The sequence below is a fragment of the Rhineura floridana genome, chromosome 2 (genome assembly GCF_030035675.1).
Source record: "Rhineura floridana isolate rRhiFlo1 chromosome 2, rRhiFlo1.hap2, whole genome shotgun sequence".
Lineage (NCBI taxonomy): Eukaryota > Metazoa > Chordata > Lepidosauria > Squamata > Rhineuridae > Rhineura > Rhineura floridana.
The window spans coordinates 82,253,108-82,397,286 of NC_084481.1; the positions used below are offsets into that span (position 1 = coordinate 82,253,108).

Genomic DNA, 144,179 nt, shown 5'->3' on the forward strand with positions numbered 1-144,179 from the left:
TCTTCTGTTTCTTTAAAAGTTGTGCAGAGGGAAAGGAGAATTCCCACTTGTGGTTTTTCCCATTACACTGTTGCAAGAACACCTGCACTTGGCTGACTTTCTCTTCTCCTATATGTACAGGATCAGTCTCAGGCCTTGAACCTGGCAACCCTAAGTTAGTACCTACTCTGTGAATCTACACACCATTTTGGAGGAGCACAAATGAACCTTATTGTTTATCAATAAACATAGTTCCTGTTTCCTCATCTCGCCCTTTGATTGTGCAACACCTTGGCTCTTTTCAGGTATTCACTGCACAGGTGGAGAAGACTTGGGCCGATCTGCACCCCCCAATGTACATGATTTGATTACTGCCCACTTGATGAGTGGCAGCTGAGTGTATGTGAACGTATTAACCTAAACATCGTGATAAGAGCTTTCTATTTGTGAAGTTATATATCTGTGGTGGTCCATTCCCATATGCATATTCATTCGGAATTAAACATGCCAAGGATCGGGGCTGTCATTCCGGGCACTCTCTAATCTCAATCTTGGGAATGGGAAAGTATACACAACAATTCTGCTCCCTCACGTTGAATGCACCTTCGGTCTTTTCATTCGGTAAAACTGAATATTGGTGAACACTCGTACATTGTGCCCAAACTGAATTCTGATACGGATTACTTTGAAAACCGACTCCTCACGTCTCCCCAGAATAACGCAAGACGAGCTACTATTCCTTGCCTGGCAAGGACACTCTCACGCACAAACAAAGCCACGTGAAACAAAGCCACGTGATGCTGTTCAATGATGCTGTCTCACATGATCTCGGTTACGAGAAGGATTAGTTGTGATGACGCAAAACGTCATGCCGCTGAGCGAAATAGGAAGGACTGAGAGAAAAATGATGGCAACAAGAGCAGCTGCTCAGATTCCTTCACTGCCTGGTAAGTGTACCTTTCTGTGCCAGAACGTTTTATCTGCCCCGGTACCCCACTCATATTGTCCGATCCCTGCACAGGAACGCATGTCTTAGTTTCTAAATATGCATGGATAGGTTTAAAACTGATGAATTAGATTACATCCGTTTTGTTGAATCAGCTGCCACTTTGTGAAATACCTTTTAGTAGACTGTAGGCCAGGGCTAAACATCTTTATCTTAGGAAATGCCAAGTTGAAGTCGGTGTCCAATCCTATATATGTTTACTTATTGACTAAAGTGGCCCCTAGGGCTGTAATCTTATTTTTCCAAGTAAATATATGTAGAGATGTGCCATTAGCCTAAAAGGCGGATTGAAACAGAAAATAAGAAGGCACATGCAGTAAGTAAATTAATGGAGACCTGCAGAAATGTGCTTATGTTTTCTCTCATCCACTGGGTAGTTACATAAGTGTCTCATTGGGTGAAAGGCAGGTGCTCTCAGGAGGTACTCTTCTGCGAGCATTGCTACTTCTGCCACTTTTCTCAGACTCACAGCAGGGGTAGCCAATGTGATGCCCTCCAACTGTTGTTGGGCTGTAGTTTCCATAATTTCCAGTCACTGGCCATGCTGCCTGGGGCTCATGGGAACTGGAGCCCCAACAACATCTGGAGAGCACCGTAGCATAGAGTATACATGCTGTGAATGATTGGAGTTGAATGGAGAATGTGCATGAAAATGAACAGCCTTGCACATTCTCCAGAGATAATGGAGAATGTGCCCCGTTAGGAGATGAAGAGGGAATTGTGTAAATTTCTGGTCAATAGCCTAATGTCCACGTAATGTTGGACAATGCAGATATTGGACACGTTGGCCAGTGAATGTGCACCATCTCCATGTTGACCAAGCAATATATGAAATACCCTATGTTCCCCAAAATCATTTGGAAACTATAAATAATGACTGGGCAATATGCACAATTGTCTACTGAACTGTCCATTTGGACACATTTTCCATGTAGTGTAGTTAATGTACACAATGGCTGATTTTATGCACTTTCTGGATTTAACTTGTGTTCGCCACAGCAAAACATACACAAAACAAATTAACCCATAGTTCTCACCACAAGCAGCTTGCTGGTCATTTAAAAGTAAAGCAGTGTTTTGAGGGGCTTTGCTTCAGATAGCCCTTTTAGGTTTGCATATTTCCTTCTCTTCCTTTGAAAACAGGTGCAACTGTCAAGCTGATATTCACATTTGAAAAGCAGAATGTAGCACTGAGCATGCACATCCACTTTCATTTCAGTGTCTCAGTTTTCCAGGAAATACATTGTTATATTTTACATCTTTCCTCTTCCCCCTTGAAAAGAGGCATGGGGGTTGAGCAGAAATTCATATTTAAGAATAGAGTGTTGTCCTAAGTATACACACCATTTCATTCTGATAACTTCGTGTTCAGCTGAGCTATTGTATTGCGTTAATTTTGTATTTTGCTTCCTACTTTGAATGTAGGTATCTCATCCCCAATTCTCACCTTCCGTTATTTTCCCTGCCCATGTTTGCTTTGGAGAACAACTCATTGCTTTCAAAGGGTCTGCTAGTGTATGTGTATATAGGAGTTTTGTGCTCAGAGGAAACCTTCAGTGAGACCAATCCATGCCCCAGTGTATATTTGTTGCAAGGGAAAGGATGGCCGGCAAATTAATTCATTATGACATCTATTAGCAAGGGCAGAAGAGAAAGCACCAAGCCCTGCAGCAGTTAGGTACATGCCAATTATGGGTTTGATCATGCAGATGGAGGTGAAAATAGTGCATGCTGATGATGCTTGAAGAATTGGCCTGCTGCCTATGTAGCTCAACTGCCTTTAAAACTGACTTTTTTCGTTTCTTTTTTTTAAATGCTGTTTTAGTTCTTCCTTCATCCTGCACACATGCATGTTGATGTGGAAGTAAGTCCCCCTGAGATCAGTTAAACCAAACAAGATCAAACCAGAGATGGATTCCTTTATGATTCCATAAAACAAGCCACAGACCTGAACTTACAAGATGTGAACACAGTGGTTTATAACAAATGCTATTGGAGGTCGCTGATTCATAGGATTGCCATAAGTCATAATCAACTTGAAGGCACATAACACACACGTACAATAGTTGCTGTTACTTCTCTTTATTTCGGTTTTAGTTCTTCCTCCCTCCTGCACACACACATGTTGATACAGAAGCAATTCCCATGAGGTCATTAAAACATACTCATTTTTTAAACTTTATTATGTTTATATCCTGTCTTTCTTCCATGGAGATCAAGGCAGTGTGCATAGGGTTCCCAGGTTGTCTCTCATCCAGACCCAATCTAACTTAGCTTCAGCAAGGTAGCTTCATCATCTCCCTTCAGAAAATAGCAACAGCCGGAACCTCTGCTGAGGTTGGTATGCTTAAGTCCCTTAAATCCATCTCTGCATAAGGACGGACTGAAAGTATGTTTAGAATTAAAGCACTAGATGCAGACTTCACTAAATATTTCTACCTTTTTTTTAAGTAGCATTGGCAATTGTGATCCAGTTTTATCCATTCAGATCCCAGAGTGGTTTTATGAGAAGTAAAATCCTCTTGTTATTTTCTTGCGCTTCTAAATTTTATTTTCTTCTTGTTGTTATGTGCCTTCAAATCGATTACAACTTATGGCGACCCTACGAATCAGCAACGTCCAATAGCATCTGTCATGAACCACCCAGTTCAGATCTTGTAAGTTCAGGCCTGTGGCTTCCTTTATGGAATCAATCCATCTCTTGCTTAGTCTTCCTCTTTTTCTACTCCCTTCTGTTTTCCAGAGCATTATTATCTTTTTTAGTGAATCGTGTCTTCTCATTATTTCTCCAAGGTATGATAACTTCAGTTTCATAATCATTTTAGTTTCTAGTGATGATGGATAGAAATGGCCTTCAAGTCGATTCCGACTTATGGCGACCCTCTGAATAGGGTTTTCATGGCAAGTGATATTCAGAGGTGGTTTACCATTGCCTTCCTCTGAGGCTGAGAGGCAGTGACTGGCCCAAGGTCACCCAGTGAGCTTCATGGCTGTGTGGGGATTTGAACTCTGGTCTCCCAGGTCCTAGTCCAACACCTTCACCACTACACCGTTCCAGTTTAATTTGTTCTAACACCCAATTATTTGTCTTTTTCACAGTCTATGGTATGCACAAAGCTCTCCTCCAACAACACAATTTGATTGAGTTGATTTTTCTCGTATCTGCTTTTCTCACTGTCCAACTTTCATTACCATACATGTACAAGTACAATATTTATTTACAGTCATAGACCCATATTAAAAAGTACATACAATAATAACATGAACAAAGATTAAGTACATGAAAGAGAAATGCGTATCTGTTGAGCCTCATAAACAAACTTGGCAACTTGGAAAGTGATTTCTTTAACAGAGCCGGAAAGCAAATAGACAATAGTGGCTTCAGGTGATTTATGTGCGACTTTTAACAGTATATCATTAAGATACTTAAAATGAATCTGAGAATACAAGGGGCATGAGAAAAAGCTGTGATAAAGAGTTTCAATATCAGCACTGCATGGACAGACACGTTGCTCATAGGGGACCCCCCTTAACCCCCCTTCCAAGACCGCAGAATATAAAGAATTAAACCTGGCTTTAAAAAATGCTAAACGGAATTTGGGAATTGTAAGGAAATCTAAATAGGAACTAAACTTTCCAGGGAGGCAGTTTAATTTCAAATACAATGGGGAGCATGTTTTAGAAGCCAGGGAAATTGTATTCTGATAATCGATATCTTTAATTCTCGAGTGGATTATGGCTAAGGCATCGCTTGGAGCTTGAGATAGTAAATATTCCTTAGAGAGACCCATTTTCATTAATTTCATTTCCAATTTATGGTTCCAATTAGAAGGCCAATTATCATTCCAAAGTAAAGATAGAAAACCAAACGTAGCATTGGTTGATATTTTGACCCAATAATTTACAGTCAACAGCCAGGTCTGGCATTCCATTGAGATAAACCCACATTCTAGTCTAAGCGCCGCCGAGGGGGCACATCTGGGGACGCCTACCAAGCGTCGTAAGAAAGAGGAGAGAACTGCTTCAACTGTAGAGATTAGGAATACCATGGTATCAATAATCCTGACTTTAGTGTTCAATGATACATCTTTGCATTTGAGGACCTTTTCTAGTTCTCTCATAGCTACCCTCCCCAGTCCTAGCCTTCTTCTGATTTCTTGACTACAGGAATACCCCGCTGTACAGACCTTCATTTTAAGGACACTTGCGAGTATGGACATACTTACAGTAGCACCATTCCCCTGTTTACGTATGCTCGCTTCGCAAGAATGGACACAACCTTTGGTTGTGGTCTGTTCTTTTGGTGTGTGGGGGGTGGAAAGAGATGCGATTGCGCAACCGCAAATCAGCTGGGAGGCGCGACCGCAAATCAGCTGGGAGGCTCGGAGGCGCAGCAGCAGAGGCTTTAACGCGGGGCTTTGAGGCTCTGCGTGAAGGAGAGGTGGCACAGTGGCGGCGCAAGTGAAAAAAGGTAGTGCTTCACTTTAAATACATTTTTGGTTTACGTACTCGCTCTGGACCCATTGCGTACGTTAATGCAGGGTATTCCTGTATTGTCTCCAATTTGGTTAAATTTTGGAGGAGACTCGGGGTGCAATCATGCCAACATTAATCTGTCATATTCTGAAAAACGTAGCGCTCAATCCCAAGTAATTCTTACTTCAGAAGTACATCCAACTGAGTTTGGTGGGGCTTATTCTCAGGTTAATTGGTACAGGATTGTATCCTTAGATTTGTAATTCATAGTTCCTACTGTTCATCTGAAGCAGCCTTTAAGACAGCCATTTACCCTAGAGCAGCCTCTCCCAACCAGTGTGCCTCCAGATGTTGTTGGACCACAACTCCCATCAGCCTCAGCAAGCATTGCCAATGGTCAGGAAAGATGGGAATTGTGGTCCAACAACATTTGGAGGCACACTGGTTGGGAAAGGCTGCCCTAGAGTGTGTAACAATTCCTTCCAGATGAGTAACTTACTAGATCCATCATTCAAGCTGTTTGATGTGGAGGATCAGGTGGGAAAGTAAAATAATTTTTTAGCACTGGTAAGAGGTGTGTTTTTCATTTGTTTTGAAGGTTAGTCTAAGTATATTTTCCTTCAAACTCTGCAAAAGGAGTAACCGTGGAGTGATGTAAAAACTAGGTGATAAGCCAGTCATCAAAATAACTTTGGAAGAGGTTACAAGTCAACACTGCCAACCCACCGCAAACATGTCCTCTTCAGTTCCCAACCTTTACTGCCTTTATGAATTCCAAATACCAAAACCAGAAGTTCCAGGTGTTTGGACAGATACTTTGAAAATACTGCCTTGTTGAAACCTCTCTATCATGGGTTTATATTAATCCACTGATTCATGAACTCTGAATTAAGCCACTTTTTCATTAAGGCCTTTATAGTGTATCTCTATATTACCAGTTCATGATCTGTACTGAAGCCTGCTCCTTGTATTTGGCAAAATAATGGAGCTTCTCCATCTTCTGCTACCAATTATATATTCAATTTGATTCCTATATTGACCATTGGTGATGTCCAAGTGTACAGTTGTCTTTTTGGTTGCTCAAAAAATGTGTTTGCAAGAAAGAAGTTATTGACTTCACAGAATTCAATGTTTTTCTCTTGCTTCACTTCTATCTCCTAAGCCCCATTTTCCCACAATACCTAGTTCTTCTCTGTTCCCCACTTTTGCTTTCTAGTAATTTAATTTCAAATATTTTAAGTAAATGGGAAAATCTGTTCATCTCATTATGTTGTACCTCTAATAGCCTACTGTTTTATGAGCAGTCTTCATCGTAGATAAATATCTTGTACTTTCCAAGCGGTATATTCATCTGTCTGAGGTTACAATACTGGAGACTTTCTAGGGAAAAGGCCTCACTGAATACAGTAAGTCTGACCTCTGAGAAATTGTGCATTCAGTTGAGCTGTCAAATTAATTTTTTTTAATTTTAGGTTTGCTAGTTTAATTTGAGGATGGCTATAGATGGACCCAACTCTTGTTAATTGGCAGTGTAATGTATACATTGACGTAAGGTTCATTCAAGGGTTTGGAAGAAGCTTGTTCATAATGCTTACATGGTGCACTGCATAGTTTAAGTCTCATTAACTGGGTGATATTGAAGTAATTTTTTGTTTGCATCAATAAATATCTGAAGCTGGATGTTCGCACACCTAATGTCTTTCAGTCTATAGTAATAAAAATACAAACTGGTAAATTTGCTGTGCCTCTCTCTTGTCTAGTAAATAAGAAAGTATGAAAGTGAAAAATGGAAGTATAAGCATGAATCACACATTGTCATTTAAACTAAGCCATCTTATTTTCAATATAATCAGCTTTAAATCTGTTCAGATAGAATTAATATTTTAGGCTAGAAGAAACATTATTCATAGGTACTTACCATTAATTAAACTGCAGTTGAAATAACCAATTGCAATTACAATATTTTAAATTACTTTGTTTTGTGGCACTATGGCCTGCATACAGATGTGTCTGTAGCGATGTGACCTTTCCTCCCTGGTTGATTTAGCATAGTGTAGCATTCCTTGTGAATTTGCAAGCTATAGAGCCATCTAAATTAGTTAATGTAGAGAAATAGTGCATTGTTGATTAACTGTTGGAAGCCAAATTAGCTTTATCTTGCAGCTAGCTGATAGCATTATTTCAGTCATGGGACTAATATATCTCTAAATATGCTAATTGCACTCTAACGTGGTTTGTTGGGTGGCATTTTTAGCATTCTTATCTTTGGCATTATAATATTAATGGAAAGAGATATCTGCATGTGTAAGCCTGCTTTGCAATGTAGCTGCAGAGATACACACACACACGCACGCATAAATACATACATACACAGAGAGAGAGAATGAGAGAGAGAGAATGAATGATTTGTCACCTGCAAGTCTTGCAGATACTCTAAAAGGCTTCACTCCGACAAACCCCATTATGAACAATTATGGTAAAAATGTAGGTCCACTGTGATTTATTTATTTATTTATTTATTAGATTTATATACCACCCCATAGCCGAAGCTCTCTGGGCGGTTCACAACATAAACATCCAATATGCAATTAAAATATATATTAAACAACTTAAAAATAAAGTAATTATACCAGAAACCTAAACATAATTAAACACATAAGCAGCTACAAAACTCAACACTAAAATATTAAATATTTAAAAAGTATTAAATTGGTTAAATATTAGGATGTTAAGATGGACATTAGAAGCACAATAATACCAGTGGGAGAGCATTATATAATTTTGGAGTGCTATAGCATCAATATCACTGTCAACTGATCTTCTTTTTTAATGTAGATTTTTTAAATTTATTTATTATTTGATTTATATCCCGCCCTTCTTCCCAGCAGGAGCCCAAGTTCAGTGGGATGTACTGCCAGGTAAATATGCTATGGATTGTACGCTTAGATGATTGCCTCCTGAGTCCTTGGCCTCCAGTCCAGCCTTAATGGTTATAGGTATACCTAAGTAGTCACAGAGTTTTTTGGGAGCATCAACATTAACAGAGAATGGGGGATGTCCATTTTCATTATATGTAGAGGTGTAAATTACTGTATTTATGTTTAGCTTTGAAGTAGGCTTCATGTACATCAAGGGATAGGGAACCTATGGTCCTCTAGATGTTGCTGGATTATAACTTCTGTCATCCCTGACCATGTTGGCTGTGATCGATGAGAGCTGGAGTCCAATAACATCTGAAGTTCCCCATCCCTGATGTACATAGAAAAATAAAATATAAAAACCTACAATCCTAGGGAGAGTGAGCACATCCAACTAATTAGCCCACCTAACTCTGTAATATTAAGCAGTGCAAGTGTCTCCTGTATAAATAGTCACTTGTATTAATTTAAAATATTGCCTTTTCACATTGATTCAACTGCAGTGTGGCCAGGTTAGCATGTTATACTAAACCATAGTTCAGTACGACTTAAACAAATGCATGAACTATATGGAGCATTGAATGACCCCCTCCCCCCTCCCTTCTCATACAGCTAGAAGGATGAATTTGGAAGTTTTCATTTTGGTTTTTGATTAACTACAGCTTGCTGTGTCATCCACACCTGGAACTATAGTCAGTCTTAACTATGGTTAGTTCAAGCAAGGCAGCTTCAGTAACAATAGTTTGAAGCTGACTTGTTTGAAATGTTGTTAACGTTAATCATAGTTTGTCAGTATGGACAAACCACAGTTAAGCAAAAGCTTCTATTTTTTTTCTTGCTGACTGTATGCGGTGAGAAGGGAGGTTTGCTGTGGCTCATTTCTGCTCGTTCAGATTGCACTAAGCTGTGGCTTAGCTCTCACATGACATCTGAATGCTGCTAGTGACTTCTTGCTCACATCATTCCTATTAGAATGCCATCTGACAATTTTCATATGTAGAGCTCTGTGGAGACATGTTTTAATAAAATCTAATCTGATTTGCCATAAGCAACATTTTCTTTTTAAAAAAATAATTAAGAAGACTGCTGATCACACAGAATTGATTGAAGGAACTAGAACCTCTAAATATTTATACTTGTATCTCTTTGAATTGATGAAAACATGGTCTTGCATCCTTGCAACATTTCCAATGTATATAGTTTCCACTTCCCCCCTGACACTCTGTGCTTTTATATAGCATTTATAGCCCTATGTAAATAACTGTTTGTTTATTTAAAACAATTTGCTTTGTTTATCAGCTGAAAAAGCTCCCAGAGTGTCCAACAAAGATTACAAATAAGACAGTCCCTGTACTCAGCTTACAATCTTTAAAAAGCACACAAAAGGAAAAGGGATTGCAGGGGGAAGAGGAAAAAACAAACCCAGACGCTAATTCTTTACAAAGTTCAGCAGGTCATGGAACTGCAGCTAAGTACAATAGAAAGGGGTTGTTTCCTTACCTTCTGATGGCCTCAGTGATTAGAGTTGGGAGCTGGAGGGGCTGCTGAGTCAAGCTGTCCTGCCCAAAGTTGAGGAACTGAACAGTCTCCACGGGGCGGTCTCCAACAGTTCTTGTTGCACTTCAGCGGGGGGGGGGCAGAAGCGGGGGGAGTTGAAGTATCAGTGACTGGGATATGTGCACTCTGGAGACTTTCCCTGCTGCTTGCCCCCTCCCCTAGCTCATCCTCCCAGTCCTCAATGTCAGAGCCTGGTGCCTCAAAGCCTCCCCTACCCACCTGGATCACCACAGTTCCCCATTCTAGAGATATCCTGGAGCTTCCTAACCATCTTCCTGAAACACTGAGATTTTTTCAAATCTTGGTTGGCTTTAGATGGCATGCAAATTATGTTAATTCTATGCAGCCAAAATATGAAAATTAGCTATGATCCTCAGACTCATTATATATTAAACATACATAAAGTATGGCTTCACTGGTAATAAATAAATACTCAGTTGAATAGAATTTGCAGAAATGAGACCTTGCTAGAGCCACTGATGTTCTTCCATCACTACTAGAAGTACCCTGCCTATAAATTGGAGACTTGTTCCCTGTACATTCACCCATGCCTCATAATCCTGTTAGTGGCTTTGTCTTCTTTTTGCTATTTACACGAAGCAGGAGTTCATTTTTTAACTCAGGTTTGTTTCCCCCCACCATCCCAAGATGTTTGGTTGATAAATTATGATGTGCTTGTTAGAATAACAGCTGGATATGGTTTACTCTAAAAATAGAGTGTTATTTTAGTAAGACTGGTTCTTCCTTTGGAAAATAATTCTAAAACCTCTCAATTAAACCCCATATTTAATCAGCAGGGTATGTTGGCAGAAGACAACTGCTGACATCTAATGAATTCTTCTAATTTGCTAAATTATTCTACATAATTGACAGTACATTTAACTTCTTAATAACTTGGAGTTCGCTTTTCTACAGAAACCCTGGAGTGCTAAATTCTTTATTTTCCCTGGTTCTGCACGGTTCTCTGCATTTAACTGAAAAGTTTGAATAGTTCTTTGCTTTACAATCAGGGTATTGTTTTTTCCCTGTTCTCATAACATGATATAGATTTTCTGGAGAAAGTGTAGGACATGGAGGAGGGTGGGATGTTGCATTCAAAAATTTGCAGATCAAAAGGGTTGTCTTTGCTGAGCCAACATTTTTCTAAGATAGATGTGGTGGAGGGAGGCTTGCATTTGCATTGTTGAAACTGGTCACACTATGTTGGAAGCCACTTTACTTACACAGCTTCCCGTGTAGTGCAGTACCTTACAGTTGTGCTACAACTGACCATGCATGTGTAATGCTGCATATATGATTTGGACCTTTGTTTCTTTGGGGCAGTTGTGACATTTTTTCAGTGAAACAAATTACCTGGAAACCATGTGGATTTGTACATGGTATAGAAATCCGAATATAACTTCAGCTATCATGTCCTCTTACAGATAGAAATGTTTCAGTTAGCAGTTGGCTATCTAAAACTAGGGAATGGTTAGCTCCAGACTTGCCCAGATACAAATGGAAGGGCTCCTTCCATTTGTGGGAGGAACTGAAATCCAGCAGAGGGAAGATGATTTTCATCAATTAACCTTTGAACTCCACAAAGGCACCTCCCATAGTAAGGGTCCCCCAGTCCAGCTTTTCAGGGGGTGCGGGGAGCTAGAGGGAAGGAAGTCTTGGCAAGGATAGCGTCCCCATCAGCTGCCTCCAGTACAGCTGGACTCAACTGACCACAAGTCTGAATCATAATCCAGCCCAATTACTCAGAACAGTATGAAAACATCTTTACCAAATATTTTCATTTTTTTGGAATAATAAAGCTTGAGTCATTCCAGTTGCCCCCCAGCTGGTAGTTGCGGACAAGGAAGGGGCTGGCTTGTGCAACTGTGGCAAGCTGAGCAGGCCCTAGCCAGCTGGGGAGGACTAGCCTCAGAGGGAGGCAATGGTAAACCCCCTCTGAATACCGCTTACCATAAAAACCCTATTCATAGGGTAGCCATAAGTCGGGATCGACTTGAAGGCAGTCCATTTCCATTCCATTCTGGAGAACTTCTATAAGTACTTCAGGCAAAATGAAAATGAGACTGCATCATTTGATGCTTTCCAAAAGGAAATGCGTATTCACTCCCTAATTTCTGGTAAGGTGTAACGGACAATATACACAGTGTTGTCAGTTGAATAAAAGTTTATTCTGCCTATTAACTGATTAAAATAAATGCAGTGTTTTAGGACTTCCACATAAATGTAACTATAACCATCCAAAGGGACTGGGGAGTTTGACACGGACAAAAAATAACAATTTGTTATTTATTTATTCATTCATCCTGCCCTTCATCCCAAAAGGAGTCCAGAGTGGCAAACAAAACACTAAAAACACTCCAAAACATCTTAAAAACAGACTATGATATATATTAAAACAAAACATATTTAAAAACATATTTTTTAAAAAAGCTTTTAAAACATCTTAAAAAGCAATTCCAGCACAGACGCAGACTGAGATAAGATCTCCACTTGTTGAAAGAGGAAGGTCTTCAGTAGGTGCCGAAAAGATAACACTGATTGTGTCTGTCTAATCTTTAAGCCCCTACAAGGTCTGCTTCCTATGTTGCACGGAATGGATCTCCTGATAAGATGGTATCTGCAGGAGGCCCTCACCTGCAGAGCATAGTGATGGATTGGGTATATAAGGGGTAAGACAATCTTTCAAGTATCCTGGTCCCAAACTGTATTGGGCTTTGTACACCAAAACCAGAATCTTATATATAATAGTAGTTTATTCGGTCAATGACCAGCATCAAAAACCAAAATCTTGAAATTAGCTAATGGGCAGCCAGTACAATTGTTTCAGCAGCTGGATGACATGTTGGTGATATCCTGTCCCAATGAGCAGTCGTGCCACCACATTTTGTACCAAATGCAGCTTGCGGACCACAGAGCACATTACAGTAATCCAACCTGGAGGTTACCAGTGAGTGGACAACAGTGGTTAGGCTATCTTGGTCAAGAAACTGCTGCAGCTGTCTTACCAGCTGAAGCTGGTAAAAGGCACTCCTAGCCACTGAGGTCACCTGGGCCTCTAGCGACAAGGATGGATCCGGGAGCACCCCCAGACTATGAACCTGCTCTTTCAGAGGGAATGCAACCCCATCCAAAGCAAGCAACTGACCAATTATCCAAACATAGGAACCACCAACCCACACCACCTCTGTCTAGCTAGGATTCAGACTCAGTTTACAGGCCCTCATCCAGCCCACCACCAAGTCCAGACACTGGTCCAGGGCTTGCACAGCCTCTCCCGATTCAGATGTTGCAGAGAAATAGAACTGGATATCATCAACATACTGCTGATACCTCGCCCCAAATCTCCTGATGACCACTCCCAAGGGCTTCATATAGATGTTAAACAGCATGGGGGACAAGATGGTACCTTGCAGCACCCCCCGCAGTTGTGCCAGGGGGTCAAAAAACAGTCACCCAATGCTATTCTCTGAAAACGACCCTGGAGATAGAATCAGAACCACTGTAAAACAGTGTTCCTGATGCCCATCTCACTAAGTCAGCTCAGAAGGATACCATGATCAATAGTATCAGAAGCCACTGAGAGATCAAGAATAACAGGGTCACACTCTCCCTGTCCTTCTCCTGATAAAGGTCATGCATCCGGGTGACCAAGGCCAATTAAGTCCCATAACCAGGCCTGAACCCAGACTGGAATGGGTCAAGATAATCTGTTTCATCCAAGAATACTTGCAATTGCTGCGCCACAACCCTCCAATCACCTTCCTAGAAAAGGGGGTATTTCTGACCAGACTGTAGTTGTTACAAACCATTGGGTCCAGGAGTGGTCAGATCACTGCCTCTTTCAGAGCAACTGGGACCACCCCCTCCCACAAAGATATGTTGACCACACCCTGCATCCACTCAGTCATACCCCCTCAACAAGCTTTAATAAGCCAAGAAGGACAAGGGTTGAGGGGGCACGTTGCTGGCCACATTGTCACAAGCACCTTGTCCGCATCATCAGGCCACATCCACTGAAACTGATCCCAAGAAGTTGCAGGAGACGTTGGACTGGACACCTCACTGGGGATTACAGTAGATGTGGATGAGGCATCAAGATTGCTACAGAGGTGATTAATAATAATAATACTCCTACTCTATCAAAGGCTTGGCAGATGAGGTGAGGATTATATCCTACTTAGAGTAGACCCACTGAAATAATTAATTTAAGCCCCTTTACTGTAATGGATCTATTCTAGGTATGCCCATTCAAATTTAGCTGATGACAACCCTGAATTTTTAGTTTGCCCCAAAAGATAGCCAGCGATAGTGTTGCATCCCAAGATAGGGCATTCCATAACCAGGATGCCACCACCAAAAAGCCCCTCTTGTGTACCGTTGAGCTATGTGCATCATGAGATGGTGGAATATTAAGAAAGAGCTCCCTAGCAGATTTCAATTGCTTTGGCAGGACAGCACAGAGAGAGATGTTCCTTCAGATAACAAGATCCCAAGTTGTTCAGGGCTTTATATGTTTATATAGACACTTAAATTTCCTTCTCGACAGATACTGTGGTAAGAGACAATAGATGTGAGACAGCTCACAGAAGGTAACTCATTAGTCCACTCATGGAAATCTCACGGCCATTTTTTAAAAAATTATCGCTAGCTAGGGTCTCAAAAGATTAAAAAAAAATCCAATACAAAGGGATCCCTGCCATGCAAGGCTGGTCATAGCAGTGCTGTGGAGATGGGGGGAGGGGCTCTGTGCAAACCCCACACCTGAGTGTTCAAGCCTGTCTGAACGTGGCTCCCAGTATGTATAAATAAGCATGTGCGAGCTTCCATGTCTTCTCTTTCCATATGCAATCAGGGGCAAGGTTGTATCGTATGTGTAAGAAGTCTCTTTTAAAACATCCTGGTATTTTGTATTGTATTTTTATTTTAAAAATCACAAGGTTACATATATAGTTTTTATTTATTTATACGTATATTTGCTGTTTAAAAAATTATTAAACTTTGCAAACTGACTTACTTCTGTTTTTTAAAAAATGGGCCAAAGGACAACTGTGTAACAAATGTAGCTTAACTAGGAATAATTCTGTTTTACTGAATGTTTGAAAATCTGCAAGATGAATAAGGCCAGCACAGCTGCCAAGTCATGGAAGGCTAACTCTGTGTTTTATTACACTGAAATAAATGTGTGCATGTTTGAAATGTAATAAATATAATGGTACTAGGATCGAATGTATCAGGATGGTGATGCAGGACTTTGTAAAAACGTTAAAAGTCCTCACAACTTGTTGTCTAGCACGGCCATCTAACATTTAAGAATAAACAAACCATTGCCCTTAATCTCTACCTTAGGGTCATAACAAAGATATGCTCAATAGGAACCAGTTAATCAATCCTGAAAGTCAGCTTGCCTGCACTTGCAGCTGTGTCTACAATTGTTGCTCACAGCCAGACATACTTCTCCATCTGATATATTTTTCTGTGAATTTGGCCTATTGCTTGATAACCCATAGATTTCCCTTTGCTAGGATAAGAAACGGCATATAGCAAGGAATACAGTTCCTGTGAGATCCCCATATGCGTTGGAGATGTAACATAGCAGAGAGTGAGGCCAAGGGCTAAGTCTCATACGTGCCTCCTCAGTTTTAGAAATGCCACACTGTCAAGTGGTCTGTTGGTCATGAAAGAAGGTTATAAAAATAAAAGCTAGCCCATAGAACAAGCAAGTAAAAAGCACCCACTAAAAAAAAACACAGTTGTAGGTTATATTCATTTAAGAGTGTGCAGATATTCAGTGAAAGTTTTAGAATCTAGTCATTTGAGGGCCAAACTGCATGTGATGTTAATGTGATATGCCCTCCTTAGATCCAAGAATTGGATCCATAGCTGTATGGGGACTTGATCTAGATTAGGACCCTAGGATGAGAATAGGGTGGCTTTAATCCTTCTCCCCCATCTTCCTGATGCAGTTCTGGTATGGCCTATTGCACTTGCAATTTGCAGGAGGCGGGGCTTCCATTTGGAGTGAATGGGAGCTTTTCCCCTTTGCAAATTGCAGGCATGGGTAACCCCAGAGCAGTTTGGGACTGCATGGGGTGGGGGCAGCAAAAGGCTAAGGCCTTCCTACATCCCATTTCAAGGCCTCCCATGCTGGCTGTTGCCAAAAGAAAATATGTGGACTCAAGAGCAAACCATGTGATTAATGTCATGTGGAGTTTGTCCCAAATAATGCCAATCCCTGTCTCTGGTGATGATTCTCACCTTGCTCTGCTCAAGTAGATAATTTTGTATAATAAAAAACACTAGGGTGGTATTCAGACCTAGTCCTAGTTAGAGTAGACCCATTGAAGTTAATAGATATTACTAACTTAGGTTCATTAATTTCAATCTGTCTGCTCTGAGTAGGACTTAATGGAATACAACCCTTAGTGTTTTACTAACTTGTTCATCTGAAATGTTCCAAGTCTAACTCCTATGATTGTCTATGATAGTCTCCTTAGTGATTTCTTTGATGCTTTAATGGATTTGTCCAATAACTTTTATGCACTTCCAAACTTAATAAGATTCCAATATATTCAACAACAGATGTATCAGGTGCTGATTTTTATAATTATAGTGGTCTTTCCACAATCCCAGCATGCCCATACTAGCTTTGAGGGGATTTCTTTGCTGTTTTGTTTGCATTGGAACTTATTGGACTGGGGGGCATGGGCAGGCAATGAATCTAAATAATTCGTGCAGCTGGGGACTACAGCTGGAATTGTAGCTTTATCATTATTATTTGTATCCAGAATAGAACATCAGTACTTAAATGCCTTGATTACCTACCAGTTTGCTTCTGAGCACATTCAGAGTGCTGGTTTTAAACTTTCAAAGACGTAAATGGTGGAACCAGGGTACCAGAAGTTCTGCCTACTAAAAAATAAACCACTCTGCTTGTTGAGATCATCTATATGGAGACTTGACTCTGTGTGCCCCCACCTTCTGAAGTATGACTGATGGTTATTGGACAGCGGACTGCTCAGCAATGGAAATACAGTCCACTTTATGTTCACCTGGCACCACTAAATTTGATAACTTTTGTGTGCCAGATGAAAAGTAATATCTTGCCTGCCTGGGTGTATGATGATTTTTAAGTGGCTTTAGTGCTCTGGTTCTTTTCAATTGATTTTTATATTAATTGCTTTTTATCTACTGTTGGCTGAAATTTTGCAGCCTGTATTGTTACTTTGTTTCTGTAAATTCATGATGATTATTGTTACTAATTTTAAAAAAGTTTGTGAGCCACCTTGAAAAAACATTTAAAATGAAAGGCAGGATAGAAACATTTGTAATTATTTTTATTTTAAAAAATGCTTCCTATAGGCCTGCATGAGGAGGAAAGGAGAGATTACTCTACAGTTTCTTTGTTCCTTGGTCCAACATTCAGAAGAGTCTGTGACTGAAATAAATATTTTTTAATGTAACAGTGAACAACAAAAACTAAAAAAAATACATACTTAAAAATTATTTTTATTAAATTCTTGTTGGGACAATAAATTAATGTACAGTATTGAGGTTTTTATGATACCTAGGTACAGTCTGCTATTTTATTCTGTTGTATTGTTACATTTAAAAAAAAGCATTTCCTTCCTCTTAAGATATCCCTTTAGGGAAGTTGTTATAAACCTGCCAAGTTTATCCAAGGCTGCCAACATTTCAGGTTGACAGTTTCAGTGGGGCATATAAATTTCAGGGCTAAATTGAAATCCAGGATTAGCATAGGCCTTGGGCTGGCACACTTCTTACTTTTTTTAATTTTAGAAAAGCGGGGGGACTAGGGTTTTTTTAAGCTGTCTGCTGTCTTGTATTACAAATAATACATATTAATTAGCTAAAACTGGCTGTATCAGCACATTCTGCCATCACCTGACAACACCCTATATTACTTTTTTCATTTTTGAAAGAAATTTTTGTCTGCATTGGGAAGGGGTGTTCGCCCTCTGCAACACAACAGAATTTGTGTTCATCACAAAACATGTCCTGTGAACATTCCTCAATTAGGAAACTTATGATTAATATCAGACTGATTCTAAATTGCTACGGCTATGCTGCATATTATGAAATCATAAATATTTACCAAAATATTTGTATTCTGGATGTTAATGTGCTGCTTCAAAATCTTATTTAGCATAAAAAATTATGCTATCAGGACTGCAACAAAAATTTGATGAAACAATGTTTGAAGTGTGGGGGGGGCAGGAAGCCAAGCTTAATCAAGAGTGTGTAATAATTTATGGGTTCGGGGCTATAAGATACAATAGATAACTGTTGTCATATGATCAATCTTCTATAAAAATCTGTTTATTTTGTATTGTAGGTGATGATGTCAAACCTTTTACACCAGAACAAGTGAAAGAAATTTTGATGTCTCTTCAGAAACCTGCAGTCTTCTGCAACATGGCATTTGACTGGCCAGCACTTCATTGGAACGTTACATGTCTTGCTAAGCTACTCTCTGGAAAGAGAATACTTTTTAGGATAGGAAGGAAGGACATAGACACAGGTAAGTGCAATGCACAATCTTCTTCCACACTTTTTCTTAAATTTATATTTTTGTTGTATTTTTAAATATTTGCCCCACCTGTCAGTCTAGAACAAGATGGCTCACAATCGTAATAAATATCCTAAAACTGAAAAACAAAAAATTCTCTTAAAATAACCAATAAAACATCATTGAACAAACATAAAATCAGCAGAACATGTAGAAATCATCTCCTAAAGGTTTCCAAACCTAAGAGGATTAAAAAAAAAGACTCTTAAGCACTCATATCTCCCCTGCCCCCAAGTGGTTCTGGAATAAAAATGCCATAATTGTCCTGAAAGGATAAAAAAAAGTAGAGTCCCACAGAATGAATGCCATTATAGAGAAAGCCTTGCTGCTTGAACCTCCAAATCTTACTTCAGATGGTAGAGGCATTTGGGGATCTTATGTCATGACTTAAGCGTAAATGACAGTTCTTTCAGGAGAAGACATTTACAGGAGCAGGGGTGGAAACTTGTGGCCCTCCAGAAGTCACTTAAGTCCAGCTCCTCTCAGCCCCAGCCAACACAGCCAATGGTCAGGGATGGTGGGGGTTGTAGTCCAGCAACATCTGGTTCTTTTCCCATGCTCTACTCTAAAGAACCCTGCATGTGGGCAAGTTAGAGTTAAAACCAATATTTTCTGGGCACAAATCAAAGTAACTGTAAACGAGTAGGGTTTTGTTTTCAACTCAGCTGTGATGCGTTCCCTTAAATCAGAACCACTTACCAGTTGGGCTGGTAGATTCTGGGTCAGTTTATCATCTGACGACATTGAATATTTATGTATGGTAGATTTACATGCACAGGGCATCTTCATTTGTAGTCAATGTTCCATAAAACATACTGTAATATAGTTATGAATATAAATATACTATACATAAAGGTGGGATGCCTTTTCCTTTTGGAAACTCCTGTGTCAGGATCACTATCTTTTGGGGAGGTTTCTCCATAATATTATTATTATTAGGAAGTGATTCTGTTGCCATTGAGTTGAGGTAACAATGCTCTCCCCTTTGCCGGCATTGGCTGTTCAGCCAAAACAGGCTGCAAGGTGCTTAAACATCTCAGGACACAGGCCCATGACACAAATTTCTATGTGCTAATTTAGGCTGCATCTGCACCATACCTTTACTGCACTGTTATACCACTTTAAAAAGTCATGGTTTCCCCCAAATAATCCTGGGAACTGTAGTTTGTTAAGGATGGTAAGAGTTGTTAGGTGACCCCCCCCATTCCACTAACAGAGATGCAATTCCCAGAGTTCTCTGGGAAGAGGGAGTAATTGTTAAATCACTCTGGTAACTACAGCTCTGTGATGGGAATAGGAGTTTCCTGACAACTCTCTGCACTCTTACTTCGGGGGAAACCATGACTGTTTAAAGTGGTATAACAGTGCTTTAAATATATGGTGCAGATGTGGTCTTATACATATAGGTTCCTCTGGGCAAAGTGAAGTGGTGGGTGGGAGCTCACCATCAGCCCTGTACTTTGCAGCATGCCCAGCCACCCTGTAAGCAAAGTTTTTAAAAAGGGAGGAAAGGGGCGGCAGATCCACAGCTCAGGCCCCTGGGCCACCCCCTAACAATGCCCCTGAATTGAACTTGGACAAACACGAGGTACCTGGTCAGAGCAACTGCAACCGTTCCCACATAGGAACTTGGTCACCACAGTCTCTTAACCAAGATATGTTGCAACTTAAGAATATAGGAACAGACCGCTGGATCAGGCCAATCAGGGCTGGCCCCAGGCATGCCGGGGCCCTTGGGCACCAGCCTGCCCTGAGCCCTGGCACCCACACACATTTACGCCCCACCTACCTACCTATGTACCAGGCGGATGGAGGAGTGGGAGGTTGGGTGAGCGAGCTAGTGGGCGGGGGTGGGATGGCAGGCGAGCGAGCAGTGGGGGGGCAGGATGGAAGGATGGTGAGTGAGCAGGGGGGGCAGGATGATGGGACGGTGAGCGGGGATGGGTGGGAGAGCAGGCAGAGGGAGGGCAAGCAGGCAGGGGAGGGGGAGTGAGGGAGCCAGCGGGTGTGGAGGGCGAGCAAGGGAGCGAGCAAGGGAGCGAGCAAGCGAGGAGGCATGGGCGGGCTGGCGAGTGGATGGGCAGCTCCCTCCCTGCGATCCGCAGCAGGCAGCCTGCCGCAGAATGGGAGCACTACTCCCCCACCATAACGAGGGGCCCTTGTGGGAAGCAGGGCCCTCGGCCAGGGCCCTACCTGGCCACCCTTTGGAGCCAGCCTTGAGGCCAATGCCCCATCTAGCCTAGCATCCTGTTATCACAGTGGCCAGCCAGGTGCCTATGGGAAGCCCAAAAGCAGGATCTGAGTGCAATAGCCCTCTCCCCCATCTTGTGATTCCCAGCAGCTGGTATTAGGGGCATACTGCCTCTCGCAGTGGAGGTAGAACTCCTATTATTAGTCACAGTATTATTGCCAGTTTGGCAACTGAGCCAGGCACTCTCTGAATCCCAGATATTCCTGAGGTTTGCTTGCTGAGGCTGAGTAGCCAAGAGAGCTTAAGCATGCTGCAGCCCAGTTATAAGTAGAGACGAGAAGTTATTGACTAGCTAACAACTGTTATCTTCCAAATAAAACACTTCTTACCAGTATAATAAACATTTTATGTGGCTTTATTTATGCAAAATCCTTTGAAATTCTTTGATGAAAGATGTTCTGCAAATCCTTTTTTTTAAAATGCTTATAGTAATATAAAAATCATCATTTGTCCTCTTTTCGCTCTGGAATATCAGAACTCTGATAATGGAGTACATGTTAATTTCTCTCCTAAATATTGCAGTAAATGTACCATCCGCTCAACCTTGCAGCTGCCTGTATGCTGGTGTTGCTGGCATTTCGTGAAAATGTTTTATGCCAACAGGTCTGTGCAGCTGTTTAACATTTTTTGTGTAACCAGTCATTTTAATGATTGTTCTGTATTGCTTTTAAATGATTTTTTTATGTTGCTGTACACCTCCCTGATGATTTGTAGCTTTGCACAGACCATGGACCGCAAGAAAGACAAATAATTGGGTGTTAGAACAAATTAAACCAGAACTATTGTTAGAAGCTAAAATGATGAAACTGAAGTTATAATGCTTTGGATGCATCATGAGAAGACATGATTCACTAGAAAAGACAATAATGCTGGGAAAAACAGAAGGGAGTAGAAAAAGAAGAAGACCAAACAAGAGATGGATTGATTCCATAAAGGAAGCCACAGACCTGAACTTACAGGATCTGAACGGGGTGGTTTATAACAGGTGCTATTGGAGGTTGCTGATTCATAGGATTGCCATAAGTTGTAGTCGACCTGAAGGCACATAACAGCAGCAACAACAACAGTATACAAATACTTGTAAATGAAATAATAAATAAAACTAAATGAATGAAAAGGTATTAGAGCAGAATATCACATTTCCAAAATATAGGCACTTTCTGTTTAAAGAAGGGCATAATGGTTCTGATACAAACCCCAGTAGAGAGTTTGGATTGTGAGTCAGGCTCTCAGGTTACCTTACATCTCCTCACATATTTGAAGATATACAAATTGAAGGCAGAATTGTGTCTGCCTTCATGCATACTTCTGGGTGACTCTCCAGTGCTTTTGAGGTGTGAATGAGGGTGGGGGGGGGAAGAATGCTGCAAATCCTCATTCCTAAGATCCTGCAGTCCTCTTTCTTAAGAACTGCAAATAGGATTTGAGATGAATAACAAGGAGACCACCAGTGTCATTCAATGGATTTGATAATAACCACCTGATAACAACAGCCTTCAGTCCACAAGGATGGACTCTACTCAGAAGGAGGTTTCTATCTCCAGGTCAAAGTCTTTCTGTGCCTTGCCATCCCAGATTTGCAAAGGCCAGTCTAAGTGGCTTTTCTTTTCTTTTTTGAGGCACAAAAACAGGTCAGAGATTGGGGTGGGGGGCTCATGGTTATAAAGTAAAAAGATGTGTCTTTTTGTGGCCAAGAAAAAGTAATCCTAGAAAAACACATGACAGGCGCAGTATTTATATCAGTTCTTGTGAATGACATGGCTGCCTTCTTGATTCCTGTCATTCTGATTTTTGTTGTTGTTAACAAGCTGATGTTTCCAAAACAGCTGCTTTTTTCTTAGTTATTCCATTATGACCAGCTGGCTGTGCTGGAGATAGCTTTTAATTATTCACTAAGTCCCTAATGAATAATTTTCTATTTCTTGCTGAATTAAAGATAAATTAAATCAAAGTCTCTGGACAGAGGATCAGTGAACCAGCTATGTAGCCTTTTGCCATTGCCATTAATAGACAGGGTTTTGCAAATAAAATATCCAAAACTTTGCCCTGCTTATTCCAGAAACAAGGAGTGTTATGAGCATATTGTTCTTCTCAAAGTAATTCAGAGAGTTGAACTTCCTTCAATAGCTGTTAATATCTTTTGATGTAATATTCCCTTCCATCAGCTCATATTTTTGCAAAGTGATGTGTCTTGCATTCATGGTTATTAAGAGCCAGCACTGAATTGCAGTAGGTGGCAGAAAATGGATGCAACAATTTAAAGTCTGGTATCATACATTGCCCTGATACATAACTCATAAATTTGGTGCAGCGCAGGAGTGAGTCCCAAGCCCTGATTGTCAGAGCTGAGTTTTAGGCTTTCAGCATCTTTTCCCCTCTGCAGAGGTGGGGGACCTATTAGGATGGTTTGTCCATGGATACTGATGGATCCAGTTGATTTCCAGATGGCTCTGGGGGATTTTCTTGCTGATATGACTGGCAATCCTGTTGAAGCCCTGGCTGATCTGTGGAATATGCAGATAGCCTAGGCTGTTGTTGAAATGATTGCTCCTGAGTGCCCTCTCCCGTTCTCTAGAGCCCGTTCTGCTCCTTGGTATACATCAGAGCTTAGGGCAATTAACAAGTTTGGAGACAGCTTCAACGCAAGTGGAGAAAAACTCCAGACAAATACAACCGAACACTGGTGAGTGTTCATTATTGAGCCTATTCAATAGCAGCGAAGGCAGTAAAGATGGGATGCTTTGCTGCCTCCTTTACATCCTCATTATGCCATCCAGCAGAGCTGTCCCAGGTTGTATGAGGTGTTTTACACTCTAGCCCACAGGATGTGGTGGAAGCAACAGTGGCTTGCTGTGACTTGTTTGCAAAGCATTCTGAGGATAAACTCACATCAGCTAGGACTTTGACTCACAGTTGTAGAGGTGTCCAGAACACTTGTCTTGCACTGTTGCGTTGGATGAGTTTTAATTAGTAAGGCTCGAGGACATGGACAAGGTGCTTGGTTCAGTCCGAGCAACCACCTGTACTCTTCTCTGTTGACCTTCGTGGCTGATAAAAATTAGCAGAGAGGGGATAGCTATCTGGACCAGGGAGATAATTAATGTCTCCCTGCCTGTTTAAAGGAGGCAGTGGTTAGACTGCAACCTTAAGGTATTTATTTATTTATTTATTTATTTATTTTAAAAGTTTATATCCTCCTTCAGTTCCAAGGAATTCTAAGCGGCAAACAATAGCATAATAAAACAACATAGTACAGTATAACATACCAAACAAGTTATAAAACATTATAAGAAATATACAGTATATCACACATTACAATTCAAAAGCTAACCGAAATAAAAAGGTCTTAACTTGGCGACGGAAACTAAACAGAGAAGGGGAAGAACGAATTTCCTGGGGAAGAGCATTCCAAAGAGTTGGTGTCCCCACTGAGAACAGTTTATTCCTAATGCCCGTCTGGTGAATTTGGGAAAAGGAGGGAATATTAAGACCAGGGTCTAAAGAAGATCTTAAAGGACGTGCCGGTTCATAAAATGACAAACGATTTGATAGATAACTAGGACCTGAGCCCGATAAAGCTTTAAACGTTAAAACCAGGATTTTAAACTGAACTCGATAGGAGATTGGAAGCCAGTGTAGTTGTTTTAAAAGCGGAGTAGTGTGAGCTCGGACGTCCGCCCCAGTTAGCATCCTAACAGCTGCTCTCTGAACCAATTTCAATTGGCGGAGTATTCTAAGGGGAAGACCTAAATAAAGTGAGTTACAATAATCTAGTTTTGACGTGACCAAGGCATGGGTAACCATGGTCAAGTCAGAAAGCTCCAAAAAAGGACGCAATTGGCGAACTAGCTTCAGGCGGGCGAAAGCGCTTCTAGAGATTGCAAGAACATGAGCCTCTAGAGTCAAGGCCGAGTCTAGGAAAACACCGAGACTACGGACTTGAGTCTTTAAAGAGAGTACAACTCCGTCTAATATCGGAACATTCCCTGTTTCCAACTTAGTTCGATGTCCAACCACCAGCACCTCTGTTTTATCTGGGTTTAGTTTAAGTTTATTCTGCGTCATCCAGGTCTTTACTGCTGTTAGACAATTGTTTAATGGGAGGATGGCATCTTTCGTATCCGGAGGAAAGGAAAAATAAAGCTGGGTATCATCAGCATATTGGTGAAATCGAATTCCAAACCTCCGGATGATCTCTCCTAGCGGTTTCATGTAGATGTTGAATAGCATCGGTGAAAACACCGAGCCTTGTGGAACTCCACATGATAACGGCCAGGGATCAGAACTAAAATTCCCAAGCAATACTCTCTGTGATCTGCCCTCCAAGAACGAGCGGAGCCACTGAAAAACAGTGCCTCGCAAGCCCATCTCGAAGAGGCGGTCTAGGAGGATTTTATGGTTGATCGTGTCGAACGCTGCAGAAAGATCGAGGAGAACTAGTAAGGACACATTCCCCTTGTCTAACTCTCTCCGAAGATCGTCTACTAAGGCCACCAATACAGTCTCAGTTCCATGACCTGGCCTAAAACCAGATTGAGATGAGTCAAAGTAATCCGTCAGCTCCAGAAAACTCTGGAGTTGCACGGCTACAACTCTCTCAATGATTTTACTTAAAAAAGGTAAGTTAGAAACAGGACGAAAACTGTCTAAACAGGAAGGGTTCAAGGAAGGCTTTTTTAATAATGGAATAACAATTGTTTCTTTTAAGCTTCCTGGAAGGTGACCTTGCTGGAGGGAGGCATTAATCAACTCACTGATCCAAATTGCGAGTCCCTTTCTGGACTGTTTTATAATCCAGGAAGGGCAAGGGTCAAGTAGACAAGTGGTAGGTCTCATCCCTTCCAAAAGGTTATTTATATCTGCTGGATGTACGATCTGAAAAGAGTCTAAGGTGGCAACGCAGACATGAGTGGCAGGGAGGGGGTTGGAAATTATAATATTCTTAGTGTCAAGGTCGAAACGGATCTGAGCAATTTTAGTACTAAAGTACGTGGCTAGTTCTTGGCAACGAGAAGCAGAATTATCAGGATTCGGCTTATGCTGGTCTTGGTTAAGTAAATTCTTAACCACCCGGAAGAGTTCTTTTGGTCGGCCATCAGCAGATGCAATGGTGGCCGAGAAAAAGGTTCTTTGAGCCGTAATTCTAGATGGGTAGATGGGTAGATGGGTAGGATACTCTCCCTGACACAGAATTTTTTTTCAAAATAGGCCCCTTCTGGCAAGAAGGGCGGGATATAAATTTAATAAATAAATATTGGCCAGTAACCAGTCTCCTCTTTTGGGGCAAAGTTCTTGAGTGCAGATCCAAGTTCTCTTGGATGAAACTGATTTTCTGGATCCATTTCAATCATGGTTTAGGCCTGGTTTTGGCACAGAAACTGTCTTGGTCACCCTGTATGATGACCTATATCAGGAAAGGGGGGAGCGTTCCCTGTTATTTTTCCTTGATCTCTCAGTGGCTTTCAATACCATTGACCATGGTATTCTTCTGGAGCGGCATCCAAGTTGGAGGTAGGTGGCACTGCTTTGCAGTGGTTCCAGTCCTACTTGCATGGTTGTTCTCAGAGGGTGGTGCTTGGGGAATGCTGTTCAGTCCAGTAGAACCTTCAGTGTGTAGTTCCGGAGATGTTTAATATCTACATGAAACTGCTGAGTAGGGTCATCTGGCGTTTGTTGTCAGCAATATGCTGATGACATACAGCTCTGCTTCTCCTTTACATCTGCAAGCATGGCAGTCGATGTGCTAAATTGGTGTCTTGCTTCAATAGTGGACTGGATGAAAGCCAATAAACTGAAACTTAATCCAGACAAGACTGAGGCATTGTTAGTGGGTGGCTCTCTAGACTGGATGGATGAGTTGTAGAGCACTCTGGGTGGGGTTAACTCACCTTGAAGGAGCAGATATGTAGCTTGGGGTACTCCTGGATCCATTATTGTCACTTGAGGCTCAACTAGTGGCTCAGCTGGACAGGGACAACCTAATCTCTGTTGTCTATGCTCCGGTAACCTCTAGGTTAGACTACTGCAATGCGTTATATATACGTGGGGCTGCCTCTGAAGTCATTTTGGAAACTCCAGCTAGTGTAGTATTCAGCAGCCAGATTGTTGACCGGGGTAAGTCAGTCTGCACATATTACACCAATTCTGGCACAACTGCACTGGCTACCAGTTAGTTTTCGTGCTCAATTTAAAGTACTGGTTTTGACCTATAAAGCCTTATGCGGTGCAGGACCTCAATATCTTAAGCACTGCCTCTTTCTTTATGAACTGACCTAGTCCCTGCATTTGTCATCAGAAGCCCCTCTTCATGTGCTCCCTCCATGGGAGGCTCAGAGGTTGGCAACACGAGAATGGGCCTTTTTAATGGTAGCCCCCCAGCTGTGGAATGCTCTCCTCAGGGAGGCATGCCTAGCACCTTCTTTATCCATCTTTAGGTACCGCGTAGACCTTCCTTTTCACTCGGATTTTGGCCCTTGATGTGTGCTGTCTTAGTTTAGGATTTTTGGGGGGAGGGGATTAAGTTTTTACATTGTATGTGTGAAGAAAGCCTGAGCTGGCATGTTAAGATGGCTTTGCCCTAAAGGATTCAGGGAATCCATCTTGTGTTAGTCTGATGAGTAAATTCTGAGATGCAGCCAGCCTCCTGAGAAAAGCCGTTTGTACCATCTTCTGTAGTTAATTGACAAAGTGAGCTCATTGCTTGCACCTGTGTTATCATTAATAACCAGGCTTCTTTGAGGCTGTACCTGTCCCGTTAATTAGTTTCACATGCCTATGCTATGACCGTTCTCTCATAGACCCAGACTTGAAGCTTCTATTCAGGCCAACTTTCTGTTTGGTTATGGCCATCCGAGGCCCTCAAACCTTCCATCAGTTGTATCCCTTGATTGGTCATATTCCCTCAGGACCAGAATGTTCTGTCCAATTGTTAATTTTGATTGGCTTTGGGATCTGCTCCTTGTTGCTAGGCTGATCCCATAAAAGTACTTTGAACTCTTTTGTTCATTGCTCCCTGCCTTCTGTTCCTGTCCTGATTCACATACTGTCCCGTCCAGAGCCGGAACTACAAGGTGTAGACGCAGGGGCAATTAAATCTCATTTTATTAAAGTAATGGATACATCAAAGGCATTGCGCTTCATAGATTCAAGTAGGGATGGTGGCTGTGTCAAACTGTCCCGTCCAGAGCCAGAACTACGAGGCGGAGACACGGGTGCAATTAAATCTCGTTTTATTAAAGTAATGGATACATCAAAGGCATTGCGCTTCATAGAAAAATCTGCACTAACTCACTAAAGTCTCTAACTACACTCTAGACATGCTCTGTGGCGTATGAAGGAAGTTGACACAGCAGCTCCCCACTGTAAGCGGCAAGCTTAAGTAGGGAACGTTTTCGATCGTAATCTCTGACTCCTTCGCAAGTCCTGTCTCTGCCCTGTCCGTTTCTCGCAGCGGCGGGAGCAAGGTGACGGGGGGCATGTCTCTAACAGCTCATCGGAAGACACCTGCTCCTGAGTCACGGATTTGAGGTCAGGGGGCTGCGTCACATGGTGGCATCCTGGGAACTGCTTGGTAAGGGAGGAGTTGGCACTTTTGCTGGAGCTTCCCCCAACAGGTCCTCAGCAGCAACTGGGGGTGGCGCGCTCTCCTCCTTGGAGATCACGCCATCCGTGGGAACTGGCTGGAATTCAGGCTCGCTTCCCCCCCAAGGTCTCACTCAGACTCAACAACTCCCAAGTCTTCTATGTCTCCTGGCAGCGGAGGCGCCTGAAACTCATGCCTCCCCCCTTCCTGTCCCTTCTGGGACAGCTGAGACTCAACATCATCCCCCCTCCATGCATTAACCCTTCCCACCCCGAGGTCTGGGTTTTGCAGGGTAAGCCTCATGGAATTCTCTCACCAAAGTCGGGGCGTGCACGTCCTCCCGTTTCCCACGAACGTTCTGATGGATCGTAACCCTTCCAATGAATCAAGTACTGAAGGCGCCCGCCGCGTTTTCTCGAATCCAATATCTGTTCCACGTCATACTCCTCCTCCCCATCTACCAACAGTGGCGGAGCGGGCTAGACCCGCGGGCGGTGAGGGTTGGGAGGGGCATCCTTTTTCAGTAACGCCCGGTGAAAGACTGGGTGCATCTTGAAAGTGGAAGGCAATTTTAGTCTGTGAGCCACGGGGTTAATCTGCGCCTCCACCTCGAAAGGCCCTGCACACCGATCCTGCAACTTACGACACTGCCCAGGCATAGGTAAATAACGTGTAGACACCCACACCTTGTCTCCCGCTTGAATGAGGGCTCCCTCTTGCCGATGCTGGTCAGCTGCGCGTTTGTAATCCGCCTTGGCTCATTCCAGTTGTTCCTGGAGTAGCTGTTGCATAGCATGAAGTTCTTGCAGGAAATGCTCAGCGGCTGGGACGGAGAGGTTATCCTTTGGGGCAGGGAACGCTTGAGGGTGGTAGCCAAAGTTGGCGAAGAAAGGAGTCTGTTGCGTGTGCGAATGCACAGCATTATTATAGGCAAATTCTGCTAAAGGCAGGTAGGACATCCAATTGTCCTGCTGGTAACCTGCGTAACAACGTAAATATTGTTCCAAAATTGCGTTCACCCTCTCGGTCTGCCCATCCGTTTGAGGATGATGAGTGGACGACAGTCTTAATTCACTTTGCAGTAATTTCCACAATGCTTACCAAAACGCGCGGTAAATTGTGTTCCCCGGTTGGAAACCAAGCTGTCTGGCAGTCCGTGCAGCTGGTACACATTTTGAACGTACAACTTGGCGGTGTCTTGAGTGTTTGGGAGCCGTGCGCATGGAATGAAGTGAGCCATTTTCAAGAAGGCATCAACTACCACCAAAACTGTGGTTTTCCCCTGAGAAGGGGGAAGATCTGTAATAAAATCCATAGTAATCATCCGCCAGGGTCCTGGTGGGGTAGGAAGGGGTTCCAACAGCCCCAACGGCTTCCCAGTGGCATGTTTGGCCCTCATGCAAGTGGGACAGGAGCAGACGTAATGCTCTATGTCCTTCTTCACCTTGGACCTCCAGAACTCCCGGGTGACAGATTGAATAGTCTTAAAGACCCCGAAGTGGCCTGCCGTGGGGGAGTCATGACACTGACATAGCACTCTGGCTCTCAGTTCACCTGGGGGCACACAAATAGCTTCTTGATGGTGCAGTATGTCATCCTTCCATGTTAAGTCCTTCTGATCTCTTTTGAGCTGCGCGCCCACTCCGACCCACTGCCCCTGTGCGAAAGGGTCCTGTTTTTGCACCTCACGCACTTCAGCCTCCCAGGAGTCTTGGCAGGCCCCAACCACTCCCCTCTCGGGGGGAATAATGTACTGTAACGGTCTTGGGGTGGGATCCCCCAGATACTCCGGTTTCCGGGACAAGGCGTCAGCCCCCTTATTCTGTACTTGGGATATATAATGGATTTTGAAATGGAACCGTGCAAAGAACTGAGCCCAGCGCACTTGCCATTGATTGAGTTTGCGGGCGGTGTGTAGACTGTTTAGATTATGATGGTCTTTGTGCACCTCAATTTCATGCTGCGCCCCTTCCAGATGGTGTCTCAAGGCTTCAAAGGCATCTCTAATGGCCAACAGCTCCTTTTCCCACACGGTGTAGTTTTGTTCAGAGTCGGTTAACTTTCTGGAAAAGTAGGCACAAGGTTTCAGGCCCCCCCCTTTCTGGGCAGGTTGCAAAAGGATGCCACCGATTGCTACGTCTGATGCATCTGTCTCTACCACAAAAGGGAGTGCCAGATCTGCATGTTGTAGAATGGGTTTGGTAGCAAACCTTCTCTTCAGGCTCTCGAAGGCCTCCTGGGCAGCTTCTGTCCAGCGGAAAGATCTTGAGCCCTTCAGGCAATCCGTGAGCGGCGCAGTCTGTTTGGAGTAATTGACTATGAACCGATGGTAATAATTGGCAAACCCCAAGAAGCGCTGCAAATCCTTCTTGGTCTTGGGGGGCTGCCACGTGAGAACGCAACGGACCTCTGGGTTCATTTCTACTCCTGCCGGAGAGACCCCAATACCCCAGAAAGTCCAAAGTGGTCAGGTCAAACCCACATTTTTCCAGCTTCACGTAAAGGTGGTGTTCCCGTAACTTCTGCAACACTGCATGCACATGTGCATCGTGTTCTTCTGGGGTATCTGAGTAAATCAAGATATCATCCAGGTACATGATCATAAAGTGGTCCACAAAGTCCCTGAAGATGTCATTCATGAAATTCTGGAAGACTCCAGCGGCCCCCGACAATCCGAATGGCATGACTAGGTACTCATACTGACCATAACTGGTCTTGAATGCAGTCTTCCACTCATCACCCTCCTTGATCTGCACCAAGTTATAAGCTCCTCTGAAGTCCAGTTTTGTGTAAATTTTGGCAGAACGCAGCCACTCTAGCATTTCCCTGATGAGCGGCAACAGGTAACTGTTGGGGATAGTGATCTGGTTGAGAGCTGTATAATCATTGCATGGACGGAGCTCCCCCCCTTTTCTTAACAAACAGCAGGGGTGCGCCAGCTGGGGACTGCGAAGGACGAATGAAGCCTTTCTTCAAGTTGGTGTCCAGAAACTCCCTTAGCGCTGCCAACTCTGGTTCGGATAGAGAGTAGATCCGCCTGGCGGGGATGCATGCCCCAGGCATCAAATCAATGGCACAATCATAGGGCCAGTGAGGAGGGAGTTGTTCCTCTTCCTTTTTGTCGAATACGTCCCGAAAGCCCCCATACTTGGCGGGCAAAGTTATCTCCCTTGGGGAAGGCACCCCTGCCAACACCTCCAGCTTCTCCTCAGGCTGGCAGTGTTGATGGCAGTACTTGGAGGTAAAAACCACCACAGCTTCATCTCAAAAGATTGTGGGGTTGTGCCGGACCAACCAAGGCATGCCCAGCACCACCGGAAAGTGAGGCAAGGACGTCACATAGAACGACAGGTCTTCCCGATGTCCAGGGACCATCACTTCTAAAGCCTCAGTCACTCGGGTTACTCCCCCGGACTTCAGAGGCCAGCCATCTATAGTTTCCACTGCCAACGGCTAACTCAGTTCTCGTGTGGGGATAGCGTGGTATCGTGCCAATTCTCGGTCCATGAAACAAGAAGATGCTCTGCTGTCAATCATAGCCTTGGCTGAGAAATTCTCGCCCGAGGGTAGGGTGATGCAAATGGGTAACAGGAGGGCACCTTGGGACAGAAGGGGTCGTGGCAGAGGCTCAGTGTCTGTGGCACCCCCCAACTCTCTAGCCTCTATGAGAGCTGGGATGTGAAGTTTTCCGGCGGCTGGGGTCTCCTGGTCTTGGCTGCACAGTTTCAAGCGAGGTGTCCCGGCTTCCCACAGTATAAGCACAAGCCTTCCCTCCGGTGCCTCTCCCTCTCCTCCTCCATCAACCGCGGTCTACCCCCCCAATCTGCATGGACTTCTCTCCCAAAAGAATAGGGACGCCCGGGTTGGGTACAGGACGCGCATGGGGCAGCAGAGCAGCAACCTAGGTCCAAGAGTGTTCCATCCGCCGTTCCAACTTCCTCCCTTCCAGACGGCTGTCTATCTGCAGGCTCAGTTGAATCAAACCCCTCAGGGTGTCGGTGTGTGTAGAACACGCCAGTTTGTCCAAAACTTCTGAACTCAGTCCATTTCTATAAAAGTACATCAAAGAGGGGTCGTTGTACTCTGTTTCTTGCGACAAGACGCGAAAAGCATTGGTGTACGCTCCCACGGACCCCTTTCCCTGTCTCAGGGTTCCTAGCTGGCAGGCTACTGTCTCCTTCCTCTGGGGGTCTCGGAACATCTCCCCCATCGCATTCTTACAGGCATCAAACTGTCGCAGTATCTGGTCGTTGCGAATCAGATACGGGGTGGCCCATTTGGCCGCTTCACCTTCCAGTAAACTGATGATGAACGCCACCTTCGCATCATCGGTCAGGAACTCAGCTCTGCGCACCTGAATGTACAACTCACATTGGGCTAGAAATGTCGCAAACTGTTCACTCTGGCCCCTGTATTGAAAGGGGAATCCCACCAGAGATGTGACAAGGGCTGCCGCCACCCCTGGCAGCACAGCCTGAACTTGGGCAATCAAGGCTCGGAGATTCTGGTTATCCGCTTGCAAGGCTTGCGTCGTGGTTCTGAGGTTCTGGTTCTTGGTTTGCAGGGGTTGCGTAGTTGCTCGGAGGTTCTGGATCTCGGTATACAAGGTTTCCATGGTTATGGGTATTCCCCCATTTGTTCCGTCTAGGTCCATGTCATCCATCATGGGAACAGATTCGAGTAGGGATGGTGGCTGTGTCAAACTGTCCCGTCCAGAGCCGGAACTACGAGGCGGAGACGCGGGTGCAATTAAATCTTGTTTTATTAAAGTAATGGATACATCAAAGGCATTGCGCTTCATAGAAAAATCTGCACTAACTCACTAAAATCTCTAACTACACTCTAGACATGCTCTGCGGCGTATGATGGAAGTTGACACAGCAGCTCCCCACTGTAAGCGGCAAGCTTAAGTAGGGAACGTTTTCAATCGTAATCTCTGACTCCTTTGCAAGTCCTGTCTCTGCCCTGTTCGTTTCTCGCAGCGGCGGGAGCAAGGTGACGGGGGGCATGTCTCTAACAGCTCATCGGAAGACACCTGCTCCTGAGTAACAGATTCGAGGTCAGGGGGCTGCCTCACACTGGTGGCATCCTGGGAACTGCTTGGTAAGGGAGGAGTTGGCACTTTTGCTGGAGCTTCCCCCAACAGGTCCTCAGCAGCAACTGGGGGCAGCGCGCTTTTCTCCTTGGAGATCGCGCCATCCGTGGGACCTGGCTGGAATTCAGGCTTGCTTCCCTTCCCCCCCAAGGTCTCACTCAGACTCAACAACTCCCAAGTCTTCTATGTCTCCTGGCAGCGGAGGCGCCTGAAACTCATGCCTCCCCCCTTCCTGTCCCTTCTGTGAGGGCTGAGGCTCAAGACATGCATACTGAGGGGTGAGCTGAGAAGGAATCTATGCTATCCAAAAACACTGTCGCTTTGTATAGAGAGGTATAGCTAGAGTATATTTCAACCTATGGTTATTTCTCAACTGTCTTTGCAACTGAAGTTTTGTGTCTAAATATTTTGGGTGAACTGGCTTAAAGGATTTTTATGCTGCTCTTTTTATCTATTTGTACCTTTTGATGCACTGTTATACTTTTTATTTGCACTTTTAAAATTATGGGCAGAGACAATATTTGAAGCATAGTCTTTCTGACTTACATTTCAGTATTTTTTAAAGTGTTTTAAATTGTTTTTAAAAGATGTGTTTTAAACTTGTATATTTATTTTTAATGTTTTTAGTTACTGTAAACTGCCCATAGCTTCGGCTATGGGGCGGTATACAAATACAATAAATAAATAAATAAATAAGCGATCTCTATTTACAACCCATGTGTGTTGTTGCAGTGAAACTCAGCTTTAAAATGAGTTCCTAGAATGCCTGTGGTTACAGAGCTACTGGTTAAGCTTTTTGGGCTTGAGGCTCCAAGGAAAGAGAGCAGAGCCTTAGCTTTTGCTCCTTTGGAATCCTAAGCAAGTCTTCTAAGGAGGCTTCCCTGATAGCCCTTTTTTCCTGGTAAAGGGTGATGGCAGCCTATCTGAGAGGGCTGGTCTGTGGCTTTTTGACTAGTTCTGGTCAGTTGGCACCTGCGGGTGCATAATCACAATCATAATGACAGTATGTTTTAAATTTGTTTTATATTGCATGTTTTTAATCTGTTTTATCTTGTATGTTTTTTAATCTGTTGTATGTTGCCTAGAGACCATTGGGTATGAGGTGACTAACAAACGAAATAAGTATTCATTTGGCACTTTCACATTTTTTTTTAGCAGGTGGATCACATGAGTCAGCCCTTCTCTCAGGCCATTTTTTCACATTAAATGTTGTATGTGTGGTTGGTTCCACTCTGCTGCCCCGTCATATGAACAGCCTATGCACCTGGGGCATATCGGAATCAGCCCAAAATGTAGTGTAATGATGGGGAACCTGTGGTCCTCCAGGTGATGTTGGACTACAGCTTCCATCATCCCTGACTATTAGCCATACTTGCTGGGGCTGAAGGGAGTTGGAGTCCAACATCACCTGGAAGGTCACCAGTTCCCTTTCCCTGCTTTATGGGAATTGGTGTGTGCATTAATTTATCATTTCTGACGGGGCTGTGGTCTCTGAAGAAGATCTTAATACAGCACCAAGCTAAATGCTGTATTGCTGATTACCAGGTTTGTCTCGCATTCTTAGCCAATAAACCCTATACTGTAGTGAATTGAATGGAAAAATCTGATATCCGAGCTGGCAAACAGAAAATGACAATGATAAGGTTTGTCTTTTGCCTGAAGGAAATTAGAACAAATGTATGAGATTGTGATGGCAGCAGTTCCAGTGCAGTCAGAGCAATGAGGAATGAATGCCCTCACAGCACTGACTCGCTTGTAAGAATGAAAGACATCCATATTTAAGCAGCTGTAGAACAGTAGTAGAATGAAGGCTAAATGATTGTTCTGTCATTGCCATTCTTGTGGTCCTTTGCAATTTGCTTTCCCCGATAATAATGGTTTTGGTCCAGTATATAATTCCACATATTATGTTTTTGGTGCAAGGACGAGTTCTGATGAGAAATGAAGGTATCTGATCAGCCACAGGAAATATGTGACACAATGCAAGATAGAACACTGTAATCTTTTTTTCCCATGTGGTATGATGGAAAAATTGAAACTGAATCTGCCAGAAACAAGAGGTAGAAATTGAATTTATACCAATGTAAGCTTGTTAATCTGCTGTCTAACTACCCCCTTCCCTATTCCCCATGTATTTAATATAATGCAGATCTGCATAGCTGGGGTGGGGAACCTGTGATCTTCCTGATGTTGGATTGCAACTCCCATCATAACTGGTCAGTGGCCATACTGGCTGGCACTGATGGTAGTTAGTCTAACAGCATCTGGTGGGCTGCAGGTTCCCCATCCCTTCTGTATAGGACTATAGTGCTGAGCCTGAAACCAACACAAATAATCAATTCATTCAATTTCTTGAGGATCCTCCACATACAGCATAGTTATGTAGTCTTATCTCTGAACTGAATGCATTTAGATTTGTACCCTGCTTTTGAACAGGAACCCTCAAAGCAGCTCAAAATATTCATTAGTATACAATTCCATTATTAAACTTTAAAAGTAAAAAAGATATAAAATAATTTCATGAGGAGAAATGAGGGAAAGGTAGTTGGGAGAATAGAAGAACAGGTTAAAAAAATAATTTTAGCAACATACAACAAAGCATGGATAACGGCAGCAAACATGTAATGGTGTCTAAGACTGCCTCTCCCTCCTTTCTTGGCAGTTGGCCTTATGTGAAAGTAAAGAATATATGCTGCTATCACCAAGCCTTCATTTTGATGTTTGTGGTCTTTTTGCACACACACGTGCACACACTGATATTTCATATTACCTTGGGCCCTCACTGACAGTCCGCAGTGATTATTGCCCTATCTTCTTTCCTGTCTGAACAGTTCCTTTATCTCTCCAATAAAAGATATCTGCTTTCTGAATATACTTTTAGAAGAACTACCTTGAAAGAATTATTTTGCCACTCCATTGAAACAGTCCTTGTCACTAATATTATTTTGAAAGGAAAGCCCATTCTTGTTTTTGTTCTGTTAACTGCCCTTAGATGCTCACAAGTAAGGAATAACCTTTAGGAGAAAAGACAAAACCAGTAAATTCAGAGTGGCTGTAAGAAAAATTATAAAATAGCATGCCAGTTGTAAGGCTCACCAATGTATTATGCAGAAGTTTTTTTAAAAATCTGACTAGCTTCTAAAATATGGTTTGCCTTTTGAACCTCAACGAGAATAGAAAAAGTAAAATAAAATTATTAGGGTAATATCTTTATTAGGCCAACCAAAATATCACAAAATAGTGTGCAAGCTAAACAGACGAAGGCAGGGAAGGAAACAAGTTGGCTGAGGTAAAGCCATGAAGCGGCATCTGGTCCAGTAGTGTAATGGCAAATTGAGAAGCGCAGGGTCCCTTTGGGAGTCATGCCACACCTCCCACTGCCATACCCCCTTCTAAGATTATAACACTAACACTCATGGGGGCCTGCATAACTGACTTGGAAAACTACAGCAATAAAGAAAAAAAACTATGATATTATATGGAAGGTTCACCCTCTCATCTCAGTCCTCATGGACGGATCCCTTCCTATTTGATTAATCAGCGCACATAATCAACCCCCTTACACATTCCCTTAGCCCCAGAATTACCCATCGGCCTTCCATAAGGTCATCATCTCTTCCCCCCCCCCCGAAACAACACTCACCAGCCAAGTACTGTGGCCTGCAAGTACTTCATAACCTGCATTTTTGTAATGTATTGTCTACACTGACTGGCAGCAGCAATCCAGGGTTTCAGGTAGGAGTCTCTACCAACCCTACCTGGAGATGCCAGGAATTCAACCTGGGATCTTCTGCATGGAAAGATGCTCTGCCACTGAGCTACGGCCCTTCCCCATTGAAAGCCTATTTTCCTCAAGGAATTTTTTAAAAAGCATATTGTGGTTTTAGAAGTTCATTTATTTGAAAGATCCTTCCATGCCTTCTCCACCCTAAGGTTATGTACCTAGAATAATAAAATGATCTCAGCTCACATGAATAATGTAACTATAATTCTTTAACTATCACTCTTCTTATCTCTAATCTTGTCATACAATCCAGTCAAAGAAATTAACAACCTATTTTGTCAAGATAAATCTGCTATAGTGTCGTGTAACCCAACCATTTGCATATTTATTATTTGATTTATATCCCACCCTTCCTCCCAGCAGGAGCCCAGGGCGGCAAACAAAAGCACTAAAAACTTTAAAACATCATAAAAACAAACTTTAAAACACATTAAAACAAAGCATCTTTAAAAATGTTTCTTAAAAAAAGCTTTCAAAACATCTTTACTCATAAGCAATCCCCACTGCGATCAATGAAGCTTATTCCCAAGTACACCAAGTTAGCTTTAACATGTTGATGTTGCTGCCTTCCTAGTTGAGAAAATTGTTTTCTCCTTCGCTCCTCCTGCAGCAGCAGCATCCATTTCCCACAGGGAGCAGGTGAAGGCTGCAATGCAATACATGTCTACTCAGAAGTAAACTTCATTGTGTTTAGCCAAAGTTCATTAATGAGAGAGAGAGACGGGCCATTTTTTTCTGGGCAGAGTTTGACAGAGAAGGGAATATGTTGCTTTGAATAATCTGTCGCTCATAACAAACAGAGGCAAGAAGCACCCATTTTCCTTCTGCGTTTGCAAATTATAATGCTTTGCATCAGGAATACTTTCAGATGCATGGGGGGGAGGGAATCGGAGGGGGAAGAAGGTGGGAAGATCTCACTAACTTCTAAAGACTCTTTTTTTAAAGAGAGAGAAAGAGCACAATTCTTCATTCCTTTAGAATGCTTTGCAACTAATGTGCCCCTCCTCCTCTTCTGAAACCTGAACTGATCCATCACCTCTGGGAGGGGGTAAAAAACCCAAGAAGCAAGCACAACATCCAATTCCCTCCTCGGCTGGCTGATTTGAAGTCAAAATAGCCATTCTTGGGGCTGCAACTGCCTTCCACCCTCCCCCTATGTAAACTCCTTCTCTCGCCCTCTGTCATGCTCACCACTGACCTCCCCGTGTAAACTCCTCTCAAGTGCAGGATCCCTTCATGCCACCTCTCTCTCTCTCTCTCTCTCTCTCTCTCTCTCTCTCTCTCTCTCTCTCTCTCTCTCTCTCTCACACACACACACACACACACACACACACACACACACACACACACACACACACACACACACACACACACACACACACACACAGAGCGCCACTGCAGATCCACCACCCCCACTACCATGGAGAAGGAGGAGCCAGGAGCCCCCCCCCCGCACATCCAGGAGCCCCTCCCCAGAGGCCACAGGAGTGCCAGCCCACGGAGGAGGAAGAGGAAGAGCCACACTCAGGGCAAGAGACAGACTGTAGGCTGGGGTGGGTGAATATCTGCTTAATTCCAACCCCCCCCAATTAAGCAGATCTTTTGCCATCTCTTGTGCCACAATGTTGCACCTCCTTTTCCTCCTCCACCTGCTCAGAGAAGCTTTGCAGAAGCCTGTGCTGTATAGTATGGCTGGGGAGCCCCCTCCTGCCTCCTCCTTCACCCTGATGTGTGTGTGTGTGTGGCTGATTGGAGGGGGCTGGCAGGAGGCCGGCTGCGGAAAAAGTAGTGGGGTGAAGTCCCAACATGTCCCTCCTGCAAAACACACCTGTTTTGGTCACAAGATAGGAAGTGGGAGGAGGTAACAGACATTCAAATGAATGTTATGTAGACTTCATGTCCCATCTAGGGCTGATGGAAAGAAGGAACATACAATGGCTGATGCCTCAGATGGGAAAATATAAAATTCATTTGATACCCACGCCTGTTTCCATCCTTAGGCAAAACACACAAGTTTGTCGGTAGGCAGAAAACAGAAATAAAGAAAATCTAAGCAGTTTTATATGAACAAACTGGAAATTAATTTTTGATGGGAATCCATTAAGGTGAACTAAGATGATAAGAATTCCAGTCAACATGCAATTCTCAGGTCTTGGATGCAGATCATGCTTCACATCTATACTTACTTTTTGACGTCTATGCAGTATTTCTGCAATTCTCAGGTCTTGGATGCAGATCATGCTTCACATCTATACTTACTTTTTGACGTCTATGCAGTATTTACAGCAGGGATTTAAACATGATGCCTTTGGGCACAATGCACCCTTCAGGTCTTCCCCTGGCAATTACAAAGCATTTGAGCACACTACCACTTCCCCTCTTGGTCATGAGGTGGTATGGGTGATCACCTTTTTCTCCCTTGAAAAGTACATAGAGCTGAAGGAGGAAGTTGAAAGTGTGATGCTCTATGTTTCAGCTCTATGTGCTTTTCAAGGTGCAATTAATTTAACTGGGTCTGGTTTTTACCCAGATTTCTTGGAAAAGCAAAGTATGTGTTCATGCACTTTCTTTCTTCTGTCTCTCCAGGGGGGATGATCAGAGGCAGATGAGTGACCAGAAAGGGTGGTGCAAAAGATTGTTGACCTCTGGTTAACAGCATGGATCTGTATGATGAAACTACATGTCTTAAAACAGAAGTTCTTAACAGCTGTGCCTCCCACAGAATTAAACATTCAGCATCTTTTGATGGAAGTTTTGGTCAGTTTTTTTTTCTGAATTCAGCTTTGAGAGTAAACTGTTTTCCCAGATGGACAGTTAAATTTCTCTTTATGGTGTAAAATGACACAAATATTTTATAACGGTGCTTATTATACACTTTTATGGGAAATAATTGCTTGCTCCAGTTGTGGCAATAGGCAACTGAATTTTCATATGACTGGCAGGGGACACTTTAAGATGTTTATCTGGAGGGAATGAACAACATGGGCTACTTTCAACATGAGTTACATTTCAGATATACCAGAATATATATATCTTCAACATTTTCATCTTTTGTAATACATCAGCTCTAGGCAAAAAGTCAAAGACTGTCTGTCTGTCTATGTGCTGCATGTATTGAAATCCCCAAATGCTAACATTTTGACATGATTGACTGTATACAAGCCTAGTAGTGTTCAAATCCTGACATCTTAAACAGCTCCATTTGCAAGCCTAGCAATATGTTGCTGATTACTACAGTAGGGAAAAAGAGAGATATTTCTCAGAAAGTTGAGCTTGCCACTACTAGTCATAACTGAGTCCCAGATCGCATGTTTAAAAATCCACCACACAAAATAGACCCATAGTCACATCCAAGTGGGAGAAGTAATGTATGAACTGGGGCTTCTCCGCTGACACCAGAAGCCCCTTTCAACTTGGTTCCTCTCAAAAAGGTAACTACCTGCCACTTTGTGTGGCTTAAGAACCAGACAGGACTATTTGGCTGGGAAGGAGAAGTTTCAGGAATCTAACAGTGGTCCTCATTTAAAGCACCATGAAAGTAGGGGACTTAACCATGTGTTTCAAACTGCAGCTCTAATCACATGGCAAGCCTATTTTGAAATTGAGGAGAATTTCAGAGCAATTTGTGACAATGCAAAGGAAGAAGAAAGTTCAAAGGAAGGAGACCAGGCATCTGTGGGTGCGTACAAGCACTTTGGATTCCAGGAGCTCTTTGGGACAGGAACCAAGTTCAGAGAATCATATTTTGGTTTAATAAGGGCATGCAGCCTCGCTGCTCCTGCCTTTGCCATGAGAGCAAACAAGCCACAATGTCTTCAATTAACCATAGTTTTCCAGTTCTCTTGAAATAGGAAATTATATTTAGAGTCTTCCTGATTAAACACTTCAAGGATAAAGTCACTTGGCACTGCAGTACGTTTGATGCTGCTATTGTGGAAGTTCCAGCTGAGATGTCCAATGCAATATTGAACCAAGTGTTGTAGGATCAATTCCAGTTAATGTGGTCTGATGATGTGAACAGATGCTTGCAGTGATGCAGCCAGCCACCTGCTCATTAGATTCTTGTCCAGTCTAGCTTATTAAACCTAGCTGGAGTGGGGTGACAGAGTGGATTACAACTTTGCCCTACTGCCCTTAAAGAGGCAGGGGTGCACCCACTTCTTTAAAAGTCTACTGTGGCCCCAGTGGAGTGTAACAACTATAGACCAGACACCAGTGCTTGGCAAAGGTGGTCAAGAAGGTGGTTGTAGAGCAACTGCAGGTGTTCCTGGATGAGTCTGATTATCCATATCCATTACAATCTGGTCTGAAACCTGACCTGGTTTTTAACAGGACCAGCCTTGGTCACCCTGAAGGATGGCCTTCATTGTGAGAGAGACAGGGGGAGTGCAACTCTATTACTTCTCCTCTCTATCTCAGTGGCCTTTGATACCACTGACCATTCTCCTGGACTGATTCAGCCGGATGGGTATCAGTGGCACCATATTACATTAGTTTCACTCTTACCTTCAGGGACATGTCCAAAGAGTAACACTGGGTGAGTGTTCCTCAGCCCACTGGCACTTGTTCTCTGGGGTTCTGCAGGGTACTATTCTCTTCCCAGTGTTATTTGGCATCTATATGAAGCCTTTGGGAGTGGTCATTAGAAGTTTTGAAGCAGTGTGCTGATGACACGCAGCTCAATTTCTCCATAGCATCTGAATCAGGAGAGGTTGTGTCTTGTGTCTGAATGCTGTAGTGGACTGGATGAGGGGCAATAAACTGCTTGAATCCTGGGAAGACGGAGGCTCTTTGGGTAGGTGGTTCCCATGTCTGAAAGACAGTTAAGTTATCTGTCCTGTATGGGGTTGTGCTCCCTATGGAAGAACAGGTCCATAGCCTTGGGATACTAGATTCATCTTTGTCTCCAGAGGCTCAAGTATCCTCTGTGTCTAAGCTAAGCCTTTTACCAGCTTTGTCTGGTTTGACAGCTACAACCGTTCCCGGACAGAGGTAGCCTTACCACTATAGTCCATGCATTGCTAACCTTGAGGCTACATTACTGCAATGCACTTTATGTGGAGCTGCCCTTGTGCCTGGTTTGGAAGTTCCAGCTGGTGCAAACACAGCAGCCAGATTTCTCATGGGTGTACATGGCTGACAACATGTGACACTACTGTTAAAATATCTGCACTGCTGTCCATCTACTACTGAGCCAGATTCAAGGTACTTGTATGAATTAATTATCTAAACAACTTAGGTCCAGGGTATCTTAGAGACCACCTGAATCCTTATATCCCAGCTTGATCCCTGCGATCTTCTGCAAGAGAGGCTTTGGTCATCCCCCAAGTTGGCAAGGCTCATTTAACATCAACACAAAATCGAGCCTTCAGTGTTATCGGCTCAGTTCTCTGGAACTCTCTGCCAACAGAGATTCAGCAGGCACCTTCTGTTGTAACTTTCATATGGCTGCTGAAAACTTTTCTGTTTCATCAGGCTTATGAAGACAGTTAAGAAGATTCCTCTTTGCAATAGTTGGCCTTGTTTTTACTGTATTTTTAATGGTTTTTATTATATCATTTTTATTTGTTGTAAACGTTTATGTTTTTTGAAATAAAAGTGCAGTGTATAAATATGTTTATACATAAATAAAGAATTGCTGCTCATGCAAAGGAGAACCAAAGGTGCTGGATGGGCAGGGGAACGGTTTATTCCTTTCTCTGCTTATTAAGCCAAAAATTGATCATCCAAACTCTCCCATGAACTGAGATATTTTAAGACTAGGAGCAGCAGGCCTTAGCATGGATTAGGACCACCATCACTAGAAGTAGTTGAGTGTTTCCATGTTTTGAGACATTTTTGTCCTGCGACATTACAGTACTTTTTTCAGAAGGGGATCCCTAAGCAGCTAAGGCATACTTTCTCTGCATATCATGCACAAACCCTCCTTGGTGTACAAACTTAGATAAAAAACAGACTGGCAATCAATCCTAAGGAATTTGTCCAAAGTCTTGTCAGTGCTGCATTGCATCTGAGACATCCAAGTGGCTATAATTTCATTTGTGGGTTTATACTGCATTTAACCAGCAGTCTGAGCTGAGACACAAAAGTATTGCTTTATCTGCTAAACTGCCTCACTCCATATCTATTCTTTATTATTGGTGTTGTGTTCAGTGTTCATGTAATGTTGTCTCTTCTTATATTGCTTTAGCTCCTTTGTTTGAAACGGAGTGCAGTTATGCAGAAGCTACACTTGAAGAGTTTCTGGCCTGGAGTGGAGGACAGCCATCGTGCTCTTGTGGACCATTCATTGCTTACGATTTGTGTAAATACTGGACTTACGCTGACTACAAGTATATTGCTATGCTATTTGAAGACAAGCCAGAAAATTTCCAGGTACATTGTTAAATTTTTCTTGTCCTCTTGTCAAAACTGGATGGAGACATTCAGAGAATCTTCTACTTCCAATATAGCAAGTCTCTTGGGTAGTGAAAACAGATATAGTATAATTGTTCTATCCTACTTTTCCTTCAAGGAGTTGAAGACAGTGTACATAGTTGTTACTGCCATGCCACCATACCTCCATTTCATCTTTGTGGTCACTCTGTAAATTGGGTTTTATAGAACGATCGTGGCTTTGAACCTGGGTCTTTCCAGTCTGACACTCTAACCACTATGCCACACTGGCTGTGAGCTGTGAAGTCTATGTTTCAAGTCTCACAACCATGAACTCAGTAGATGGCCTCCAAGCTGCTATTTCTCTCATGCTTAGGCTTCCCCAACTGCAATATACGGATAATAACGCTGACCTTCCTTACAGGTTTGGTGTAAAGATTTATGTGTAAATATTTGAATGCTGAAAAACACTACATAAATGCTAAGAACCATTATAGCTTATGGAGAGATGAGATATAAACATTTTTTAAAAATACATTTACAGATTTGCCTGCCCATTGTGCTGTATGGGTTATATCCAATTTTGCTCAAGCTGAGTTCCACTTGCACAACTTCCCTTTCCTATCACTATTTACATAATTGTGTATTGTCAGCCTTCATTATACTCTGTGAATAAGTAAGAGGGAAGTTTGATGCTGAGAATATACACAAATATGCATGTAGGTGGCATAGGTGATGCACTTAGGGTTGCATCCAACACTGCCATTCTGCTTGTGCCATGAAACTCCCTCCCGTCTCCCCTGCAGTCCCCTCATACTCTCCAACTCTGCTCCAGAGGGTTGGGGAAAGTGCAGGGAGAGAAGAGGAAAGGGAAGTCGTGCAGTACAAGTGGAACTCAGCTTGCGCAGCTTTGGATACAACTCTTACAGCACAATCCAAACCCACTACAAGTACCTCAGCCAGGGCTCAGCTGGCAGAATTTAAGCTGGCATCACTTATGCTGACATAAGTGCCCAAAAGGGGCAGGGCAGGACAAAGAGAGACTTACACCTATTCTTAACACTGTTCAGCTCGGTCATGTGATCTAGGACCCAGTTCTCAAAACCTGAGCCCATACTCACATGTCAGCTCAGCCGACAGTAGCCCCTCCCAAAGGCTTCTGAACAGAGTTTGGAATAGTGGTAATTAACACTGGCCTAAGCTATGCTGGTTTCCTACAGTTAGGATTGCTCTGTTAGTCTTCTAATGATGTTCAGTCACTCAGCCGAATAGGCCTGGCCATAGCTAATACCTGAATGGGAGTAAGGGATATTCCATTCGGTTTACGTTTATAAGCAAACCTACCAAATTCACACTTTGAAACAATATGTTAATTGAGACATGGCCATCCATCAAAATTCACACTGGCTTGAATTTTGCAGTGCAGTTCTCCAGCCATGTTATGTGAACAAAAATGCATATATTATAGTAAATAGTACATAAAAATGCAATTAGTGAAAAGTATTATATAAGGGAAAATATGCGTTGCAAAAGTACAAGTATTAGGCAAAATTGCATTAAAAGATGTGTATATTATTTATTTATTTATTGTTTTATTTTATTTATATCCTGCCCTTCTTCCCAGCAGGAGCCCATTAGGAAAAACTCCCACTAAAATGCTGCTGAATATTCATGAGGACTTTTAAATAAATAAATAAATTCCATATTGATGTGAAAAAGTGAAGAACTGAAGTTAAGAGTGAAAAAATGAGAAACTGGGAGAAACCAAAATTGACAAAATTACCTCTCCTTAGGGATAGGCCGTTGGGAAAAGGGCAGGCTACAGATGTAGCAAACAAAAATCAATGTTGCATATAACATCAAGAGCATGTCGGAAATGCTTCTGGATACAGATATCAAGTGCTATCACAGAATTATTTCTGCTGTCTTAAGCAAAGCAGTTAGTCATACCACTACTTTAGGCTTAAGATGGCACCAGCACAACATTATTGTTGTTTCGCTCCCACTGTGTACACTGCAAATGTCCTTCACAATATCTATCTCTTGGTCCAGCAACCTCTTATTCTAAAGAATAAATGCAGGAGGGAACGGCCGCCTTGAAAGAGGCGGTGATCCAACCGCTCCTGAAAAAGCCCACCCTAGATCCACTGGTCCACTGTGACAATTACCAACAGGTCACAAACAACCCCTTCTTAGGGAAAGTGATTGAGAGGGTTGTGGTGCAGCAATTGCAAGTACTCTTGGATGAAACAGATTATCTTGACCCATTCCAATCTGGGTTCAGGCCTGGTTATGGGACTGAATCAGCCTTGGTCGTCCTGATGGATGACCTTTATCAGGAGAAGGACAGGGGAAGTGTGGCCCTGGTATTCTTGCTTGATCTCTCAGTGGCTTTTGATACTATTGACCATGGTATCCTTCTAAGCTGACTTAGTGAGATGGGCATCAGGAACACTGTTTTACAGTGGTTCTGATTCTATGTCCAGGGTCGTTTTCAGAGAATAGCATTGGGTGATTGTTTTTTGACCCCCTGGCACAACTGCAGGGGGTGCTGCAAGGTACCATCTTGTCCCCCATGCTGTTTAACATCTATATGAAGCCCTTGGGAGTGGTCATCAGGAGATTTGGGGCAATGTATGCTGATGTATTTTTCTGTAACATCTGAATTGGGAGAGGCCATGCAAGCCCTGGACCTGGACTCGGTGGTGGGCTGGACGAGGGCCAATGAACTGACTCTGAATCCTAGCAAGACGGAGGCACTATGAGTTGGTGGTTCCCGAGTTCAGATAATTGGTCAGGTGCCTGCTTTAGATGGGGTTGTACTCCCTCTTAAAGAGTAGATCTGTAGTCTGGGGATGCTCCTGGATCCATCTTTGTCACTAGAGGCCCAGGTGACCTCTGTGGCTAGGAGTGCTTTTACCAGCTTCGGCTGGTAAGATAGCTGTGACCATTTCTGGACTGGGATGGCCTGACCACTGATGTTCATGCACTGGTAACCTCCAGGCTGGATTACTATAACGTGCTGTATGATGGGCTGCCCTTGAGGTTGATCCAGAAGCTGCAGCTGGTGCAAAATGTGGCTGCCAGACTGCTCACTTGGGCAGGGTATTGCCAACATGTCACCCTGCTGCTGAAAAAATTGCACTGGCTGCCCATTTGCTACCGGGCCAAGTTCAAGGTTCTAGTTTTGGTGTACAAAGCCCTATACAGCTTGCGACCAGAATACCTGAATTTATCCCTTATATACCCAGTCGATCACAGCACTCTGCAGGTAAGGGCCTCCTGCAGATACCACCTTATGAGGAGGTCCATTCTGCACAACATAGGAAACGGACCTTTAGTGTGATGGCACATACCCTGTGGAATTCCCTGCCCTTAAATATTAGACAGGCGCCATCTCTGTTATCTTTTCTGCTCCTATTGAAGACCTTCCTCTTTCAACAAGCCGTTAAGTTGAGACCTTATCCCAGTCTGCGTCTGTGTTGGAATTGCTTTTTAATATGTTTTAAACCTTTTTAAAAAAAAAAATAGATGTTTTAATATATTTTAAAGTCTGTTTTTATGATGTTTTAAAGTGTTTTTAGTGCTTTTGTTTGCCACCCTGGGCTCCTGCCAGGAGGAAGGGTGGGATATAATAATAATAATAATAATAATAATATGTTACTGGCAGAATGTGCAAGTAGGCAGCCATGCTTCAGAAGTCTAGTCCTTTTAAAACAAAAAGCATTCTTAGTGGCAAAGGAGCACCCTGATATTACCACTGATTATAAAGGTTGCCAGAACTACTGCCACTGGACCACTTCACTCTTCTTGGGTATTCAAAAGCACCCAGGAGGGCTTAAACTGGTGAGCTGGTGCCCATGCACCCACTCAATCCCTGATCATTCCACATTGAGCAGGCATGTCTGAAAGAACTTGTAAGCACACTCACCCTTACAAGCTTTCTCATGATCAGGACCCTGCCTTTTGAAGTTTCCTGGTTGTGAGGAGGCTTGAAAGTGCATATCAGAACTTCCAGGAAAGTCAGTGGTCTGGGGACTTTGCAATTGGATCCATCTTATGAGTGCCCATTCCCTCTCTCCATTTTAAGCCCTTATGCATTCTTTTGCATACTTGAATAGGGCTATTGAAAGACTGAAAGTTGCTCAGTCGTAGCAAGGAGTGGCATTTAAACATCAAGATACTGAGGAAGACTTCTCAGTGTTGCTTTATCAGCCAAGAGGCTTACATCTATTGATAAGTTTTCTTTTCTGATAACTTCCCATCCTTATCTGCTGTCTATTTTAGATTTTATTTAGATATTTTTCTAAGGTGACTTGAAGGGTACAAAAAGGCCAGCTACCCATTTTTTCATTTATAGTGATTAATAGGGCCATTTAGAAGTTGTTTGAAATTTAGATTGTACTGTTTATCATTTACAGTTGTGTGGCTTAAGGTAATGATTCCATTATTTTAATGTATGAGCAGTATCTCACGTCTTACAGGATTTTTTTGTTCACTTGATATTACATTACAGAATTTTGAGACATAAATCAGAGGGAAGATATATGCTTGAAGTTTAAATAGAAATAAGACCTCTTAAAGTGACATATGGGTATATTAGCTCCATTGTAAGCAGCAAGCAAAATAAATGTAATTCAAAAGTAATGCACCATCTGTTATGGTTGGGATACTTACAAAATGCATTTCTTTTAGCTGTGGATCTTTTTTATTGTAAAAAAACCCACAGCCCATTGCGGCAGGATTTCAGTACTTACAAATTCTTTTTCTGTTCATTGGGTAAAAACTATTTTTCCTATAATCATGTCAGGTATTTACCGAGGCTGCAGCATATAAAAAACAACAACCCAACAACCCTCTTTTTAAATCTAATATTGATTATGTTCGCTCTCTTCTAAAGTTGCAACAGAATTCAGAAAGTACTTAGGTGTGAGATTAAAGTGTAGGAACGGTTATTACCCTTAACTTTATAACTGAAATATATTGGATTTTAAATTTCATGGCTGTGGAAAGTTTGGAGAACAACTTTTTCCTTTGTAGCTTCTTGAAGTTTCTGTCAAATGTTTGGATTAGGCTTTTGTATTTCTTTTTGTAAATCAAGTAATCTCCTACAATTTCCTCATTCTCTTGGAATCTTATAATTCGCATTGATGATTCCCCATGATTGAGTCTCAGAAAAAATGTGCTATCTTATAAGATGTTAGGATACACTGAATGTTTTCTAATATGCAAATATTCAGCCCTGAAGCTGGCCTATTATTCGTAGAATCATAGAACAGTAGAGTTGGAAGGGGCCGATAAGACCATCGAGTCCAGCCCTCTGCTCAGTTCAGGAATCCATCTTATAGCATGTTACACATCAGGTGAGCAAGTGAGCATGGCTTGGGGAAAACTGCCTGGCAGGCCAAATTAGAATCCCTTCCAGGCCTAATTAGGCCTATGGGTTGGAGGTTCCCTGCTGCTTATCTAAAATATTAAAAGTAAGAGAGCAATACAAAAAATTTAATGAGACATCCATTAAATCAAACTTATAAAACAGTTTAGCGAAAACAGTAATAGCAATTTAAAGTAATGTACCCTTTTTTTTTTCAATTAATTTTTATTCTAATTTTCAAAACCAAAATAATACAAAAAGAAAACAACACAAATCAATAACTAATACAATACAAAAAAAATACATATATATATATAAATATTGACTTCCGATTTGTCATAGTTCAGCTATAAATCTATAATATATAACAAACCTATCTCTTAATAGATTATAAAATCACCTTCCTCCAGCGGTTATCTTAGTTGGTTTCAAATCTCATTAACATCATATCATTTTAATATTCCACAAAAAGTCAAAGAGAAGTTTCCAATCCTTGAGATATATATCAATCAATTTTTTTCTAAATAAACATGCCAATTAATCCAGCTCATCAAATCTACTAAATCCAGTAATTTCAAAACACTATAATTCAACTATAAATCTATAATATATAACAGACCTATCTCTTAATAGATTATAAAATCACCTTCCTCCAGCAGTTATCTTAGTTGGTTTCAAATCTCATTAACATCATATCATTTTAATCTTCCACAAAAAGTCAAAGAGAAGTTTCCAATCCTTGAGATATATGTCAATCAATTTTTTTTTCTAAATAAACATGTCAATTAATCCAACTCATCAAATCTACTGAGTCCAGTAGTTTCAAATCGCTCTTCTGTCATTATCCATATTGGGTCCATCTTTACGCACCCAAAAATCTTGCTGTCATAGTCATATAATAAAAGTCTGATAGGAATTTCCTCCATCACAGTTATTTTTTTACCATCAAATCCAAACGTAACACTGAAGTATTGTTTCAAAGCCGCATCTCTGCTCCTCTTTTCCTCATGATACACTAGTACATTTCTTGAAGGTTTTTCCATTGACACAAAACAGGGATTAATTCTATTAACTTTCTCCATTTCAAGTTCCATCAAATCCTTCCAGTCCAGGAATTTTTTTGAACCGATAATATCTTTATCTCCAATCTCTTCAATTCCTTCAGAGACAGCGCTGTATTCCAAACTGTAATATTTATCTCCAGGATCCGTCACAACCAGGAAATCCAAATCTTTTTTCATGTCCATATTTAAGCCAATCTCCATAGATTTAACCTTGCCTTTAATTTCTCTTTCATCCTTTTTTTGTTTTCCAGATCTATCTTTATTCTCCTTTCTCATAGAATCCTGAGTTTCTTTCAGCTCCTGTCTCATTTCATGAAATTCAGTTCTCCACGCTTGTCTATTATTTCTCAGTTCTTGTTTTATTGAGTTAATCCCATCCATTATTTTCTGAAGCATGTCTAGAAATAAAGTCCCTTCTTGTACATCCATGATCTTCTTAATTGCCATTCTTAAAACCAAAAGAACAAAACTCCTTCAATTTTCAATGTCCCAAGCAAAGAGCAGTTTATTTCTTTATCCAGTTACAAAGGAGTTAATCTTTCCAACCAACTAACGTCACACGCTAGACAGTCCTTATCTCTTAAATGTCCAGAAGTGCAAAAACAGCTTTTAGTTCACAGCGTTCAAATAACTAGTAGCAGAGAGAATGAGCAGATTCGTCAACAACAACAAAAAAGTAGATCAGAAAAAATAGTCCCTTATATATATTACACAAAAGTCTTGTAAATCAAAAAGATTTCTTATCTCTCCCAATCAGAAAGCTCTCATCCGTTGTAATCTTTAAAACGCAATTTTCCATGTCAGCTTTTTGCAATAATAAAAAAAAAAGATAAGCTATTTATATTTTCTTCCCCCTTAGTTCCGTAAATAAAGAAGGAAAGTCTTACCTCATCTAGGTTATCTTAATTGCTGTTACTTTGACAAATCTCTTTAGCTATATAGATAAGAAAATGATAAATGTAGACAGGAGGTTTGCCTGCTAGTCCGTTAAAAAAAAACGGGTCACTTATCCAGCTAAGCTAGCATAAAATCCTCGCTCTGTCTGAACTGCTGGAAGACAGACAATTCTGACGAATTCCTGGCTCCAACAATCAAAACAAAACTATGTGGCAGATCTCACGCTTCTTCCTTATCCGGAAGACATCATCCCCAGTCAGAAAAAACCCTTCTGACTGAATTTAAAACTGGATAAGTTTCATCCAAGACGGGAGCCCGTCTCAGAGGCAGCACAGGCGGAGGGATCCTCCTGGGAAGTTCCAGTAATGTACCCTTTTTAACTTAAGGTTGGTTGGATTTTTTTTAAGTCTCTTTAGGCCCACCTAGAAGAAAATAGGGAGAGAGCCAAATCTCTTTCTCTCGCAGGGAAGGGAGTTCCACAAATATGAGGGCACCAATGAAAAGGCCCTGTCTTTGTGCCCACGAATCTAACGAATCATGGTGAGGTTCTATGTAGCCAATCTTAGTTTATATTGCTGTAGGTGGGCCATCATGTAATCTGTTACCAAACCATTTAGGACTAAGGAAGTTAGGGAAATCTATTCTGCAGAGCAGGGGTGGGCAGCATTGGTGTTTCTCCAATGGTCTAGAGGCTAAAAATGACTACTGTTGCACAACCTCACCTTTTCATAAGGGGTCAGAGCCGTAATAAAGTTGGTGCCATCTATCAGTAATGTTTCCCAGTTATGAAGCACTTTCATTCAACCATAGTATACACACATATTGCATACAAAGATACAATGATATCAAACATATCATGGCTGAATTTCCATGTCATGGTAAGCTATTTGTCTTACAGTGAATGAGCAGCATGCTAGTGCATGTTGCCATATCATTCCTGTTCACTTCTCTAGCAAGAGCAGGAGCAACAAAACATCATCTTAGGCTTAGCATGGCATCCAAATCAGGACCATGGTTTGTTAGGGAGAAGCAAACCATGATCCTAAGTTCAGACCCAAGCTAAGCCAAGGGTCATGATTTGTTGCTTGTGGTCAAGGAGGAGCTAATCAGGGGCAATCTGGTAGTGTTTTAGGTGATTGGGCATTGATTTACTCACAGTAGGGATGGGATCCATTGACTGGTGATGCTGCAAAAGTATTCAGTTGACCTAACAGGCAGTATTGATTGAAGTTTGATTTTTGTCCGCTATCTGCTCCTTTTACCGGTCTGATTTTTTCCTTTTGAAAGGAAATATCGATAATTTGAAAGAAAATATTGATAAAGGAAAGGAAAGTGGCTCTGCTGCCGCCTCTTCCTCCACTGTGACTGGGCAGTTTTCACATTAGCAGAAAAGGGCTGGTTTTTTTTGGGAAAGGAAAAGAAAAGGAAAGGAAAAAAGCAGTTGTCAGTGCCCCTACACTCCACCTCCTTAACATGGGTGAGACTTGGTTTGCTTCCTTCTGCTTGAAGCTTGGATTATTCAAATGAATGGGGGGGGGAGAGAGAGATCTGTGTTGTGGGTAAAATCAATAAAAGAACAATATAATCAAAGGAATATTTGAGGGGGGAAATCCGCTGAAGTTTGGAGCAAACAAGATTACTCCGCAAAGATGGAGAATATGCAGACCACTGAAAAACCCGGTGCTAAATCCAAATTCAGCTGAATTCTCACCCATCCCTAATTCACATTAAGCCATAGTTTATGGCTTACCATGATGTGTGAACACATCCCAGGTATGGAATATATCTTTTTCTTGTAATTTCAACACATTTTCTTTTCTTTTATAAGTGAAATTGTGGGCAGATCAAACTGCTCCAGTAACTCAGTAAAGTGCAGAATATATATTGATGGTACTGTGGTATCATTATTACTACTATTGGTATATGTGCTAAGATCTTCCCCTATAATATATAGGGATTTCTAAAATGTAGAAGTCTTGAGGGACATTCATGTGGTATGTAGAGACAAGGAAGGTGATAGCATCCTTTCTCAGACTGTTCTCCTATGGTGGGAACTGTATGCACACTCCTTTCTCCATAGATGATGCATGTATTCTGGCTCATTAGATAAATATACACCACTGGCCACTACTTGAAGGAGAGTCCATAGCTCAGCATGCAGGAGGATCCAGGTTCCATCACTCGCATCCCCAGTTAAGAGATCTCAGATTAACAAGATAGGGGAGAACTCTGCCTGAGACGCTGGAGCTGAAGTAAACAGCACCAGAATAGATGGACCTCTGGTCTGACTTGGCATAAGGCAGTTTCATATGTATGTACATATTTGGGGGGGGAGGGGATTTATCTTTTTTATTACATTCTTAAACTGTATAGCACTGGCCTAACTATCCTGTTAAACAAATTGGTAATTGATCAGCTGTCTTTTTGGACAAATTGCAGCCATTGTTTTAGGTGATTTGGCATTGAACCAACTGTCCATTAGATTAATTGTATCAGCCAGGGTAGCACAGAGAGAAGCAAAAAGTGTCCAGGTATGCAAAACTGAATAAATATTTAAAGCAGGCACAGAAACACTCTTAATAAATCTGGAGTGCAGCAACAGCTGACACTTGTAGCAGTTCCCTTTCAAACGGGCACTGGGGTGGTTTGGATATCTTAGAATTATTGTTTCCTCCAAAGAAGTTTTACAAAGTAAATATTATGCATTATAAAATTCGAAAGGATCTGAGCAGATCGATTTCTACCTTTCAAGGGAAATTCATATTCACCCTTCTTTCCGGTTAGTTTACCAAATGTAAATATTCCCCATTGAGTAAAGTGAATGGCTCCTTAAATAATTAAATGAACCCCTTTTCCCTATATCAACAAACCAAGAATCCATGAATTGTCTTAAATCAGCTTGCCCTGAAGTTGTGTTTTTTTTAAGTAGCCCAAATTCTGGATATGTTGTGCCTTTTTGGACCTGCTAGCTTGAGAACTGGGTAACTAAAAACTGGATAACTAAATGAAAGCCTTCTACAACATTAATCTGTCCAAACATTTTACATTCATCATTTGAGGTTCTTCTCTGGGCCTCCCCACCATCTGCAGTTAGGTGGATGGTGACCAGAAAGTGGGGCTATTCCAACTTTCACCAACCTGGTGCTCTCCATTAGCTCTAGCCACCATCATCAATATCGGGGATAATGGGAATTTTAATCCAAAACATCTGGAGGTCACCAGATTGGGGAAGTCTGGTCTGTTCGGTCACAGCATGCCATTTAAGGAATATCCTATTTGTGGTAGCTTACCTGGTCCTAGCAGTGTTGTTTGTCTGGTGTCAGGCAAATATGTTTTTATTTGCTCAGGCCTTCCAGGATTAAATATGAGCTGGCTGATTAAGTTTTGTCCTCTCTGCTGAATATTTGTTATGTTGTTGTTCTGCTCTGTGCTATGATTTTATATTATTATTTTACTTGTATGCCACTTTGATCATTTGCAGAGGGGTAGCCTAAAATTATTTTTAAGTAGATAAAATATCAAGCCAGCCATTGACAACAATTAGCAATGAATGCTAAATTAACAAATTTATCATATACCTCTAGAATTCAGTACCAAACCATGTAGTCTATTAATGAAAAAGAGTCTGTTTATAAGGAGAACAATTAAAATTAAATTGTGAACTACCGTGGTAAATAGACGGTCATGTGTGGCTTCTGCCTCTGTGTTGAGTAGGATTTTACCCTGCCTCACCTTTTTGGATTTCTGATTAAAAGTAAGGACATGGGGAAAATTATCCTCGCTACCTCACCATAAGATACAATACAACAGCTTCCTGCTTTGAATAAGACAAGGTTAGGAAACCAACAGACCACAGGAGGCCCTTGACCTAATTTCAGGGGGAAGGAATCCCAGAGGAAGTGGACAGCAGGGAAGGAATGAGAGGAGAAGCAAAGCAGCTAGGGCAATGGAAGAAGGGGGGGAACCCCCTGTAAATGATCAGTCAGGCCTCTGGCAGGAGCAATCTATCTCTTTCCTGGCAGTCTGCTGGGCAGTAAGGACTTGGTGGGGGCAGACAGGGAGAAACAGAGAAAGGGTGGTCCTGCCCATTTTTTGCTTTAGCCGCACCCCCCTGTTGGCATGCGACCCCCAAGGAAATGAGAACCTTGACAGAAAAAATGGTTTCCCATCTCTGGGAAAAGAGGACAGGGCTTTTTTGTGGTTGGGTAACTAATTAATAAAATAGAAGGCAAATGATAGGATATAAATGGATAATTTTCACAACGGGGGACAGTAAACAGGTGGTGTTCCTCAGGACTGCGAAAAGTGTGTGTAATCTTATATGATCTAGAGACATCTTGATTTTACTCAGGATGAAAAAATATCAGACAGACTGTAAAAGAGGTGCAAAAGGATCATGTTAAGGTGGGTATCTCAGCAAAAGATTGGCATGTGAAATTTAATATAATTAAGTGCAACGTGATGTACATTGGGTCAAATAATCCTCCTATCACATATCTGTTGATGGAGTCTGAATTGGCAGTAAATGGCCGAGAGAGATTTTGAGGTCATAGTAGAATGCTCAATGTCAGCACAGTATGCTATAATAGAGCGGAGGAGGGGAGGCAAGTTCAGTGTTAGAAATTATTGGGAAAGGTATTCAGCAACAACTGGTATCATAATATTATTACATAAATTTGTATTGTATCCATAGCTAGACAGTTGTGTATTGTTCTGATTGTTCTTCCTGTTGGAATATCTTCTATACGAAGAAAGGCTTTAAAAATTAAGTTTTATCTTAGCAAAAATATGGGTAATGTTAAAAGGTGTTGGTCACATTATATGTTATGATAAATATTCATTTTGAGCATGAATTTGAGGCCTCTCATTTTTTAAAATCTTTTTTAAATCTTTCTTCTGCTATTCTCTGATCTAGGCATTAATTTGACATTAATTTTGTAAGGTATTTCATGATTGATAAAAAGACATATTTCTAATGTTCTTGGAAAAAATACATACTTGCACAGGAGACTTTAGGTAACTACCCAATGCCAATGTAATTGTTTTATGAATACGTTTGAGATTGTTTTAATAGTTGATCTTTTCTGTATTTTCTGTCAGTACAAGTAAATCACATTTTTAAGGAAATCAATGACAAGGTGATGAAGGTGGTACTGATTTCCCTAAAAATACCACAAAATAAAACAAAAACATACTAGTTTCATTAAAAGGATCTTGCCTTTGAAAATAATTATTGGAGGTCTTTATCCTAAGTAAAATTGGTTCCAGTCAAGTGACTGCCTGTCCTATTGTACTTTGAATGCAAATGCATTGATCATTTATTTTATGATACTGCAGTTTATTTAACTGTATCTGTGGAGTCATGCACTAAACTGATTGCTTTATGTTTAATTTTGTGAGATTTGTTTTCACTGTTATTTGCTATGTATTCTACATCAGTTTAAGTAATCAAATTTTTAAAGGAAATCAATGACAAAAATTATGAAGGTGGTGTTGATTTTCCTAAAAATAGCACAAATAAAATTAAACCAGCCTGCCAACCAACCAAGAATGAATAGAATTAACAACTGAACAGAAGAAATTAGAGTTGACAAGATTCATCAGATTGGGATGACATTTTGATTATTAATTTCCTTCCCCACCCCCAAAGGTTAGTTTCAAGACACTGTGGACATATGCAATGATATGTTTACTCAGACAATGAGTATTCCAGAAATTGCAGGATGAAGCTTTATGCTGCTTAGACTGACCTTACATTGTGCAGTGGTAGTGGCTGGAGTCAGGCAACCATTTTACCACACATCTACCCCTGATTTGTGGTAAAAATTATCCCTACCATATGGCAGGATGTTAGAGAGGGTCCATGCACGTGATCAACTATCTGGGATGAATCATAGAATCATAGAATAGTAGAGTTGGAAGGGGCCTACAAGATCATCGAGTCCAACCCTCTGCTCAATGCAGGAATCCAAATAAAAGCATTCCCAACAGATGGCTGTCCAGCTGCCTCTTGAATGCCTCCAGTGTCGGAGACCCCACTAAGTAATTGGTTCCATTGTCATATGGCTCTAACAGTTAGGAGGTTTTTCCTGATGTCCAGTTGAAATCTGGCTTCCTGCAACTTGAGCCCATTATTCCGTGTCCTGCACTCTGCGACGATCGAGAAGAGATCCCGACCCTCCTCTATGTGACAACTTTTCATGTACTTGAAGAGTGCTATCATATCTCCCCTCAGTCTTCTCTTCTCCAGGCTAAACATGTCCAGTTCTTTCAATCTTTCCTCATAGGGCTTGGTTTCCAGTCCTTCCACCCAGTTTGAGAAGGAACCATTGATAAGCACTCTTTGAGTACAATTCTGGAGCCAACTGTGGATCCATCTGATAGTTGTTCCATCCAGCCCACATTTAGCTAGTTTGCTAATCAGAATATCATGGGGCACTTTGTCAAAAGCTTCGCTGAAGTCGAGATATATTATGTCCACAGAATTCCCTCAGTGTACGAGGGAGGTTACCTGATCAAAAAATGAGATGAGATTAGTTTGGCAGGATTTGTTCTTCATAAATCCGTGTTGGCTCCTAGTAATCACTGCATTGCTTTCAAGGTGCTTACAGATTGACTGCTTTTTAATCTGCTCCAGAATTTTTCCAAGGATGGATTAGGCTGACTGGTCTGTAGTTCCCTGGTTCCTCCTCCTTGCCCTTTTTGAAGATAGGGACAACATTAGCTCTCCTCCAGTCATCCGGCACTTCAGCAGTCCTCCATGATTTCGCAAAGATAATAGAGAGCGGCTCTGAGAGTTCTTCAGCCAGTTTCTTCAATACTTTAGGATGCAGTTTATCGGGCCCTGCAGATTTGAACTCGTTCAAAGTGATTAGGTATTCCTTGACCATTTGTCTATCAATCTCAAGCTCCAATCCTGCCCCTTCTACTTCATGTTTCCTGGGAGGGTCATAGACCCTTTTTTGGGAGAAGACTGAGCCAAAGTAGGAATTGAGCACTTCTGCCTTTTCTTTGTCATCTGTTATCATTTCGCCATCCTCATTGAGTAGCTATGCCATCATTTCTTTTCTTTGTCTTTTACTATGGACATACCTGAAGAAAGCTTTTTTTGTTGCTTTTAGCATCCCTCACTAGCCTCAGCTCATTCTCAGCTTTAGCCTTCCTGACGCCATCCCTGCAATTCCATGATACCTGCCTGTACTGTTCCTTTGTGGCCTGGCCTTCTTTCCACTTCCTGTATGTGTCCTTTTTTGTTTTCATGTCATCTCTAAGCTTTTTGTGAAGCCATATTGGCTTCTTCTGCTGTTTCCCCCTTTTTTTCCTTGTTGGAATTGCTTGCCATTGCACTTTTAGAATTTCCTTTTTTAGAAACTCCCACCCATCTTGGACTCCTTTTCTGATTAGGGTGGCTTGCCATGGAACAGTACTTACAATTGTTCTGAGTTTATTAAAATCAGCTTTCCTGAAGTCCAGGGTGCGCGTATGGCTACTCTCAGCTTTTGCTTCTGTTAAAATCAAGAATTCAAGTATGGTGTGGTCACTTTCCCCCAGAGTTCCTGTAACTGCCACTTCATCCACCAAATCATCTCTATTGGTTAGAATCAAGTCCAGGATAGCTGATCCTCTGGTTGCTCCTCCACTTTCTGTAGGAGGAAGTTATCTCCAACACAAGTCAGAAATTTCTTGGAGGGGCCGTGTTTGGCAGTATTTGTCTCCCAACAGATATCGGGATAATTGAAATTCCCCATTACTACTACATCATGCCTCCTTGAGACATTGGCAATTTGCTTTTCAAAAGTTACATTCTCATCTTATCCTTGATTGGGTGGTCGGTAGTAGACTCCAAGCACCACATTCCTTTGATTACTTGCCCCATTAATTTTAATCCAGATACTCTCGGTGGAGCTACCAAGCTCATCTTCCTGAATTTCTATGCAGGAATATATATTTTTAACATATAGAGCAACTCCACCTCCCTTTTTATTCCTTCTGTTGTTCTTGAACAAGTTCTATCCTTCAATTGCTGTATTCCAGTCATGGGAATCATCTCACCAAGTTTCAGTTATGCATATCAAGTCGTAATTGTCCTCCTGTATTAAGAGTTCAAGTTCATCCTGCTTGTTTCCCATGCTCTGCGCATTAGCATACAGACATCGAAGACCATGTGATTTATGGCTTGGCTTCCTTACTACATTTTTCTGTTACTGGGTCCTATTAGAGGCAATCTCTCTGGTCCCGCTACTGTGCATAAGCCTTCATCAGTCGTTATCACCAAGTTTATGTCTCCCTCCGCTTTAGGATTCAGTTTAAAGTCTTCCTGATGAACTTCTCCATGCTGTGGCCAAACACATTCTTCCCAATCCTTGTGAGATGCAACCCATCACTTGCTAGCAGTCCATCTTCCAGGGAACCATAGCCCATGGTCCCAGAATCCAAATCTCTCACGTCTGCACCACCTTCGTAGCCATTCATTCACACGGAGTATTTTTCTTTCCCTTTCTACTCCTCTTCTAAGTACTGAAAGGATGGATGAAAAAGCTATCTGGGCCCCAAAGTCCTTGAGTTTCCTTCCCAGAGCTTCAAAGTCTGATGTGATTTCTTCATAGCTCCATTTGGCATTATCATTTGTTCCCACATGGATGAGGAGAAAGGGATACCTGTTGGTGGTCTTGATGAGTGATGTCAACCTTTCCGTCACATCTCTAATCCGTCCTCCTGGTAGACAGCATACCTGGCGAGTCCACGGATCTTCTCGACATACTTGGATTTCGATCCCACGCAGTAGGGAGTCTCCCACTACTAGTACTCTTCTCTTCTTGTTGTGGGGTGTGGTTTCATTGTCCCTGCTTGATTGAGCTTCAGCCTCTTGCTTGTTGTCGCATGGGGTCTCCTGTAATTCTTCCTCCACAGGCTGTCCTCCAGTCTCCTCCTCGAGTGGTTGAAAGTGGTTCCAGAGCTCCACTGGTGAAGGGTGTCTTCTAGCTCTTCTGCTCCTGTCACCCTTTCCCACAGAGTTTCCTCCACTTCGTTATTCCTCTCCAAAGCAGTCTCCTCTTCTGCTACCACATGCTGTTGCTCCTCCACCTCCACCTCTCTTTGCTGTTGTTGTTCCAGTGTTCTGTCTAAGAACTCTTCATCTTCTCTTATAGTCCTCAGTGTGGCCACCTGCCATTCCAGGCCTCTCACCTTTTCTTCCAGCAGTGCCACAAGCTTGCACTTGTTGCGGGTGTACGCCATGTTGTTCTCAGGCAAGAAAACAAACATGGCACACATCTTGCAGGTCACAACCACTGGAGAATCCTTCCCATTCATACTCTTTTCTGCCTTTGGTTTCTTTCTAACTACTTGTTTTGGAGTAGCCTGTGCTTTGTCCTGTCCTACTTCAGGGTAAACTTGAGAGTCCAACTGGTATGCAGTGTGCTGCACAAGGAGAATTAGTAATTTGTTGTTGTTTTTAGGGACCTCCCCTGTGGAACTCCTTTGTCAAACTCCTGTTTGCTCTGCCTGTTCGCTCACTCTGTTTGCTCCCTCGCTGAAAGCTGGCTTGCTTATATGTCCTCACCTGTAGATCAACTGAGACAGCTCCCTCTGCTCTGCTCTGCTCTGCTCTGCTCTGTTAGAAGTTCTCTTATTCTGGGATAGCGAGGATCTGTATTGTCCTGCCAAGTACTTATGAGAATTTTACAACATATCAGGTGGTGAAATGGTTGCCTGTGATTCCCTAGGCAATATGTACATTGGCAAGTTTCTTCAATGGAAATGGCTGGCTGAACCTATCTTGTGATGGGCCATAAATCATTGTTTGACTAATTGATGGATGACATAAAGTTTAAATATCAAGATTTAAAAGCTATGGCCCTTAAAAGGACTGGGTAATTACCCTGATTAACTCTATCGAACTTAATTTTGAAGTTTTCATTTATTTCAGTGGATCTGTCTAGTGGCACATATACCCCAGGAAAATCTAAAGAGGAAAAGAGTAGATCAAACTTTCTGAAGTTGCTACACCCAGAAAGAATGAGAAAAATCAAAGAGGTGGAGGGTGGCTAGGTAACAGGATAGTTACTCAAAACATGATTGTTTTACTGAAGTCTGTCTTTGCAACAGGACATGAGATGGTCTGATTTTGGATTTCCTGAAAGAAATGGAAGAGAAAGTACTCTGTGGATTGGCTCAGCAGGAGCTAACACTCCTTGTCATTTGGACTCCTATGGCTGCAACTTAGTACTACAAGTTCAAGGAAGGTAACAATAAATAAATTGCTATCTCTGCAACCAAACTTGACTGATTCCTGATTATGATTTCTTCTTTCTTACCTGTTCAGTTAATACTTTAATTTTCTTAGGCTTTTTCATGATTCCAAGAGTCCAGGCTCATTTAAAAAAATAGAAATGTTCTCAAATGAGAAAATCAGTATCTATTTCTCTGGTTATTATTTATGTAATATCTTGTTAATCTTAGGCTAAGCAGTTATACTAAGTGTGCATACATTCCCTGTTGTCATACCAATACCAAAGTGCTGCTTTTTACAGAGCAGATTGTGCTTTAGGTCCATATGTGACTCATCGGATTATGCCAGTACATTTTAAAGTTCTTCCCTAATAGGTGAGTCACACATAGTGGTGCAGTTAAGCAGTTTTAGACTTTGAAATGAATGGTCTTATGATGGGAGGAGGGTTGTTTGGATGGTAATTTGTATTATGTCACTTAGTGACATAATAGTGACTTAAGTGACATACTGTAGTGGCAAACAAAACACTCAAACATCTTAAAAACAGACTTTAAAATATATAAAAAAACATATTTTAAAAAAACAAATAAAGGTTTAAAAACATCTTAAACAGCAATTCCAGGACACACACAGACTAGGATAAGGTCTCTACTTTAAAGGCTTGTTGGAAGAGGAAGGTCTTCAGTAGGTGCCGAAAAGATAACACAGATTGTGCCTGTCTAATATTAAAGGGGAGGGAATTCCAAAGGGGAGGTGCCACTACACTAAAGGTCCACTTTCTATTTTGTGCAGAACGGATCTCCTGATAAGATGGTATCTGCAGGAGGCCCTCACCTGCAGAGCATAGTGATTGACTGGGAAGATAAGGGGTGATGATCTTTCAGTTATCCTGGTCCCAAACTGTATAGGGCTTTGCACACCAAAATCAGAACCTTGAACTTGACCCAGTAGTAAATGGGCAGCCAGTGCAATTCTTTCAACAGTGGGGTGACGTGTTGGTGATACTGGGAGGAAGGGCGGGATATAAATCAAATAATAAATAAATAAAATAAAATACCCTGCCCCAGTGAGCAGATGTGCTGCCGCATTTTGCATTAGCTGCAACTTCCGGACCAACCTCAAGGGCAGCCCCACATAGAGTGCATTACAGCAATCCAGCCTAGAGGATACCAGTACATGGACAACAGTGGTCAGGCTATCCTGGCCCAGAAACGGCCGCAGCTGTCTCACCAGCCGAAGCTGGTAAAAGGCACTCCTAGCCACTGAGGTCACATGGGCCTCTAGTGACAAGGATGGATCCAGGAGCACCCCCAAACTACAAATCTGTTTTTTCAGAGGGAGTGCAACCTCATCCAAAGCGGGCAATTGACCAATTGTCCAAACTCAGGAACCACTAACCCACAGCGCCTCCGCCTTGCTAGGATTCAGACTCAGTTTATTGGTTCTCATTCAGCCCACCATCAAGTCCAGGCACAGGTCCAGGGCTTGCACGGCCTCTCCTCATTCAGTTGTTACAGAGAAATAGAGCTGGATGTCATCAGCATACTGCTTACACCTCACCCCAGATCTCCTGATGACCACTCCCAAGGGCTTCATACAGATGTTAAACAGCATCGGGGACAAGATGTTACCCTGCAGCACCCCACAGCAGAGATAAAAACCAACTCTTCAGATTAAAGCATTATCTGGTCATCAAGATAAAACTCTGCTAGAATAAGGAAGTATTTACCAGCAGGCAAAAGAGAGCAAGAGAGGGAGCCATCTGGGTTTCATGGGGCAAACTGTTGCATAATTTGGGTGCAGCCATGAAGAAGGCCCCATCTCTTGTCACTGCCAACTTTGCTTCCATCATAGGCAGGATACAGAGAAGGGCTTCTCTACCAGATCTTAGGCAGGGGTAAGTTTACTATGGGAGGAGGCAGTCTGTTAGGTAACCTGATAAGACAGAGAGAGAGAGAGAGAGAGAGAGAGAGACTACACTCTCACCAGTAGTCGCAGCATATATGACTGATTCACACCAGATGGCCTCCACATAATCAGAAGGTGTATGGAAGCCCCAAACACTTTAGCATTTTCCTTATAAGGAAGGTGTTCCAAATCCTTGTTGATTATGGTTGCCCATTTCCTGCACATTTTCAATAATACCATTTTATGAGCTAGCGCAACTGTAAGTGCACATAGTATTTCACATGTAGCTGCAATGTGAATGTATATATAACTCTTATGCATATTGTATCTCATTTGATGCCCATTCATGCTGTTGGGTGAAATCCCTCCGGAGCTCTTCACAGCCTGCTTTGCTTTTTACCATCCTCTGCAGTCCTTTGCAGATTTGACCACCTTGTGAATAAGATGTCTACTTCACCTCTTCTCTTGTTCCTTCCTCCTCCTTACAACATCTTTCCTGGGAGAGAGCAAGTCCAAAAGCTACATCTTAGACACAAAATAACAAAAATAATTGCTAGAGAAGAAAATGATGCAGAAGCTGGGGAGTATGAAAATAAAATGATGGCTATTGCAGGGAGGAAGGGAAAGGAAACAGTTTGAATGTGGAAGCCAGGCAGCACAAATTGCTTTCATCTTGCTTCACAAGGTTGCTTTTTTCCTTTTCCTGTCTATGGTGTCAGTAAACATGTTTGAACATCCTTTCTTTGTTGATTATGTGGCTCTTTTTAAATTCCATAAATGTGCTGCATGGGCTATTACTTTAATTACTTTTGCTTTTACTATTTCCATCACTTAGACTTTTCTCCTTATAAAACTTTTTATGTGCTCAATGGCTGTGCCTTGTCAATTGACAATTCAGCATTATGGACACACACACACACACACACACACACTCACAGTCACTCTCACAGTCACTCTCACAGTCACTCTCACAGTCACTCTCACACAGTCACTCTCACACAGTCACTCTCACACAGTCACTCTCACAGTCACTCACACTCACTCTCTCTCACACTCACTCTCTCTCTCTCTCTCTCTCTCTCTCTTAAAAACCTTCATCATGGGATTGCAGCCCAGTATGCCAAGATCTCAGAAGTCAGCTAGGAGGTTGCACTAATGCTACAATCCTATACATACTTGCTTGGGCTCAAGCCTAGTTGAATACCAAGAATCTTGTTGTTATATGCCTTCAAGTTGATCACGACTTATGGCGACCCTATGAATCAGTGACCTCCAATAGTATTTGTTATAAACCACCCTGTTCAGATCTTATAAGTTCGGGTCTGTGGCTTCCTTTATGGGATCAGTTCATCTCTTATTTGATCTTCCTCTTTTTCTACTCTGTTCTGTTTTTCATAGCATTATTGTCTTTTCTAGTGAATCATGTCTTCTCATTATGTGCCCAAAGTATGATAACCTCAGTTTCATCATTTTAGCTTCTAGTGATAGTTCTGGTTTAATTTGTTCTTGACAATTATTTGTCTTTTTCATGGTCCATGGTATGCACAAAGTTATTAAACATGCATAGGAACATAGGAAGCTACCTTATACTCTTTGTCCATCTAGTCCAGTACCTTTCTAGGGTCTCAGGCAGAGAGGTCTTTCACAACACTTGCTGTCTGAAGCTTTTGACTGGAAATGCTATGCTGGGACCTTCTACATGCAAGGCATGTGCTGTACCAGTGAATGATGACTACTCCCTAATCTCTAGGACTGGGGTAAACATAGAAACAAATTAGACAGCAGGCTCTTTGCAGAAAAATCTCCCTTTGTGTTGTTAAATTCTTCACAGAGAGAAGAAGCATACACTTGCCAATCAAAGCTGAAGCTAGGATTTTCATATTGCGCTAAACTCCCAAGTCCCCAAAGATAGAGGTGGAAAGTTCCAGAGATGGGCTGTGACAACTACTCTGGTCTGAAGTCACACACAAAAAGAGAAAGAGGAATAATCGAAATGCGGGCAATGAAATAAGTACTGGATATGCTGTATGTGTTAACTACATCAATATATAGCACCCAAATGACTGCAGATATGTAATTGTCCACTGGAAATCTCCTAAAATGGGCCTGTCCCTAAGTTTGTTTGAAAAATTGTAACCATAAGTAAAGTCAAAGCAAACTCCAATATGAAGTTCAATTCATTTTCTCAGAAATAAAGGCAGGAGTGAGTCATTGAAGTTTGCTGTACGTGTTGTCTCCTGTCACAGCTGTATCCAGGCACATCTAGTCCTGACTCATAAATATTTTGTTCTTGTTGTTTTACTGAAGTTTTTTTCTCTAAAATGGTGCTTAATCATTTAGTGATTTATGCTATTAAGTTCCTATTTTCTAGCTCCTCACAAGTCTTAAATAGGAAGCTGGTTTTCTATATTGATAGCCTTGTTTGTTTGCAGTTGCTCAACATAAATGTGAAGATGCGAGTTTCCATAATCTCTGCTTCCAGGAAAAGGTGGCATCTGTACCCACCTGAAGACTCCAGTTTCCTTTATCCTACCAGAATTCCCTATGAAGAATCCAGTGTCTTCAGCAGGGTTAATGTGATCAATCCTGATCTGAAAAGCTGCCCACAGTTTACTAAAGCAAAGGCCCATGTGGTTACACTTGAACCTGGCCAGGTAATTCCTGAAGTAATACTTTACTCTAGTTTGGGGCTAATGTTAAACATGAAATGGGAAGGGGAGGAGTAACAAAGAGGTAAACAAAGTGGGAGGGGCCACAAGGTCTGTTTTGGCTTCTTTCAGTCTTGCTAAGACATTTTGAATTGGATCCAGAGTCTGCTCTGAGCAGACTTCCACTGAGGATGCTGCTGCAGGTGGAAAGTGAGGTGAGGCAATTTTCACCATTTTTTTCTTCCCTCTGCAGCCCTCAGTGGCACCTCCCATGTTGTTCCAGAGGGTTCTTCAACCCAGAGCAGATTTTAAGAGCCCATAGGAGGCTACAGGGAGAATGAGAAATCAGTAAAAATGTGCTTTTTTCTTGTTCCACCAATGGAATTCCTCAGCTGGATCAGAAGTCTTCAGTGAATTGAAAGAGCCCTTTCATTCATGGGAGGCAAAGTATGGATCTGGACCTTTTTTTGTTTAATGCAGGTTTCTAGCTAGTAAAACCTTCCTGGCTTATGTTGTTTCACTTGCCTTTCAACTAAGAACTGGGCCATCTAGAAAAAACTGCCACTCTTCATGACATTAGCATCTTTGAATCCTGTACTTTACAGGCTTCTAGGGCTGCAGTGTAGTCTATCTCTGTTTCGAAACCAATGAGTTTTACAATGTGTTCCTAATGAATAAGTGTGCAGAGCCAGCAAAGAGCTCTTACTTACACTTTCATGGTGATGGATAACTTCCATAATGGAAACACATGCCCAGCCAGCTACATCACTTGTATTTACAATATGCATTAGTATTTCAACAGAGGATCTCAAAGTACTCTTAACAAGGTCATCTGAAAGTTGATTAATCATATTTACTGGAGGAAGGAGACTACAGTATCTGAATAGCCGCCTTGCAAAGGATCTCTCAACTTGTCAGCCCATTAGTACTCAAGGATCACTGGCATGCTCTCTTCCAAATGAATTTTATCTATAGTAGAAGTGCTCTAAATATAACTCACCTTACAAAATGGGCTGGTCTTCTCAGGCTCCTGTGCCTACTTACTGGATATCAGCACCACTGAACTCAATGGGATTTTTATTTAATTAATTTATATTCCACAGTTCAAAATATACTATCTTCCCATGGTGGCTTAAAAGAAATAAAACCAATTTAAAACCATATAATATATCAGCAATATGCTAATAGTAATTATAGCAGCAATAAAACATTCCACTTCTTCTAAACTACTTCCATCAGCTGGCCATCCCGATAAAAACAGACCCCCCCCCCACACACACCTTTCTTACACACTCTTACTAAAAACAGTAATGATTAAAAATATTTTCAGTGCCAGCCTGAATATCTAAACTTCTGAACAGATATATATAGTATTGTGCTGTTAAGGCACTTTCAAAGCTGTTTCCAGTGGGTTCCATCATATAGTGTATTAATATTCTATACTGCATAGTAAATGTATTCCCAGTGCCAAAACTTAATGAATTGACTTCACCGTTTTTCTCTGCTCTAGAAGAGTGATCTTTACTCACCATTTTGTTGCTGTTTTTAAATGGAGGGTTTTTTGTTTTCTTCAGGTTTTTTTTAAACAGTGGAGCACAGCCATATTCAGATTAGGAATTCAATGTAGCCATTCTGTTTCAGTGATTAGGAATGGTAATGAAACAGTATGTCACTGTTTTTAATTAAGTTTCAACTAATTAGAAGTCAAATCTTATTAAGAATAGAAGATTTTAGGCCAGCTGTTTGTAGCAGTGCTCTGAAGTGCTACTGTACAACAGAGATTCTGTTAGAGATTTTTTTCTATCCCTTGACACCCACTGAGTAGATAGAGACTTGAAGCCAAGCTGCATGATCAGAAGAATTGCATGGTAAAGCCTGCAGAGTGCAGGTGGAGAAAGTGCATAGAATCAGAGAGTTGGAAGGTATCTGAAAGGTCATCTAGTCCAACCTCTTGCTGACGCAGGAAACCTACTACTACAGCATACCTGATCCATCCTCTGCTTAAAAACCTCTACCACAGGGGAGTCCACCTTCTAAGCAAGTCTGTTCCATTGTTAGAAAAGTTAGTAGCATCAGGAAGTTCTTCCTAAGGTTTTGCTTCAGTACTTTTTTCTTGTAATTTGAACTCATTGATTTGGATTCTACCTGGAGCAGTAAAAAGTAGCTTTGGTCCATCTATATGACAGCCCTTCAGATATTTGAAGATGACTATCTTATTGCCTCTTAAATGCACCCAGCTCCTTCTCCAAGCTAGGCATACCCAACTCCTTCAACCTTTCCTCATAGGCCTTGGTCTCCAGGCCCCTCACAATCTCTGTTGCCCTCCCCTGGACACATTTCAGAGGATAATTTAATATAGTGAATTATTCCATGTGAATAATTCCCCTCTTATGGGAAGATAGCAAGTCTGAGAGAAGGACTCTAGCCTAGCCTGCTCCCTGCCGTATTAAATTTTTTGTGTACAGGGACTTTTTTAATGTGATGGAGCATTCAGTCATGTGACCACCACTTTTTCCTTGCCCTCTGGTGTGTTACAGTCCCAGGAGGGCTGTACTAAGTTATCCTTCTGAATGAGGAAAGCCAAGGAATTGTCTGCAATGAATGAATGCCAAACGCCTTTAAGGCAGACCTGTCTCCCACAAGAATAATGCCTGCTGGCTCTACTCAGACCGGTCTAGTATTGGAAGGGATGCCGTGAAGCAATTTGATGAGAATTCCTTAGATAGCAAAATAATTGTTATAACAGAATACAAAGACTGAGGATGTATTACAAACACAATTACTTGAGGATTTGCAGTCAGCTTCTTTGTGGTAATTTACAGTAATCTCTGTTTTTTGCTTGGCCAGGAACCACATGCCTTGGATTAAGATGTTGTAACAATGCCGAATTGAAAAATAAAATAAAGATAAAGGTGTGCTTTGGTATTCAGGACAGCAGCTGTATGCTAGCTGGATACTGGCTTTGAATATTAAAAGAAATTTAATGTGCCTAATGCCATCTTCTGGCCAATGTGTCGCATTCCACCACTTTTTTGTTAAACTAAAGACATTTGGGATCTCTGTTTCAATATATATTCTAATTACTTTTTAATGATGCTTTGGTCTTTAACTCTTAAGTGTGGATGAATAGAAATAGATGAGCTACATTCAATACAGTTTCATTCGTTTTAAAAGATTTGCCTATTCCGTTTGTTGGCTAATTTTTTTTAGAAGCCTGAATATGGCCTTAAACATGTTGTATCCTCAATTAAAATGCTTCAAATGTCATGTTATCCTTAAAACATCTGTGTGATTATTACTGATGGCCAAGTTACTGGAGAATTAATTCTGTCTCGCACCTGCAAATGATAATTTGAGCATGTGGGTTTGCAAGTATAATTGCGTGTTCAAAATGACAGGAGCAAATTGAGAGGTGCATTTATGAGTGTCTGAAGTTTGTTTGTTTGTTTGTTCTAATAGCACATTGGCCTCAGCTACCTACCTGACTGATTTAAAAAGAATACTCTGAAAAAGAAACAAAAAAAAGAGATGTTAGTAGCTGCCAGCAGATTTCTGATAGATAAAAAACTCATTTTCACACATTCATAACTCTTCTTCTGTTTTATGGAGCACAACTCATACAAAGTGTGACCCCCCCCCAAAAAAAGAGAATTTATTTCATCATTTTGTCATCATATATGGAAAACAGTTTTGAAAGGACATTAAAATAGATTTTAATCTTCTTCTGACTCCCACTGAAGATTTAACTTCATATCTCTTAAAATTACTTTTGCACATCAGAAAAATCAGCTGTGCTCGCTGAATAAACATGGTCTTAGGAGTACTTATTTCATTTGATGTGAATGCAGTTGTTCTGCAACAAGCATGCAGGACTGATGGCTTGTCCCTGTGAAATCAAACTCTAGTTTTCCAGGTGATTGGTAACGCATTCACACAGCTACTCCATAGTAGTGATGGGTTTGCTAATTTTGGACTTATTTATTTATTTATTGGACGTGCAAAAGTATGTTGTGAAATTGATGTTTCATACAATTATTTTTATTCACCTTTTGGTAAGACGGTGTCTGTGCCTCCCACTATCACAGCTTTAGGCACAACAGTAAGGAGATATATCATGAACTATGAAGGGACCCTCCGTAATGTATGTGACATTTTTTTAAAGGCCTTTAAAAAAGAACCTCCTCTCATGTAGCCCTATTAAATAGTATAACTGTGGTGAATTAAGCTGTGTAGGAGGGGAAGGAGGAACCCACATGCATTCAGATGAATCCCTGCAGCATGCCTTTCTATAGCTTTCTTTGCCTGATGGGGAAACTGTGGAAAGCACAGTCCCCACCATGCATTATACATATGAAGGGGTTGCATGTATTCAGAATGTTAATGGGGCCCCAACTCTCCCTCTGATATTCACACCTTAGGCATGGACATCTGAGGTAACTGGGTCCCTGATAGTGCAGGTAAACTTCCATGAGAGCTGGTACCCCGGCACAGAGTTCTAAACATGTAGACATCCCCAGCTCAGATATCCACGTCTAAAGTGCAGATGCTGGGGGTAGAGTAGGAAGCTGCACAACATTGAGGGTGAGCCCTGAAGTGTAGCCCCATTGCTCCTTTCAATACATGGAGGTTGTTCGCGTATAACATGTGAAGGGAGTTCAGGGATTTTTTTATGAAGGATGAGCGTTACGTGCATAGGTGACTTAAAGGCACATGTTTGAAGAAAACATTTGAAGTGCAAAACTCCAAACATGCTTTGCCATCAGTTTTGTATTCCCTTTCCCAATGTAATCCTTTTTACCTTTGATAACTTTACCTTCCTTGCTACTTTAATAAATTCTGTTCTTAACAACATTATGCTGGTATGCACAGGTGTTCTCTTGGCTACTTATTTATTATGCTTGGCTTCCAGTCAGAATCTGTAGCCGCACAGTAGTAAATTGTGTAAGGACTGGTTGTGTAGGCCTGTGCTAAATCAAGAAATATGTCCATTGTTATCATTGTTGTCTTTACCCTTGCACGCTCCATGATCATGCTTACTCAGGCTTCCTGCTAGCTTGCTTGCACACTACATGGGGAGTATATCCCCCATGTTGTCATTACCAGAAGTGTTGTGCAGAAACAAGAGTTTGTTTTGAGAGACTGTACTCTTTCTTGACTGCTGTGTTATGACTTCACATCTCCTGTCCCCCATGGTCACTTTTTCTTCTAGATCCTATCTTCATTAGTTTTCCCATACTGTTAAGGGATGCCTTTCATAAGAGTAGCATCTGGGTCTAAATAGCTATGATAACATTATTACGACAAGCCAGCAGAGTGGTGAAGGTGGTCTAATGTGTATAAGGAGTTCCCTACCTTGCCCTCAATGATTTCCATTTAGTTCAGGGGTGGAAGCATCTCCATCCATCCACATGAAAGGATGCATACCTGCAGCTGCCACCTTGATTAAACTGAAAAAGGAAGAGAAAGATGGCATGAGCAGAATGTAAATGCACAGGAATTCTAGATTGTGGAAGTGCTCATACTATGTAATACACGCATTTCTCATGGAGAGAAAACATTTGAATCACAAAGCTCCAAATGCTTCTGGTCTCCCCCCCCCCTCCGGACAGCCTTGAGTATTATTGTTCCAATTTTATTTTATGTGCTCCTTTGCCATGGGTATAGCATGATTCTTCTAAATGTAATGGACCCTTCCAAATGTAACATAATTAGACAAGGAGTCTGCTAAAACATGGAATAATCTTACTGAAAGTAACTATGGATGGATGTTGGCAGTGAACACCTGAGGCACATCTTTTAGAAAATGTACTGGCATAGGCAATCCAAACATAGATTATCTGAAAATCTGGTGCACAATATAGTCAATGTTGAACACTTAGAGTTGCAATTCTATACACGCTTACGAGGAAATAGTCCCCATTGAACAGAGTGGGACTTACTTCTGAGTGAACATGCATAGGATTGCACTGTAAGCCCCACTGGTTAAGCATATGTTTAGTTCAGTTCCACAGCAATCCATGGGTCTTGAAAGAGTTTAACCTTTTGAATTATGCCCTTGGATATCTTTAAATTGGAGAATTCTTATACATGTATGTATTTCAAGAAACTAATCGGCTATAATATGATTTCCACACAATAGTTCCTTTCCTATACTTTGACAGATATCTTCATACTGTCAGTCACTGTGACTTATTTTTGACCACTTAGTTCCTTAAGATAAATAGCTTTCCATATGATAAAAATATTTATCCAAAATGCCCAAAATATTCAGATAAATGGGCCTGTGGTTCACATATGCTCATCTTCCTGTGCGGGTTACATGCGGTGGGATGAAAGAGGGCTTTTGTTTTTAAATAATCAAGGGCTTAAAATAAATGTAATTTGAATAAGGAGCTGGAAAGCAGTGCATCAAAATACTATTAATATATGCACAATTTAAAATATTGAATTGAAAGTATAGACTGTTAATCATCTGCTAGAACAGCCTTCCTTGGTGCCCTTCAGAAATTGTTGGACTACTAACTCCCATCACCGCTAGCCAGCATGGCCTCTGGCCAAGAATGATGAGAACAGGTAGCCCAGAATCTCTGGAAGATACCAGGTTGGCAAAGATTTTGCTAGAATGTGAATACAAACTTTGGGCATGATCCAGTCAAAGTTTAAGCACTGTTTAATCCTGTTGATTTCATTGGGACCAAGAGTGTTCAGGCTGCAATCCTCTATACCAGCCTTTCCCAACCAGTGTGCCTCCAGATGTTGTTGGACCACAACTCCCATCAGCCTCAGCCAGCATGGCTGAGGCTGATGGGAGTTGTGTTCCAACAAACATCTGGAGGCACACTGGTTGGGAAAGGCTGCTCTATACCCTTACCTGGCAATAAGCCCCATTGAACTCAGTGGAGCTTAATTCTAAGTATACATGTATAGGATTGGACTGCTAAGCAAGTGCACAATTAAAACAGCAGGACTCCATTCATCCCTTACTGAACTCACTCAGACTTAGAAGTGCTTAACTTGAGATAAATTATGTCATTTATGCATTGTTCCCCTTCAATGAATTTGGATTTATAGCTATGGAGGAAAATAGTACATCAGAATTTTATTTTTGAAAGTGGATTTTTCAATGAAATTATGTTCACTGTATCCTAGTGTATTGCTCATGGATATTTCCTAGAAAATCCCTGTGGATTTTCAGGACTGCTATAACGTCTTCCATGTGTCTTCCTCCAAAGGAATGATTCCATAATTTTTTTTACAGATGAAAATGTTGTTTTGGAATTGGCTCTTTCTTTGCAGATAGGAAATGACTCCTGCATTGGAACAGCTACTGAAACCATTTACTGAACATCACAGACTAGGATCTTTCGGGGTTGTTTTCCTAAACAGTTTCTCTGCCTTTCTGTATCAGGTGGATTTTTTTCCTAACCCTTGCTTATGTGTGCAATAGTTCAGGGCCAGTAACCCTGATTCAGATAAGAGGATTTGGAATGAGAGGTTATCAATGGCTGTTCACTCTCTGTAGTAAATATTGGTAGAACAAGACTGTGGATGATTTTTTAGGCTTGAGATAATTCTGCTTAGAAAAATCAACAGGAAGCCACGCATCCTGAATACTATTCTTAACTAACTTTGTATACGACCTTGGGAAAATTTATTGTAAAAGTGGATTTTTCAAAGGCCCAATTAATGTCTAGGGGCCCATGTCCCATTGACCATTCTTCCTTTAGCCCTTAATCTCTTAATGCTGCGTTGAGTACTCTGTTTAAAGCAGCCTATAAACTGATCAATCAGATCAAATCAAATCATGCCTTAATTTTGCTGCTGTGCATTAGTGCTGACATTGCTGTGTGCTTAATGAAGAATCTGCAGCTGTCTGAACACTTAAAAACACTTAATATTCCTTGGATGTACATAATGCTGCTATAATGTTTTCATTTTTGTGAAATGATACCAAGATTATTATACCAGAAGGGGCTAGTCTCATGCTTGGAGGTGGGATGGAAGATTATGAATTATTATTATTATTATTATTATTTCAATTTATATACCGCCCTTAGCGAAATAGCTCTCAGGGCGGTGAACAAACAAAATAAAATACAATATATGCGCTGCCCATAACACTGCAAACCTAGCTTTGTCATAAAGTAAGTTTTGAGCCAGTGTTTCCTTTCAGGATAAGAGTCTTGGGAGAAGTGGGTTCAGTGATGAATGGAGTACAAGAACTGAATATTGTGAGAGCTGAGGGACCAGAGCTCAGTGGTAGAGCACATGCATTGTATGCAGAATAGCACAGGTTATAATGCCAGGCTATGGTCTGAAGACACATGAGGCCAGCACCCTGCTGAAGCTAAGCAGGGTCAGGTCTGGTCAGTGCCTGGATGGGAGACCACCTGGGAACCATATGTAAGCCGCCTTGGGTTTCTACCATGAACAGTAAGGTGGGGTAGAAATGTAATAATTAAATAAATAAATCATAATCCGTGACATCTCAGGCTAAAAGAGCCGGTAGCAGGTAATGGTGAAACAACTCTGAAGCCCTGGGGAACCACTGCCAACTCCCTAAGGTCCTATGAGAATCCATGATGAGTGGAGAGTTCTAAAAATATTAAACAAGTAGAGGAAATTAATGAGTAAGAGCAAATAATCTCTTGGTCCAAGCGGAAGGCAAAGGTTCAGATGCAGTCACTGGTCTGAAAGAGCAACATTAGGGCAGGCACAGGAATGAGAGAGGCAAGGAAACCAAAGGGAATTGGGGCTCAAAAAAAGTAGAAAGGTATGCAGAGACCATAAGATTCATCTTGCATCTGTATTTGAACTGTTTGGAAGCTGTTTCAGATCTGCTCTTTGTCATTCCAGTTTGAGGTCCAAATTCAGGTCCCAATCTGATCACCCAAATCCAAAACTCCAGAATTGGCCTCTAATGCAAAGGAACATAAGGAAAGCTCTTGTGGCTCAGACCAGGGGACCGTCCAGTCCAGCACGTTTTTGCTAACAGAGCCAGCTGCTTCTGAGTAGCCCAAAAGGATAGCCCTCTATCAGAGCTTGGAAAAGTTACTTTTTTGAACTACAACTCCCACCAGCCCAATCCAGTGGCCATGCTGGCTGGGGCTGATGGGAGTTGTAGTTTAAAAAAGTAACTTTTCCAAGCTCTGTCCTCTATCCCCTCCCCCGAACTATGCAACTTTTGAATATGAAGGTTCCATTTAGTTATCATGGCTTGTGTGAATTTATCTAAACCCCTTTTGCATAAATCCCCTTTTCAGTGATGAACCTGAGATCTTTTGCTATGCAAAAGAGATAAAAAATGTATTTCTGTACACTTTCACTACACCATACATATCTATCATGTCTCCCTTTCTAAACACAGAAGATGCTTCTTGCTTTTTAACATTTGTATTGTTTCCCATAATGAAATACACATTACGCAAACACGTGCACAAAGTACATTTTTGTGGTTATTATCTATTTTGTTCCATAACCGTGGAATGATTAATAGACGAATCTCCAGTCTAATTGGATGGCTCTTTATAGTCCAATGGAACATTGTCTCTTCTCATCAGTTACACTTTCAATGTGGAACTTAACCAAATAGGTCAATCCATAAAGAGGCCTGAGTTCTTGGCAGTGTGATTCTTCCTGTGTGCTTATTAACACGTGTAATGAATCCAAAACCACTGTGCTGTGAAGATACCTTCATAATTATTGTTTCTGTGTGCTCTTAATTGTTTAGTATGTCTTTCTGCCAGTGCCATGGTCATCCGGCGATCAGTTTCATTGCCCTTTTCTGTATGTTTTCCAAATCTGCAAGCAATATGCTTTTTGAGATGGATTGATGAGATGTACGCGATGTTCTGAGAGTGGCCACACTATTTATTTGTATAAAAGCATTATGATGCTAGCTATATTTTCAGTCCCTTTTCGAATCATCCCTAGCATGATATTTGTGTTTTTTTGCCACTGCTGATGCTAAGTTGGCATTTTCAACCATGATCCCCAAAAGTGACACCAATGTGTACGTACAAATTAAGAATGTTTTACACCACTGAACAGAATCTGTTCACCTTTCTGGTACGTTAATGGCTTTTAGTCAGGATAGTGGTATGTTAGTTCTTGGATGAGAGGTAGTATGCCTCTGAATACCAGTTGCTCCTTGTGTGGTTTCCAGAGGTGTTTGGTTGGCCACAGGGAGAAACAGAATGCTGAACAAAATAGTCCTTGGTCTGGTCCAGCAGAGCTCTTTTTTATGTTCTTATATTCCATTTTGGTGCCCATTTACTCAGTCTGGAGGATTCTTTTTGGAGCTTTTCACAGCCTGGGTGGGTTTTAGCACCCTGGAAATTTGGTCCTGTTGACAAACTTGGCTGTCTCATTGTTCACCCCAATTTCAAATAATTTATGACAGTTTATTTCCAACTCCCCCAGATCTGTTTGTTTTTTTAAATTGGTGATGCGTTAGCTGTCTTCCAGTCCTTCATTAAGGAGACTGATTTTAGTGACAAGTTGCAAATTTCTGTTAGAAGATCAACCAATTTCAAAGTTCTTTAAGAACTCTGTGTATACTCTCCAGTCCTGGTGATTTGCAAAATTGTAATTTGTCAGTTAGCTTCAGAACTTCTTCTCTTGCTACTCTTATTTTATCCAGTTAATTACTTGATTTAATGACTGCTGCTTTTCATTGTTGTATTAATTTCTGGCTTTGCTATTATATATTTTATTTCTTTTTTCTTTTGTAAGCTGCTGTACATGTTCATTTGAATGGAAGAGTGTGATGAAAATATTAAAGAATATAATCTTATAATAATAGTTCTTCAGATGCCCTGTCCCAAAAACTGATTTGGGCCTGGGTATTAATGTCTTATGCATTAGAGATCAATGCAAATTATTCCTTTAGCTTTTCTTTCATCTCCCTATATTCCTTCAGTAATCCTTTTACCCCTTGAGCACCTAACAAATAAACTGCCTTCCTGGCTCCTGAACCTGGTCCCCAACTTCCATTCTTTCCTGTTCTGCCCCACCCCCTGCCAAAGAGAGAGATTGAGATTTGACCTAGGATGTTATGTTCTGGTGTTTCTCTCCCTCCCTATGTCCAATAAGAAGGGAAGTCTGGACAAGGTTGTGACAAGGGAATCTTCTTGCACTTTAGTCTCACCCATATGCCCCATACACCATTTCATACAGAAGTGGAAGTGTTTTTGCTGACAAGACTGTTTAAAAATTGTTTCCACTGTGGTTTGTTGGTTGGAGTTTGCATTTTGAACCAAGCAATGAATGACTGGCAGAACCAGATAAGATCCATGTCGGAGAGCCAGAGCACATTACAGTATATACAGCAGGCTGCAAATGCAGAAGATGATCAAGTGTAAAAATTTAGAAACTGCTGCTGAAAGTAAAAAAAAAAAGGGGGGGGATTTTTTTAATAAACTTTTAATATTTATGCAATAACATACAACAAAAATACAACTAATCCAAATATTGCACAAAAAGGTTTTGTAGGGGAAGATTTTGATACCTTTTAAAAATACCTAACCCTTCTTTTTTCTTCTTCAGGTCCTGTTTGTTCCCAGACACTGGTGGCATTATGTGGAATCCATTGACCCCATCACTGTTAGCATAAATTCATGGATTGAACTGGTAACTATCCTCCCCTTGGCTGCACCCTACTGCTTGTTTATCTGTTGAAACTTAGGCACCTATCTCATGAGTAGCATGTCCTAAATTTTCACAGATGGGCATGAGATCATGAACTGTGTTGGAGTGCAGTAATACTTCAGTTAAGAAAGTAGATGTGAACATTATGTCTTTGGTACCAGAGGTAGGAATAACATGGAAAGAATAGGGATGGGTTCCTATACCCGCTCAGAGATGGTGGGGGCAGCTTCAACAGGGTGCCTACCCAGCACCCACCCACTCCTCCTTCTCTGAATGTATTGGATCCTTCCCTCCCCAGCCCTGGGAGAAAGCAAGGGATCTCTTTAATGCAAAGCGAACACTCAGGCTTGTCAGTTTCACCCTAGCAAAGGAAAGGCACAGTCTTATCAGTTTATTGATAGCAAAACAAAGACACAGACTGGTCAGTTTCACCTTAAAGCAAAGGCACAGGCTTGAAAGCTTATCCATAGCAAAGCAAATCTGGTCAGTTTCATCTTAAAGTAAAGTCATAGGGTTGTCAGTTTATCCATAGCAAAGCAAAGACACAGGCTGGTCAGTTTCACCTTAAAGTAAAGGCACAAACTTGAAAGTTTATCCATAGCAAAGCAAAGCTGGTGAATTTCACCTTTAAAAAAGCCTTTGTTAGAAGGAGCTTCCTTCCTGGAGGATTCCTTAACTGAGGTATTACTGTAGTTTATAATAATGATCTATCTACTTATTTCCATGCATCCTACTACTAACAAAGAATAGGGATGGAATCCTCTCCTTTTTAAAATATGTTTTTAAGTGTGGCCCCCTAGTGGTCGTTAACAATCCATTTACTTTTTCCTCCAATATCTTTTCATTTTCTGATCTCTGTTGTTGTTGTTTTGCTTTGCAGAGAATTATCCATATTATAATCGCTATTTGTTCACAAGTCTCCACTGGTATCGATCTTTATTCTGAACTCTGTAATTATTGCCTGTTTATATTCCTTTTCAAGTGCATTGCAGAGCGGATTAAGGCAGATAATCAAGTCAGGGTCTTCTTCCCTGCAGCTTACAATCAACACCTGATTCCCTCATGCTGCTTTCTGTCTGCCAATTACCATCAACACTTCATTGACATCAGTGAAAGGGAATACACATGAGAAGAGTTCACATAGAAAATAGATGAATAAAACTCACTCACACTATGATTTCAAAGCAAATTATTAATAATAATAAAAAAGAACCGGAAAAGAAGAAGAATGAATAGGAAACTAGGTGCGGAGGCTTGCACTTCAATATTCTCTCCACAAAGTTAGATAATATCAGAAATAATAATTAATCCGATGGCAAATCTGATTATTGCAGAAACAGTGCCCATCGCTAATGAAGGCTAAGCATGTGTAATTGCAGTAATCACATGTTCTTTCACTGCTGCCATCGGACCCCCCCTCCTTTGTTGCCTACCCTGCTTTTGAATTATACATATTGTAAGACCCTGCTTTTGAATTATATATATTGTAAGCCACTTGGGCCAGAGACCTGTCTCTCATACTTTGTGATGTGTAATGTGCATAGATGGTGCTAAATAAATCATCACATTGATTAGCCATGGTTCTAAGTCACAGTGGGAGGAGCCTACACAAGTAGAGCAGACTCTCCTCTTCAGACCTTCCCCCCCATGCACGAATGGCAAGGGACAGTGCGCATGACCCCACTCTCTTCTTCCACATCATTACAAAATACCAGAAGGAAGTTTTATTCAAGCTTTTAATTAATAGGACTAGAAATTATCCTATGACAGAACTGGGGAACCTATGGCTGTCCAGATGTTGTTAGACTCCATCAGCTCCAGCCAGTATGGCAGTGGTCAGGCATGATGGGAGCTGGAGTCCAGCAATATCTGGAAAGCTACAGGTTTCTCCATCTCTGCTCTAGGGTTTGGTTTTTGTGTGGTTAAAAATCTGAGTGCATTTTCAGCTGTCTGATGGTATGTCCCACAAACAGCCCTTTGAGGACAGAACAGTACAAGAGGCTGCAAAAACCAGATTTTTTTTTTTTTTAATCAGGTGGTAGGACCCTGTGTGAGGGGCCGGGGAGGAGCAAAAGTGAAGATACTGTTAGGGTGTCCTTTTTTGGTAACACAAGTGTGATATTTTTTCCCACTTTGATGGAAGTGTTGTATGATTCCCCCCCCCTTTACTTCATATCCCACCTTTCTTCCAACGTGGAACTTGTCAGGGATTCCAGTTCCCTGAAACTCACTTTGTATCTATGCTTCATTAATTTTCCATTGCCACCAATTAACTCAGAATACTTTTAAAACTTCCTAGTAGCATGTATAGTAGGCTTTAGCTGTGAGATAGACACCAACACTAGAAACAGGATGAACTTAAACTAAGATTGTCAATTTATCAGAGGGATACTCTTTGCATAGGGGAATACTGATACTTACATTGGGCTATTTAAAGTGTTTGCTGACAGTTTCTGAAGACCCGAGAGACACTGTTGCTGACACCAGCCTCTAAGTGGCTTTTACTTCAGCCAGCTTCACTTAACCTCCACTCTAGCCAAATACTCCTACAACACAGTCCAGCTACTGGGAACAATCTGCCTCTGTACTTCTTTTTCTCCTGGCTGTTTGGGCAGTTTAACCAACTTTTAAAAGCCGCTTGGGCCACCTTCCTCTAGTAAGATCTTTACACAGGGCAGCCTCTCGGACCAACTCAGTCACCAACTCCCTTATCCTGATTTTCCCCAGACAAGTATTACTAACACAGGGGGTATCAATATACAGTTTTTCCCTCTGCTGTTGTCTGGTCTTATTCCTCACACTGTCCTCATCAACCAACTGCCTCTCTTCTCAATGCCCAAGTGACTCCAACCACTGACTCTCTCCCTGACTGTTAATTCCCAACTGCCTAGAACCTCCAGCCAATCAGAGTCTGCTGTTCCCCAGACCAATTAGAATGAATTTAACTGAGCCAGACCCCATCTAATACATTCTCAAAGTGATCTTGTCTCTCTCCTCTCAGAAGGCTTGTAACGAAGTTACAATACAAGGCTTCATGACAGTCACAGAGTTCACAAAAAATATTTGTTCCTTCAAACATGAGCAGCCATATATATAGCATCTCTCCACAGAACTCAAGACAGCATACATATGATTCTTGGGGTGACCCATCCAGACTATGGCCAGGCCCAGACCTGCTTAACTTCAGCAAGATGGTGGCCTTATGTGCCTTCAGGCTGTACCCGGATGTCCTGGAACTGAGTCTGATATACTGAAAAACCCAAGGCATGGTAGGATTGTTCACAGAATGCCTTTTTATATCATGGCGTGGCCTCATGCAGTCAAAGTTAAGCAAAGGTTTGTGTTCTATACTGTCCATTATTGTTTGAGTGCAGTATGCCAGACAGAGTTATTAGCTATCTCCCAAAATTAAAATCCTCACAAACAATATAGAAGATTTGAGCTATTAAGGAGACTGTGGGCAGTGCTTAACCTCAGGAATGCCTGCAGGTAGTCTTTGTGGTGACAGTTGATTATACCCTATTATCCCTTGAGATGACAGCAACATTACTTTTTAGATGTAGGGCTATCCATCTTGGAAAAATAATGTGTGACACGAGTGTTAAAATATATCAAGAACATTTCCATTATTCACTCAAGCAGTTCTTTGGCTTCCAGCAATAACCAGCTGCTACCACGTTGATATGATAGGTGTTTCAAGCCCACTTCAATAGCCCTACTGATACAATTAATTATTTTGATGAGACCTTATAACAAAGAGGAGAAAGTTTTAATTTGTTTTCAGCACACTGAGATCACTTCAACTCTTGCTTCATAAGGTAGGAGTTTAATGCTATTCATGGATTCTATGAGGCAAAATGAACTTTCCAGGGTTGCAACACCTTGAAATGCTTTAACAATTTTCATATATCCAAGGTAAGCCAGCCTAAATGTGCACATATTAAATGTTAATAGATGAGCTAAAAGGTTTCAGTCTTATGAAGCTGCATTGTGATGTCAAAGGGTCTGTAGGAAAGGATGTATAAAACCTTTGAAGTCCATTTTCCTAGGACGGTACCAATATCTGTTGGCTTGTGTGCGTTGTTGTGTGAAACAGCATACATTACGTTGGAGTTAAGTTGAAGACTTCTTCAGAGCATTTAAATCATGTAAGAGTCTTTATTGAAAGACATTAAGGCCAGAGGCTTAAGAGTAAATACATGTAGAGATTCTTCAGTCACCCCCCTTCTGGTACATCTCTCTCCATAGATAAACACAAAAACACAGCCTCTCAGCTCAGAGGCATAATTCAGAAGAGCAACAACTCACATAGACTCTGTTACAACTTTCCCAGCTGTTATCTCCCGTTACTATGACAACCTGTCTGACCTTCAAGTCTGCTCTCTCAGGCCAGACATGGCAGATAAGACTGCTTCTCAAAACACATGCTTGTAACTTTCCAGACCTGATGAAAACATCCTTAGGCAGTACGGCCTAATGCCAACAATATCTGTGGCCCCAGATATTTTCCTACATGTATTCTTCACTTACAATGAGCCAGTATCATGGTTTTCTTAGTGTTAAGGTTGTAGAGGTATGGTAGGTAAGCCTAAGACTACATAGTCATTCATACATTGTGACTGTGAGTGAAATAACACCATAATGAGAGTTACTCTAGCTATTTATACTGAAGCAGAGGATTTGAAGAAAAAATTGTGGATTCCAGCATAACAGACCGCAATTCCAAACCTCAGCTTTATATTATGAGAACTGGATACTAATTTTTGATTCCATTATCAATGACTGTCCAGATGTGAGGCCATGAAGTGGTACTTCTGCCATGCTTCTTTTTCCTAATTACAATTAGTATTTTGCTCCAGGTTACTCAGATTTCAGAGCACACCAGAGCAGTTGTTCCCAAACTTCTTGATAAAGGAGACTTACTAAATGAGACTTGTAGCTTATCACATCATGTCTAAGAGCTTATCCATATTACACTGATGTCAAGGATTTGAAAATTTTATTGCAGTGCTTCATCCATGGCAGACAGAGACTGACATTGGGCCACCAAAGGCTACATGGACTGCACAGGTTGCTTTATGTACGTCTGTAGTAGGGGAAGCGTGTACCTGGTTGTCATGAACCTGCCCTTCACCAAGGATTATCCCTCCTGACCCCCATGCTTGCTTCAGGGAATCCCCACCCAGTGGGATGCTTGCCTCAGCCTAGGTCAGATATGCTCTCTGCACCACAAGCTGCAGCCCTCCCACCTTTTGTCCCACCCAAAAGGTGACCCAGTGGTGTGCCCTGTTAGCACAATAGGATGTAGGTACAGGAACTGAATAGGACCCTGATATGGTATCACACATGACCAGGCAGACACGCAGGAATTTAAATGAACAAAATAATTTTATTAAAATACAAAATGTTAAATAGTATATTGATGTATAGTCCCTATCTTCACTGTCCTACCCACTCTAACTAATATGTAATCCACCCTTTTCCACCCAGCTCAATTCCACAACACAACCTCCCTCCGTCTACTCCAAATCCCAACCACAAAACCCCTCAGTTGGTTTAAACCAACTGTCTTTTATTCAAACCTCCCTTAGAACTCTCTCACACACACCCTCCTACCTGACAGGCTTATATCACTCATACTACCAGACATTCCATTAACTCCTTGAAACCTGTAACAGATCTAATAACAGTTCCCAACAAGTGGTTTCGTTACACTGGTCTTCCCCAGAATGCTTTCCAAGCATCCCAGTGCTGAATCAGGAGTGCAAGAAGCCATAGTCTGGATGAGACATATTTTGCGTGAAAGCCACATTCTGCAAACTCATAATGAGCAGAATAAATTATCCAGCCATCCTTTGATAACTTTGAATTAGGTCAATCAGATATTACTTGTTTGATACAGATGTGACACGGCATCATCAGAAATGCTAACAGCTTATTCTGGATAGTGCTGTTTTCATTAGTGCAGTGATAAATAGTAGAGATGAAAAAGGAATGGGACAGTAGATAGATGAAGGAAGAATGTACATAAAGTTTCCATGGGAAAGGAAGAAGACAATGTGTGCCAGGAACTGAGGTTGCACCTCCCTATATTCCACCTTCAGCTTCCTTTTTCAAATTCAAGCAAGCAAGCCCCATTTCTTCAATCTGCCTCCAGCTCACTATTCACTGTGGTGCCTTGAGCACCATGTCGCACAGTGAATTTGTTCCTTCTTGCCCATAAACAGTCCTCCAATCCAAAGCAATTCACTTAAACAAGAAGGCTCTGCCTGCCTATGTGTCTTGTCCTGATGAAATCCTAAATTAGTCTTTGTACTTCACTGCCTAAAGGAACCCAAGAAAGACATGACAGCTTGTAACATGTAAGAATCAATTACTGGATTCTTGTTTCATCTTTAAAAGCTGTGTGCTGGTACCCTTTGTTAAAGACAACATTTGCTTTTTTTCCTTCTGTTGCTATTTAAGGCTGCAATAATACATCAGTGGGCTGGTGATACTGTCAGATGACAGTATGCTGCCTGGAATTTAAAATGATTTAGTCTTGCATTTATAATAGCTCCCAAGACATTTGCTGTCTCTCAGAAACATCCTTTGTGTCTTAAGAGCTTAAGCCATTTAGAGATACAATTTGGGACATACATTTTGATCTTCCTAAATTAAAGATCCTATATGTTAGATAGTATCCCTACAGTATAAATTAAGGTTCACAAGCCTCAATTAACAAGACACTAATACAATGTATTATCTGCCAATTTGAAAAATATAATTGCTTGATCATGTACCTTTAATGGGCATATTATGCAATAAAAGCCTGGCTATGATAATAAGGGAAATTAATCCCCCCCAATTATGTGTGTGTGTGTGTGTTGAAAATTAGAGATCCTTTAACACAAAACTCTTCTTTCCTGAATATTTGATATTTATTTTATATAGGAAATCATTAATCCTGGGTTCCCAGATGTTGATTGATTGCAATCCCCCATCATCCCTAACCAGCACAACCAATGGTGAAGGAAGATAGGAATTATAGTCCAACATTATGTGGGAACCATACATTAGAGAAGCTTGCTTTAAAACCACTGAATGAGGTCTGGAACAATGATTCTTCAGAGGTGCAGGGCATCATAGCTTCTTAATAAGATGTCAATTGTATGAATATATATGGAGCACCTGCGCTGGTTGTTGCTCATTTCTTTATATTTCATTATTGACCCATTGCTTCTGTACTTGTTAAATAGAGCCATGTTAATCCCTTTCCTTACAGTAATATATGTTGATTGCTAGGCACACAAACAGATCTGGGATAAGGGTCCCTACAGTGTCACAAAAGACACTGATATCTTCCTCCAGCGCTGATCCTATACAATTTGTAGGTGAAAAGGGCATTTGGAGGAACTCTGCGAAGTGAAAGTTTGAAAGTACCTCAAAACACAGTTTCTTACTTTCTGCCTCTGCTTTCTGATGGTATATCTCCTGCAAAGCAATTCCTAAGACAAAGGCAGACTAAACTTTCAATCTTAAGCACACTTATCTGGAAATGAGTCTGACTGAATTCAGCAACGCTTACATAGGACAGTACTGAAACTCAGATGTGTGGGACATTATAGGGAAAAAGATGTTTCCTGATGTAATGAGTTCTCAGTGCCTCTTAACACTCTTTGGGGTGATGATTTTAGGACCAAATGAACCCTGTGGATGAGACAGAAAAGGGTCCACTTTAAGAACAAGGGGTTCATTCTATTGACTTGTTATATAGGCACAGATATGGCTTTTCCCAACATCCCAAACTGCTGCCCTCTTCTTCTAAATTGGACTTTTTAAAAAAGCTGGCAGAATGGATAGAGTAATGCTTCCCATTCACTGGCATGAACATTCTATCTGTTCCAGCCATGGCGTTGCCCAGAGTGCTGGGTACCTCTGCAGTGGGTTAAAAAAAAGGATTAAAATGAGTAGTTGATTGAGACATGCAAGATTCTTGAGACAGTTAAAGAATTATAGATATAGGAGGAAATTCATGATTGTTGTTATAATTCTAATATACACAACTTCCGAAACATGAGGAGATGGACAGTGAAACAAGTTGTGAAATGGGATATGGGAACATAGAAAGCTACCTGATACCAAGTCTGTCCATTTAGCACAGTATGATTGACGCTGATTAGCAATGGCTCTCCACGGTATCGATCAGAAGTCTTTTCCCAGCCCTACCTGGAGATCCTGTTTGGTATTTTAAAAATATAAGGTGAAATAGGAACTAAGTTTGGTGGTCCTATTTCTTAGCAGAGATATAAAAATGCAAGCAGCAGAGTGAGATAAAACCAGTCCCACCATTCTCAGGCACAAATAACAATAGACACAATCTTCTTAGGTGAAAGTTAAAGAACATTTACTCACGACCTTTTCATATGTTCAGAAACATAGGCTTTAGCTTAGATGAAAGTAAAACAGAAGTCTTAGTCCATCTTAGTCTTTATAGTGATGCTCTCAGAAGAGAGCATCTGCCATGCGGCCTCTCCCAAAGGCAAAGAAATCAGCAATGGAGAATATTCAAAGAATCTCCAGGACAAAGGGAGGAGGAAGTCAGGTAACTAATCCCACCCATTAGGAAGTTACATCATGGTAAACAGGTACATGGGATATTTCCCCAAATATCCCTTAAAGTGAACATGAAATATTTGCCTATTCCAACAGATCTTGGGGACTGAACCTGGGATCTTTTGCATGCAAAGCATGTAATCTACCTCTGCGCTGCAGCCCCTCTCCTTAGTGACACTAGGTCAGTAACAGAGGACATGCTTTGCATAGAGAAGTTCCCAGGTTTTATCCTTGGTAAAGGTAAAGGTGTCCCTGCACTTATAGTGCGAGTCGTTTCCAACTCTTAGGGTGACGTCTTGCGACATTTACTAGGCAGACCGTATATATGGGGTGGGATTGCCAGTTCCTTCCCCGGCCTTTCTTTACCCCCCAGCATATGCCGGGTACTCATTTTACCGACCATGGATGGATGGAAGGCTGAGTGGACCTTGACCCCTTTTACCGGAGATTCGACTTCCTCCTTCTGTTGTAATTGAACTCCGGCCGTGAGCAGAGCTTCGGCTGCATTACCACCACTTACCACTCTGTGCCATGGAGGGTCATTTTATCCTTCATATCTCCAGTTAAAAGGGATGGGTAGCAGATGATAGGAAAGAATTCTGTCTGAAACTCTGAACAGCTGCTGCCAGTCAGAGTAGACAGTACTAGGCTAGATAGACCAAATAGTCTGACTTGGTATAAGTTGGCTTCTATGTTCCTCAGTTGTCTGGGAAATTTGTGAGATCTCTTCTAGAAAAGTTTTTGAAGAGGGAATGGCTAAAGATCTGTCACAGAAGAATTAATCCTATCCGAGTACTTGTATTAGGGCATGTCCTCAGAAGAGGTGTCTTCATTCACAACCCGAAGTTCGGGAAGCTTACCTGAACACAAAAGGTTACACCTTGTATGGCCTTCTATACTTCTTTTCATGAGGAACTTAAAGCACTCTGCAGCTCTACCAGTTACCTGTGTAGGCTACCCGTAATCAACTATGGTAACATGTTGCTTTTAGGGAATAGTCTTCATAAGAAAGTGCATTTGAGACATACTCCCACATGTGGCCAAACCCCCTTGCAACCCTATGTCTTGATTTGATGATGTTGATTATCCTTTTCTTCCCTAATGTCTATGAACAGGAGTTTTCTAGAGATCAGAAACATAGGAGACCTCAGGGACTCATACTATCTCATATTGGAGTGCATACCTAGGTTTGCACCCCAATATGAGATAGTAGAGCAGAGTTGTTGCTTTTTTTAAACAGTGGCACTGAAGAAGAATTACTGACTCTTGACTATTCTCACACTGGGCCCAACTGATAACATCTTCACTGCACCTTTGAGCTTTCTTGTTTCTCCATCAGTGCCTTCCCCTCTTTCCATGTATTCCAGTTATCACATTTTTAGCTTTCTTTCTTTGCAGGATGCAGATCATGAAGCCCGTATAGAAGAGGCAATAACTCGAACGTTGATATGTGCAATCAAATCTGCAGAAAGCCCCAGTGCTTCAGATTCCTGGCTCAACCCCACCGAGGTTAAGTTCTCCGTTTATTAGTCATAGTTTTTGTTCCCTTTTGCCCCAGTGACAGTTTTGTTAATCAAAATGCAAGTGTTTACTCACCCACTCCACCCCACAACCCTTACCACAGTTTTGTTGTTGTTGTTTAGCATCTTTAGCATGTCAGAGCCTGAGTCTTCGTGGCTGCTCCTCATTATCTTGGTTTATCTCCCCATTATCTTTAGCACTAAACCAGACATTCTGGAAGCAGGCCCCGCTTCTTTCAAGGATTCCCTGTGCCAAGTTCACACATTTACAAGTGCAAGTTGCACAACCTGTGTGGATCTTGCCATTTGTCTTGTATGTATTTTGGATGGGCAGGAGATCCAGTACAGTAAGAACACATGTGTCGTGTGTATGCCTGCCTTGCATGCCTTTGGGATTTCATTCAGTGCACACTTGATGGTTTTTAAATCCACCACGAGCATTTGCCCTAACATCTTAATGTATTACTGTGAAGAGTACAGCACTTTATGGTAAAGAAGCACTTTGACAGGGAAAAATTATGATCACTTGCCATTCCCTTCATACAAATAATAAATATGCCATGCAAACTCAGGCATGCACATTGGGCTCTTGCTTAACCAGCTTCCTGTTTTACTTCCAAAAAAGGGAAAGCTCTGTGCGTGCATTCCCTGCCTTGGCTGTGCTAGTGTGCCACTTTGGGTGAGGTGAATGGGAAAGCATCCAAGAAGAGCTTCATCTGTACTTTGGCGTTTCTGCATCTGCAAACAATTATTCAATAAAGGAATCAGAGCTTGGAAAAGTTACTTTTTTGAACTACAACTCCCATCAGCCCAATCCAGTGGCCATGCTGGCTGGTGCTGATGGGGGTTGTAGTTTTAAAAAAGTAACTTTTCCAAGCTCTGAAAGGAATTATACCTACAACTTAGTATGGGGAAAACAAGTTATAAATAAATCCATGCAAGATTGCTAACTATATATGTCCTGAGCTTTAAATGGCCAGGAAAGCTAAAAGATACAGTACTTAGTGGTGACCTTTCCTGGGGTTATTGTCATGATAATTAATTTAGCAACAACAATAACAATAGTTGCATCCAGAGGTGCTCTTCTGCATGTGGAATGTGTCTTTTCTAATATACCTTACACCATGATGCTGTATGAGAAAAATGAAACTGAACCAAAGATACTCTTCTGCTTGCCCAAAAGTTGGCACAACTTCATTGCACAAGCAAGATAATGAGAACTGTGTCAGAATTAATTGATTATAGTACTGAATGAACTCTTGTGCACAAGCATTTGTGGAACAGTACTAGTGGCTATTTTTCTTCTGCTCACAAGTTCTTTGGATCCTATCCAAAATGTATGATTCTTACTGACCTAACATAGCTAGGCACTGTACAAAAGGATCAAACAATGCCTAACTCTCAAGCTGCCAATTTAAATTTTAAAAAGGAGGTTACAAATAAGAAAATGAAAGGGAGGAAGAGAAAATAAATTGAAAGGAGGAGATTAACTGACACAAAGTCAAGCATATGCAAGCTAAAATAACGGTAAGTGTGGAGCAGCTTTTTCAAGACAGGGATAGATGTAGGCTGCCAGGATTGCATTAATGTCTGTATCTGCTAGTCAGTAAAAGACTCTTAAACCTATCACGGACTTTGTCTATCTGTCTTGGGCATACGCTTGGGCTGGATGCAACCGGGTACAACCGGACTCAGTGCATACGCTGGAATCACCGCTACAACAATAGATTGAATGGGCCAGATCTTAACTGGTAAAGCTTTCCAAATGTAAGAGCTTCAAAAGAAGGAAGAGTGACAGTGAGAAAGTTAAGAAGAAAGAGATTATTTTGAAAGCAAGAAAGCACCCAGAGAACATAAAGAATAAGGTGACAAAATAAAGTGAAAGTGATAAGGATAGATGAGGAGGGCAAAATGTATAAACAGTTTCTAAGAGTGACAGAAGTCTGTTTGCATTCTGAATGTATTTTATTTTTAAGGTTGAAGTAACATCCCATGAAACCAATCTTCAGTACATAAATGGAGCTGTGTCTGCGTATTTAGAACATCAGAAGGCAAGTAAAATTGAACACAAGGACCATGGAAGCCATGGAACTAATGAGATTAGTCAAGGCCCATGTAAAAGAAGGAAAGTCCAAGTGAATGAAGAACCTGAAGACTTCAAATCGATATCCTGTGAATCTAACCTAACAGTGGTGAAAACAAAAAAACTGGAAACAATTCCCTTTGGGCAGAATCTTTTTCAGATTTTACCACAAACATGGGAAGTAAACTCAAGAGGGATAGCTGAAAATAACTGTAAAGAGCTTCTCAATGAAAATGATGGATGCTTTGGAAAATTACACCATGCAGAGAAGACACCAGAAATTATTAGTGATTCTGGAACACTTGTAGATCCAGGATGTAGCGCCAGCTCTCCACAAGCAGTCATTTCTACAAATGATTTGTTAGATTGTGTGCTAAATCCACAAGTCATCAGTTTAATGGCTCAGCTTTTGTTAGAAAGAGCAAGTGTTTAACTCCTGTGCGCTTGTTTTTTGAAAATAAAGAATGAATGACAAACACATTCTGGAGGTTCCACAGCTTCTTTACTAAAGAATAGTTACTGTGCTTCAGCATCTTTGAAAGTGCAACTGTGAGCTTCCAAACAATATGGCAGCGAAGTATGTCAGGGCTTCTGTAATAATTTCCATAAGGGTAGCCATGATAATTTGTTGCGGTAGAAACAACAGTCTTTTAGCAACTTTAAACCCTAAAACATTTATGGCATACTGTTTTGTGTACTAAGGTCCACTTCATCCAGATGCACAAGCACATAAGGAAAGCTCTGCTGGATCAGGTCAAGGGCCTATCTCATTCTGCACTCTGTTTTCACAGTGGCCATTATGCCCATGGGAAGCTCACAAGTGGAACCTGAGCACAACAGCACTATTCCCACCTGCGATTCCCAGCAACTGGTATTCAGAGACATACTGCCTCCAATAGTGCATGAAGTGTTATCAGAGGTTGGCTGGCATATATATATGATGTGCCATGCCAGCATGGTATAGTGGTTAGAGTGTAGAACTACAACCAGGTTCAAATCTACAGAAGGTCACTTTGTCTCAGCCTGATCTACCTTATAGGGTTGTTGTGAGGATAAGATGGGGAGTGAGATAATCATGTATACCTCACCAGAAATGGTGAGATATAAATGTAACTATGAGGAGGCACCTGTGATTGACTCACGCCTTTCTGAATATTTATAAAAGCTTCCTGGCAACCAAGGTCGGGCAGGAGGGTACACCTCCTCTCTCAGCATACAAAGATAAAACAGAAACACTGAAAGGGAGGTGTGGGCTTGGAGGTGCGGGCTTGAGAGTGTGTGAGAGAGGGAGGAACCAGAGGAAGAGATAGCTACAGGAAAAAGCCCATAAGTGTTTGGTGCTTGCAACAAGAACACAGTCAGGCATGGACAGACAAGGAAAAGGGTGGCTCACTCTGCCTCAATGCTGCAGACAGTCCAAATGCTGACAGGGTAAGTAGAAGGATGGCAACCTCAACTCCTAGAGAGCCAAAGGGAAGGTTGCTGGAATGAGGAAAGGAGCAGTCGTACTGCCTGTGTTGTGCACAGGGGCCCACCTCGGAGAAAGAAGGGGGGGGACTCAAGCAGGAATATAATACAATGAAAATAAAAATTGGTTAAAACTATAAAATCAGAATTCAGTTTAAATGCCTGCTGGCATTTAAAAAAAACGCTTTAGTAGGCACTAGAAGTTTAACAGAGAGGGGCCTGTCTGACTTCAACTCGAAGGGAGTTCCATAAGACTGGTCCACAATACTGAACACATGGCTCCTAGTGGATGTGAGCCATGCATCCAAGCCATGGGGGACCACTGGCAGTGACTCCTCTGAAGACCTCAGTGATTGGGTAAGGATATAAGGGGCCAGGCAGTCCTTGAAGTATCCTGGATCCAAGTTCTTAAGGGCCTTATAAATTAATACAAGAACCTTGAACCTGGCTTGGTAGTCCATGGACAGCCATTGCAAGCTTTTGAATACTGGAGTTATATGCTGGTGATAGTCTGTCCCAATCAACACCAGGCTGCAGTGTTTTGCACCAGCCGGAGCCTCCGGACCAGGCCCAAGGGTAGCTCCATGAAGCGTGCATTGTAGTAATCCAGTCTTGAGATTACCATTGCATGAATCACTTTGGCCAGACTATCCCTGTCCAAGAACGGCCATAGTAGATGTACCAGTGGTAGCTGGTAAAAGGCACTCCTAGCCATTGAGTCTACCTGAGCCTCCAATGGCAAAGATGGATCCAGGAGCACCCACAAACTCCAAATATGTTCTTTCAGAGGGAGTGCAACCCCATCCAGAACAGGCAACTAGCCAATCTCCTGGACATGGGAACCACCAACCGACAGTGCCTCTGTCTTCCCAGGTTCAAGCTCAGTTTACTGCCCCTCATCTGGTCTGCCATGAACCCAGACAATGGTCCAGTATAGCAGTAATACTATTTAGCATTATTCCTAATTGCTCAATGGGTTTCCTAAATGCAGTATGGGGATCACGGTACAGACCAATCTTATAAGTGCCTTCTAGAGCACCCGATGGACTTTAGTCCATGAAAATGAAATAATAAATTTGTTACAGCACAGGCTTAATCATGTCTACTCAGAAGTAAGTCCCACTCTATACAATGAGGCTTACTCCTAGATATGTGGAGTCAGGATCACAGCCTTAGTCTTTAAGGTGCCACATTCTCTTTGTTGTTTATGGTTTCCCATGCCTCCCAACAGCATAGCATAGCAGAACCTTAGGTGGGTAACATGGACTACAAAGTGGCACAAGCAAGGATGTACTGTTCACTCAGGGTTTTTAATTACTGTGGTGTTTTTCAGAAAAACTCCTGAATTTCCAGTTGCTGAAGTACTCCAAACTTACCTTCGTTTTTGTTTAAAGGTAATCTAAACAAATGTACTGCCTTCAAGTCAATTCCGACTTATGGCAACCCTATGAATAGGGCTTGTCATGAGGCTGAGAGGCAGTGACTGGCCCAAGGTCACCCAGTGAGCTCCATGGCTATATGGGCATTCGAACCCTGGTCTCCCAGGTCGTAGTCCAACACCTTAACCACTACAAACAAAAACAATCTGACAATGTATTGCATGGGCACACATGGACCTCCTTCATACCACAAAGATTCATCGCAACACAGATAATTGTGCCATGCTAATTAGTTACAAAATTATATTGTTTTCCTTCTGGGGATCATGTTGCCTGTCTGGTGAGCTCAACTCAAGTGGTTGTATGTGCATTTGTTCAAATAAGCATGAAAGCCCAAACCCACCACATGTACGCAGTGGCGGTGTAGTGGTTAGAGTGTTGGACTAGGACCTGGGAGACCAGGGTTCAAATCCCCATTCAGCCATGAAGCACACTGTGTGACCCTGAGCCAGCCACTGTCTCTCAGCCTAACCTACCTTACAGGGTTGTTGTGGGAATTAAATTCGGAGGGGGAGAACCATGTACACCACTTAGAGCTTCTTGGAGAAAAAGCATAAATAAACAATGACACATTAAAAAGCATGTACACTCTTTCAAGTCTCCTTTTGTTCCACTAGCATCAGATGGATTGGGTCCTTTGAAGACCAACTCTTAAGTAGTAATCACATGCAGTACTCCTCTAAAATGAATATATATAATGCTAAGACTTCCACTCTTTGCACTCTTCACTCTGTCCCTTTTCACCTGCTGCCTAGAACACAGGAAACCCTGGCATTCTTTCCTACTCTGGGGGTTAGTTTAGGCTCATTGACTTGTGGTTCCAGCAGGTTGCCAGAGATGGGAAGAGGAAATAAATAGGGGAGCAGCACATATTTCTATTGTCTCTGGGCTTGGGTCGATTCCCATGCTGGATTTAATGTCCCAAAATGTTTCAGATAGGGGATTAATGTTCAAAGAACTGACTTGTTCTTTTCAGGGGACACATGTAACTGAATGATTTTGGCAATGGCTTTACTATACAAGACAGTTGCAAAGCTGCTTAAAGTCCTCTGCAATGCTTTAGGTTTCAATCCTATGCACACTCACCAGGAATTAGTCCTAGTGAACTCAATAGGGCTGCATAGACATGAATAGGACTGCAATGGTAAACTTCTCTTACATGAAACAGCAATTCCAAAACACTTTGGCTTCAGTCCAACATAGAATTAGGTATGTAAGCCTGTCTGATGTCCATGGCACATAGGTGTTCATAGCTGCAATGGATATATATCACTGGGGTTTTTTTTAAGCATAGCAGCATGTGCAAACCTATTTACTAAGCAGAACAGGATGCTGTTATGCCTCGGCCTAGGAGGTCAATGCTTCGTCAGATCTAGCAATGGTAATAGTTTCCATATAGGGAAACTTGTGCATGTATTAGGTGTCAAATATGGCTACAGGGAAATTACAGAAAGTAACATTTTTTGGCTCATGCTATACGTTATCGAGAGCCACTGTGGTGTAGTGGTTAAGGTGTTGGACTATGACCTGGGAGACCAGGGTTCGAATCCCCACACAGCCATGAAGCTCACTGGGTGACCTTGGGCCAGTCACTGCCTCTCAGCCTCAGAGGAAGGTAATGGTAAACCCCTTCTGAATACCGCTTACCATGAAAACCCTATTTGTAGGGTCGCCCATAGGTCGGAATCGACTTGAAGGCAGTCCATTTCATTTTCATATGTTATCTCTGTTTCAATACTGTTTGTGCTTGCAAAAGTTTTGGGATGGTCATACTGCTTCATTTCCAGTTAGTGCATGTCCCATAACTTCCTGCTGAAATCGTGTAACTTTTTATACCACAAATGCTCTATGTTCTGGTTTTATTTGCCCTGCTTTTGTTGCACTGTAGTGCAAAAGTGACCCGCCAGATAGCAATAATGCAATAACACTGCAGAACAACTTAAAAAGGGCAATGTTGGGTGGACAATCCAGTATCAATATACCACTAATCTACTGTTACTGCATCAATGACATGTTGCAGAATACACCAGAATAATCACCAGGCTGTAGAGTCCTATAGACTTGTTTCAGAACATTGAAGTTCCCTCTCTCCCTCTCTCTCTCTCTCTCTCTCTCTCTCTCTCTCACACACACACACACACACACACACACACACACACACAGAGAGAGAGAGAGAGAGAGAGAGAGAGAAGCCACTTCCCCATTATTCCTCTGCCACTCTGCTCCACGCAGCAGAATCACGAATCTCACCAAAACCATCCTACCACTTCACCCTAAGAACTGGAGATGCTCTTTTGCGTCCCAGCACAGGCTGAGGCTGGGATGCATGAGAGAATGTTTTCCGTGGCTGCATCCAGGCTATGGAATTCCCTTCTATGAGTGGCTTGTCTCATCTGGCCCCTATTCCTTCTGACTTTCTACCTCCTGGCTAAGCCTTCAATCCAATACATGTCTACTCAGAAGTAAGTTCTATTGGGTTAAATGGGACTTGCTCCCAGGTAAGTGTGTATTAGATTGCAGCCTAAGATGGTTTAATTTAGGGGAGCTTCCTAGCAGCCTATGTAGGTTTTTTTATGTTAGGCCCAGCTTTTCATCTCTCTCTGTGGTAGTAGTGTTGTGATTTTATTAGCATTTTGTATTCTGAATGTTTTTGTGAAGCATTGTTAACTGCTTTGAGTGCTATGTGTTTCAGGAGAAAGGCGAGACAACATAAATCATTGTCAATAAAATAAATAAATAAAAAGACACTAGTTCAGTGAAAAATGTTGTCTTAAGAAGCCCATCTATCATGTTAGACCAGGTCTAGTTGGTTGACACATAAATAAAGGGCTGGATGCTATTGCCACTTGCCTTGTCAGAGAGGGATCCTGTCTTAGTATGCTTTAGGTTGCCATTCTAAGCACACTAAATGGAAATGGACTGCCTTCAAGTCGATCCCGACTTATGGCAACCCTATGAATAGGGTTTTCATGGTAAGCGGTATTCTGAGGTGGTTTTACCATTGCCTTCCTCTGAGGCTGAGAGACTGGCCCAAGGTCACTCAGTGAGCTTCATGGCTGTGTGGGGATTCGAACCCTGGTCTCCCAGGTCGTAGTCCAACACTCTAACCACTACGCCACACTGGCTTTCTCATTCTAAGCACACTAACCTGATGCTAAATCTCACTGAACTCAATGGGACTAACTTCCAAGTAGATATGCACAGGATCATGCTATAAGGCAGCAAACCTATGCAGCTGCCTGAGAGAAAACCCCATTGCACACAGTGGAACTTATTTCTAAGTAAACCTGCACAGCTTGTGCTGTAAGTCTGGCCCTCTCTGCTCAGAGGGTGGCAAATGTTTTCATTGGGGGAAAGGGCTGTAGCTCAGTGGCAGAGCATCTGCCTTGCATGCAGAAGATCCCAGGTTCAGTCCCCAGCATCTCCAGGTAGGGCCGGGAGAGACTCCCTGCCTGAAACTATGCAGAGCTGCTGCCAGTCAGTTTAGGCAACGCTGAGCTAGATGGACCAATGGTCTGACTCAGCATAAGGTAGATTCCTGTGTTTCTATTTCCATCCTAGTGCACAAACTCCTCCATAGGCTATTAAGTGAATATTTCAATACCCCTATTATAGTTAAGAGAGCCAGTGTGGCGTACTGGTTAGAGTGTTGGACTACAACCTGGGAGACCAGGGTTCGAATCCCCACACAGCCACGAAGCTCACTGGGTGACCTTGGGCCAGTCACTGCCTCAGCCTCAGAGGAAAGCAATGGTAACCCCCCTCTGAATACCATGAAAACCCTATTCAGAGGGTCGCCATAAGTCAGGATCGACTTGAAGGCAGTCCATTTCCATTCCATTACAATTAACTCTCTTCCACCCTGGGGGAAAACATAGTTTCTTCCAGATTTTTCTTTCCTCATTGTACTCCCTTTGTTCCTTTGCAGTTACATTTTACTGATTGACATTTCTTTGATGTTATAAATTAGTTGTCTCAATTTAATTTTTGCTCTGAGTGTATATTTCTGTGGCGTTCACTTCATTTGCATTAGTTTGATTTATCCCACAAGTGATTGCTCAAAGGTCACTGTCATGTGTTAAGCTTTGATTACGAACTGTTTCTGAAGGTTCCTCCTCCCCACCCCTAAGAGATGGCTTTGGCAGGCATGTCGTAAAAGTAACAGGAATCCTTAGATGGCCCTAATTGCTTTGTTTAAAGAAAGGTAATGTTTTGTCCCAGTAGTTCTAGCTTCCTAATAAGCCATCATGCTCCGTTTCCTACCAGTAAGCTTTAAATCATTTCGGACAAGGGTCCTTGACAGTCTCCTAGTTACAGCATTCTCCTGGCATGGCTTTTCGTTTTGTTTTTAAAAAAAGAAATCTGTCCCAACTAGATGGCAAAGCCTTGATTTGATCTAAACTGCTACTTACTGTCTCCCTTCTCCATGGTACATAGTTGTTATTTATGTGGACCAGAAAAGTGAAGGCAGAGCATCCAGCATATGTAAGAATGCTTTGAATTTGACCTTATGTTCAATAGTACTAAGAGCATTGAAACATTGCTGAAGGGTTTGTACAGATATATTTTCAGTTAAATAAATAAAAACATTTTACTGCTGCAAAGGAGGGTTTTAATATTTACCACCAATTGCAAACTACAGCAGCTAATGTTTCTTTGCTGGTTGATCACATGATCCCTTTCATCTTATTTCCACCATGTCAAAACGTAGCTATTTTTGTTCTAACATCCAAGACCCATAACAACAATCTAACCTTAGCCTTAGTTTTTGCTGTGCTGTAGATCAGGGGTGGGGAACTTATTGCTGAACTACAGCTCTCATCATTCCTCATTGTTGGCAGTGCTGGCTGGAGCTGATGGGAGTTGGAGTCCAACAACTACCGGAGATCAGAGTTTCCCTGTCCCTGCAGTAGGTTATTACAACTCTTATTTTCACAGAGGGATCACTTCTCCCAGCTTGTGCTGTAGATGGCTGGGTGGATAGCAACCAAACTAAAGAACAAATAGAAAAATGTTACACATAGGAAAGAAAAGTGAGATGGAGTGCAAATGTGTCGGCAACAACTCTTTGGAGAAAAGTTTAGACTACTGTAATGGATACTAAACAGACTGTGAATGAACCACCTAATGGGGTGGCACAAGAGGTGAATGGACCTATGGGATGTATAGAGCATTTTTTGAGGATTGCAATTGACACTATACCGCTAGTGTTTTAAACTGCTATTAGACGTGACAGAATCAATACTGAGACATGAGTGTTCAGAAACTTCAAATACACATCCATTTGTTGTTGTAGGTTTCCACATCTATATCAACTCTATGTGCTTTACATATACTGTCAAGCTGGTTTGTAGTCATGATTCAGTGGACTGGCTTTGTGTTTTTGGAGACCCTAAAACTCTTCTTCTCACCCATCCTCCTTCTCTTTGAAAGCTGCTGAGAGACTTTGCACTGAGTTTGTTCTCTAAGACGGGGTAGCAAGGAAGAGGATCTTAGCAGCCTTGGTTCTTTGGAATTATTTGCCAATTGATGCACATCAATGCATGCTCCCTGAACAGAAAGCTGTTGTCTCCCTGTTTTCTAATAGCCTTTGAAGTTTGAAGAAATGACTGTTTTAATACTGTAGGTATTTGCTGTTCTAAATGGTTTTGATTTGTTTTTGTGGTTTTGTTGTATATTTTAATTTGAAATGGATTCTAAAATGCTGTTTATTACATTTTTATCCCCTATAAATACATACATATATGTAATATACATTTCTTCCATCATGGCACTGAAGGTGGTGTACATGGGGTTTCCATATATTTTCTTTGGAAGCTGCTTTGAGACACGTGAAAAGTGGGGTATAAATTCTTTAAATGAATAAAAATGTGTTTTCTCATCCAGGTGCTGATCAGCCTCACACCTGCTTAGCTTCAGCAAAGGCTGCTGCATTATGTGCTTTCAGACTATTTTAATAAATACTGGCTTTTCTAAGTGGTTTGCATGGATTTTTGTTGTTTTATTGCATATTTTAAAACTGAAACAGATTCTGAAATATTACTTTGCTTTAATACCTTAACTCTGTTATGCTTTGATGGCTGATAATATGGTATCACACCTGTTTGTGAACTGAAAAACCATAAACTGCTGTGAGTTTTCAATAATGAAAACAGTGATCTTAAATAGTTAAAGTGTAAGTACCATAACATTATTAATTGTGATATATGGACAGCTTATCTGTAATTCAAGATGGAGTTATAACTTCCCTCATTTATTCACTTGGAAGTATACAGACAATCAGCAATGGAAGGAATCATCATCAAAAGTGATACTTAGTTTTTTTATAGGTTTTTTTTAATATCCAGGACTCTGATTAAATTAGATCATGTGTCATCCAGAATATTATGTGATATAAGTCAAAAGCATACAAAAGGCCCCCATACCAAGGTGCACATGGGATATATTTAAGGTGGCCCTTGAGGACCTTCTGGTGAAAAGGTGCAGTAAAAGAAGACAAAACACCAGTTCCTTTGCATGAGCAACCCAGGAGTCATTCCTTGGTTAAAAAATAAGAGACATGCTCATATTATCCACATACAGGCTGCTGCATTAGTTGTCCCTTCTGGACATATAATTATTCATGCTCTGATAGCAAGTTGCTTAGACTACTGTAATGTGTGTGCTTCCTTTTGAAGGCTGCTTGAAAACTACCATTTGTCCAAAAAGCAGCAGATAGATTGCTAGCCTAGATCAGCCATATGGAACATATCTCATAGTTTCTGAACTACACTGGCTGCCCATCTGTTTCCAAGTGCTGGTGTTTGTCTTGAAAGCCCCATATGGCTTAAGAACATAGGAAGAGCCTGCTGGATCAGATCAAAGACCCATCAAGTCCAGCATCCTGTTCTCACAGTGGCCAACAAGATGCCTATGGGAAGCCTGCAAGCAGGACTTAAGTGCAACGGCACTTTCCCTTCCTGTGATTTCCAGAAGCTGGTATTTGAGAGGCATATTACTTCAAGCAGTGGAGACAGAACATAGCCATAGAAATACCAATAAGAATGACCTGCAAGAATAGGAAAACAACGAGCTGGTGTAGTAAATCCCTTCATCTCACCACTGCAGTGCCCTTCATCCCTCCTTATTCTTGAGGTATCCATTCAAACATACTTAGGAACATCAGACAACAGAATATGCCTTTCCCCTCTCTTTCATCTAAACTAACAACTCTGCTTGTTTTGTCTCCAGCAAAAAGAGATCCAATCCAATTAGTAAAAAGCCTTTGCTGAACTGCCTGAAAAGCACACACACATAACAGCGGAAATGAAAAATGGTGCTGTCTGAGTGGAGAGCCCAGCAGCCCGGGCTGTAATGCAGCCTTGCAACAAGCAAACACTAATATAGTATCTGAGAAGCACTGCATATATTGAGTACTCTCTTATTTCCTGTGGAGCTATTGTAACATGCTGCCTCAGCCCTGCCTTTTGTATTCCTGTCTTTCATCAAACAATATTGGCTTCTTTACCCTACTTAAAATTGGTGCCTTCTGCCATATGCCCATAGTTCCTTGAAGCACCATGGCTTGTCTTTGCCAGAGCTGCATTGACTGAAACTGAAATAGCTGTCAAGATTTCAGCTAGGATTCTCTCGTTGGCTGTTGGGGTGGCTTGACCTGGGGACCCATTGCGAGATGCTGCATTGCTTTCCCCAGCAACATTCTCTGTCCTGTTTGTATAGGGAGGCATGTGGAATAGCTCACTGTTCTTTCATTCTCATGCTAATGCCTGTCTTCACCTTCCCTTGAGTTTGCAGACCATGTGCTTAATTCTTTCCTTTCCTTTTTCCTTGCTTAGGTTCAGTAGTGTAGTGGCAAATTGAGAAGTGCAGGGTCCCTGCATGATAGTCACAGCCATGCCCCCCCTTCTGCTGCTAGGTTGAGAATGAGATCCTTGTTAATGTCTTCTCCTGCAACAACAGACATCCCTAGGAGCCAATAAGCATGAAAGAGAAGAGTATTAGCTACTGAAAATCAGTGGCTGACTCACGTCCTTTCACTCTGATTGACTCCAATCAACAGGAAAAGACAAGGAAGTATGTTTGAAGACTCAGTGACTAACACACTCCCCTTTCATGCTGATTGGTTTGTAGGATGCTGGAGATATAGGGACTCTGCTGGGACCCTGCTCCCCAAAAAGTAAGAGGTCTAAGACTCCCTGAGACCCTGGGTGACTACACCCCTGCTTAGGCTCCCCCCCAAAAAAGACCTTAACCAGTCTTTGCCCCTTTGACCTTAACAGCAGCTAGATCTGATCTGCAGACATTAGCAGAGAGCCACTGAGGTGTCTTTGGACTGGAGAGTCCTGGATTCAAACCCTCATTTAGCTGTGCAGCTCACTGGAATGACCTTGGCTCACTCTTAGCTTAACTTACACCACAGGGATGTTGTCAGAATAAAATGGGATAATCCCCATGTATGCCACTGTGAGCTTCTTAGGCAAATGGTGGGATACAACTGGGGCTAATAATCATCAACAGGTGACAATGCTTATCTCCAGTCTCCACAGTCAGAGGCAGTATGCTTCTGAATGCCAGTTGCTGGGAATCACAAGTGAGTAGAGGGGAAAGAGGCTTGCCCTAGGAAGGTTGGCCACTGTGAGAACACTTGATCAGGCTGCTCTTAAAGGCTCACAAGAAGGTTAGATTTAGGGTGGTTATTTTTCAATCGTACTGGTGATGCCCTGTATAGGGGTAGCATTTCAGGGTTCAGTGAGGAGTTGGCAAAGAGATTCAAACACATGGAACAGAGGTTTACAGCAATGCTCAAAAGCATGCTCTTGATTATATTAAACTGAGTATATTTTAATTGCATTTGTTATGGCTACATATTTATCCCTCCAAATAATCATAATAGTTACATGTGATCTGAAATAGTTTTATTTACTTTTAAAATGTCTTATTTCTCACGAAATAAGAGGATGCTCTAAATTTATTTATTTATTTATTGTATTTGTATACCGCCCCATAGCCGAAGCTCTCTGCGCGGTTTACAGCAACTAAAAACACCAAAAACAGATATACAAATTTAAAACACATCTTTTAAAAACAATTTAAAACACAATTTTAAAAATTTAAAAGAATTTAAAAAACACATGCTAAAATGCCTGGGAGAAGAGGAAAGTCTTGACCTGGCGCCAAAAAGGTAACAGTGATGGCGCCAGACACACTTCGTCAGGGAGATCATTCCATAATTTGGGGGCCACCACTGAGAAGGCCCTCTCCCTTGTTGCCACCCTCCAAGCTTCCCTCAGAGTAGGCACCAGGAGGAGAGCCTTAGATGTTGAGTGTAGTATACGGGTGGGTTTGTGTCGGGAGAGGCGTTCCATCAGGTATTGTGGTCCCAAGCCATGTAAGACTTTATAGGTTAAAACCAGCACCTTGAATCGAGCTCGGAAACATACAGGCAGCCAATGCAAGCAGGCCAGAATTGGTTTTATATGTTCGGACCGTCTGGTCCCTGTTACCAATCTGGTTGCTGCATTTTGCACAAGCTGCAGTTTCCGAACCGTCTTCAAAGGCAGCCCCACATAGAGTGCATTGCAGTAATCTAACTTGGAGGTTACCAGAGCATGGACAACTGAAGCTAGGCTATCCCTGTCCAGATAGGGGCGCAACTTCTACCAAAGTTGGTAGAAGGCACTCCGTGCCACCGAGACTACCTGAGCCTCCAGTGACAGAGATGGCTCTAGGAGAACCCCCAAGGTACGAACCTGCTCCTTCAGGGGGAATGCAACCCCATCCAGGACAGGTTGGACATCCACCATCCAGTCAGAAGAACCACCCACTAACAGCATCTCAGGCTTGTCTGGATTGAGCCTCAGTTTATTAGCCCTCATCCAGTCCATTGTCGCAGTCAGGCACCGGTTCAGCACATTGACAGCCTCACCTGAAGAAGATGAAAAGGAGAAATAGAGCTGCGTGTCATCAGCATACTGATGGCAATGCACTCCAAAGCTCCGGATGACCACACCCAATGGTTTCATGTAGATGTTGAACAGCATGGGGGACAGAACTGACCCCTGTGGAACCCCATCCTGGAGAGTCCAGGGTGCTGAGCAATGTTCCCCAAGCACCACCTTCTGGAGCCAACCTGCCAAGTAGGAGCGGAACCACCGCAATGCAGTCCCTCCCACTCCCAACTCAGCCAGTCTTCCCAGAAGGATACCATGGTCGATGGTCTAAACCATATCTTTAACAAAAATAGTTTCATGGGATCCTGATCTCCCTGATTTGTAGGGATTTCCTGACTTGGCATTTTTCAGAGACTCAATCACAGAAATGTAAAGACAAGTATGAAAACACACCAACGCTTGTGGATGGTGGCAAAGGGAACTTCCCATATAGGACAACCAGGGGTATAGACTAAGTAATCTGTCCCCTTTGTCCCATCCTTACTGCTATGGGGTAGTGGTACAATTGTCTGAAAATTAAATGTTGATGATAAACAAAACATTAGAGAATTTACTTGATTGCTCCAGTATAGTAATTTCACATCTGTATATAGAGCTTTTAGCAACTATCATCCCCTGATGAAAGCCCTTGATGGGCTGAAACGCGTTGGGCATTTTATATTATAAGCTGCTACTTCTAAGAAAATATACAATAAACATACTGATACTCCCTCCTTTGGCATTCAGGGTTCGCACCCCTCCTTTTTTCTACACGTCATTGTATGCCTTCCACCTTCCTTTCTACGATAAACAAAATTTGCCAGATGACAGAATGTCTCCTGCAGGAAATCTTACCGAGCAGGCTGGTGAGTTTAAAAGGGGAAGCCATCACCACAGCCTTACCCTATATCTTTTGCTCCTGGGAAAAATTAATTAGCCGAAACTTTGCGAATTTGCACATCAGCTGCCCTCCATTGCTGTCTGATGTGCAAAGTCAGGAATACAACACAACCAGCACAAGGCAATCAAGACCAATGAATGAAGATGTAATTTCTCTAGAGATGCTGCTATTAGCATAATTCAGATGTTCAGAGCACCATGAATGTGATTAACCTGGTTAACTCCATGCACGCACGCACGCGCACGCACACACAAATCCCTAGAAGCCAATAGGCTTCAGCACACAAGCTCCATCATTAATTATGATTATTAATTATTTATACAGTACCTAAAGGCGTTTAAGAGGCCTTCTCTTTGTTAACCATTCCCCGTGACGTGGAGCAATGGGGCAGCGTGAGTGGTGGGCTATGTTAGCGATGTATATTATTCCATTTCTCCCCTCCTCCTTTTACTTGGTTTTTTTAAAAAAACACAGCTGTGATTTCTTAATTAAGGGAAGCTGAGTGGCGTTAGTGGAATAGCCACATCTCTGCAGCTGAAAGTTGAGCAACTAAATAAAAATTAAATAGTTCTATGACTGCCCTGCTCTATCACACTCCTTTATTTTCACCTTCCGATAATGGCCCTTGTGATTTTAACCTTTCCCTTTCCTGTATTTTGTGTTAATTTGCTACAATATTGCCCTGATCCTGAGATGAGATGTGTACATGTATTCCCAAAAGGGTCCTCATTCAAGTGGATGGAGCTGGTCATAGAGAGGAATGAGATTGGCTGCCTCTAATGAAATGAAATGAAGAAGCAATTGACAGCAAGGAATCTCTGCATGTGCATTGGTGCTCTCACACCTATAACAGATCAGTGGAATGAAACCTATGCTTAGGGCTCCTCCAGATGACCTATTACTGAGCATGCATCCTGATTTGCTCACACAAAACATACGTGGAGGCTAGACTATGCATGGTCTTGACTGAACATTCGTTCTGATTGCTTTGCAGAGACGTTATACAACGATGAGCATTCATCCGGCATCACTTGAAGGGTGTTTATATTTCTTTCCATTAATCGTTTTTGATTCCACACTTTTAAATGCATATCCCCATCACTTTCCTAACTGCAAACATTCTGTTTCCTTTTAAAAGTGGATTTGTTACACTAGGGGAACAGAGCACTTTAATCCACTTTAGTTGTGCAAACCTGTATCTCCCAGTCTGGAAGCATCCTTAAATTGTGTATTTGCACCCAGATGTTTTAGGGCATGGGATACATTTTAATGTATAGGCTAAGAGGCTGAAACATGAATTAGGAAGTTCTCAGCTTCAGTCTGGTCTATGCCATCAGTTCACTAGGTAGCCTTAGGCAAGCCACAGTCCTTTTATCTACAATATGGGGAATAACAATACTGACACATCCAGTAGCAGATGGCAAGATGGATGATGGCTTGACCTCTGGTCACCTGCATTACTGCTGAATACTGGAATGGAAAGGGGGAGGCAATGTTGGCGCAGTGCAAATGCACCGGCAGGAGCAGCAGTTGGGCTCTCCTGGTGCATTTGCATTGTGCTGACATTGCCACCTCCTCACCCCTCCTTGCCTCAATCCCAGTATGCAGCAGTGATGGAGGCAGCCAGAGATCAGATGAGTGCCTCCCCCCACCCCATAATCCATGACTGGGCTTATGTTACAGGTTCGTTATGAAGATCACTACTGGACAATGCATGTGAAACATTTTGCACACTTGAAAGCACTACAGTGTTAATTTATTTATCCTTATTTATAGCATTTGTTTCTTACCTTTACACCATTTCAGACCCCCAAGATACCAGTAAATTTAAAACAGATAATAAATATATATTTAAAAAGACTGAAACAAAAGCAGTATCAGACAGTTAACAATCCTGAATAGTGCTAATACAAATTCTCAGCTGTCAAAAATTCACAAGCTGTCAAAGCAAAGATAATAAAGAGTATTGTTAGTTTTACCTAATTGTAGGTGGTAATAGGAAAACAAGTACTTCATCTGAGCTTATACTCCAATACTGATTGCCTTGAAATATATCAGAAGCTGCAGCCAAAAGAACATTGTTTGGGTGGAAAAGACCAAGTTCTTCCAGATAACTGTTCCCAGCAGTGGACCATCAGGGTCAAACTGTACATTAAGTTGCATGTGACTCTGCATCTAATGTGCAGGTTTTCTAAAATGCAAAGTGCGTCAATTCCTCTTCTGAAGCTAGTATTTGCTTAGATGTAGTGTGAGCCAGTGTGATGTAATGGTTAGTTTGTTGAACTAGGAATGGGAAGAGCTGGGTTCAAACCCTCACTCAGCCCCAAAGCTGATTGGGTCGCCTTGGGCCAGTCACTGTCGCTCAACTGACCTACCCTGGAGGATTGTTGTGAGGATAAGAAAAGAAGGGGAAGAACTCATGTATGGTGCCTTGAGCTCCCTGGACGAAAGGCATATTAAAATGTAGTAAATAAAATAATCCCTCAACAGTGAAACCAACAGGGGATTTCCCCCAAAAGCAAATATTAGCTTTGAGATCAGAGCAGGGAAGGAAAGGGTTAAATTCCCCCTCCACATCTGCTATAGGCCTACTAATTTGCAGCCCCTCCCCCAAGCTGGTGTAGTTTAAAAGCCTGCACTGTAAATGCAAAGGTGCATTTAATAGCCAAGTGGAGTTTGGTCCTCACATGCTTTTTGAAAACTACACACGGCATTCACTTTGGTAGCTTGCCCTAAAGTGCCCGCCCCCCAGTCTGGATCAGGACCTTAGCATGGTGGGGGGAGGGTAGGAGGCTTTCACCTTTTGACTTCTGCCCTGCGCCTACAATGTGAAGGGGGGGAAAGCTCCCATTAGCTTTAATAGTAGTTTTTTCCCGCTTATGTAGGGTTGCCATATTCCAATTCCACAAATCCAGACAGGCTGATTTGCATATTATGCATATTATAAATTAGTTGCATAATTTGCATAGTATGCAAATAATGTCCTATTAGGCAAATTAATCATATTAAAAGTTGCATTGTCCAGTTTTGTTTTGTGCCTAGCAATTACCACCAAAAACGGGGGGAGGATTTGAAGATTTTAAAAAATCCTTCATTTTCAACCTTAAATGCCTATTATAGAATATTTATTTATTAAGAGGATTTATATCCTGCCTTTCCACTGTTAAAAATGGAGTGCAGGGCAGCTTACAAACACAGTAAAAACAATAAAAATGCACAATCAATGTAAAAACAAAAACATAACAAACATAAAACAAGTCAATGCAGCACTATAAAAATCATACAACTTTTAACGCATGTAGAAATCAAGATATCAATATCAGTTCTATCAATCATCTTATCTAAAGGGAGCATGTCTGAGCATGTAAGAAGTGTCTTTAGTACACCGATTCTCACATATCCAATCACAGAGAGGGGAAATGGAGCCTTCTATGATAAAGGCTGGAACATGATGGAGACCTGGGTGCTGGCACCTTTTTTAAAAAAGAAAATAAAAATGCAGTGAATTCTAGAGACCTGGCAAGCTGTGATAGCATTAGACAGGGTAGCTGTTCCATTCCTTAAGGGGGGGGGAAGGTTACACCACCCACTGCATTGAATATATGCATAGAGGGAGTGCTTCTGTGTGTATGTATATATATACATGTGTGTAAGTATACGTGCACACACACATATCCATCCCTGGGGAGATGGAAGTAGGGTGATCTTTGGTGGAGAGATGCCTGCCAGTCATTTTGAAGAAGGGTATGTATAAAAAAAACTGTTTAGCCTTTTCTGAATTGCTGAACAGAGGCTCTGTCAGGCAACAGGGTGAGTGAGGCTGCATTCCAATGCAACTTTACTTAGGAGTAAGCACCATTTAACAAGGTGGGTACAGGGCTGAAAAATGCAAATGCTAGTATCACTGCTTTTTCTACAGAGAGGTTTGCTTTTATATCTTGTATCTGTTCAGGGGAGGGAGTGTTTGGTGGAGTCAAACCCTTTTATTCCATCCTCCATGATGACAGGCAGACCCTCACATTGCATTCACCACTTAAGACACATATCCTGAGAAACAGGCAACTGAGATGAAAGCTGCTTCTCCTTGCTGACGCAACCAGAAAGTGTAGGGTTAAGGGGTGGAGCTGCATGTGTTGATCAAGTGGGCATGTGCAGTTTTCCAACCTGCTAGATTATGCAGATCCAGCAGGCAAGCAGACTAAAATTCTTCATTTTTCCAGGATAACTGTGGTGTCCCTCATTGGCTAAGAACAATGGAAGGCGGGAATTAGGGTTGCCAGGTCAGAAGCATCCCAAACCCTGAAATTTCAGGGGTGGGCCAGAGGGGGTACTCCTGAGTGATGTCACAGGGATGGGCCCTAGTGTTGTCATTAAGCATGATACATTAAGCATAAATCACAGTTGTTTAGAGCATACAATGAAAAAAAAACATTTCTCTGATTGGAAATTAAGATAGAAATCTTAGCTAAAATATGAAGCCCGGGTAGGGAACATTTAATCTAGCCCATTTGCTTTCAGCAAGAAGGGTTTAAAGGCCCCAGGCCAGTCACCAGAAGGCCATTGTAGGAAGAAAGGAGCCTAGTGTTGTGGAGATGTTAGATGGGAACACTCAGGAGTAAAGATGGATGCCCCTGAAGGCTGCAATTCTAAACACATTTACTAATGGACTAAGCACCATAGAACTCAACAAGACTTACTTCTGAGTAGATATAGTATGGATTGTGCTGTTTGTAAACCTTGACTATGGATCCTCTGCAAAGACATCCATATCCAAGCGGGGTTGGCTGTTCCAAAATTCATAACAGATTTGACCCTTCAGAAAGAGGTCTGAGAAATGAGTAAGAGTAAGAAGATTCTCTACCCTTTCTGTCTACCCTGTGGGCTGCTATAAACTCACTTTGACAACCAACCCAATTCCAGTGAGCAATAATGGACAGAGAGAAAACACACATGGTTTGGACTACTTTCATAGGCGGCAGCTTGGGAACAACAGTTGTAGCCACACTTCCAAATATGTGAATTCTCTTTTACCACTATTGGGCAAGAAACAAACTGTCATGCAACCGACAAGGTGCATCACCAGTGGGTTTAAGGGGGTTGCCCTGAGCACATGGAACCACTGCTGTTGCTTCTATGGCTGTAACAGAGTGAGGTTAAAGATAAGTGAAATGCAAATAGAAAAAACAACAACACAAAAGGCAGTAACACTTTCCTAAATGCAATACCATACCAACCACAACAATATTCCTATGAGTAACGCAGAAAACTCAGCATCCCCCAACCAGTCAGGATTCATAACCAAACTAAAAACCCAAACTAAAAAAAATCCTAGCAGCCAGTCAGCCAAGGCCACAGAAATCCCCATGCAGCACAACCTGACGTGGGGACAGCAGTTAATGCAGAATGCTGCAACATGATTGCTGACATGAGTGAGATCCTATCAGCACATTACACCTCTGCTCTGAAATCTGCATTGGTTGCTGATTTGCTACCAGGCCAAGTTCAAGCTGTGCTTTCCATGTTATGGATGCCACATAGTACTTATTCTGCTCTTGTAAGAAATCAGTCCTTTTGTGTGGCAGCACCTATGCTTTTGAAAACCTCTCCTATTGACATTAGGCAGACGCCTCTTTTCAGCACCTGCTAATATCAGTTTTCTTGAGGCAAGCCTCTCAAGGCATGTAGAAGCTATTGTGTTTTTAAATCTGTTTTTAACTCATTGTTGGTTTTATTTTTTTGAATGTTTTTAAATATCTGTCCTTAACGCTTTTGCCAATAATTTTATTGTTTTAATTCTTTCTGTAAACCGCTTTGAGATTTTTTTACAATAAAGCGGTATATAAATGTTGTAAATAAAAATACATAAATAAATGTTGGAGTCACTGTGGCACTTCAGTCTCTTCCCACTTTTAGGAACCAAGGAATCTGCCTTATACGGACTCAGGCCATTTCGTGCCATCTAACTCAGTACTGATGACATGGAGTAGCATTGGCTCTCCAGGATTCCAGGCAATAGTCTTTTCCAGGAATTGAATTTTGGACCTTGTATGCAAAGCATATGCCCTACCGATGAGCTACAACCCTCCCCCTGTTTAAAAAAGTATCTTTTAAAATTGTTCTTTGCAATTCACTCTTGAATGCACATCATACCTAGGGCAGATCCACACCATTTATTTATAGCACATCTAACACACATTTGAAGCACATGAATCCCACCACAGAATCATGGGAATTTTAGTTTGTTACGGGTGGTGAGAACTATAACTGTGAGGGGGAAACTACACTTCCCAGAATTCTTTAGGGGAAGTCATGCGCTTTAAATATGAGTTGGATGTGCTTTAAATGTGTTGATCTTCTTAATCAACTTTGCCTGCATGTAAATCGTTTTAATTAATTTTTCAAAATGGAAATGAGCTATAAAGTGTACTGGGTGACCATGTGCTACTCACCATCTCTCAGCCTATCCTCCCCTCAGGATGAAAACAATGGAGTACCATGATCACCCCAAGGAAGAAGGGCACACTTAAAATGTAGAGGAAAAAATCATCTACAACCATAGTGTGAAATCAAATACTTATTGAGACACAGTATGAAGAAATATTTATATAAACATGACTATCAAATATGTTTATTAATTACACAATCTGTAAAGATACTTATAGTGCAATCCAATGTTTGTTTACTCAGAAGCAAGTCCCAATGTATTCAATGGGGCTTACTCAAACTGGGAAGTGTGCAGAGAACTACAGCCTCAAGTGATAAGGAACTTGTTCTTTCAACTTGTTCTTTTAAGTTGAGACCTTATCCCAGTCTGAGTCTGTGTTGGAATTGCTTTTTACTATGTTTTTAAGTCTTTTTTTAAATGTTTTTTTAAAGGTTTTAAAAAATGTTTTCAAAGATGTTTTAATAGATTTTAAAGTCTGTTTTTTATGATGTTTTAAAGTGCTTTTAGTACTTTTGTTTGCCGTCCTGGGCTCCTACTAGGAGGAAGGGCAGGATATAAATCAAATAATAAATAAACTTCATTCACCCAACCCAAAATTCAGAATCATGCCTCTTTAGGCTGTTTTCCAACTGTTTATTCTTGCTTTATGGTTATTGGATTTTAAAGGGATTTATTTCTTATTGTGAGTTAAGAACATAAGAACATAAGAAGAGCCTGCTGGATCAGGCCAGTGGCCCATCTAGTCCAGCATCCTGTTCTCACAGTGGCCAACCAGGTGCCTGGGGGAAGCCCGCAAGCAGGACCCGAGTGCAAGAACACTCTCCCCTCCTGAGGCTTCCGGCAACTGGTTTTCAAAAGCATGCTGCCTCTGACTAGGGTGGCAGAGCACAGCCATCACGGCTAGTAGCCATTGATAGCCCTGTCCTCCATGAATTTGTCTAGTCTTCTTTTAAAGCCATCCAAGCTAGTGGCCATTACTGCATCTTGTGGGAGCAAATTCCATAGTTTAACTATGCGCTGAGTAAAGAAGTACTTCCTTTTGTCTGTCCTGAATCTTCCAACATTCAGCTTCTTTGAATGTCCACGAGTTCTAGTATTATGAGAGAGAGAGAAGAATTTTCTCTATCCACTTTCTCAATGCCATGCATAATTTTATACACTTCTATCATGTCTCCTCTGACCCGCCTTTTCTCTAAACTAAAAAGCCCCAAATGCTGCAACCTTTCCTCGTAAGGGAGTCGCTCCATCCCCTTGATCATTCTGGTTGCCCTCTTCTGAACCTTTTCCAACTCTATAATATCCTTTTTGAGATGAGGTGACCAGAACTGTACACAGTATTCCAAATGCGGCCGCACCATAGGTTTATACAACGGCATTATGATATCGGCTGTTTTATTTTCAATACCTTTCCTAATTATCGCTAGCATGGAATTTGCCTTTTTCACAGCTGCCGCACACTGGGTCGACATTTTCATCGTTCTGTCCACTACAACCCCGAGGTCTCTCTCCTGGTCGGTCACCGCCAGTTCAGACCCCATGAGCGTATATGTGAAATTCAACTTTTTTGCTCCAATATGCGTAATTTTACACTTGTTTATATTGAATTGCATTTGCCATTTTTCCGCCCATTCACTCAGTTTGGAGAGGTCTTTTTGGAGCTCTTCGCAATCCCTTTTTGTTTTAACAACCCTGAACAATTTAGTGTCGTCAGCAAACTTGGCCACTTCACTGCTTACTCCTAATTCTAGGTCATTAATGAACAAGTTGAAAAGTACAGGTCCCAATACCGATCCTTGAGGGACTCCACTTTCTACAGCCCTCCATTGGGAGAACTGTCCGTTTATTCCTACTCTCTGCTTTCTGCTTCTTAACCAATTCCTTATCCACAAGAGGACCTCTCCTCTTATTCCATGACTGCTAAGCTTCCTCAGAAGTCTTTGGTGAGGTACCTTGTCAAACGCTTTTTGAAAGTCTAAGTACACTATGTCCACTGGATCACCTCTATCTATATGCTTGTTGACACTCTCAAAGAATTCTAATAGGTTACTGAGACAGGACTTTCCCTTGCAGAAGCCATGCTGGCTCTGCTTCAGCAAGGCTTGTTCTTCTATGTGCTTAGTTAATCTAGCTTTAATCATACTTTCTACCAGTTTTCCAGGGACAGAAGTTACGCGAACTGGCCTGTAATTTCCAGGATCCCCTCTGGATCCCTTTTTGAATATTGCCATTACATTTGCCACTTTCCAGTCCTCAGGCATGGAGGAGGACCCGAGGGACAAGTTACATATTTTAGTTAGCAGATCAGCAATTTCCCATTTGAGTTCTTTGAGAACTCTCGGGTGGATGCCATCTGGGCCCGGTGATTTGTCAGTTTTTATATTGTCCATTAAGCCTAGAACTTCCTCTCTCGTTACCACTATTTGTCTCAGTTCCTCAGAATCCCTTCCTGCAAATGTTAGTTCAGGTTCAGGGATCTGCCCTATATCTTCTACTGTGAAGACAGATGCAAAGAATTCATTTAGCTTCTCTGCAATCTCCTTATCGTTCTTTAGTACACCTTTGACTCCCTTATCATCCAAGGGTCCAATCGCCTCCCTAGATGGTCTCCTGCTTTGAATGTATTTATAGAATTTTTTGTTGTTGGTTTTTATGTTCTTAGCAATGTGCTCCTCAAATTCTTTTTTAGCATCCCTTATTGTCTTCTTGCATTTCTTTTGCCAGAGTTTGTGTTCTTTTTTATTTTCTTCATTCGGACAAGACTTCCATTTTCTGAAGGAAGACTTTTTGCCTCTAAGAGCTTCCTTGACTTTGCTCGTTAACCATGCTGGCATCTTCTTGGCCCTGGCGGTACCTTTTCTGATCTGCGGTATGCACTCCAGTTGAGCTTCTAATATAGTGTTTTTAAACAACTTCCAAGCATTTTTGAGTTATGTGACCCTCTGGACTTTGTTTTTCAGCTTTCTTTTTACCAGTCCCCTCATTTTTGTGTTGCCTTGGTTTCCAATCACCAACCCAATCACAGGGTTAGTGGAAAGGCTCCATACACACACACACACACACTGCAGATGTATAAATACATACAGCCCATATAATAGTTTATTGTCAAACCAGTTGGTCATTGCAAAAAATCAGTATTAGTTTTTTAAAAATCAGTATTAGTTTCCTACATAATAAAAAACTGTAATACCTAAGTAAGCCCTGCCTAATTGCTTTAAAATAGGACTGGAGAGAGACAGAAAGATTTAGAACACAAACACAATTCTTGTTTATATTCACTCAAAATTCCCATTAATTTACAGCACATTCATAACCATGTCTACTCAAAAGTAAGTCCTATTGAATTCAGTGGGATTTACTCTGGGCATATGGGATTAGTATTGCTTTTACCCCCACAAAAGCAAGTATGGGGAAGGTTTTCAAAACACTGCCCAGTATCTGACTCCTGCACACAAGAGGGAAAAAAACCTGAAATGTATATACTTACCCAATTTATGAGATTTTCAGATAAACCGGGGGGGGGGGACCACCATTTTCTGCCATTGCAATGAGGTTTTCTAGACACTGCCTCAGGTCAACCAAACACAACCCTGGCTTCACTTACTGGCTGCAATCAATCAATCAATTGCTTTATTTGCTTTTAGCCATAAGCCATTGCAAAACAAACACAACATAAAAAGAATAAAATACCTATAAAACCAAAGATCATGTAATTTCAGACGTACCAAGGTTTACTTATTTAGCTCTTCGAGATAATTCGCTCTGATCTTTTTAGCTGCAAGAGCAAAATTGCCCACCGCAATTGTAACCATATTTTGCTTGTCCGCCAAAAGATCTACTGTTAAAATATCAGGAGGGCACCCCTCCCTTGGGCTAATCAAGGGCTCCAAAAATTGGTATCTAGGGCTATTGTAGAGTGGACACCTTAACATATAGTGAACGAGATCCTCTGGCTCTTTGAGTCCACAAATACAGTAATGCTCCTCTTTCGGAGTTCCCTTATATCTGCCCCCCACATCTGGATCAGGCCCCTGCTCTGCTAAATTTCAGGAGAGACAAGAGAAAAGCTTGCATACAAAGTAAATGTCACGTGTAGTTTGGCCCTCACAAGAAAGGTGTGCAAGTGATGGCTATTCTTGTTGTTTGCCTCCAGCATCTGATACTTTTATGCTTAAGTTTCCCAGTGTTGGAGGTTCCTTTTAACTATACTGATTAATAGCCATTGATAGACTTATCATCCATGAATTTGTCTAAACATTTTCCATCTCACTACTCACTGTGATGAATTCCACAAGATAGTAATGCAAATTTGCACTGACGCAGGGAAGACTGCAGGAAGAGGCTCAGGTTTGCAAAAGCATCCTTTAAAGCAAGTACTGTGGCAATTACTTAGCATAATAACATTTTTAAAAGTGCAGCAGGCAAAAGTGAGATCACTCATGTTAATTAAAATGCCTGAACTGGAGAATGCCTGTCTTAATAAGGGGATGTGACAGTGCGGATGGAACAAGCAAGGCATTGAAGTTTGTTATGAAAGGGATAGTGCATTAAGCACAACTTTTCACAGAGTGCAACAGGAGAACTGACAGGCTTTTCTAGGGTTTGTGAAGTATATTTGTTGTAGGGATTTTACTGCATGTTAGAGAAAAAAAAGGAAAATGATAGCAGTTGATGTTGGACTGAAATCAGTTCTGAAGCTGCTAAGAAGAAGCTCCATCCTGTGTTTTATAATTAGATGAATGGAGGCACTGAAAGGTTTGACTGCTGCCTGGGTCATGACTCTCTGAGAGGATATCAGATGAGATTGGCTATTATTATTTATTTATTACTACTACTACTACTACTACCACCACCACTCACCCTTCACTATTGGGTCTCAGGGCAGGTTACAGAAATTTAAAGTACAGTATTAAAAACCAGTAAAACACATTACATTCACAGGGGTAAGGTGGGTCCTGAAAACATTCATCTCAGGTGTCCGAAGGCCAAGTAAAGTGATGCATCTTTAGCATTTAACAAAAACTTTATAACAAAAGTGCCAGATGCACCTCGGTAGGAAGGGAATTCCACAACCTAGGGGCTGCCACAGAGAGTGCCATCTCCTGGGCCACTATCCCCCAAACTTCTGAGGGTGTCGGAACTACCAAGAAGGCCCCCTTGCTGATATTAACACCTGAGAGGGTCTGTTAAGGGAAGGAGACATCTGAAATATTTGAGGCCTAAGTCATTTAGGGCTTTAAACACTAATGTGGGCATCTTGAATTGGGCCTGTAAACAAACTGGCAGTGGCAACCAATGCAACTGTTTTAGAACAGGGATTATATGAGTTCTGAAAGCAACCCCAGCCAGGAATCTGCATTTTGGACCTGTTGAAGTCTCCAAGTCATATTCAAGGGCAGCCCTATATAGACTACATTGCAATAATCCAATCTGGAAGTTACCAGAGCACAGAGTACTGTTTCCATGTCATCTCTGCCCAAAAGGGGGTGTAGCTGGTGAACCAGCCAGAGCTGGAAATAGGCACTCCTAGCCACCGAGGCCACCTGAACCTCCAGTGATAATGTTGGATCGAAGAGGACCCCTTGAGCTACAAACCAGGGGAGTGCAACCCCATCCAGAATAGGTCATCTTCCCATCTCCTGGACTCAAGAATTTGGAACACATAACACTTCTCTCTTTTCATGATTCAGTTTCAGTTTGTTGCACACACACCCCATCCAGCCCATCACTGCCTCCAGACACCGGTCTAGCACCTCACCCCTAGTGTTCAAGTGTTTTAAAAAACATACCACCAAGTCTCCAAACAGGGTATTTACTGTCTGTCATGCATGTTTCTTTATCTAATTTAAAATCATTGCTTATATTGTCCCATCTTCCAGATTCACAGATTATAATGAATAGCATGCGTCTGTCATCCCATGATGTACACTGTCATGGTATGAAGTGGCCACATGCTTTGATTTCATTTTGTGCACCCAATCACATTTCTCTCTTGTATGTACAGGTGGGGGAATTAATGCATGTAGTTGCTTCATACAGGGGAGCATACACTCATTATCTGTCCCATGGAACAAGCACTGACTTCAGTGTCCCTGAAAGCAATCAGTCCCTTCACAAATGGAGATAAAGCCCAATGTGTGAACTCCCAGTCTCTGTAGGAGAGGTTAAGCACATTACCAAAAATGGCAATTATTGACTCATGATTGCATAAAACAAAGTCCCTAACTTTTAATAGGTATAAATCTTGTCTGGTATTCTCGGAGTTAGTTAAGATGTTATTTCAGCAAGCAGGGGAAGCCATAAAACATGGTGCTTTGAATGCAGAAAGTCCCAAATTTAATCCCTGCAATCTCCAGGCATGGCCGGAAAGGAACTTCACCTGAAACCCTAGAGCAGCCTTTCCCAACCAGTGTGCCTCCAGATGTTGCTGGACTACAATCCCCATCTTTCCTGACCATTGGCAATGCTGGCTGAGGCTGATGGGAGTTGTGGTCCAACAACATCTGGAGGCACACTGGTTGGGAAAGGCTGCCCTAGAGAGCTATGCCTGTCAGTATAGATGACACAGCTAAATGGTTCAATACTCTGACTCAATATAAGATAGCTTTTTATGTTGCTATTTCTGGGGCTATGTACAAAAGGAATGTATGGTATGATGTGGTAGCAATTGGATGTGCCTTGCTGATGGATCTCTGTGACTTTGTGGGTTCTTTCATCCTTTCCTGCCCTCCCACACCCTTCTTCCAGAGAAATCAGGCTTGTAAACATGAGGTTATTCAATTTCCCTCAAAACAAGTCTGTGAAGTATTTATTTATTTATTTATTTATTTATTTATTTAAGCTTATATACCGCCCGACTAGCAACAGCTCTCTGGGCGGTGAACATTAAAAATACAATAAAAATAACACAAAACTGTACACAAAACTGTACAGTCTAAAATCAAAATATAATAATTTAGAATTAACAGGAATTAAAATGCCTCAGAGAAGAGAAAGGTTTTAACCTGGCGCCGAAAAGATGATAGTGTCGGTGCCAGGCGCACCTCCTCAGAGAGACCATTCCATAGTTCGGGGGCCACCACTGAGAAGGCCCTAGATCTTGTCACCACTCTCCGGGCTTCCCTATGAGTTGGAACCCGGAGGAGGGCCTTCGTAGTAGACCGTAGTGTACGGGCCGGTTCGTATCGGGAGAGGCGTTCCGACAGATATCGTGGTCCCGCGCCGTATAAGGCTTTATAGGTAAGTACCAACACTTTGAATCTGGCCCGGAAGCATATTGGAAGCCAGTGCAAACGGGCTAGCACAGGTGTTATATGCTCAGACCGCTTAGTTCTTGTTAGCAGTCTGGCCGCCGCATTTTGCACTAGCTGTAGCTTCCGAATCGTCTTCAAAGGTAGCCCTACGTAAAGCGCATTGCAGTAGTCCAGACGCGAGGTTACCATAGCATGTACCACTGATGAGAGGTCCTCCTTACTCAGATAGGAACGTAGCTGGGCTACCGAAGTTGGTAGAACGCATTCCGGGCCACCGAGGCTACATGAGCCTCAAGTGTGAGGGAAGAGTCTAAGATGACTCCCAGACTACGCACCTGTTCCTTTAGGGGGAGTGTAACCCCATCCAGGACAGGGTATATATCCACCATCCGATCAGAGAAACCATCCACCAACAGCATCTCAGTCTTGTCAGGATTGAGTCTCAGTTTGTTAGTTCTCATCCAGTCCATTGTCGCAGCCAGGCAATGGTTCAGCACGTTGACTGCCTCACCTGAAGAAGATGTAAAGGAGAAGTAGAGCTGCGTGTCATCAGCATACTGATGACAACGCACTCCAAAACTCCTGATGACCGCCCCCAGCGGCTTCATATAAATGTTAAAAAGCATGGGAGACAGAACCGAACCCTGCGGGACCCCACATTGGAGAACCCACGGTGTCGAGCAATGTTCCCCAAGCACTATCTTCTGGAGACGACCCGCTAAGTAGGAGCGGAACCACTGCCAAGCAGTGCCTCCAACTCTGAATTCTGCAAGCTTCTCCAGAAGGATACCATGGTCGATGGTATCAAAAGCCGCTGAGAGGTCAAGGAGAATCAACAGAGTTACACTCCCTCTGTCTCTCTCACGACATAGGTCATCAAACAGGGTGACCAAGGCAATCTCAGTGCCAAAACCAGGCCTGAACCCCGATTGAAATGGATCTAGATAATCGGTTTCATCCAATAGCGCCTGGAGCTGGGCAGCAACCACACGTTCCAGGATCTTGCCCAGGTTTGACAAAGCAATAGTGATTGCCTAAAGGTTGCCTACTGAGTGGAAGGGTGACTTCCTCCAACATTCTAACCACCACACTACATCAGCTCTCATAATAGCATAAACCTTTCAAAGTGACAGACTTTCCTCTGTCAGGATTCAAATCCACAGCCTTACAGATATAAACCTAGCAAGAGTGGCACCAGGAAACCATGCTTTCATGGGCTCTTTTTGGGTGCTGGACTTCACAAATATGGTATTTATTTATATATTTCATTTTCTACATTTATATCCCGCCTTTATTCCATCATGGAAACCAAGGTGGCGTACATACGATTCCCAGGTGATCTACCGTCCAGGCACTGACCACACTCAGACCTGCTTAGTTTCAGCAAGGGGATGGCCTTGTGTGCCTTCAGACCATACGTTGATGAGTCAGCCCCCTATGTTTACAACTCAAGAAAATATTATTTCATTTGCAAGCAGATGTGAGGAAAATATAAGTGCATTTGGGCACATGCACATAAGCACACACACATATTATTTGAATTGGCATGAATGGCTTCTAATCAAGTATGAAAAGCTCCTCAGTGTGAAATTGACAACAGACAGAGAAGCAATCCCTGCAACAGAAGTCACAGAGATCAGAATAGCATAAAATTGACAGGGCACCTGCATAGGGGCTTTAAAAACCTTACTTACTACCATGTCCATTTGGGGAAATTAACAATTTTGTGATCATTAAATGCTTGAAAACCTACCTTTTTTTAAAAAAAGTGCCTGGCTTAGCAAGCAACTATTAAGAAATTGAAGCATATGCCTAGCGATCTGCTCACCAGCATTGGTTTAGCGAAGCAGAAAATAATTCGATTTTCACAGCTAAATTAAGAGTGCAGCCATGAAAGCAACAACAAAGCAGAATATGGAAGCAACAAAGGAACCACAGAAAAAGCACTGAGTGCTATTGCTCAAATTTCATTCCCCAATAAGTATAATGTGTGTTATTTATCTTATGAGCACGGTTCACATGACATTTGTTGCAGCCATTATTGCTAATGGCCCTTGCTGCTGCTTACAAGACTTTGAGGGTTTGTTATCTGTGTTAGATTTATAACTAGAACAAAAAGGCACATGATCAATATTTATATTTTGTAGAGATATCAGTGAATCTCTCAGCTTTCTATTTTATAACTTCAGAGAGTCTCTCTTAACCGATACTGAGAGAGAGGCAAAATGCTTGACTTATGAGGACATGGACAAGGTAATCGGCTGTGTTTGCACAGCCACTTGTGTCTTGGACCCTTGCTCTTCATGAGTGATAAAATCTGGCAGGAAGGGGACAGCTGGTTGAGCCAGGGAGAAATAGGTGGTAGTAAGACCACTGCTGAATCAGCCTTCTCTGTAGCCAGAAGATCCTAATAATTTTAGACCTGTTGCAAATGTCCCCTTTCTGGGCAAGGTTCTTGAGAGGGTGTTGCCAACCAGATCCCGGTACTGTTGGAGGAGACAGATTTTCTAGATCAATTTCAGTTGGGAGTCAGGTCTGGTTTGGGTACAGAAACTGCCTTGGTCACCCAGTGTGATGACCTGTGTTGGGACAGAGACAGGGGGAGTATGACTCTGTTGATTCTCCTTGATCTTTCACTGGCTTTCGATACCAGTGACCATGGTATCCTTCTGGGGTGACTGTCTGAATTTAATGTTGGGGGCATTGCATTGTGGTGGTCCCATTCTTACTTGGATGGCCAGGTGCAGAAGGTGGTTTTGGGGAGCATTGCTCAACTCCATGGGTTCTCTAATTTGGGGTCCCACAGGGGTCCGTTCTGTCCCTCATATTGTTTAACATCTACATGAAACTGTTGAGTGGGGTCATAAGGAGTTTTGGAGTGTGTTGTCATCAGTATGCTGATGGCACGCAGCTCTATTTCTCCTTTTCATATTCTACAGGTGAGGCAGTAAATGTGCTGAATCAGTGCTTGCTTGTGATAATGGACTGGATCAGGGCCAATAAACTGAAGCTTAATCCAGACAAGACTGAGATATTGGTGGGTGGTTCCTCTGACTGGCTGAGTGGTGGGCAGCCTTCTCTAGATGGGGCCACACTCTCTCTGAAGGAGTGGGTTCATAGATTCAGGGACGTTCTGGATCCACTACTGTCATTTGAGACACAGGTGGCCTCAGTGCCGTGGAGTGCCTTCCATCAGCTTAGGCTGGTGGCCAAACTGTGACCCTATCTGGAGAGGGATAACCTGGCCACAGTAATCTATGATCTGGTAACCTCAAGGCTGAATTATTGCAATGCACTTTAAATGGGTTTACCTTTGAAAATGGTTCGGAAGCTCCAAGGAAGATCATATCACACCAACTCTGTTACAGCTACACTGGCTACCTGTATGCTTCTGAGTCCAATTCAAAGTGCTGGTTTTGATCTATGAAGCTGTTTACAGCTCAGAACCCCAATATCTTCTGGAATCCCGCTCCTGATATGAATCTACCCAGACCCTTAGATTGTCTTCTGAGGCTTCTCTCCAGCTCCTCCAAAGAAGGCTCAGAGGGTGGTGACAAGGGAGAGGGATTTTTCAGTTGCGGCTCCCCATCTGTGGAATGTGCTCCTTCTGAGATCTGCCTGGTACTTTCATTGACATCTTTTTTTCCAAGGCATTTGATGGACTGATTATTGCACAATTTGATGATTCCACAGGAGTAAATCCCATTGAAAATAAGCATGCAAATGATCAGACCTGTCCTCCTCTCCTCCCCCTCCTGCCTCCTCCCATTCCCTTCCTCCCCTCTGCCCTCCCTCCCCTCCCTCCTCCTCCTCCCCCCTCCCTCCTCCTCCTCCTCCCCCCTCCCATCCCCTGTGGTCAGTTTCACCTATCCTTAGCATGATTGCAGGGGAGTAAATCCCACGGAACTCAATAAGCATGAAAATGATCAATCCCTTCTCAGCAAACTCGCACAGGATCTCATTTCTTACCTCCCAGACTAAAAAGCAGGGAAATTCACTAATGGGCAAAAAACCTTGCAGCGTAAGAACGTACTTATGGCCCACAGATATTTCTATCAAACTTTAAAAAGCAAGGAAATTGGGCAGCTATAGAAAATGCACCAGGGGAGCAGGAGACCTGACCTCCTCTCTGAGATATTGGACTGCCCTACAAATTTGTCAAAATGCAAACACAATTTGGGTTGGTCTTTCACAGTCCAATCCACTTCCTATGTAGCTTGGAAGAATTTCAAAACATTCTTAAACCACAAGGTTTTTTGCCTATTAGTGAATTAAATAGATGGGTAGATAAAACTGAATGAAACAACAAAGGAAAAGCCCACACTAACTGCATCTGATTCACTTATTTAGGCTTACAGACCTTTACTCTGAAAGGTCCAAATCTTCATAAGTACTTGGGAAATACTGAAGTGACTTTTAAAACAAAGTTATCCCCTCACTCCCCAAAATACTGGCAATTCTTTTATTCCATAGACTGCAGCAAATTGAAGTCTTTTCTGTGAAGACTCCCTGCTTCTCCCTTGCAGTCTCTTAAATCAGCTCCTTGTGTTAAAACTAAAAATCCTTTTCCAACATAAGCTGCATGCTACACAGTTCCTAAAAGAGCACATTCCTCTGAAAAATGAAGGCAGTAAATCAGATGTATCCCCCACAAACATTACACTCTTAAAAAGACACTACTATTAGGGTTGTTTGGTCTCTGGTTTTCGCCCAGAGACTCTGGTTTTTGGAGGTCCTATCCGGGTCTCTGGACAAGAGGCTACTGTAAGGACAGAATATGGAGAAACTGATTGGTTCCCAATCGGAAAAGGTGTGAGACAGGGGTGTATTTTGTCACCCTACTTGTTTAATCTGTACACAGAACATATCATACGGAAAGCGGGATTGGACCAAGATGAAGGAGGTGTGAAAACTGGACGGAGAAATATCAATTATTTAAGATATGCAGATGATACCATACTACTAGCAGAAACCAGTAATGATTTGAAATGATTGCTGTTGAAAGTTAAAGAGGAAAGCACAAAAACAGGACTACAGCTGGATGTCAAGAAGGCTAAAGTAATGACAACAGAAGATTTATGTAACTTTAAAGTTGACAATGAGGACATTGAACTTGTCAAGGATTATCAATACCTTGGCACAGTCATTAACCAAAATGGAGACAATAGTCAAGAAATTAGAAGAAGGCTAGGACTGGAGACAGTAGCTATGAGAGAACTAGAAAAGGTCCTCAAATGCAAAGATGTATCACTGAACACTAAAGTTAGGATCATTCAGACCATGGTATTCCCAATCTCTATGTATGGGTGTGAAAGGTGGACAGTGAAGAAAGCAGATAAGAGAAAAATCAACTTATTTGAAATGTGGTGTTGGAGGAGAGCTTTGCGCATACCATGGACTGCGAAAACAACAAATAATTGGGTGTTAGAACAAATTAAACCAGGACTATCACTAGAATCTAAAATGATGAAACTGAGGTTATCATACTATGGACACATAAGAAGACATGATTCACTAGAAAATACAATAATGCTGGGAAAAACAGAAGGGAATAGAAGAAGAGGAAGGCCAAACAAGAGATGGATTGATTCCATAAAGGAAGCTACAGACCTGAACTTACAAGATCTGAACAGGGTGGTTCATGACAAATGCTCTTGGAGGTTGCTGATTCATAGGGTCGCCATAAGTCTTAATCGACTTGAAGGCACATAACAACAACAACAACAATCTGGGTCCTCTGGTAAAATACCTCAATCTCCGGACTCTTAGCTTTGGACTACGACCTGGGAAACCAGGGTTTGAATCCCCACACAGCCATGAAGCTCACTGGGTGACCTTGGGCCAGTCATTGCCTTTCAGCCTCAGAGGAAGGCAATGGTAAACCCCCTCTGAATACCACTTACCATGAAAACCCTATTCATAGGGTCACCATAAGTCAGAATCAGCTTGAAGCCAGTACATTTTTTAAGTTTCTAGGTGGCCTGGCTCAAGAGATGTGCCCCCGCAACTTGTGTTAGTACCAGCTGCTCTAATCCCCACCCTTTCAGGTTTTTAGTCAGTAAGTAAAATCAGGGTTGTGATTGAAGAGGGATTTGTTGACCTCCAGGCAATAGGTAAACCCACTGCAAGTTCTCAAAAACAGCTTCCTTTTCCTGCTTGTCTGCACATCACTGATCCAGTAAATTTATACCATTTAGCAACATCAAGAGTACTTTGTGCAGATCTAGAACAGAAGATCACAGCAGGATCTTGGTAAGCATGCACAGTAAATAATTTCAGTTGTTATTATAATAAAAGTGTTACCATATATGGAGCGAGAAATGCCAGATGTCCAAGCTGGATTTAGAAAGGGAAGAGGTGCCAGAGATCATATTGCAAACATACATTGGATAATGGAACAGACCAAGGAATTTCAGAAGAAAATCACCCTGTGCTTTATAGATTACAGCAAAGCCTTTCATGTGTAGATCACGAAAAACTATGGAATGCTTTAAAAGCAATGGGGTGCCACAGCATCTAATCATCCTGATGTGCAGCCTATACTCTCTATGTATGGATGTGTGGATGTGAAAGTTGGACAGTGAAAAAAGCAGATAAGAAAAAAATCAACTCATTTGAAATGTGTTGGAGGAGAGCTTTGCAGATATCATGGACCATCAAAAAGACAAATAATTGGGTGTTAGAATAAATTAAACCAGAACTATCATTAGAAGCTAACATGATGAAACTCAAGTTATTATACTTTGGACACATAATGAGAAGACATGATTCACTAGAAAAGACAATAGTGATGGGGAAAACAGAAAGGAGTAGAAAAATAGGAAGACCAAACAAGAAATGGATTGATTCCATAAAGGAAACCACAGACCTGAACTTACAAGATCAGGGTGGTTTATAACAGACGCTATTGCAAATTGCTGATTCATAGGGTCGCCATAAGTCATAATCAACTTGAAGGCACATAAAAACAAATGTACATGCAGGTTTTTTAAATTACTAGCAAAAAATAGCATATACATTTTGCACAGAATTTTTTTTTAAATGTACATGCTTCAGCTTATGATGTCTTGTGTTATGCTTTTCTGATTATAAGGACTCAAACAAGTTTAAATTTTCCTGGGCTTTTGAAGAGGGCAGTTTATTTGTCTAATTCATAGCCTGTTTTGAAAACCTTCCCAGTATGAAGCTTTACTTCTATACTCACTTTTCTGGGATTAAAGCTGCCATGCTAATCCCACATACCTGGCAATAAACCACATTGAATCCAGTAAGACTTACTTTTGAGTAGACATGGTTAGGATTGTGCTGTAATTCAGTGGGACTTTTGAGTGAACATAGCAATGGATTGTGTTGTAAATCTTTCTCTGCCTCTCCAATCCTTCTTTTAAAAAGCAATTAGGCAGGGCTTACTTAGGTGTCACTGCTTTTATTTGGTAGGAAATTAATACTGATTTTTTAAAAAGTATTTAAGCATTTTTTAAGTATTTGATCGTCAGAAAACAGAAGAAAGAGAACATGTATCTCCCTGTATTAACATTCAGAATTCCCTGATGATGGAGTCTTCCCTTGTCAGAATGGTGTAAATTTATACTTCTTAACTCATGATTTCTAAAGATATCTTACAGCACTTTGTGGCTAGCCTTGGACTGCACAATCTGTGACCCACCAAGCTAAATGAAGCCTATGATCCATGTATGTTTGCTGACCAGCAACCTAATAAACTTACTGGGTTTGCTTTCTGTCTGGCAATGCAAAAAAACAGGGAGGTTGGCCAAGAACCTGCAGGCCACAATGCATGGCTGGAGCACTGTGTCCAGATGGGTTGGAGCTCATGCAAGCCAGGCAGAGTCCTTCCAGCTTTCTGTACATCCAGTATAGCACAAATGCAAAAAACAGCTTCAGGCGGGGGGTGGACTTCACATCTAGTCATTGTCTATGCCAGGTGTGCTGAACTCAAATGCTTATGAGCACCACTTTTATGCTGGGTGCCGCTCATCCCTCTCAGCACCCTGCTGGTAGCGAAGGGGCAGTGCTAACACTGATGCTTTGCTGCCGGCTTACTCCACATTTATGCTAAGAAAAGAGATGGGGAGGGTTGGATCAGCAGCTGCCTGAGGGTGCTGTCAGCCTTGTGTGGGCCTCGCGTGGCCCATGAGCAATATGTGGTGCACTCATGGCCTATGCACATGCTCTTCCAGTTTATGTACATGCTCTTCCACTCCCATACTCTATCTGCCTGGAAACCTCATCATGTCATCTACATAGCAAAGGGGAGACTTCCGGGAAGGGTTGCTTCGCCTGTGCCTGCCTTTGAGACGAGCTCTCGTCTCAGAAGAAGCTTTTTCAGTTTTAAAATCAGTCAGAACGTTTTTTTTGACTGGTAAAGACTTTCTCCTGGGAAGGGAGAAACGTAGAGATTAACCACAGAAGCTTGTGTTTGTTGGGGGGACTGGATTTCATTAGTTTATGAAAGAAGGTTCAGCCAACAGCACCGGACGGACTTTCAAACAAGCTGTAACTGATTAAGCGAGACGTTTATCTTTTCTTTAAAGAAAAACGGATTAACAGGCAAGCACCCCTCTTTCTATTTTTATCATCTGGCTTAAATTGTTACAGCAAAAAGAGATTTGTCAATGAATCAGCTATAAAGAATCCCTGGGTGAGTTATAACTCTTCTCTTTCATTCACGAAATTAAGGAGGAAAGAAATTGAAATAGCTTCTCTTTGTTTTTATTGCAAAAAGCTGGCCTGGAATTGTGCATTTTAAAGATACAAACGGATGAGGGATTTCTATTCCGAAGAGAAAAAAAAAATCTGATTTATGAATTTTTGAATATTATATGTCTGGGACTATTTTATTTCATTTTGACGAATCTGCTTGTTCTCGATGCCACTAACTGTTTTGATGCTGTGAACTATATTTGTTTTGCATTCCTGAACATATAAGAGATAAGGCAGGCTGTGCTGTCTACACTGTGATGTCATCAAGCTTGAAATATTAACCCGTTTGTTGCTGGAATAAGAAGTGGTTTTTTTTTTCTTCGTGGTTTTAAGTATGGCAATCAAGAAAGTGGCTGAGACCCTGGAAGTAATTATGTTTCAGAAAATAATGGATGAGATTGAGATAACGAAACAAACCCTGAGACAGGGCAGACAGGAGATGAAAATTGAATTTGGCAAAATAAAGCAGGATCTTAAAGAAATAGGGGATTTTGTGAGAGGGGAGGTTGATGAGATCAGAGATGCAACTGGACAAGCATCAGAAGATGAAAAAAGAAAAATTAAAGGGAAGATGCAAGCCCTGGAGATTGGAACAAATGTGGAACTGGAAAAAGATTTGGAGTTTATGGATATTAGAGATAAAGTTTACTGTTTGGAATTCAGCGTTGTCCTTGAAGAAATTAATGAAGATATCAGAGATAAAGTTATCAATGTCTTGGATAAACTTCTGGACTGGAATGATGTGATGGAGCTTGACATAGAAAAAATCTATAGAATTAATTCCAGATATGTGACAATGGAAAAACTCTCAAGAGATGAGCCAGTGCATTTCGTAAAAAAGAAGAACAGAGATATGATTTTACAACAATATTTCAGCAACACATTCAGAATTGATGGCAAGGAATTATTTGTGATGAAGGAAATTCCCATCAGACTCTTATTATATGACTATGGCTACGACAGCAAGATTATTATGGGACACTGATAATGGAAGAATGACTACTGAAATTACTGGACCTAACAGGATTATTATGGGTGCAAGGATGGAAGATGGAAGATGGAATTAACACTGATAATGGAAGAATGGCTATTGAAATTATTGGACCTAATAGATTTGATGAGATGGATTAATTGACATGCTTATTTGGAGAAAAATCGATAGATATATTTCTCAAGGAGTTGAAACCTCTCTTTGACTTTTTGTGGAAAGAATAAAGTGATGTTTATGAGATTTGATGATTAATTAAGATAACTACTGGAGGAAAGTGATTTTGTAATATAATTTAAGAGACAGGTTTGTTATATATTGTAGACCTATAACTGATCTGCGACAAATTGGAAGTCAACATTTTATTTTATTGTTTAATTTGTATTTTTGTTTTGTTTTGTTTTTGAAAATTTGAATAAAAATTAATGATAAAAAAATACATAGCAAAGGGGAAAGGGATATGCTGGTTTGCCCATCACACAAAGGTTCTCTGTAATAAGTAAACTGAGGATTTTTTTTTGTTTGGTTGTTCCATCTTTACACTTGTTGCTTGCTGTGTACCATCCCTTAGTCTTTGTGCTGCTCAGAAGAAATAGAGAATAGTATTCAGGCACCTGGAAAGCACAACTGCTCTTTTGTCTCCTCTCACAAAAGAGCAAAAATGGTCTTGTCTCTCTTTTAGGATGAATACAAGAAAAACAGCCTTGCGAATCCCTCATTTATCAAGGAAGACTGAAGAGCAAATGGTGAAAAGGCTACGGGACCCACAGCCTTTTCAACTCGCACTTTTTGTTTATATTTCAAAAGGTACCATTACAAAGATTGGTCTTTCTACAGATTTTTTAAAAATTCTGAGAAATGCAGTCTTGTCACAACTAGGAAATGTTTCTAGCCATCAGAAAAGACACCTGTAGCTCTTTACTGGGGAACTCATATTTCTTAATTTTAGTTTTAATTTAGACCCACAGTCAGAGGTTCCCTACCCTGCCCTAAGGTGACTTGCTGCTCTGGTGCCATGAGGCTATTATAGAATAATAATTAATAATTAATACAATGATTGCTATTACCATCATCCTCAGTAGTAGTAGTAGTAGTAGTAATATAATTGTCATCAATACCAATATAACTCTCTTCTGACCTGCACAGTCACTTAGTCATTTATTTAATTTTTAAGAAAACATTTTACTCACTTTTCATTATAAAAGTGTATCCTGCCCTGGCACTTTGTGGTAAGAGGTGGGAAAGAAAGGAAATAAATAAGTAAATAAAGTACCGGTAATCCCAAAGCAGGGCACAATAACAATTAAGCACAATCAAATAATGAAATCAATCAACAATAAAATAGATAAATGGCAAAAACAGGCAAGTTAAACAGTTAAATGAGCGATGTGCTGCAACACCAATTCAACCAGAAGCCTGGGTGAGTAAGTAGGTCTTCAGTTGGTGCTGAAGGCTTGTAAGACTCATTGCCAACCTTATTTGGGGGGATGGAGTTCTACAACCAGGGTGCCTGTATCAAGAATAACCTCTCAGGTTGCCGCATATCAAACCCCTGGCAAGTGTGCCAACACCATCAAGAGGGCAGCTCCATTACATCTTAATATATGGGCAGGTGCCTAAGACAGAAGGCTCTTAATTCTGGATCTGTCCCATTTACTTTAGAGGGACTATTATGGAGCAACCAGGGTAAGTGTATCTGTCATGATGGCTGTATGCACCCCAAAGTTTCTGAACACCAGTTGCTGGGTGGGAATCACAAGTAAGAGAGTGCTTTTGCACTCATGTCCTGCCTGTGACTTCCCAGAGGCATGTGGTTCCATTGTGGGAGGCAGGGTGCTGGACTTAATGGGCCTTTTGTCTGATTCAGTGGGGTTCTTATGTTTCTGTGTTGGGTTCATGACTATGCCTGCCTGGTTCTCCTCTAGCAATGAAAGATTTGTTGCGAGTTGAATTCCCTGAGTACAACATTTTAAACAATTATATCTACAATTATTAAAGTAATTCAAATGAATAGCAACATTGTAATGTAATTATTTGCTACAAATGAACATAAATGATTTCAATATATTAAACATTTGTTCAAGCAGCTGTTGAAATCTATCATCATTAAAAGTGCCCATGGGGCAAGCAATCCCCTGGCAGATGCCTATTTATCAGTGCACTCAACTTTACAATTTTGAGTTTTAATTTCTTTCTCCAGTGCCCATTCCTCATTTTCTTCCCTCAGTGCAGTACTAGGTACTAGAGGTGCACATGTTTATTCAGAAGTCTATTGCATACTTTACAGATCTGTACGCGTGATGAAACTATTTACACTAGAACAGCTTCATTCATTTGAATGGAACCATTACAGAATACGTGGCTTGTGCAGGGTTGTATTCAATGTAGCACTAAGGGAAACGTTATATCAGTGCAAAGATGTTTTTTCCTTGCACAACAGAACAATCTCCCCCTCTCCCCATGCACCCCCAAATCTGTTCTGGGGATTTCCCCAACCTGCCAGAGCGCATTTGGAGGTAGAACAGGGTGCAGCCAGGGGAGAGGGGGGAAATCCCATTGCACTAGTACTAACCCTTGCGTTAGTGCAGCTTTTTAATTGAATACCACCCACGGTCTCTGACTGTACAATTTAAAAGTCACCTGTGGGCTGAAAGAAAAACAAGCTGCAGAAAATGTGCATGTACACATCAAATTGCTTAATCTATTTTAACAGAGAAAAGGTGGAATATGAGGGGGCAGGATGCATGGTAAATGGGGGTGTTAAGTTAGCTGGAAGATGGAAACAGAAGCAGAAACTCAGGGCCACCATTACAGGAGGATGGAGAAGGTAGAATTCAGACATTCCTTCTAGTTGTGAGTCCTAAGCAGGCATATGTCTCCACTTTCCCCAAATGCCTCTGGAATCATGAGGATTTGGGTCTTCACAAAACACTTCTGTAACTCTTCATGACCTGGAAGCACAGAAGTAAATTGTTGTGGGTTATAATATGAAGAAAGCATGACAGAATAGTCCTGGGTTCACACAGCAAAAGGCCAGAGTAGAAAGGGATTGTGCCTACTGGATCTGCTCCCAGCTGCCGTATGTTGATCTTGTCTTGTGAACAGGGTTATGCATGTACAGACAGTAGAGTAGTAGCAATTTCAGAAGTGCAGGGGTCCTTCATCATAGTCACAGCCATGCCCTCCCCTTTTTTTTGCTGAATAAGATCCTTGTTAATACCTTCTCCCACAACAACAGACGTCCCTGGGAGCCAATCAGCATCAAAGGCGAATGTGTTAGCTACTGAAAAGAATCTTCTTTCCAATCAGCAGGAAAGAACAAGGGAGCATGTAAGAAGACTCTTTTCATGGCTAACACATTCACCTTTCATAATGATTGGCTCGTAGGATGCTGGAGACATAGGGACACTGCTGGGACACTGCTCCCCCACAAAAAGGGTCTAAGACCCCCTGAGACCCCCGACGACTACACCTCTGTGTACAGTCTATATGCCCATTGGACTCTGTCTCCATTTTTATAGGGTATAGATCAGGTTTTCCCAACCTGGTGTCCTCCAGGTGTTTTGGACTAAAATTCCCATCATTCCTGACCATTGGCTATGCTGGCTGGGGTTGATGAGAGTTGTCCAAAACATCTTGAGGGAAGGTTGAGGAAGGCTGACAGCTTGTACATGCATACGGCTTGTGCACATGTAGGGTCAGTTCAGCACTTGGAGGTCAGGGAAAGGGCAGTAGACATGATTCTGACCTTGCATCTCTTTCACTGGTTGAGTGTATACACATTTGTTATGCGAACAGATAATTGTATAAGCCCATTCAGGGCATGATAAAATCAGCTTGGGTTTGAGTTGCCATGTCAGAATTGGTCACCTAATGCAAATGGTCTCTTAGTCCCAGTCTATGGTCTGAAGGCACATGAGGCCAGCACCTTGCTGACACTTAAGCAGAGTCAGGTCTGGTCAATGCCTGGATGGGAGACCGCCTGGGAACCATATGTAAGCCAGCTTGGGTTTCTATAATGAAAAGAAAGGTGGTATATAAATGTAATTAATAAATGGAAATATATTTTTCAGAACTCTTTGTTTTTCAGACGTTTGACAGTGTATTCTGCAAAGCTAGTGGTGGGGAACCTGCCAGACGTTGTTGGACTCCAAATCCCATCAGCCCCAGCCAACACGGCCATTGGTTAGATATAAGGGGAGTTGTAGTCTGGCAACATCTGGAGGACTACAGATTTCCCCTCCTTGAGCTACAAGTTCAACACTGACAAGCATTAAGTATTGCCATGGTGCTTTCTAGAACTATATCCTTTATGGAATAGCTTTGTGCAGTTAGGAAATATGAGTTTTGTTGGCAGAAACCCTGTTGTGTTAAGTAGCATTTTAATAGGTAAATAATGGTTACTGTGGTACAGGAATGGAGGAAAAAAGACTCTGTAAAGACTTGGGCTGGGAGGAGAAGAGACATGGGGACCATTAAATATCTCTGTATAATCTAAGTAATGACTCATTTAAATATCATGTCTTCATTGTGTGCTGCTGCTTTTATGTTGTTTAACTTTACACCCACTATATTCATGCAGATGTATATTTGGCATCTGGATGGAGCAGAGGAAACATAAAAATATCAAACCTCATCTAATTCCCATCTGTCCAGGTTTATGCTATAAATAAATTATGCAGTAGACCCCTAAGAGAGAAGATGAACAGTCTGCATCAGTGCATAAAGAAATAGCCCATAAGAACTGAGTGCAATGTGTAAATATTAACTTCTCTTCTACATGCAAAAATGACTGAAGGATGTCCAGAAATTTCTCAACTTTTAAGGCATGTCATTTATATATTGCTTATCAACATTTAGATTTTTTGAAGGAAATGCTGGTCCAGCCAAAACCCTTGCAACTTCTTCCAAGTCATCAGAGCTTGTATATCCATGTCTGTTAGCACTTGCACAGAAGAAGGGACTAAAACTGATAACAAAGATCGGAGCAATAATCCTCTGGCAAGAGCACATTTGTTCGGTAAAAAACTCCTACTATCTGTGTCCAAATTAATTAGAAAGTGTTGCAATGGGCAGGCTAATAGCTTTGGATCTTTCTCCTTGGAGGCTGTCACCTGTCAGTGAATGGCAGCATTTCAAGTGGACTGAAAAAGCAATTCACCTTTCTTTATGGCATTACCTAGAATTTACTGGGAAATCATAGAATGAAGTACATTTGATTGTGAGAGTCACCAGGAGTGGCTCACTGGAGCAGGCTGGTTTCTCCTGAACTGCAAAGTGATTGGATTTTGAGGAGCCTGAACTATCCGATATAGTAGCAGAACCAACACTGCTTGTGCTTGCTACTCATCTCCATAATACTTGATCAACCTGTGCATTTTTACTGGTTATATGGAAGCTGCAGCTGGTGCAGAATACAGCCTGCCTTCTAATAGCCCTAACTTGCTGGGAGTTCATCACAACAGTGCTGCATGGTTTGCACTGGCTTCTTGGCACAATTCAAAGTGCTGGATTTGACCTACAAAGCAGTAGAGAACTTTGTCCCTATATTTCGAAAGGCTTGTCTAAACAACCTGTTTATTGAGCATTCGTCCTTATTTGCTTGCACAAAGTTTATTTTTTTTCCAATTAATTTTTATTCAAATTTTCAAAACCAAAACAATACAAAAAGAAAAAACACAAATCAATAACTAATACAATAAAAAAAATAAAAAATAAAAATATTGACTTCCGATTTGTCGTAGTTCAGCTATAAATCTATAATATATAACAAACCTGTCTCTAAATAGATTATAAAATCACCTTCCTCCAGCGGTTATCTTAGTTGGTTTCAAATCTCATTAGCATCATATCATTTTATTCTTCCACAAAAAGTCAAAGAGAAGTTTCCAATCCTTGAGATATATGTCCATCAATTTTTTTCTAGATAAACATGTCAATTAATCCAACTCATCAAGTCTACTAAGTCCAGTAATTTCAAATCGCTCTTCTTCCATTATCCATATTGGTTCCATCTTCCATCTTCCGTCTTTACGCACCCAAAAATCTTGCTGTCATAGTCATATAATAAGAATCTGATAGGAATTTCCTTTATCACAGATATTTTCTTGCCATCAATTCCGAACGTATCACTGAAGTATTGTTGCAAAGCCGCATCTCTGTTCCTCTTTTTTACATGATACACTAGCACATCTCTTGAAGATTTTTCCATTGACACAAAACAGGGATTTATTCTGTTAACTTTCTCCATTTCAAGTTCCATCAAGTCCTTCCAGTCCAGGAATTTTTTTGAACCGATAATATCTTTATCTCCAATCTCTTCAATTCCTTCAGGGACAGCGCTGAGTTCCAAACCGTAATATTTGTCTCCAGGATCCATCACAGCCAGGAAATCCAAATCTTTTTCCATGTCCATATTTAATCCAATCTCCATAGTTTGAACCTTGGCTTTAATTTCTCTTTCATCCTTTTTTGGTTTTCCAGATCTATCTTTATTCTCCTTTCTCATAGAATCCTGAATTTCTTTCAGCTCCTGTCTCATTTCGTCAAGTTCAATTCTCCACGCTTGACAATCATTTCTCAGTTCTTGTTTTATTGACTTAATCCCATTCATTATTTTCTGAAACATGTCTAAAGATAAAGTCCCTTCTTGTACATCCATGATCTTCTTAATTGTCATTCTTAAAGCCAAAGGAACAAAACTCCTTCAATTTTCAATGTCCCAAGCAAAGAGCAGTTTATTTCTTTATCCAGTTACAAAGGAGTTAATCTTTCAAACCAACTAGCGTCACACTCTAGACAGCCCTTATCTCTTATATGCCCAGAAGTGCAAAAACAGCTTTAGTTCACAGCGTCCAAATAACTAGTAGCAGAGAGAATGAGCAGATTCGTCAAAAAAAAAGTAGATCAGAAAAAATAGTCCCAGACATATATTACACAAAAGTCTTATAAATCAAAAAGATTTCTCTTTTCTCTTCCAATCAGAAACCCCCCATCCGTTGTAATCTTTATAATGCTATTTTCCATGTCAGCTTTTTGCAATAAAAAAAAGATAGGCTATTTTTATATTCTTCCCCCTTAGTTCCGTGAGTAAAAGAGAAGGAAAGTTTTGGCTTACCCAGGTTTTCTTAATTGCTGTTCCTTTGACAAATCTCTTTAACTGTATAGATAAGAAAGTGATAAGCATAGACAGGAGAATGCTTGCCTGTTAGTCCGTGTTTCTTTAAAGAAAAAAAAACGGATCACTTTTTCAGCTGAGCTAGCTAAAAATCCTCGCTCTGTCTGAGCTGCTGGGAGACCTTCTTTCACAGACAATTCTGATGAATTCCAGTCTCCAACAATCACAACAAAGCTATGTGGGAAATCTCACGTTTCTTCCTTATCCGGAAGAAATTATCCCCAGTCGAAAAAGACCCTTCTGACTGGATTTAAGGCTGAAAAAGTTTCATCCAAGACAGGAGCCCGTCTCAGAGGCTGCACAGGCGGAGGGATCCTCCTGGGAAGTCCGCTTGCACAAAGTTTACATGGAGGTTAGAATATGTCTGGTTTTTATTGAGCATTCATTCTTATTTGTTTCTGGGGAAGTCATATGACAATGAGTATTCATCCTGAATCAATCCTGATTTTCTTGTGCAGTGGTTACGTGCCTTCCCATTAAGCAGTGTCATTCTTCAGCACCTTGCTAACCATAAAAAATCTGTTGGTTTTTTGAATGGTTCTTTTGTGCCACAATGACAGAGCACTTTAATCTGCTTTAATTGTGCAAACCTAAGCATCTGGTTGCTCTTGGAGGTCACTGATTCATAGGGTTGCCATAAGTCAGTCGACTTGGAGGCACATAACAACAACAACAACAAGCCTCTGGTATGTGCTAAAATCCCTTCTGCATACTGACAATCTGGAGGCAACCAATGAGAATAATCCTCTCTTAAATCCTGCAAGGATCTCCCTTCCACTTCTATTCTACAAATCCCTCCTCCACCCACTAGTACTGTGCAGGAATTTGGGTTTGGGAATGAGACCTGGCCATATAATGTGTCGTTCTGGGCATAGGGTTGCCAGGTGTCTGGTTTTGCCCAGAGACTCCAGATTTTTGGAGTGCTCTCTGTGTCTCCAGGTGAGTCACCTTAATCTCCATATTCCCAGCTTTCATTTTTTTTAAAAAAACCCTAAGTTTCTAGGTGCTCTGTTTCCTGAGATAAACACCAAAATATCAGCCCCCCCACACACTTTCAGTTAAATGACCTGGTAGCTGGCTGCTCTAATCCCACCCTTTCATGTTTGTAGCCAATAAGTGAAGTCAGGGTTGTGATTGACAAGGCAGCAGCTAGACACCTTTGCAAGTCAGAAAACTTGTTTTTTCCTCCTTTTCTGAGTAAAGTATATAGCTTTCGGTCTTTTTCTCTGTTGTGTACAGGAGTCAAACAAGCTTAAATTTTCTTGGGCTGTTGAAGAGGGCACTGTTTTGAAAACCTTCTCAATATGAAGCTTTAATCCAGTACTTGCTTTTCTGGGAGTAAAGCTGCAATGCTAATCCCACATATCCAGAGTGAACCCTACTGAATTCAATAGGACTTACTTTTGAGGAGACATGGTTAGGAGTGTGCTGTAAATTGATGGGAATTTTGAGTGAACATAGCAAAGAACTGTGTTGGTGTTATAAAACTTTCTCTCCCCCTCCAATCCTACTTTTTAAAGCAATTAGGCATGGCTTACTTAGGTATCACACGTTTTACTATGTTGGAAACTAATACTGATTTTATTATTATTATTTTTAAAAAGTTCTGTAATGACCAACTGGTTTTGAAAATAAACTATTATATGGGGTGTATGTATTTTTACATCATCAGTGTGTGTGGTGGATGGAGTCTTTTCAACAACCCTGTGAGGTAGGGTTGCAGACTGGAAACCAAGGCAGCTCACAATAAGAAATAAATCCCTTTAAAGTCCAATGACCATAAAAACATATATAAACAGTTGCAGAACAGCTTAAAGTGGCATGCTTCTGAATTTTGGGTTGGGTGAGTGAAGTTCCTTATCACCTGAGGTTGCAGTTCTGTGCACACTTCCCTGTTTGAGTAAGTCCCATTGAATACATTGGGACTTGCTTCTGAGTAAACATATGTAGGGTTGCACTATAAATATATTTACAGGGTGTGTAAATAATAAACATATTTGATAGTCATGCTTATATAAACATTTGTTCATACTATGTCACGATAAGTATCTGATTTCACACTATGGTTGTACATCATTACTTCCTATGCATTTTCAGCGTGCCCTTCTTCCTTAGGGTGTTCATGGTTTCCCTCTATTGTATTCATCCTGAGGGGCAGATTAGGCTGAGAGATGGTGAGTAGCCCATGGTCACCCAGTAAACTTTATAGCTCATTTCCATTTAAAAAACATAATATGATTTACATGCAGACAAAGTTTATTAAGTAGATTCACACAATACATTTAACACACATCCAATTTGCATTTAAAGCACATGACGTCCCCTAAAGAATCCTGGGAAGTGTAGTTTCCCCCTCATAGTCATAGTTCCCACCACGCTTAACAAACTACAGTTCCCATGATTCTGTAGTGTGATTAATGTGCTTCAAATATGTGTTGAATGTGCTTTAAATGCATGGTGTGAATCTGCCGTAGATGAGCTGTGCATTCATTAGTGAATTGAAAAGAACAATTTTAAAATATTTTTTTAAATGGGAAGGGTTGTAGTTCGGTGGCAGGGCATATGCGTTGCATGCAAAGGTCCAAATTCAATTTCTGGAAAAGACTAGCATTTCTCAGAATAACTGTAGAACATTTGCCCAGAACTGCAAAGGCCATTACGGCTTATGTATGCGTACTCTATAGTCCAGTGTCAGTTGCAGATGGGACACCCACATCTCTATTGACTTCTGATGTGGATAAACTGGCATGCTCTGGATGTCCGTGATATGAGGCTTGGGATCCAATGGACTACATGAGAAGTTTTCAGTTACGCAGTAGGACCTCAGACACCCCCTTTCCTGCTAGAGAACAAGCTCCAGGGAACTTCAGGAGTGGTCTCCAATAGAGTGTGAGGACGTATGATTGAAACTGGAAATAGAGTGAGCCCAGTATGAATTTGTTGTAAAATGCCCAGAGAGCTTCAGCTATGGGGCGGTATACAAATGCAATAAATAATAAATAAATAAATAAATATTGCCTGGAATCTTGGAGAGCCAATGCTAGTCCATTCAGCTAGATGGCACCAAATGGCCTGAGTCAGTATAAGGCAGATTCCTTTGTTACTAAAAATGAAAAGAGACCCAAGGGCCACAGTGATTCTAAAATTTGTTTATGTATTTTATTTACAACATTTATATACCATTTTATTATAAAAAAATCTCAAAGCAGTTTACAGAAAGAATTAAAACTAAAATTATTGGCAAAAACAGTTAAAGAGGTATTTAAAAACATTCAAAATAATAAAACCAACAATGAGTTAAAAACATAAAAAACACAATAGCTTCTACATGCCTGGGTATGCTAAACAAAAAAGTTTTTAGCAGGTGCTAAATACAGTACATAGGCAGAGAGTTCCAAAGTGTAGATGCTGCCATCCTGAAGGACTGATTTCTTACAAAAGCAGAACAAGTACTAGATGACACCCATAACATAGAAGGCACACCTTGAACTTGGTCTGGTAGCAAATCAGCAACCAGTGCAGATTTCAGAACAGAGGTATTATGTGCTGAGAGGATCTCACTCGTGTCAGCAATTGTGCTGCAGCATTCTGCATTAACTGCAGCCCCCTGGTCAGGTTGTGCTGCATGGGGATTTCTGTGACCTTGGCTGACTGACTGCCAGGTTTTTTTAGTTTTGGTTGGGAACCCTGACTCGTTGTGGGATGCTGAGTTTTCTTTCTTACTCATAGAAATCTTGTTGTGGTTGTTATGGTATTGCATATAGGAAATCATCACTGTCTTTTGTTTTTCTTTTTTTATTTGCATTTCATTTTCCTCTGACCTTACTCTCTTACATCCATAGAAGCAACAACAGTGGTTCCATGTGGTCAGCTCAGCCCCCTTTAACCCACTGATGATGCACCTTGTTGCTTGCATGACGGTTTGTTTCTTGCCCAATTGTTGAGCCTCAGCTAACCCAGAATGGACAGGGAGGGGGGAGGCATGAGTTTCAGGCGCCTCCGCTGCCAGAGGAAGCAGAGTTGGGAATTGTTGAGTCTGAGCAGGACCTTGCAGGAGGGGGTCAGCCTGCACACCAGCCCATTCCCACAGGTACAGCACTCTCCAAAGAACAGAGCGTGCCGCCCCCAGCTGATGCAGAAGACTTGTTGGGGGAAGCTCCAGAGACAGTGCCGGCTCCTCCCTTGCCAAGCAGTTCCCAGGAGGATACCAGTGTGGCACCGCCCCCTGACCTCGAGCCTGTTGCTGAGGAGCAGGTGTTTTCCGATGAGCTGTTGGAAACACGCCCCTTATCCCCTCGCTCCCGCCGCCGCGAGAAATGGACAGGGCAAAGACAGGAATTACGAAGGAATCAGAGATTACGTTTGAAAACGTTCCCTTCTTAAGCTTGCCGCTTACAGTGGGGAGTCATAGAGTCAACTTCCTTCACATGCTGCAGAGCATGTCTAGAGTGTAGTTAGGGATTCTAGTGAGTTAGCGCAGGGTTTTCTATGAAGCGCAATGCCTTTGATGTATCCATTACTCTAATAAAACGAGATTTACTTGCACCCACACTTCAGCCTCGTCCTTCCGGCTCTGGACGGGACACCAATAGTGGCAAAAGAGAATTCACATACTGGGAAGTGTGGCTGCAATTGTTGTTTCTAATCTACTGCCTGTGAAGATAGACCAAACCATGTGTGTTTTGTCTCTGTCAATTATTATTGACTGGAATTGGGTTGGTGTCAAAGTGAGTTTATAGCAGCCCACAGGGAGACGGAAAAGAGTAGAGAATCTTCTTACTCTTACTCATTTCTCAGACCTCTTTCTGAAGTGAAGGGTCAAATCTGTAAAGAAATTTGGAGCAACCATGTTAAAATGTAGGGGCAGGTCCCAGGCAGGGGCTTGCCAACCCTATTTGGATATGGATATCTTTGCAGAGGATCCCTGGTCAAGTTTTACCAACAACACAATCCAAACCATATCTCCTGAGAAGTAAGCCCTATTGAGTTCTATGGGGCTTAGTCTCTTAGTAAGTGTATTTAGTATTGCAGCCTTCGGGGGCATCCATCTTTACTCCTGCGTGTTCCCATCTAACATCTCCACAACACTAGGCTCCTTTCTTCCTACAATAGCCTTCTGGTGACTGGTCTGGCCTGAGGGCACTTAAACCCTTTTTGCCAGAAGCAAGTTGGCTTCATTAAATTTATTTATTTATTTTATTTATTTATTGAATTTTTATACCGCCCCACTAGCATAGCTCTCTGGGCGGTGTACAACCATTACAATAAATACAATAGAATCACACAGAACAATACAAAAAATATAAATGCAAATCCACAATCTAAAACCAATTAAAACATGTTTAAGAAAAGCTAAAATGCCTGATAAAATAGGAAGGTTTTGACTTGGCGCCGAAAGGATAGCAATGTCAGCGCCAAGCGCACTTCTTCAGAAAGACTATTCCACAGTTCGGGGGCCACCACTGAGAAGGCCCTAGTTCTTGTTACCATCCTCCGAGCCTCTCTATGAGTCGGAACTCGGAGGAGGGCCTTCAATGTTGAGCGTAGTGTACGGGCAGGTTCATATCGGGAGAGGTGTTCCGAAAGGTATTGTGGTCCTGCGCCGTATAAGGCTTTATAGGTTAAAACCAACACTTTGAATCAGGCCCGGAAGCATATAGGTAGCCAGTGCAAGCGGTCCAGAACAGGTGTTATATGTTCAGACTGCCTGGTCCTCGTTATTAGTCTGGCCGCCGCATTTTGCACCAGCTGTAGCTTCCGAACCGTCTTCAAAGGCAGCCCTACGTAGAGCGCATTGCAGTAGTCCAATCGAGAGGTTACCAGAGCATGAACAACTGAGGTGAGATCTTCTCTGTCCAGATAGGGACGTAGCTGGGCCACCAACCGAAGTTGGTAGAACGCATTCCATGCCGCCGAGGCTACTTGAGCCTCAAGTGACAGAGAAGGATCTAAGAGTATTCCCAGACTACGAACCTGCTCTTTCAGGGGGAGTGTAACCCCATCGAGGACAGGATGAGTATCCACCATCTGATCAGAGAGACCACCCACCATCAGCATCTCAGTCTTGTCTGGATTGAGTCTCAGTTTATTAGCTCTCATCCAGTCCATTATCGCAGCCAGGCAATGGTTCAGCACATTGACAGCCTCACCTGAAGAAGATGAAAAGGAGAAGTAGAGCTGCGTGTCATCAGCATACTGGTGACAACGCACTCCAAAACTCCTGATGACCGCACCAAGCGGCTTCATGTAGATGTTAAAAAGCATGGGGGACAGAACTGACCCCTGTGGGACTCCATATTGGAGGACCCACAGCATCGAGCAATGTTCCCCAAGCACTACCTTCTGGAGACGACCCGTCAAGTAGGAGCGGAACCACTGCAAAGCAGTACCTCCAACACCCAACTCCACAAGCCTCTCCAGAAGGATACCATGGTCGATGGTATCAAAAGCCGCAGAGAGATCAAGGAGAATCAACAGAGTTACACTCCCTCTGTCTCTCTCCCGACATAGGTCATCATACAGGGCGACCAAGGCTGTTCCCTGCCCAGCCTCCATCTTTTAGCTAAGATTTCTTTCTTGATTTCCAATCAGAGAAATGTTTTTGTTTGAATTGTATGTGCCAAGCATGTGGTTAATGTTTAATTATCATGCTTAATGACATCATTTGGGCCTGCCCCGTGACATCACTTGGGCCCACCCCATGACATCACTCAGGCCTGCCCCGATGACATCACTAGGGCCCGCCCCCGAAGTGTCAGGGTTTGGGATGCGTCTGACCTGGCAACCCTGTTCTGGTATTAAGTGAATAAAGATAGTGGAAGTATTGCTTTACAGAGTTTTCAGGAATCAGCTATAATTAAACTGAGCTAGCTAAATCCTATTCTAATCTGGGGCACTAACGCTGCTGCATTTCACTGACAGTGACATTTTATAATTGATATTTTAGTTATGGTTGCATTCTAGAGATGATTTTCTTATAGCATTTGAGAATGGCAGAGCGTGCCTTTGCAATCTGAATGTTCTAATGGGATTGTTTTATTGTGACTTTTTAATTATTGTGTCTTTTTAATTAATCTGTATTTTAACAATGTCGTGCAGTTGGTTTTTATGTTTTGTAAGCTGCTTAGAAGTCATCTGGGCATTAAGCAGTATATAAACAAACAGACAAACAATATAAATAGAAATCTGAATGAGTAAATATACAGATGGTATGCTACTATAGCTTCAGAAAATGATACTTGCGTACTCAAGACTGCGGCTGTGTTCTTGAGCAAGTAGGTGGCACTTTACTCTTTCCTGCCAGCAACTGCCCTACACCAAATCCCACTCCAGCTGCTACACAACATATGATTTTGATCAGAAAAGGAGCAGGCAGGGGAAAAGATAAAGGGCCTCTCTACTAGGCTTCTCTAACCGAATTCTCAGGAAACTCACCAAACTACAGTTCCCAGGATTCTTTGAGGGAAGCCCTGACACTTATACTCATATTAACCAGGTATATGTCTGTGGAGGATAGATATGCATCACGCTGGGGCACTTCACAGACTAATAGGATCGTTGTCGCATGACTTTCATAAGCAATGTCACATTGAAACTCTCCGACAGTAGGCGTGTCTCAGGGCCTCACAGTGTAGACCTACTACAGAGTCCCTCAGCTTCCCACCATCCGTGCATGCACATACATAGAGGTCCTACATTGTATTGTAAAAGGGGATTCTGGTTGGGGTAGAATCCCCTAATGTGTAGACTCCCATCACTTGCTAGCTGAACATGATACCATCAGGGTTATGGCTGTTATGTGTAGTGGCAAGGAGGTGTGGGTGCTGGGTGCAAGAAGGTGTGCCTGGAAATGCCTTGGGGGGGTGTTGTATGAACACTCCTACTGTGGCAAGTGTTGTGAATGCTCACCCTGCAATAAACCATTTAGTTCAGGGATGGGGAACCTCAGACTCAGGGACTAAATGCGGCCCTCCAGGCCTCTCTGTCTGGCCCTTCGAACTCTCCACAGGCCACACCCTCTTTTTCTAGGTCACACTCCTCACCAGTCTTACTTCATACCCTCCATGAGTAATTTTTTTGCTGGATGGAACGTGTCTTTGAACTCTGATCATGCCTTTCACTCGTCTGGATGGAGGATAGAAAAGGATGTGTGTGGAAACTAGACTACTGTACCAAAGTAATGTTCATATTTATTGCTCCACCCACTTTGGCCTGTGGCCCCACCCACCACTGTCATGTGACCCTTGGAAGGTTGCCCAGAAGGATAAGCTGCCCTCAGGCACAAAGAGGTTTCCTGACCCTGACTGAGTTCCTAAGGTGCCACAGGACCTTCGAATATGTCTCTACTTGTACAGATTAAAGCTGCAAGTCTTCAGAAACCTGACTCCCAAAGGCCTCTTTGTTTTGTGATTTAGCTCTGACAACTCTAAATATAACACATATTCGTGCTCTTTTTGTCCTTCACCCACTTCTTTGTATTTTCTGTGGATGTCTCCTCCATTGAGCATGTTGTCACAACTCCCATTTAAATGCTGGTAAATGGTCACTGAAATAAGTTCACCCATAACCAAGCAAGCAAAAGAATATAGCATTAAACCTGACCATCAAATCACTTCTAGTCCACCCCGACTGAGCAAGGGGACCTACTGATTTATAGTTGCTTCTAAAATGCTGCATTATATTTGCGATAGGTGTATATATCAGTTTTTTGCTAATTGTTCCCTTGATGCCAGCAATCCACTTGCAAAGTTCACTTTCCAAAGGTTTATTACCTGCTCATAAAAATATTCTTTATGCCACAATGAAATTTAGCAGCCATACTCTTGAATTGTATAATTTGTTTTTCACAATAAACAATTACACAGCCAAGCATTCAGATAAAGCTTATTTCTAATGCAGACTAGTTTCTTTTATCCACTAAATTTAAAGGCAAACTCTTCTGTGTGTGGGAGCAGAGCTTATCAAATGGTAGCATTCAAAGATGGATATCAATTTTCATACTCCCTTGTGAGTTCTGTTTGATTTTTTTGCTTAATGAGAAGGGGGGTAGTTGTCAAATCATGTGTATAGTATAATATTGATGACTAGCCTCAATTATGTTCATTTACCTTCAAGTCTTAACTGGAGTCTGGCAGGCACAGATTTTCATCACCTTCTAAAATGTCATCTTCTGACTAATTATGAAAGCCTAAGGCAGGGGTGGAGAACCTTTTTTTCTGCTGAAGGCTGCATTTCCTCAAGGACAATATGTGGGGGGCTGCATACCAGCCAGAGGTGTGGAGATGGAGCCAAAGGTGAGTGGGGCCATCTCTCTCTCTCTCTCTGTCCCACATGAAGCCAAAGCTTATCCAGTTGCGGCCAAAGATTTAGGAGCTGTATTGTTGAAAGGCTGGCCATTCCTGTAGGTCAGCAACTGTTTCTTTCTGTGTTCCTCAGGATTCAAGCTGACTCAAAAGTATGGATGGAGGAGAATATTCACTAAATCAGATTTATTACTGGATTGTTATAATCTGACAATCCGTGTTATTTTCAGACCAGCATTGATTTCTTACGGCAGGTTGCAGCTGTTATCGGCACGGTTTAAAAAACAAAAATCACTCCAAATTGTATGTTTTTGTCTTTGTAATCAGCTTTCTTCTAAGGTGATGCATTCTTAGCTCAGTAGAACAAGTGTCTAAAGCATAAACATTTTCAGTAGCATTTTCGTTAGCAATTATGTTATTTTTTTCACTGGAAAAAATCAGCAATTGCACAAACAATTGGGAACAAAAAATGGCGGATAGGTACTGAACGGTAGATATGATGGAGACATCGTAATACGAGACTGTGAGCTGAGTAGATCCCAGCAGAATTCTGCATGGGTGGAAACAACTGTGTCAACTGGTGATGTGGCAAACATGGGTTACATTTGATCATGGTGTCAAATCCTGAAGTGAAGGGAAGGCTAGGAAAGTGAATTTCAACAGTCTGAGCCCTTTTTGAATTGATCCCTGCTAGATCTGTCAGAAGTTTGGACCTGGTTCATTCGGGCTTAGTTCTCTGACACCAGTTCTTCCTGCCACCAGCTCTCTCCCCACTTTTCCAAAATACACCTTATTGAGGGAGGATGCTGATGGAGGGAGAATTGCAACAGCCTAGGTTTCAGGCTTAAGGGCTACAAGGTATTTAGCTCCCAATAATAATAATAATAATTTAATTTATGTGTCGCCTATCTGGCCAGTGGCCACTCTAGGCGACGTACAACTCAGTTACAATAAAATACATCATAATAATACAATACAAAC

General features: G+C 41.7%; 1 protein-coding gene across 5 annotated transcripts; it reads left to right on the plus strand.

The window, feature by feature from the left end:
* Positions 1-740: 740 nt before the first annotated feature.
* On the plus strand, positions 741-90,059 carry HSPBAP1 (HSPB1 associated protein 1). 5 transcript variants are annotated; one of them, XM_061609108.1, is made up of 9 exons: positions 754-926; positions 8,350-8,379; positions 18,290-18,475; positions 43,426-43,610; positions 61,053-61,189; positions 65,567-65,738; positions 77,280-77,363; positions 87,375-87,485; positions 89,473-90,059. In XM_061609108.1, exons 1-9 carry the CDS (start codon positions 833-835, stop codon positions 90,010-90,012), a joined length of 1,539 nt encoding a protein of 512 aa, XP_061465092.1. In that variant the 5' UTR covers positions 754-832; the 3' UTR covers positions 90,013-90,059. The 5 variants fall into 5 exon arrangements, with proteins under 5 accessions (XP_061465094.1, XP_061465092.1, XP_061465093.1 ...); XM_061609110.1 differs by lacking the exon at positions 61,053-61,189 and having other exon boundaries at positions 741-926; positions 65,517-65,738; XM_061609109.1 differs by lacking the exon at positions 8,350-8,379 and having other exon boundaries at positions 758-926.
* Positions 90,060-144,179: the final 54,120 nt, after the last annotated feature.

Coding starts and splice junctions, on each gene's coding strand:
- HSPBAP1 (XM_061609108.1), top strand. CDS start 833: ATGACGCAAAACGTCATGCCGCTGAGCGAAATAGGAAGGACTGAGAGA. Junction 18,476..43,425: donor AAGGAAGGACATAGACACAG/GTAAGTGCAATG, acceptor ATATTGCTTTAG/CTCCTTTGTTTGAAACGGAG. Junction 65,739..77,279: donor TTACACTTGAACCTGGCCAG/GTAATTCCTGAA, acceptor TTTCTTCTTCAG/GTCCTGTTTGTTCCCAGACA.